General features: G+C 32.9%; 2 protein-coding genes, 1 long non-coding RNA gene and 5 pseudogenes across 8 annotated transcripts; 1 reads left to right on the forward strand and 7 right to left on the reverse strand.

Moving 5' to 3' along the window:
* Positions 1-8,350: 8,350 nt before the first annotated feature.
* On the reverse strand, positions 8,351-35,847 carry LOC131856466 (ATPase family AAA domain-containing protein At1g05910-like; annotated as a pseudogene).
* Positions 35,848-49,754: 13,907 nt separating this feature from the next.
* On the reverse strand, positions 49,755-51,037 carry LOC131856467 (ATPase family AAA domain-containing protein At1g05910-like; annotated as a pseudogene).
* A 4,868-nt stretch (positions 51,038-55,905) lies between these two features.
* Positions 55,906-64,811, reverse strand: LOC131059696 (uncharacterized). 5 transcript variants are annotated; one of them, XM_059209351.1, is made up of 3 exons: positions 62,858-63,860; positions 62,237-62,433; positions 55,906-56,146 (listed from the first exon to the last, which is right to left on the reverse strand). In XM_059209351.1, exons 1-3 carry the CDS (start codon positions 62,958-62,960, stop codon positions 56,123-56,125), a joined length of 324 nt encoding a protein of 107 aa, XP_059065334.1. In that variant the 5' UTR covers positions 62,961-63,860; the 3' UTR covers positions 55,906-56,122. The 5 variants fall into 5 exon arrangements, with proteins under 5 accessions (XP_059065334.1, XP_059065333.1, XP_059065332.1 ...); XM_059209352.1 differs by lacking the exon at positions 55,906-56,146 and adding an exon at positions 64,608-64,811 and having other exon boundaries at positions 61,971-62,433; positions 62,858-62,923; XM_059209350.1 differs by lacking the exon at positions 62,237-62,433 and having other exon boundaries at positions 62,858-63,887.
* Positions 57,767-61,499, forward strand: LOC131059666 (probable LRR receptor-like serine/threonine-protein kinase At1g63430). Of its 2 annotated transcripts, none has more exons than XM_057992686.2 (2): positions 57,767-59,155; positions 60,039-61,499. In XM_057992686.2, the coding sequence occupies exons 1-2, from the start codon at positions 58,868-58,870 to the stop codon at positions 60,123-60,125; spliced, it is 375 nt and encodes a 124-aa protein (XP_057848669.2). In that variant the 5' UTR covers positions 57,767-58,867; the 3' UTR covers positions 60,126-61,499. The 2 variants fall into 2 exon arrangements, with proteins under 2 accessions (XP_057848669.2, XP_057848670.2); XM_057992687.2 differs by having other exon boundaries at positions 59,651-61,497.
* On the reverse strand, positions 58,652-59,710 carry LOC131059667 (uncharacterized). The gene is made up of 2 exons (XR_009110215.2): positions 59,625-59,710; positions 58,652-59,414 (listed from the first exon to the last, which is right to left on the reverse strand). It is a non-coding gene; the product is annotated as an uncharacterized LOC131059667 (long non-coding RNA).
* Positions 64,812-97,825: 33,014 nt separating the features above from the next.
* Positions 97,826-102,063, reverse strand: LOC131856468 (ATPase family AAA domain-containing protein At1g05910-like; annotated as a pseudogene).
* Positions 102,064-108,239: 6,176 nt separating this feature from the next.
* Positions 108,240-110,969, reverse strand: LOC131856469 (ATPase family AAA domain-containing protein At1g05910-like; annotated as a pseudogene).
* Positions 110,970-111,081: 112 nt separating this feature from the next.
* Positions 111,082-127,960, reverse strand: LOC131856470 (ATPase family AAA domain-containing protein At1g05910-like; annotated as a pseudogene).
* Positions 127,961-144,179: the final 16,219 nt, after the last annotated feature.

Genomic DNA, 144,179 nt, shown 5'->3' on the forward strand with positions numbered 1-144,179 from the left:
TTTAATGTCCTCATTGTCTACCAACTTTCTAACTTCCTCCCAGATTCTCTCAATTCTTTCTTTGTATTCCTTCTGCCTCAACATGTTAAAGAAAAAGTTGGAGCCTTTATCTCCTTGCTCTAGCCAATTAATTCTAGCCCTTACTTTGATTCTTGAGATCTTTTTATGTTGCCTGCCTCTTAGCATGTCTCTAGTTTGGGACATGGAGTGAGATAGTTCCAAATTGGTAGGGTCAATTTGGTTATGAGCTTTCAAAACTAGAAGCTTATCCACTAGGTCTCTTTCTAGCTTCCTACCATCTTTAGCTTTCTTCTTTCCAACTATTTGCTGAAGGACCTTCTAGCTCTTAACATTCTTGTTCCATTTATCAATAGTAGAGTGGGTGCGGCATTCCCATTTGTTGGTTTTCCTAATCATGTAAATAGCACTCCTAACACCTTGATCTTCTAGAAGGTTGGTGTTGTGGATAAATTTCTCCTCCCTCTAAGGGTGAGGGACTGTATTAAAATTCAATGCAATCTATGCTAAAATCAGATGATGATCCGAGAGGGTAAAATGGGGATACTTTTGCTATGATTCCATCTTCCCTTTGCTTGAAAGAAAAAAGATCTTTATTAGCATAAAACCTATCCAACCTACAATAAATTAGTATCCTCCCTTGTTGGAAATTGCACCACACATACCATATTGACCCATAATAATTCTTCAATCCTTCAAGACAATCAAATACTCCAATTTTATCCTTCATCCTGGCCCAGTAAAGCTTCTCCCCACACATCCACTCTAGGTTTAGGCTTCCTAGTTTATTCTCTAGGTGCTCAATCATGTCAAAGTCACCCCAACAATCCAGGAAACATCTAGGAGGGTACACAACCATTTCCACAATTTCATTCTTTCTCTGTAATCATTGAAGGCATAAAGGGAACAAACACCAACCTTAATATGATGAAGATTAAGAATGGTCCACACCACCCTATTGCATTGGGAGTAACCACTATCTAAGATCTTATTACCCCATTTACCTTCAATCAAATTGACAACACCTCTTTTGCCTCTATCATGTTTGGTAGACAACTGGTTAGCATCTTTCTAGATGTATCTAAGATTCATCTCCAAGGTAAAGTTAGTGTCTTTTACCTCTTGAAGCAACATAATATCAATATTTTTATGTTGGTTTAGAAACCTCTTGACAACATACTTATCTGGGGATTCAAGTCTCTTAACGTTCTAAGAGATGCAGATCAATTTCATGGGAAACCTTAGGCAATGATGTCCTTAGCAGCTTTAAACCTATCAAAACATTTAGGAAGGTCCTTCTTATTATCTTTTTTCTTAGGTAGGGGGGACTGTTTTCCTTTAGGTCTTCCCCTCTTTAGTTTAACCTTAGTAAAAAGAACATTTCTGGCAGGTATGAAAATCTCATAATCTTCAGTTTTAGATTCCATAACTTGATCATGACCTAGGATTTGCTCCTCTTTAGTGACCAAATTTCTAGACGTAGACCTAGTTTCCAGGTTTGATTCTTTAGTGATATCATCATAGAGGGTCATTTTGTACTTGTCATATACGACGATGGCTAGGCCATGAGCCTCATTAGATACCATGTTTCTAATAAGTGGATCCACAATAATAATATCAAGGAAGGCATCATCATTGTCAAGTTTAGAGTTCTGGCTATGGTTGAATTTAGATGTCCTATCACAAAGTTGAGGGGAGAGAGTAGTCTAATTTGTTTAACAGCCACAGTCTATTTCTCTATAAAAAAACACAATCTTATATGAAAAATAAGTATAACTTTCCTTGATTTAATAAATCACAAAATATTTATTTATAATTTGATTACTTCTTCATTTCTACAATATTGTTAATGCTGCATTTATATAAAATTAGGAAACTAAGTTTTTAGTGACAAAGTAATCAATTTTACATGAATCAAAACACTCAAACACATCAGTTGCCCCAAGATAGTGAAAAAGATTTGACCAATAATATTTTTTAAATGAAAATAAATATTAAACTTTAAACTCTATAATACAAATCAAATACTAAATTAATTAAAACCTTACTACTATAACAAAATATGAAGTGCAACAAAAGTATGAAAAACATCACAACTATCCTCTCCCCTCTATCTCAAGATGACCAAACAATTATCAAATGGATTTGTATAATTTAATCTTTTCTAGGGCAATCTTTTCTTTCATATAATTGCATATTCCTATAATTAGCCGATAGGTTTTGTTTTAAGTGGACTTGCCTATCCACATCTGCCCACCAAACCTGTCTCACGCCTGAAAACAAGCTTAACCCATCGTTTCCGATCACCAGAAAAGTTGAGACTGCACGTCTTCGGCCGAAGTTTACCTGTCAGATTTTTTTAGCTGTTAGATAATATAGGATAGTAATTCAAACATGACGTCGGGGGTGTTTTCCGTTTCATCGCAGAATTTCACGAGTAATTTTTTTCCTTGCTATTTATGAGGTGTTCGTAGCGGCCTGAAAATTTATGATCTTTTCCGAAGTTTGAAAGTTTGAACAAAAGAAAAAGCCTTACCAAAAAAATTATAAATGCAGTTTGACATTTTTCTGTTTACCCATTCTCCAAATTCGTGCATATTGAGGCTAGGAATGGAAACTCTTTATTAATTATAATTAAATATAAGACTTAAATCTATGATAAAGGCAATGAGTGGTCGATGAAATGGTTTAGGAAGTTTCAAAGTAACATTCGAAGTGTAAAGAGATTTTAATTCATGATGAAAAGACATTTTGCATTCAATTATTATTTTATCAGTATTGATATATGTATATTTAGTATTGTAAAGAACATAAAAGTTTTAGAATCTATAATATTATTAGTCCCTGCCTTAACAGGGAACTAATGTTTTAGAATCTATAATATTATTAGTCCCTGCCTTAAGCAGGGAACTAATGTTTTCACCTCTAGCATTAATATGTTTTGGTAACTGTGCAAATTGAAAAATTTAATCTTATATCAAAGTTTTATTTTTGTTCTTATTAAACTATTTTAAAAATTATTAATTTTTTGATCAATCATTGACTGTTTCATTTTTTGCTGGGGTTTATTTATTTTATTTTTGAAAATATTTACTATTATTATTATACAAGGTATATTGCAACCTAGCTATCAAATTGAAATATTTAAATATTTGTTTACCCATTCAGATACATGACACACTAAGCTGACAGCTTAGGTGGCCGGGCCCACTTTATCTTAGGTTTCCATTCCTTGTGCTTTCAACGATTTCGTTTCTGTAAGATTTTTTTTCTCCGTTTTCATTTGCCGTTTGCCCCTCCTCTTCCCGTAGCACTTTGCTTCTTGATTCAAGAGTCCTTCTCTTATGCAAAGTGTCTATTAGGCTTGTTTTTTTAGTCCCACATTCAGTGCGGGTTCATAAGGAAATTAAATGTCCTACATATATACCTTGACCAATGAAATAATATAACACGGATATAAAGACTTCGGTGAGGAAAGTACATAACATTGAACACAGTTTCATGAAATTTTAAAAGAATAGTGTTGAAATAATATAAATTTTTTAATATCAATAATTAAAGATATTAATTTTTTTTTAATATTTATTTATTATTTTTTGGTTTTTATATATAATTATAATGTCTATTTTTTTTTATACATTAGTTATAACATGTCAATTTTGATTTATTGTTATTTTAAAATAGAGCATTTTTTAATGTAATTATTGTAAATTTTGACATATATATAAATATTAAAAATTTAAACATGAAATTCATAATTAAATGTTACTTCAAAAAATAGATGTTTATTATTTAGTATCTACATATAAGTTTAAAATATTTTGTCTTAGTAGCATTATATTGCATGGTGTACAATGTAAAATGATTCACAATTATAATCTAATGATTAATGTTTAATGATAGAGGCACATTCCATATTTATTTGGAATAAATATTAATATTCACTTTAAAAATGTAATGGTTCAATAAAGGAATCATCATTATTATTTAATAATTTAGTTTAATAGAATTTAAATTATAAACACCTAAGATAGGCATATCAATTTTCTCCATTTCCCCTAATCTCTCATTAAATTCCCTCCAATTTAATTTCCTATCCCATTAATTAAACAATATTTTATTATTTAATTACTATCCCTTCATCCATCATTTAATTAAATAATCTCTCATTATTTAATCAATATTCACTCCTCTACATTTATTAAATCTCATTTAATTAATATTTCATATCCTTCTCACCTAAATTAAATAAATGCCTCAATTTATTTAATTTGGGATTAAAATGCATATGAATATTAATTAATTAATTCATTTATTTAAATCGTTAGAACTCTCCCAAACATGTCAAGTGGCACCTTGAGAGGTTTCCACTCCCCTTGCCACTCCATGTCCCATTTCCTCCCTCATAATCTCCTACCCTCTAATTTGTCCAACCTCCTAATCTCGTGGATGCATGTCCATTTCCTCATCTCAAGGAATCAAATTCAATCTCAACCCTTGATTCCTCCATGTAGTCGATGTCATCCATTTTCAACTTCCTAATGGCCTTTATATCCTTCATGATATTCCTTGTGGAAATTTGAATACTTACAACCTTATCAGTCCGACAAATTTGTAGGCAGAGACTAATGTTTCCATCTCCCTCATTTATCCAAGTAAATTTGCTTGAAAAACTGTGTCATATTTTTATACTATAGTTTAGATTATAGTTCACATTATTTTATTTATTATTATGTTTTTCTTTCTCTTTGTACATTTTTTTGATTGGCTAGTGAACTGTTTCCTGGGCTTTTTATTTTTTTCCTTAAAATAAAAATAGATAGCCAATGAAATGTGAACAGAAAAAAATTTAGATAATTTTCTAATGTTTGATTAAGTTTGATTAAGTCACTCTAAGAGAAAAAATAATAGGGCCCACACAATTACATTATAAAATATAATATTTTAATCTTTAACCAAATATATCACCAAAAGGAAAGGCAAAGTGCTAATAAATATCTTCAAAAACCCTATGGAGAGGATTGAAGCTATTTTCTGAGCTCTTTTGGTTATATATATTTTTTAAATTATTATTGTTAACTATTATGTTTTAAAAAATTCCTAGAAAATATTAATTTAAAATTAATTTATAAAATAACATAATATGATATAAACATGTTACATTTAAAAAAAAAAAACTTCATATAATAATATTATATATTTAAATGTTATATATTTAATTTTTATATAAAATTATTATTCAATTATATTTGTTTATTTTTTAAATATATAACATAATTTATACTTATTATTATATCAAATATTTTATGATATTATATTAAATACCATTTCTTATATATTATCTCTCCTCCTTCTATCTCCTCTCATCTCTTTATCTCCCTCTCCTTCTCTCCTTTTCTCCATATCCCTTTCCTCCATCTCTGTCTTTATCTATACCCATTTTATCTTTATCTCCTTATCCCCCCTCTCTCTCTCACTCTTCTCCACTCTATCTCTCCCTCTCTCCCTATTATGAACAGAACATGAGCCTAAATATCTTCTCAATTCATAGGTTTTATTTCACTCCTAATTCGATCTTCGTAAGTGGATGTATAATTGATTTCAAGATATCATCTATTCACTAAGACCTTTGTTGCAGAAACAACATCACTTGTTAAATGGCCTAGCAATTGACCTTATTTAATACACAAGAGTATGCAACTAATAGACAAAAAAGTTCCCTAGTTGACCTTCCACACCTCTTTGGCATATCTATTGCACACAAGGAGCAATTGGTAGTTTAAGGCTAATGTTAGATTGCTCCATCAATTGTCTTCTTTCACTTTCACTACCGAAATATTGGTATTGTTTTCTTTCACTTTCACTACCGAAATATTGGTATGTTTGTTTCAACGTCAAAACAAAAATGGTGGCAAACAAAAAGACAGTTGTCCTAAAGTACTAATTTTAAAATATAATAATAATAAAAATAAATATGTGATGTATTAAAAATAATTTAATATTAATAAAAAAAATAATGTAAGATGGTATAATAATATTGCACTTTTAATTATTATAGTATTTTTTATTCTTATACTATCTTACATAATGTATTTTTGTTATTATTTTGAAATAATTTATAATTTTAATTTTAAAAAAAGGTAATATAATTCTACTTAATATTTTTTTAAGAAATGTTTTAATTTTAATTTTTGGGACAAAGAGGAAAGCCTAATATATATATTAAAATAAAAGATTATATGATAAAATGAAAACATATGCTAAAATTAAAAAATATTTTATTCATATATAAACAACCTCTTTATTTATTAAATATTTATCTTATTTCAAAACATTTGCTTAAGATTTTGTTAAGTAAATATTTTTTTTAAAGAAAATATAAATAATTTTTAAGTGAGTAAAATAACTATAAATAATAGTAATTTTTGAGTAAATAATGTAAATAAATTAAAAATATTTTATTCCTATATAAACAACCTCTTTATTTATTGAATATTGATCTTATTTCAATTTTGAATTTTTAAAATTATTTAAGACTTTTATTATAGATGTTTCATTTGCTAAAGATTTTGTTTAAGTAAATATGTTTTTAAAAGAAAATATAAATAATTTTAAAGTAAGTAAAATAACCATAAATAATAGTAATTTTTGAGTAAATAATGTAAATAAATTAAAAATAATTTTTAAAAATTGTAAAGTAAAAAAGTTAAATCAAAGTAGACTAGAATACATGGATAAATTTAATTTAAAAAACAAGGCAAGAGTGAAAAAAGCAAGACTACAATTTGGATTACATTTAGAATTAGAGTTATGATAAACTTTAGAGTTAGAGTTAGAATTAAGATTAGGGTTAGAATTAGCATTATAATTCAATTTAGGGTTAAAGCTTTAAATGGGTACAGTTAGAACTAGGGTTAGGATGAAGGTTATTTAGGGTTGAATTAGAGAAAAAAGAGAGTTGAAATCAATCAATGAGTTCTATTTATATTTTTAATAATCAATGTAGCAACTTATTTATCTAAGATTTTTTATCTATCTATATCTTACTATTGACTTAACCTTACACCCATTTTGATACAAGTGCTAGTTAATATTTCAATGTAACATACGAGAATCTCCATGTAGTAGATATGAAACTTAGAAAGTAGTTTCTTTGGAAGACGATCATAGCCGTCCCACTCAATTTAAAAAATAGTTATCAAATTTTCTCCAATCTATTCAACGAGACTAATTAAAACTTATGAATACGTATGGGGATGGAAGCTACCCCTCATCTTTTACTATTCCAAATATGAATGCATTGCCTTAGTTTAACATCAACAAGACTGAAAAAGAAATATTTTCGCAAAACAAAATTAAAGATGAATCAAGTCAATTCAAGTTCCCAAAATTAAAGATGAATCTAAAGAATTGAACTAATTATAAAATTGATAAACTGAATATATGACTGCAAAATAACCTTATACTAAACAAATCAATTGGAGAATAAAATCTAATTACCAGAATCAAAGCAAGTACCAACCACAGAAAAAGGAGGTGTGATTCGAGAGGTTTTCACAAACAAGCTAATCCTCTGGCAGGAAATTGCACATATATACACTGGCATTGGCTACCTTTCCAAACTAGAACAACAAAGCCAACAATTCCTCCACAAAAAAAAATGATTTCTGGAAGGGAGATAATATCAGATTTATGAACTAGAATGAGATCTTGAACAGTCTTTTGAAAGAACGGTCATTTTTCAAGCAGAGAAAAATGGATGCAGATATGTGTTGTGCTTCAAAAACACTGGCGAATCAAAAGGAAAAAAATATTGAGCTGAACCTTATGGACACGCTCTGAATCAAAACTTGGCTAGACAAGAGTAAGAACTTGCAGGAAAAAAGTAAGAAAATAAACGGAGAAGATAAAGAACATGATAATAAGGAATGATGCATGAAATCATGGAAAAACTCTACTGCCGAATTGTCTACTCAGATATTGTATCACAATATTTATGTAATATGAGCTGTGTATGAAATGAAAGTGCTACCGTGCCGGGAGCTTTTTCAACCTTTTTTTATAAAATTTAAAAATATCCAAGTAAATTTAATCTCATTTAGCAAAGATTTTCTCTTTCCACCAGAAATTTCATTAATCAAAAGTATTGCTGGCAGTAATTTTCAAAAATCTACAATCACACAGAGACTGTAAATTGAGTAGAAAAACAGAACCACCATAATCCTTTGAAAGCTTTTAAAAATAATTATAATACTGTGTTAATTGCAGCGGAAACAATCATAATTTTCGTTTGATAGCAAACAGCTCTAAGTATTAAATCACACTTTCTAGATTACCCCTTGATAACTTCAATCATGATAAAATCCTGTTCAGAGAAAATAAGAGAACGAGAATATGTACAGGAAACGGACATATCGGCTCCTCCAAAATAGTGGGAAAAAGTCTTATGGGGGATATTTATCAAATGGAAAAATATCTTGAGATTCTATTGTCAAAGTGCTGCTAAATCAAACGCTAAAATCGAATCGGAAAGAAAACGATTGAAGAGGTAACGATTACAAGATTGATAATGACCAAATGTAAGACGAAGATGATTTCGTCTCTCTTATCTGCCTTTTCTTTTACCACAATGCGAGTAAAACCTCTTGGAACACTTTCAGACGACCCAGATTTCGTTTCAATTGTCCTTGTCGTCTCAGCAGTAGCCTTTGTCAGAGGGTCCAGAGATATCGATTCTGCGACAACAAATGTAAAATAAATTTCTATACGAAAAATATTTGAGACGTTTATGATTGCTTTTCTTAATCACACATTTTCTAGTGTCTTAGCTTTGATGGAAATGCCTAGTGGTTGAAATTTTACTCTCTATATATCGAGAACATCCTAAATTGCAGCAATTTAAGTGAAGCATGAAAGAAAATGCAGGGAAAGAAAAGTAGAGCAATATTAAACATATGGAAGGCGGCACAACACAAAATTCTCCTGCGGCAGATGGCCTAAAATTGAAGATGTTTTATCCTTTTATAAATATTCTAATGAATCGTTGATTCTTAATACCCTAAACCAATATTTTCTACATGTGGGAATTCAATAAATTTAAATAGTTTAATAAATAGAGTTTATGCATATTGATCAGAAGAAAATTTGAAACAGTGGAAAATTTTTTTTTCATATTTTTTTAGTTTGTCTATACGTTAGTAATTGTCATTTTTTAAGGCCTTCAGGGCATGTTTTAGTCCTTGAAAGCGGCAAGCATGGCTATGCATGCTCTTTCAAAATCCCGTCTACAACTCTTGGAGACCTTTCCAACTAGTTAAACAACTAGTAATTTCAAGTCCCATGCAGAAAGTTATGCCTAGTTAAAGTTAGGACAAATTTTATATAGTTATTTGAAAAATTACATAGTTTTAGATTTTATTATGTAATAAACAAATGTGACCGTTGGACTTTGATTCTCAAGGGGTTTTTGTGACCCTTGGAATCTCATGAACTTCTATATGTTGAATTTTTGAATGAAATAGATTACTTTTTGGCTTGCTTCAAGTATATGCTTTCTGGTTCTTGGAAACAAAATATACAATACCGCAGGTTCTCACTCAGGTATTGTCATCCGAATCCATAATTTGGATCAATGGTATCAGAGCAAGTTTTCTCTTGTATGTCATATCACACGTGATCAACATATCAAAGATTGGGGTTGGAAACAAGGAATCCTTCAGACTACCTTCCTTTGAGACGCACACGATTGTAGATGGCTAAGTTGTAGACCAATGATGACATTAAAGCATTAGCTGTAGATGCACTAACAAAACAATGTGAAGAAATGATTGAGCAGTTCAAGCAAATGCTGGAAAGTCACGGGTCACAAGAAAACCCACCATTCACAGGGTATACACCCTTCAAGGTGCAAGTGAATTTCAATATACCCACATTTCAAGGAAAGATCGATGCAGATGCTTTTGATGATTGGGTTTCAAAACTGGAAAGATATTTCTCTGTCAATCAGTTTTCAGATGAAGAGAAGATAACTTTTGCTCTCCTCAAAGCTGAAAATCATCTAAAAGATTTGTGGGAAGCAAATTTAGCATCCAAGGCAGCAAAAAATGGCAACACTTTTATTTTTGATCAAAAACCCACATGGGGAGAATTCATGGAGCACATAAAGGAAGAATATTTTCCTATTGATACATATGAACATAAATATATGTAGTGACAATTGTTTCAACAGGAAAAGGACTAAATTGTTCAGGAATATACTAATATGTTTCATGCCTTAGCAGCAAAGCTTGGCATCAAAGATTGTGAGAAGCACGGAGTTTTAAAATATCAGAGTGGACTCCATAGGTACATACAAACTGAAACGGAATTCCTGAACATAGAGACTTTACCTAGTGCATATAAATTTGCTACCAAAATTGAGGAGAAATTCAAATAGAAAGGAAGGAGGGATAATTTCCCAAACAACAAACGGAAGGGTGAAGGTGGCAAAACTACATGGAAAAAAACCTCTAAGGACCCCTCTCCCAATTCACCAACAAAAAAGACATGGAGTATGAAGAAGACACAAGAAAACGGTATGTGGTGTGAGTTCCATAAGAGTCCCTCGCATAATACAAAAGATTGCAGAACCATAAAAAGCTTAATGATGGAGATGTGTGAAGACAAGGCATAATCTAAGGTAGAAGAAACTTGCACAGAAGGAAATCATGAATAGGTCATTGAGGCTGATCCATATGCCATGGTAGCTACTACAAGGATATTGCCCCAAGAGGATGAGGAAAGATTGTTCCATTCACAAATGTTGTTCAGAGGAAAAGCTCTGCACTTTATCACTGATAGCGGAAGTCAAAAGAACCTAATGTCAGCAGAGATTGTGAAGAGACTGAATCTGAAAACAACAACCTACCCACAACCCTATTCAATGGGATGGGTTAGTCAAGGAAGAGATATCCTGGTGCACCAACAATGTCGCCTTTCATACTCGATAAAGCCTTTCAAAGATGAGGTAATCTGTGATGTGGCTCCCTTAGATGTTTGTGATGTTTTGTTGGGACAACCGTATATGTACCAACGACATGATGTTTATGAATCCAAGCCTCGCAGCGCGACCATCAAATTAGGTGAACAGAAATACCGAATACGAGAGGTAAGCCTTGCATACACTACCTCTTTGATTAGTGCCAAATAATGTAAGAGGTTGGTTACCAAAATGGGAACATTCATTTTATTGATGATTCATTCTGAAGAAGAAATGAAATTATTTTATAATTCCCATGCCATCACAAACACCACAATAATGCAGAAAATATCAATAGATCAAATTTTGATGAAATATGAAAATTTTCTTAAGTTACCAACTAGGGTACCTACACATTGCCAAGTGAGACATACTATTGATTTGATACCAGGAATTCCATTACCTAATGAACCAGTCTACCGTAGGTTAGTATTAGAGAATAATGAGATTAAGAGGCAAATACAAGAATTGATTGAGAAGGGACATATTTGTCCAAGTGCATCACCCTGTGGCAACCCCATTGTTCTAGCAAAGAAACATGATGGAACCTGGAGACTTTGTATTGACTATAGGGCCTTGAATAAAATTTCAGTCAAAAATAGGTATCCACTTCCCCGGATAGATGACCTCTTGGACTAGCTTAGAGGAGCCCGATTCTTCACCAAAATTGATTTAAAATCAGAGTACCATCAAGTACCAATTGAATCAGCTGATGTATGGAAGACAACTTTGAAATCTAAAGAGGGATTGTTTGAATGGCTAGTGATGCCTTTCGGTCTAACAAATGCTCTAGTGACATTCATGATAATGATGAATGATATACTTAGGCCATTCAGTGATTCCTTCGTTGTGGTATACCTTGATGACTTACTCATCTTCAACAAAACTTGGGAGGAACATTTGCGACATGTGGAAAAAATTCTCTCAACCTTACAAGATCATGGGCTTTATGAAAACAAAGAAAAGTGCTCCTTTGGTATGCAGAGTATCAGATACTTAGGATATGTTATGGATAGTGAAGGTGTCCACGTTGATCCAGAGAAGATACAAGTGATTAAGGACTGACCATCTCCTAGAAATCTCACAGAGTTACGAAGTTTCCTTGGGTTGGCAATCTTTTATTGCAGATTTTTGTTGGGATTTTCTCATCTATCTTGGCCTCTAAATTAGTCATTGAGGGGGGGGACACAAGCAAAGTTTAATTGGACAAGTGCTCAACAAGAAGCATTCGAGGGGCTAAAACGAAGGTTATGTTCTGCACCAGTTTTATCTCTTCCTGACCTGCAACAGTCATTTGAAATACAAATAGATGCACCAGAATATGCTCTAGAGGCAATCCTCATGTAGCATGGTCATCTAGTTGAATATTACAGTCAAACTTTTTTTGATATAGTGTGTTGATATGCTACTTACAACACGGAACTATATGCTATTGTTCAAGCCTATAAGTAATGGAAATATTACATTTTGGGTAAGGAGGCTGTCATCCACATAGATAACAAACCCCTTCAATTTTTGCAAACACAAGGGAAGATGCAGAATGATCGACATCAACAATGGTCAACATATCTTCAATAATTTCACCTTAATATTCGACACAAGAAGGGAAGTACTAACAAAGTAGTGGACTGTTTGAGCAGTCCTCCAATTGCAACCATAAGTATGGTTTTGTACTCATGTGGTCATCAAACTGAAGCCTGGGATTTCTTGTATGGGAATGATGTTGAATTTTTAGATGTTTATAATCAATTAGCAAAGGAACGACAAGTGAATGAATTCTATTTGCAGGATGGAATGCTTTGTCACCCTAGCCAAATCCGTGTGCCCAATGCAGAATGCAAAAAGTTGATATGGGAAGCTCACTATAGTAAGGTTGTTGGTCACTTTGGTATAGGTAAGACATTTTTTTTTTTTTTAAACTATGCCTAGTAAAATTTTTAGCATGACCGGTGACGCTGGCATGACACGCCCTCTAGCTCCACGTGAACGCTTTTGAACTGGAGCTATGAAATAGTGAGGCCACAAACGGGGGACCTCATCCCCACACTTCACTTGTTCAAATTCCTGAGCACAACGACCTAGCGAAGGCACAAGGCCTTGTGAGCACAGTGGCCCAGCAGGGATTTGAACCTTGGTGGCCGCTTCACCAACAAAGTGTTTTAACCACAACACTACATGTTCGAAGACTTTTGTATAGGTAAGACTACTGCTATACTTCAGAAGTATTTCTATTTTCCAAAATTACGAAATGATGTTATTTCATATATTCAATCTTGTACCCCACATGTGCTATTACTAAGCCTGCCAATTGTAAACTTGGGTTGTATTCACCACTTCCTATTCCGGAAAAACCTTGGCACTCAGTTTCTATGGACTTTATGTCATTTCTTCCTACCACCAAAAGAGGCCAATGATTGTGTGTATGTTGTGGTAGATAGGTTCTTGAAAATGGCAGTAATAGTGGCATGTAAAAAATAATTTCTGTAGAGGACACTGCAAAGTTATTCTTTGAAAACATTTGGGTTCATTTTGGTCTGCCGAATACCATTATCTCGGATAGGGACAAAAAGTTTCTTAGTAAGTTCTGGTCTACACTATGGGAAAAGATGGACACAAAATTAACAAAGTCTACTGCTTTCCACCCTCAAATAGATGGCCAAACAGAGGTAGTGAATCAGATGACACACACGTCCTATGAATGTACCACTCAAAACATCTTCGCACATGGGATGAAAGTGTTCCATATGTTCAACATAGCTACAACAAGGAAATTCACAGTTCAACTAGCTACAACGCATTTGAGGTTTGTCTTGGTTATCAGCCACTTGCACCCATGGATGTTGCCATACCACTTATTCAACCTGATCTGGTTCAACGTGTTGGTAAGGAGGAAGATAAGGCAGGCTAGTTCATCGATAGAATTCATCATCTGTGACAACAAGTTCAAGAAATTTTGGAACACACCAATAAGAAGTATAAGGAGAGACATGATGAGTATCGTACTCCTCATAATTTTCAAGTCGGGGACAAGGTGTGGTTGCATATCCAGAAGGAATGATTGCAGGGTGCCAATAGGAAGCTTCGTCCTTTGCGTTATGGGTCATACACCATCATCGAGCAAGTTGGTGATAATGCTTTTGAGCTTAATTTACCTCCATTTTTGGGTCTTCATCCAGTCTTCAATGTGGAACTCTTGAAGCTATATTTTCCTCCACTATTAGATGTTGCAGATATGGCAGAAACAATCTCCACTACAAAATTGAATCCAAATGCAGCTACCCCATTCCAATGTGATCGGATTGTGGACACCATGGTGAAAATACTCAAACAACAACAGATTTACTTGTACAAAGTGGTTCGAGCAGGGCAGATTGCTCAACAAGGACAGTGGTTTACCAGAGAATAGCTTGAAGAACGTTTTCCTCATCTCATTCAAAGTGTTGGTGCAATGGGGCCCATTGCTTTCCAAGGGGGAAGTAATGTTTAGAAGAAAATCTGAAACGGTGGAAAAATATTTTTTCATATTTTTTTAGTTTGTCTATATGTTAGTAATTGCCATTTTTGAAGGCCTTCGGGGCATGTTTTAGCCCTTGAAAGCGGCAAGCATGGCTAGGCATGCTTTCTCAAAATCTTGTCTACAACTCTTGGAGACCTTTCCAACGAGTTAAACGACTCATAATTTTGAGTCTCGTGCAGAAAGTTATGCCTAGTTAAAGTTAGGACAAATTTTATATAGTTTTTTAAAAAATTACATAGTTTTTTTAATTTATTATGTAATAAACAAATGTGACTGTTGGACTTCGATTCTCAAGGGCTTTTTGTGACCCTTGGAATCTCATGAACTTCTATATATTGGATTTTCGAATGGAATAGATTAGTTCTTGTGTTGCTTCAATTCTATGCTTTTTGGTTCTTGTAAACAAAATTTACAATATCGCAGTTTCTCACTCAAGTATTGTCATCTAAATCCATAATTCGGATCACATATCCTTAAAAAATTTTAAAATAAAATTTAAAGGCCAAGTTATCACTATATTGGAAGAATCATATTTAAAAGTATTTAAAAAAAAATTATCAAATAAGAAAAATATTTGTAGAAATAAAACATCCAAAAGAAAATAGAGATTGAGTAAACAAACACACTATCAATGTGATATGACACATAAATCTATTTATATTATAGGGCACCAAAATAATCTTAAAATATGCATATAAAAATTTTAAAATTATAACTTCCTATATATCTATTCATTGTTGAAAAAGGTAAGGGAGTTTGGTTACATTCATTATGCTAATTATAATAAAGGAATTGAAATAAATAGTGTAATTTATGTATAATTATTATATAAATAAGATTGGATTTTAATTTCAAATGTTTATTTTATTTGTGTATGTATCAACAAATTTAGTTACATGAATAATTATATATTGCATCCATTTCTTTTATTTTAAATTTGTTTCTTTCATTAATTCATAACTAGTATATTTTTACACTAAGAGTTAGTACATTCCATGAATGTAACTTGATTTTGCATCCACAAATCTAAATTGATTTGATTTGTACATATTTGTATGAATCATATTTTATCCTCATTTACCCATTTGTTTATATTGTTATTGTTTGGTAGTCTCTAAAAATTTTTAGATTCAAAAGTGTAATTGGCCATATGATGTCCACCTCTAACTAGCCACTGAATGTCTACTTTAAAATATTAAAAAGGGACAAAAACAAATTCAATTTTTAACTCATTATATATAATTGAAAGTTATTACTTTCAAATTTACTCATAAGCAAGAATGCAGTAATGTAATGATTAGATATAAGAGTATAGCTTTAAAATACTCTTGAGTAAATCAATCCCTTTAAATGCTTTGCTTTTATTTGCTGATTTTTTATCAATCCCTTTAAATATTTTTGAAAGAAGAAATGATTGGTAACTCTTTGAAGAGTTTTAAAAATGAAAATTAAGAATTTGAATTACAAGATTAGATTAATTCATATAATCTAATTTATAAAATATTTCATCATATATACTTGAACAAAGAACATTATTATAAATAAAATTTAATCCATACTAAAAAATTGAAATAAATTTGAACTATAAATATATTTATACCAAAGAAATTAAACTAAAGACTCTATGAATATATTTACAACATATATTTATACCAAAAAAAAAAAATACAACATACAAATATTTGCGATTTTATATAAATATATGTTTTATTTAACTTCTGCTCTCCTCAAAGCTGAAAATCATGTGAAAGATTCGTGGGAAGCAAATTTAGCATCCAAGGCAACAGAAAATGGCAACACTTTTATTTTTGGTCAAAAACCCACATGGGGAGAATTCTTGGAGCACATAAAGGAAGAATATTTTCCTATTGATACATATGAACATAAATATATGTAGTGGCAATTGCTTTGACAGAAGAAGGACCAAACTGTTCAAGAATATACTAATATGTTTCATGCCTTAGCAGCAAAGCTTGGCATCAAAGATTGTGAGAAGCACTAAGTTTTGAAATATCAGAGTGGACTCCATAGGTACATCCAAACCGAAATGGAATTCTTGAATATAGAGACTTTACCTAGTGCGTATAAATTTGCTACCAAAATTGAGGAGAAATTCAAATAGAAAGGAAGGAGGGATAATTTCCCAAACAACAAATGGAAGGGTGAAGGTAACAAAACTACATGGAAAAAAACCTCTAAGGACCCCTCTCCCAATTCACCAACAAAAAAGACTATGAAGAAGACATAAGAAAACGGTATGTGGTGTGAGTTCCATAAGAGGCCCTCGCATAATACAAAAGATTGCAGAACCATAAAATGCTTAATGATGGAGATGCGTGAAGACAAGGCATAATCTAAGGTAGTAGAAACTTGCACAGAAGGAAATCATGAATAGGTCATTGAGGCTGATCCATATGCCACGGTAGCTACTACAAGGATATTGCCCCGGGAGGATGAGGAAAGATTGTTCCATTCACAAATGTGGTTCAGAGGAAAAGCTCTACACTTTATCGCTGATAGCGGAAGTCAAAAGAACCTAATATCAGTAGAGATTGTGAAGAGACTGAATCTGAAAACAACAACCCACCCGCAACCCTATTCAATGTGATGGGTTAGTCAAGGAAGAGATATCCTAGGGTGCACCAGCAATGTCGCCTTTCATACTCCATAAAGCCTTTCAAAGATGAGGTAATCTCTGATGTGGCTCCCTTAGATTTTTGTGATGTTCTGTTGGGACAACCATATATGTACCAGCAACATGATGTTTATGAATCTAAGCCTTGCAACGTGATCATCAAATTAGGTGAATAGAAATACCGAATACCAGAGGTAAGCCCTGCATATAGTACCTCTTTGATTAGTGCCAAACAATGTAAGAGGTTGGTTGCCAAAAGGGGAACATTCATTTTATTGATGATTCATTCTAAAGAAAAAATGAAATCAATTTATAATTCCCATGCCATCACAAACACCACAACAATGCAAAAAATATCAATAGATCAAATTTTGATGAAATATGAAAATTTGCTTAAGTTACCAAGTGGGGTACCTACACACTACCAAGTGAGACATACTATTTATTTGATACCAGGAACTCCATTACCTAATGAACTAGTCTACCGTAGGTCAATATTAGAGAATAATAAGATTAAGAGGCAAATTCAAGAATTGATTGAGAAGGGACATATTTGTCCAAGTGCATCACCATGTGATAGCCCCATTGTTCTAGCAAAGAAATAGGATGTAACCTAAAGACTTTGTATTGACTATAGGGCCTTGAATAAAATTTTAGTCAAAAATAGGTATCCACTTCCCCGGATAGATGACCTATTGGACTAGCTGAGAGGAGCCCGATTCTTCACCAAAATTGATTTAAATCAAGGTACCATCGAGTACCAATTGAATCAGCCGATGTGTGGAAGATAACTTTGAAATCTAAAGAGGGATTGTTTGAATGGCTAGTGACGCCTTTCAGTCTAACAAATGCTCCAACAACATTCATGAGAATGATGAATGATATACTTAGGCCATTTAGTGATTCCTTCGTGGTGGTATACCTCGATGACATACTCATCTTCAATAAAACTTGGGCGGAACATTTGCAACATGTGGAAAAAATTCTCTCAACCTTACAAGATCATGGGCTTTATGAAAACAAAGAAAAGTGCTCCTTTGGTATGCAGAGTATCAGATACTTAGGATATGTTATGGACAGTGAAGGTGTCCATGTTGATCTAGAGAAGATACAAGTGATTAAGGATTGGTCATCTCCTAGAAATCTCACAGAGCTACGAAGTTTCCTCGGGTTGGGAAACTTTTATTGGAGATTTGTGTTGGGATTTTCTCATCTGTCTTGGCCTCTAAATCAGTCATTGAGGGGGGGGACACAAGCAAATTTTAAATGGACAAGTGCTCAACAAGAAGCATTCGAGGGGCTAAAACGAAGGTTATGTTCTTCACCAATTTTATCTCTTCCTGACTTGCAACAGTCATTTGAAATACAAACAGATGCATTAGAATATGCTCTAGGGGTAGTCCTCAAACATCATGGTCATCCAGTTGCATATCACAGTCAAACTTTTTCTGATACAGTGTGTCGATATTCTACTTACAACAAGGAACTATATGCTATTGTTCAAGCCTGTAAGTAATGGAAATATTACATTTTGGGTAAGGAGACTGTCATCCACACAGATAACAAACCCCTTCAATTTTTGCAAACACAGGGGAAGTTGCAGAATGATTGACATCAACGATGGTCAGCATATCTTCAACACTTTCAACTCAATATTTGCCATAAGAAGGGAAGTACTAACAAAGTAGTGGACTGTTTGAGTAGTCCTCCAAGTGCAGCCATAAGTATGGTTTTGAACTCATGTGGTCATCAAACTGAAGCCTGGGCTTGCTTGTATGAGAACGATGTTGAATTTGTAGATATTTATAATCAGTTAGTGAAGGAACAACAAGTGAATGAATTCTATTTGTAGGATGGAATGCTTTGTCACCTTGGCCAAATTTGTGTGCCCAATGTAAAATGCAAAAAGTTGATATGGGAAGCTCACTATAGTAAGGTTGTTGGTCACTTTGGTATAGGTAAGACTACTACTATACTTTAGAAGTATTTCTATTTTCCAAAATTATGGAATGATGTTATTTCATATATTCAATCTTGTACCTCGCATGTGCTATTGCTAATCCTACCAATTGTAAACTTGGGTTGTACTCACCACTTCTTGTTCCTAAAAACCATTGGCACTCAGTTTCTAAGGACTTTATGTTGTGTCTTCCTACCACCAAAAGAGGCCAATGGTTGTGTGTATGTTGTGGTAGATAGGTTGTAAAAAATGACAGCAATAGTGGCTTGTAAAAAAACAATTTCTGTAGAGGACACTGCAAAGTTATTCTTTGAATACATTTGGGTTCATTTTGGTCTGCCGAATACCATTATCTTAGATAGGGACAACAGGGTTCTTAGTAAGTTCTAGTCTACACTATGGGACAAGATGGATACAAAATTAACAAAGTCTACTGCTTTCTACTCTCAAACAGATGGCCAAATAGAGTTAGTGAATCAGATGATCACGCACGTCCTACAAATGTACCACTCCAAACATCTCCGCACATGGGATGAAAGTCTTCCATATGTTCAACATAGCTGCAACAGGGAAATTCACAGTTCAACTAGCCACAACCCATTTGAGGTTTGTCTTTGTTATCAGCCACTTGCACCCATGGATGTTGCCGTATCACTTACTCAACCTGATCTGGTTCAATGTGTTGGTAAGGAGGAAGATAAGGCAAGCCAGTTCATCGATAGAATTCATCATCTACAACAACAAGTTCAAGAAATTTTGGAACACACCAATAAGAAGTATAAGGAGAGACATGATGAGCATCGTACTCCTCATAATTTTCAAGTTGGGGACAAGGTGTGGTTTCATATCTAGAAGGAACGATTGTAGGGTGCCAATAGGAAGCTTCGTCCTTTGCGTTATGGGCCATACACCATCATTGAGCAAGTTGGTGATAATGCTTTTGAGCTCAATTTACCTCCATTTCTGGGTCTTCATCCAGTCTTCAATATGGAACTCTTGAAGCCATATTTTCCTCCACTATTAGATGTTGCAGATGTGGTAGAAAAAATCTCCACTACAGAATTGAATCCAAATGCAGCTACCCCATTCCAATGCGATCAGATTGTGGACACCATGGTGAAAACACTCAAACAACAACATATTTACTTGTACAAAGCGGTACAAGCAGGGCAGATTGCTCAACAAGGAAAGTGGTTTACCAGAGAATAGCTTCAAGAACGTTTTCCTCATCTCATTCAAAGTGTTGATGCAATGGGGCCCATTACTTTCCAAGGAGGAAGTAATGATCACACGAAAATTTGAAACGATGGAAAAATATATTTTCATATTTTTTTAGTTTGTCTATACATTAGTAATTGTCATTTTTGAAGGCCTTTAGGGCATGTTTTAGCCCTTGAAAGTAGCAAGCATGGCTAGGCATGCTTTCTCAAAATCTCATCTACAACTCTTGGAGACCTTTCGAACGAGTTAAATGACTCATAATTTTGAGTCCCGTGCAGAAAGTTATGCCTAGTTAAAGTTAGGACAAATTTTATATAGTTTTTTAAAAAATTACATAGTTTTAGATTTTATTATGTAATAAACAAATGTGACTTATGGACTTCGATTCTCAAGGGGTTTTTGTGACCCTTGGAATCTCATGAACTTCTATATGTTGGATTTTCGAATGGAATAGATTAGTTTTTGTGTTGCTTCAATTCTATGCTTTCTGGTTCTTGTTAATATAATTTACAATACCATGGGTTCTCACTCAGGTATTGTCATCCAAATCCATAATTCAGATCTCATATCCTTTAAAAAATTTAAAATAAAATTTAAAGGCCAAATTATCACTATATTGGAAGTATCATATTTAAAAGTATTTAAAAAAAATTATTACATAAGAAGAATATTTGTAGAAATAAACCATACAAAAAAAATAGAGATTGAGTAAACAAACATACTATCAATGTGATACGACACATTAGAAATAAAATCTATTTATATTATAGGGCACCAAAATAATCTTAAAATTTGCATATAAAAATTTTAAAATTATAACTTCCTATATATCTATTCATTGTTGAAAAAGGTAAGGGAGTTTGGTTACATTCATTACGCTAATTATAATAAAGGAATTGAAATAAATAGTGTAATTTATGTATAATTATTATATAAATAAGATTGGATTTGAATTTTGAATATTTATTTTATTTGTGTATGTATCAACAAATTTAGTTACATGAATATTTATATATTGCATCCATTTATTTTATTTTAAATTTGGTTCTTTCATTAATTCATAACTGATATATTCTTACACTAAGAGTTAGTACATTCCATGAATGTAACTTGATTTTGCATCCACAAATCTAAATTGATTTGATTTGTACATATTTGTATGAATCATATTTTATCCTCATTTACCCATTTGTTTATATTATTATTGTTTGGTAGTCTCTAAAAAAAATTTAGATTCAAAAGTGTAATTGGCCATATGATGTCCACCTCTAACTAGCCACTGAATGTCTACTTTAAAATATTAAAAAGGGACAAAAACAAATTCAATTTTTAACTCATTATATATAATTGAGAGTTATTACTTTCAAATTTACTCATAAGCAAGAATGCAGTAACGCAATGATTAGATATAAGAGTATAGCTTTAAAATACTCTTGAGTAAATCAATCCCTTTAAATGCTTTGCTTTTATTTGCTGATTTTTTATCAATCCCTTTAAATATTTTTGAAAGAAGAAATGATTGCTAACTCTTTGAAGAGTTTTAAAAATGAAAATTAAGAATTTGAATTACAAGATTAGATTAAGTCATATAATCTAGTTTATAAATTAATTCATAATATATACTTCAACCAAGAACATTATTATAAATAAAATTTAGTCCATGCTAAAAAATTGAAATAAATTTTAACTATAAATATATTTATACCAAAGAAATTAAACTAAAGACTCTATGAATATATTTACAACATATATTTATACAAAAAAAAGAATTAAAAAAAATACAACATACAAATATTTGCGATTTTATATAAATATATGTTTTATTTAAAAATATTTATAGCATGTTAAAATTCCAATAGTCCAAAGGAAGAATGAAAGAAAATAAACTCCGTAAAAAAAAACAAGTTTATATTTTTCTCAAAAATCAAGTGCTCAAAGCTTGCAAAATATGATATGGAGAACATCAGATTGACTGTTTCCTATACGTTGGTAATAGCTATAAATGGTTAAAGTTTATACCATCTAGACTAATTAGTCCTTAATGACCCTTGTATTAGTTTCTGAGTTTGTTTTTGATTAACCTTTGTCTTCACCTTGACTATTTTTATTGTTTGTGTGGCATGATTGTGAATTTCTCATCTAGTTCTAATTTTCTTGCTTCACCCTCCTTTTTATAATTTATTTTAAAGAAAATTCTTTTAGTGTGTGCTAAATAATTAATTATTAACTTCTATTTTGTTCTTGTTAATCAAGTTTTTTTCATTATTGAAGATTTATTTTGTTAAGCAATAACATAAAGTAGTTTTAATTCTAATGTGGATGGAGTGAAAGTCTTTTGCCTAATACAACTTAGCTAAATCATAGTTTTTCTTCCTTCACACATTATAGAAAAAGTATTTAGAGACATTATTTATGGATAGAGTTGTATCATGTGGCTTAGCCATGAAAATGGCTATTTCATTTGGCCTAGTTTATTTTGCAAGGTTAGGTTTCTTATTAATATGTTCTTCAAAGATTTTTAACTCTTAACATTTTTAATATATTTGAAAAAAATTGTTGTTCATAAAAATAGAACTTAACATTCTTTTGAGATGAGAAGTCTTCAATTATATTTTAGTACTGTATCAAACTTATAAGTTATAGAAGATGATACAAGATTTTAAAATCATTTTGCAAAATATGAATTCTCGTATACCATGTAAAAACATAGCTTAAAAATAATCATGATTATTAGTTCCTGCAACTACATGATTATTAGTTCCTGCAACTACATGGAACTATAGGCCAGGCTACATTTTTAACTAGCAACTAACTAGTGATTAAATAATTTTATTTGAACCAATCAAAACATTTTATTATTTGTCATACAATAAATTTTAATGTTTTAACTTTATCTAAATGAACATTTTTTTATGCCCAATAAATAAAAATTCACTTTTCCTCCATTTTCATTAGTGATATTTGGAATATCAACATTTTGGAGAGGCATAATAAGACTATTTCTCATGATACATATACTACCCAATTTTTGGCAATGACAACTATTCCTATATTTAGGAGAATATCCAAGAAACATAAATAATTCAATTCAGTTTGAAATATTTTAAATTTTTGGTTTTAAATTTATAAACTATCAATGGCATACTCATATATATTGAATTTACTAAAGTATAATTTTTAAAAACTAAAACTTAAACCTAGAAAAATGATAGAACATAAATAATCAATAAAAAAATAATTTTTATCTTGAATAACCAAATTTAAATGAACTACATAAAAATTAATAAATAATTTTTTTTGGTTTTAATAAGTAAAATTAATTGACTAAAGTATGATTATTGAAATTGAATAATTAATCCTAAATAAAATAAAATATTAAAAATAATAATAATATTTTTTTCAATAATTAAATTTGAATTTATTTTAGATATTCAATAAAATTTAAATAATTATTATAATAAAAATATATAAATTATTAAAATCATAAAAAAAATTGATTTTCACCTCCACTTACTAAAAAATAAAAAATCTGTAATAATAATATAAATTTTTTTCAATAATTAAATTTAAATTTATTTTAATTATTAGTATTTACATTATTATAATAATAATAATTATAATTATAAATAAATAAACTACTAAAGTCATAAATAACAATTTAATTTCACTTCTACTACACTTACCTCTAATTATCTTTATTAATCTATGTTTTATATAATTTATCAATTTTAAATGTCCATTCAATTGTTTTGTGTTAAAAAAAAATTAATATAATATTCCTTAAGTAGTATTTTTCATTATTCAAAGCATTGATCATATCCAAATTATGAGTTATGGAAAGACTAGACGAAGAAAGGATACCTTTCCACCTCCTCCTAATACACCATTACCTTTAACAAGGGTAGAAACACTCTCTTTGAACTTCACTGAATTAGGGATAAAGAGTGAGGAATCAATAAGTGTTGTTTTCAACAATTTAGAACTATTCACAATAACCACTTCTAAATTAATGGCATGTCCATTTGAATTAATTGACTTAATGGCTAGATTACCATCCATTCAAATGCATAAATCAAACCTTATGTGCGAATTTGAAGTGAAAACACACCAACATGAGCCAATATTAAAAGAAAAGAAAAGAAAGGAAAGGAAAAGTAGATTACCTACATGGAGGAGGTTATACACCCTCCTCCACTGCCTACCATGGAAGAACCCTCCAATGGGATAAACCCTAGAAGTGAGCATCATTCTTGTCAAGCACAAAATCTGATCATTTTTATCTCTTGCATTTGTCATTGAGATCTCACTCTTTAAATAAAATAGCTCTCTAATAAAAAAAATTATATTAAAGTGTAGAGTAACATGGATGAACCCCAAAGCATGAAGATAGATAAAGTATTTTAAAAACTACCATTATACTATTTGGGACTATGTGTAGACAACCATTACCACACTTCATTCTAAACCCACCTAAAACTATAAAATAAAGAGCAACTAAAAACAACTTGCATTTCATTTTCTTGTTGGGTTCATTAACCCAATGATCATCATCTGTAGAATTTGGTTTCTTGCCTTCGTCTTGTTTCATCTTCAACTTGCAAGCCCCACATCTTTGAACTTTTGAAGAGAAAATAAACACAAACAGGTTCTCCCACACTCGAACCTCCTTGGTTCTTGCCACTCTATTAGCACCATCTCTCCCAAGAATGAGTGGCCAATAATCCATATTCACTAGATATAACATTATACCTTCCCCAAAAGGGCATCTAAAAACCTACCCTAGAAAAATTCTCCCCAGCAAAATCACCAAGCCACACAAGGAATGAGGAGGACCACATGCCTTGGCCACCCATTCAACCGCTGAATTTTTTCAAAAGAAGAGACGTCGAGCCACTAACTTTGACACAATGTCTATATTTGTTTTCTAATGGAACTCAAACACTAAGAATTCATGCCCCAAAAGTTGCTTGATTATGTCTAGAAACTCCTCCTCATCAAAGAGGAAAATTCCTCCTACGTGCTTATAAAAAATACCCCTTAAAAAAATAATTGTTGTTTGATGGAATGCAAGATGAAGTTGTCCTCCATTGCAAAATTCATGCCTAGAAACTGGTTCTTGCAACCAAACTTCCACACCAAACCATTGCTCCAAAAAATCAAGTGTAGCCTCATTAAAAATAATGAATATCAAAAATCAAAAAAATTTGATTTAAAAAATCATACCCTCCCATCTGCACAATGGAAAGTGTGCCACCCCTCAGCTATCCAATCAAAATTCACTTATCAAATAATCAAATAAGATGATGGCTCAAAATAAATGATCCAAGAGTAAGATTCGCTTAGAGAGGGAAAAAATAAAATTATTTAAACTATAATTCCCAAAGTGCAAGAGACGTCATAACTAAGTACTCACTCAAGTTGTCCGTACCGGATTGGCCCCTAAGTTTTCCCACCAATGAATCACTTGAGGGTTTGTAACTCACATCCTAAGTTGGACAGAGAGTTTGTGTCCCCATGGCCATCCCTTCAAATATGAGAAATTATGAAATCTTGAAAAGAAGTGAGTTTTGAGCATATAATACAAAAAAATTTGTTTATCTGCTAGCACTGAGATGATCCTCCATTAATTGCATCTGTGATTATCTTGGAATCCTCTTCCAAATATAATTTTACGATTTTGAGATTACATGCTAGATCAACCACCATCAATGCAACTATTAATTAGGCCCCATTATTCATGTTTCATAACCTTTGAGCTCCTTTTACAAGTGTCATTCCTACTTCATGCTTATAAATACATCTTGCTTCACATACTCCAAGGTTACACCACGAATCACCATCAAAGTTTATCTTTACCCATCCTTGCTGTAGCTTTTGCCAAACTAACACAAATTTATCCATATAGTAGGATTTACACTAGAAAGCCCATTAACAGACCTTTTAAAAATGACTTTACATTTAAAGTTAAAATTATTAGTTTCTATATATATATTCTTATATATACATTTATGTATCTATATGTGTATGTATAATTTTAAATAGATATTAAAAAATATTTATATAATAATTATATTTATTTGTTAATCTAGGTTAATTAAAAAAGTAAACACCACCCTAGTCTTGTTAACTATCTTCAACATACATAAATATTTTATGTGTTTAGAAATAATATTTGATTGATGTAGCAGGTTTTGTGGATGCTTGATAGTGGTGAGCATGTTTCAATCTCATATATCCCCACAATATAAATTAGCAATAGTAAAAAATGCTTTCTACTTTTCTCCAAGAAAAAGTTTTAGTCACTAGATAAACACAGAGCCCCCAAAAACTAAAAAGCTTATGATTCTGTGATAGATGATCAGAAAAGGAATTTATATGGATAATTTCAATAGCCTGAAACTGTGAGCTTGCACAAGTTTATTTGTCAAAGTTGAAATTTGCAAAACTTTTTTGTACATGGATTACTATATAATACATACTGAACACTGCCTTAAAACAAATATGAAAATTTAGATATTAATCAATTTTAAGAAATTTACAAGTTCTAAGAAATGTTTTAGATGTATAGAGAAATTAAGATGTTGTATTTAAATGAAATTAAGATGTTGTATTTAAATGAAATGTGGATGGAGTAAAATTCTTTTGCCTAATACAACTTAGCTAAATCATAGTTTTTCTTCCTTCACACATTATAGAAAAAGTATTTAGAGACATTATTATGGATAGAGTTGTATCATGTGGCTTAGTCATGAAAATGGCTATTTCATTTGGCCTAGTCTATTTTGCAAGGTTAGGTTTCTTATTAATATGTTCTTCAAAGATTTTTAACTCTTAACATTTTTAATATACTTGAGAAAAATTTTTGTTCATAAAAATAGAACTTAACCTTCTTTTGAGATGAGAAGTCTTCAATTATATTTTAGTACTGTATCAAACTTATAAGTTATAGAAGATGATACAAGATTTTAAAATCATTTTGCAAAATATGAATTCTCTTATACCATGTAAAAACATAGCTTAAAAATAATCATTAGTAGAGTGATCTTTTGATGGTGTGCCTCTACATGATTATTAGTTCCTGCAACTACATGGAACTATAGGCCAGGCTACATTTTTAACTAGCAACTAACTAGTGATTAAATAATTTTATTTAAACCAATCAAAACATTTTATTATTTGTCATACAATAAATTTTAATGTTTTAACTTTATCTAAATGAACATTTTTTATGCCCAATAAATAAAAATTCACTTTTCCTCCATTTTGATTAGTGATATTTGGAATATCAACATTTTGGAGAGGCATAATAAGACTATTTATCATGATACATATACTACCCAATTTTTGGCAATGACAACTATTCCTATATTTAGGAGAATATCCAAGAAACATAAATAATTCAATTCAGTTTGAAATATTTTAAATTTTTGGTTTTAAATTTATAAACTATCAATGGCATACTCATATATATTGAATTTACTAAAGTATAATTTTTAAAAACTAAACATTAAACCTAGAAAAATGAAAAAACATAAATAATCAATAAAAAAATTATTTTTATCTTAAATAACCAAATTTAAATGAACTACAAAAGAATTAATAAATAATTTCTTTTGGTTTTAATAAGTAAAATTAATTGATTAAAGTATGATTATTGAAATTGAATAATTAATCCTAAATAAAATAAAATATTAAAAATAATAATAATATTTTTTTCAATAATTAAATTTGAATTTATTTTAGCTATTCAATAAAATTTAAATAATTATTATAATAAAAATATATAAATTATTAAAATCATAAAAAAATTTGATTTTCACCTCCACTTACTAAAAAATAAAAAATCTGTAATAATAATATAAATTTTTTTCAATAATTAAATTTAAATTTATTTTAATTATTAGTATTTACATTATTATAATAATAATTATTATAATTATAAATAAATAAACTACTAAAATCATAAATAACAATTTACTTTCACTTCTACTACACTTACCTCTAATTATCTTTATTAATCTATGTTTCATATAATTTATCAATTGTAAATGTCCATTCAATTGTTTTGTGTTAAAAAAAAATTAATATAATATTCCTTAAGTAGTATTTTTCATTATTCAAAGCATTGATCATATACAAATTATGAGTTATGGAAAGACTAGATGAAGAAAGGATACCTTTCCACCTCCTCCTAATACACCATTACCTTTAACAAGGGTAGAAACACTCTCTTTGAACTTCACTGAATTAGGGATAAAGAGTGAGGAATCAATAAGTGTTGTTTTCAACAATTTAGAACTATTCACAATAACCACTTCTAAATTAATGGCATGTCCATTTGAATTAATTGATTTAATGGCTAGATTACCATCCATTCAGATGCATAAATCAAACCTTATGTAGGAATTGGAAGTGAAAACACACCAACATGAGCCGATATTAAAAGAAAAGAAAAGAAAGGAAAGGAAAAGTAGATTACCTACATGGAGGAGGTTATACACCCTCCTCCACTGCCTACCATGGAAGAACCCTCCAATGGGATAAACCCTAGAAGTGAGCATCATTCTTGTCAAGCACAAAATCTGATCATTTTTATCTCTTGCATTTGTCATTGAGATCTCACTCTTTCAATAAAATAGCTCTGTAATAAAAAAAATAATATTAAAGTCTAGAGTAACATGGATGAACCCCAAAGCATGAAGATAGATAAAGTATTTTAAAAACTACCATTATACAATTTGGGACTATGTGTAGACAACCATTACCACACTTCATTCTAAACCCACCTAAAACTATAAAATAAAGAGCAACTAAAAACAACTTGCATTTCATTTTCTTGTTGGGTTCATTAACCCAATGATCATCATCTGTAGAATTTGGTTTCTTGCCTTCGTCTTGTTTCATCTTCAACTTGCAAGCCCCACATCTTTGAACTTTTGAAGAGAAAATTAACACAAACAGGGTCTCCCACACTCCTCGAACCTCTTTGGTTCTTGCCACTCTATTAGCACCATCTCTCCCAAGAATGAGTGGCCAATAATCCATATTCACTAGATATAACATTATACCTTCCCCAAAAGGGCATCTCAAAACCTACCCTAGAAAAATTCTCCCTAGCAAAATCACCAAGCCACACAAGGAATGAGGAGGAACACATGCCTTGGCCACCCATTCAACTGCTGAATTTTTTCAAAAGAAGAGACGCCGAGCCACTAACTTTGACACAATGTCTATATTTGTTTTCTTATGGAACTCAAACACTAAGAATTCATGCCCCAAAAGTTGCTTGATTATGTCTAGAAACTCCTCCTCATCAAAGAGGAAAATTCCTCCTAGGTGCTTATAAAAAATACCCCTTAAAAAAATAATTGTTGTTTGATGGAATCCAAGATGAAGTTGTCCTCCATTGCAAAATTCATGCCTAGAAACTGGTTCTTGCAACCGAACTTCCACACCAAACCATTGCTCCAAAAAATCAAGTGTAGCTTCATTAGAAATAATGAATATCAAAAATCGAAATTCATACCCTCCCATCTGCACAATGGAAAGTGTGCCACCCCTCAGCTATCCAATCAAAATTCACTTATCAAATATTCAAATAAGATGGTGGCTCAAAATAAATGATGCAAGAGTAAGATTCGCTTAGAGAGGGAAAAAATAAAATTATTTAAACTATAATTCCCAAAGTGCAAGAGACATCATCACTAAGTACTCACTCAAGTTGTCCATACCAGATGGGCCCCTAAGTTTTCCCACCAATGAATCACTTGAGGGTCTGTAACTCACATCCTAAGTTGGATAGAGAGTTCGCGTCCCCATGGCCATCCCTTCAAATATCTGCTAGCACTGAGATGATCCTCCATAAATTGCATCTGTGATTATCTTGGAATCCCCTTCCAAATATAATTTTAGGATTTTGAGGTTACATGCTAGATCAACCACCATCAATGCAACTATTAATTAGGCCCCATTATTCATGTTTCATAACCTTTGAGCTCCTTTTACAAGTGTCATTCCTACTTCATGCTTATAAATACATCTTTCTTCACATACTCCAAGGTTACACCACGAATCACCATTGAAGTTTATCTTTACCCATCCTTCCTCTAGTTTTTGCCAAACTAACACAAATTTATCCATATAGTAGGATTTACACTAGAAAGCCCATTAACAGACCTTTTAAAAATGACTTTACATTTAAAGTTAAAATTATTAGTATTGATATATATTTTCTTATATATACATTTATGTATCTATATTGTATGTATTATTTTAAATAGATATTAAAAATTATTTATATAATAATTATTTTTATTTGTTAATCTAGGTTAATTAAAAAAGTAAACACCACCCTAGTCTTGATAACTATCTTCAACATACATAAATATTTTTATGTGTTTAGAAACAATATTTGATTGATGTAGTAGGTTTTGTGGATGCTTGACAGTGGTGAGCATGTTTCAATCTCATATATCCTTACAATATAAATTAGCAATAGTAAAAAATGCTTTCTACTTTTCTCCAAGAAAAAGTTTTAGTCACTAGATAAACACAGAGCCCCCCAAAACTAAAATGTTTATGATTCTGTGATAGATGATCAGAAAAGGAATTCATATGTATAATTTCAATAGCCTGAAACTGTGAGCTTGCACAAGTTTATCTGTCAAAGTTGAAATTTGCAAAACTTGTTTGTATGTATGGATTACTGTATAATACATACTGAACACTGCCTTAAAACAAATATGAAAATTCAGATATTAATCAATTTTAAGAAATTTACAAGTTCTAAGAAATGTTTTAGATGTATAGAGAAATTAAGATGTTGTATTTAAATGAAATCCATGATTTCCATTCTGAAAATTATTGGCTACCCAAAGAAAAACATATATATTTATATAAGAAAATGTACTCTATAGAAACATTTAATCTCTTTGATGTTGGTATGAAAAGAGAGGTAGCTATATAAGCAGATGATAATAATATATGTGCATAATCCACCATTAACCATTATAGAGTGCTTCAATTTAATTCTCTAAAATGTTACGTATGACACTTGAATACTAAGAATGGTTGATGATATAAGATGTTTTTGATAAGTTCCCTATGATTTTCCATTGATTGTGACATCATAGGACCAAATTCAAATGTTTTTGGTATTTTTCACAAAATTATGTTCTATTGATTCAATCTATTCTGCCAAGTGATTGCTTATTGGCATGTTGGAAGAGTATTGGTGTTCTGGTTGATTCATTATTTCTTCTTGATTATTTGACTCACATTGTTGCACACATTTAAATGATTCATTTGTCACACTACCATGAGGGCATTTTGTTTTCAGAGTATTCTTCCCAGGAGTATCAATCTCCATATGTTGTGATTTGTCCTCAGCAAATGGATCAGAGTTCCCAGCCACAACTTCGCCTATATAAAATAAAAATTTCTGAGAATTTCAATACAATTGTGCTTCTAATTCTAAATATCAAAAATAAAAAAGGATTACAAGTGGCATGGTGCAAAGCATAATTCCACCTTGATCAAGATGACTATTATGGTTTGAGCACTTCAAGACCTCTTAACTTTGAGATACATTAATATCACGTTGAACGTTGCATAAGCATTCACTTGCTCTTGTAATATGAACTGGTTGAGCAACATGATCTGAAGGCAAATTTGTAGTCGAATCCTCTGACAAACGAGTTGGCCCACCCTGACTAGAAATTTTATCACAAAAGGCAACTAGTGCAGGATCCATTTGAGAAAGCATGCCAAAAACCTGATTATGCGTAAGACAATGATTATCAAAGTGAACAATAAATGCTTACTACTTGACATAAAACATTTGAACTTCAATTACTGTATGTCTCTATTGGCACATTTAACCATACCGCATCCCTTAGTGCATATGCTCTACTGACAATTCAAGCTCCATTGTAATCATCACCATTATATGCCTTTTATGCAAAACTAATGATAGTTATTATTAGGAATGAACCGAAAATAATTTTTTGTTCAACCCCATAAAGCTGCTAGGATCATAGGCATGCCCATTCATGCTTAATTTTGCATTGGCTCGAATTAGTTCCACATCTTGCAGGAATGCTGAGCATGTCAACTAACGCCTATTATGACATGCTACAGTAAAATAGTGATATCCATTGGATTTTGAACTATTGAATAATAGTCAGGAGCATCTTCATCCATGAGAGGGTAATGGAAGACACTGAACCATTTTTTATATAGAAGTCTGCACATTAGATGTGGATACATATAAGCACTCAAAATTAATTTTCACTTGGTAAATATATCCTCAAAAAATGAATCAAATAATGATTGATGCATCACTACAAAATTTTCTGTAGACATCTCGAAGACATATTCAGAGTCATCGAATAACATGCTCCTCCGCTTCTGCCTTGGCACATAGCTTAGTTTCACTTGGTCCTCTTGCTTCTTTTGGTACCTTTGGAAGTTCAGGACTAGAAACATTCCTTTTAGGAGGAATTACCACTTGTTGATCGGGGATAGTAAGAACAACATCAACCAGTTGTGAGATGAATCTACACTTGCCATCGGAACCTGGTTTTTCTACTTGGTAACTGCACATAAAGCAAAAGAATGTAATCCTTTTAGGTCGGCTTTTATTAATCTCTGGTGCCCAAGTTTAATATTAAAGGAGTCTGTGACTTAATCTGCTAGAAAAAATGGGATCTATTGGGTTCATTTGTGGGGAAATGCCATTGGTGTCTCAGGATTTTACCTTTTATTATACTGAACCAAAATAAAGTTTGTAATGCATTCAAGGTGTACCAGATACCATCGAATTCATGTACACTAAATTCAATGATAAATTCAATCTATACAGAGTCGGAACGTAATGAGGTACCTAGTACACAATACTATACAAGATGGATTCACATGCCTAAGCATAATCTTGACCAAACTAAGGAGGAAAAATACAAAAACTAAAACAATGATGTCATTGATACATACATATAGTGACGACCAAACAAGGATGCAACTTCTCCATCCAATTTGTCAGAGGGCACAAAGGAGGTTGCAAGAAGTATAAAGGAAGGTCTGATGGGAATTCTTTCAGTATAGCTACTCGAACAACTCTTAGATGACCGTGGGCCTATGAAGGTCAGTGAAACAAACAAAATTAGATATATAGTGATTTTAGGAAGCTCTAGCAATAAAAACAAAATAATTTCAAATACATCACAGGAAATCCCAAAGGCATAAAACTTTAAAAGTATCAAGTGTACTAATGTAATGATATACATATTGTCTCCCACCAAAATTGAATTTTAGGTAGATACAAGATAGAAGGAGTAGTCATCCTTGCTTCTCTCACAATGTGTACTAGTGCTTCCTCAGGGGTCCGTGCACTTGGGTCAGACAAAAGTGATGGAAGTTCAAGACAATGCACAGGGAACCTCTCTAATTCGTGTAAAACTACAGGGCCAATGTGATCCTGACAAGAAAAGTAGAAATATAGCATCTTTCAGAAATTTAGCTAGATTACAAGCCAGCTAATTCAAAAGTTTTAAAAAATAGACTCATGTTATAGATGTGTAAACATCTATGAAAGAATTTTCTAACCATACCAAGCCAACACCCTCCTTCCCACAAAGCAGAAGTCTTGGTCTATAAACAAATGGAATGGAAGAACCATAGGGAAGTCCAAGTAACTTGGCAAGACTGTGAGAATTGACATTTAATGAATGTTTTTTATTGCCTTTGGCCACTACATAGAAGATCTCAGAAATATAATCACTGATTATTTTTTAGATGTCCTTGTAAGAATGGAGCTATTACTAGGGAAAATGGCCTTGGCTGTACTGTTGCACCTCTATGGGTAGTAGGAGTAATAGTATACATGGCTTCCACTAAATCATGATTCTCTACTTTCACAAAATCCAAATCTATGACAAACTTATCATCACTAGTGTATACTTGAGGATATTTCACATGGAAAGCATTAATTACAACTTTTATTTAGAAAGCTTTTAAATCAGCACGCCAATACCCCACACAAGTTGCTGCTAATTCCATTCTTAATTCCTCTGATAAAAGTTTCTATTTCCCACATGCATCCATGATGTTGAACCAATAGGACCTTGATCCATCTCATCCACAAGAAGAGAATCATTCGCATCATCAATTCTTTGTGCACGATGATGTTTTTTCACCCTTGAGACACCTTGTCGCATGCCACGTGCATTTTTTATTCTCATTCTATTATGCAGTACTTTATGTGGTGGAGACTGTAATTGTTTCTTTTCTTCTTTTTGAGGACAAAACCTCCCCGCCTCAGTGCAATTTAGGAGAGTATATCGTCTCCTTCATTCTTGTTCTTTACCTTCCTCACCCTTTTCCTCAACTTCATCTTCTTCATCTTCCTCTCCTCCATTCCTAGCCTCCCCTTCATTTCTATCATCTTCCTCCTTTGAGCATTCTTGGTCTTCAGAATCTTGAGAAGAATGTCGGATGGTTGACTTGCAAGGCGCAAGTCCTTATCGTCATGGCAAAGATACAGTATCTCTTGTCCTCCTCTCTTGCATTGGACTGGATTGCTCATCTTGACCTGGGTTATTCTCAACTTTAATAGTAGTTGGGCAATACATTTGTCTCTATAGCCATTGATACCCAAACTTATAATATTATGCAACAAAGTATTGGGTAAGAGAAGTTATATCTTCACAAAAAATAAAAACAATGGAGATTAGAGAAAATCCTACCATCGGATCTGCATCCTTCGTGTCTATGTTATCTATTTCATAATCCTCTAAATTGACAGAATTTGTCCTCTTTCTTGTAGAACGATGTGGAGTTGACATATGTGATTGCCAGTATAAGCAACTTAAGCATACAAATTTAAACATGAAAGATGCCTACATATTTGATAAGTGCAGCTGAAAACTCTATCAGTTACTTGCATGTTCATGTTCTCTATCTAATTCGAAGGACCAATAGTTTTATGCATTTGAGAAAAGAAATCAAAATAATATAGAGGCTTTTACAAGAAAAATGAGAAATCCAGAATTATCTACATAACAAAGCATAGAATGAGGGACGTATTGTAATAAACAAAAGTCTCAAGTGTCCATGACTCAAAAAGCACAAATCAATGAGAAGGGAAGAAATTTTTCAAAGTAAAAATGATTTATTATTTAAATCAACATACATATTCATCTCAACCAAGTAAAATGTTGAATAACACTAGCATACTCAAATTAAGAAGAAATTAGACTCAGTTTAAAACTTACATAAGAAAATTATAGAGCTTTAGTACTAAACATTTCTAAGCTGCTGAGCATAGAATCTAAGACTACTAACCAAAAATATAAAGCACTATCAGACAACTGTTGTAATTCATTAACTTCAATGGACTGCAACTTGTGGAGGGAACTGCTGAAAACAATCTTCACCTCTTGTGAACTCGAAAGGTTGATCGGCCTTCCCGTTTTGCAATCCATATCACTAAATTCCAAATATATTATTAACCAAATACATTATCATATATTATAAATAGAAACATGTATATAACTTTCAAAGATCATTAAGTGCTTCCAACATTACTGTAGCATATATATGCCTATAGTTCTATTATATTCATAGATTTATCTTTGATCTAAGTGTTGCTATAAAAAGATAATTTTATGTTCTTACTTGGCTCTAACCTTAATTATTTTTCTACATATCTTCTTGATCATTTGACCTCTAATCTATCCTACATTGTTGTTGAATGATCAAGTTTAGTCAAAACAAATTTAGAGATTTTGACCAATGAAATTATGATGTAGCATTTATGAGCAGAAGGTAAGCCATCAATGGGGAATTCGTTGTGTTCACATCATGTTCCTATGCTTAAGACTCTTGTGGACAATGATATTGTTCCTTGACATTAAGCTGCAACACTACCATCCAATGATATTGTTCCTTGACATTAAGCTGCAACACTGCCATCCATTTTGAGTACACCCACAAAGCTTTTCTTAAGCTTTAATCAAAATAAAGTTTATACATTCTAAATGTTGAAATTAAAATTTGTAATTTTTATTTATATTGAAACTTAAACTTGATATGCAATGAACTAGCTTTTTTATCCATGATGTGTAATGAACACCTTTTGAGCTCTACAATATTTTCCTTAAATTCAGTAGTATGCATAGTAGAATCCAGGATCTGCCTCCCAGGCACAAACCCATTTTGATGTTTAGAGATTAAAGAGGGGATGATAAGCTTAAGCTTGAGCAGAGAACCAGGAATGAAGTGTTCAGCTCCTTCAGGAGAGAGTGGGATCCAAAAAATTCTTGAGTAGCAGCGACCACATCAGAGCATATAATCTGCCAAAAATTTTGAACTAAAAAAAGAGGGAAGCAATTAGGTCTGGGGACCTTGTTACCTTCAAAAGAGAAAACAACATTGCGAACTTCTTCAGGGGATGGGATTCTGGTAAGATCCAAGTTCATGTCCCTAGAGATGAGGGAGGGAATTTCCTGCAAGATTTCAATCTGAGTTGAAGGATTCAGAGGATCATCCACATAAAGAAGATTGAGGAAGAAATTGATGGCTTCTTGACAAATCTCATCATTCTTAACAACCCATCTCTGCCCAATCTGAATTTTGTTTATTCTGTTGGTAGCCCTATGCTTAAGAGTTGTCATATGGAAGAACTTAGTGTTTTTATCACCGCTTTTGAGCCATAAGGCTCTAGATCTCTGCTTCCAAAATTTTTCTTCTTTGGAGATAACATCATGTAATTTGGTCAAAATATCAATTTCTTTATTCGAGACATCAATATCAAACCCATAAGCTTGGATATGCTCTTGAACCTTTGCAAGTTCCATTTTGAGCTTCTCTTTAGCTTTGAAGATGTTGCCAAAAGTGGATTTATTCTAGCATTGGATATTAGACTTAACATTGGAAATATTTTTGGCTATACGAAACATAGCCATTCCCTGGATATCAATATTCCACCACTCCAAAATTTTATCATGGATTTTCGGGGCCATGAGCCACATTTTCTAAGATCTGAAGGGGTACACCTTTCTGCCAGACAATGGAGAGACTGAGAGGTAGATGGTGAAGTGATATGATCCAACACGGGCTAAGGCATTGAGTTTGCAGGATGCCAGCTGGATCCAATCTGGAGAAATAAGACCCTTATCAAGATTGACCTAAATACGATCCTCCCCACTACGTCTATTAGACCAGGTGAATTTAGCCCCAATAAGATCAAAATCTCGGAAATAGTTTCCATATACAGTTCTAAAAAATGATATTATTTTGGGAGAAGAATGTTCAAACGTTGAATCGTGAGTGAAATAAGATAGATAAGATGAAGGCAGATGCGCGCGCGGAGATACGAGCATAATGGAAAATTTGGAATGATGAATAAGACGCAAACCATGACATTACTAGTAGGTGCATTGAATGATGCAACAAGCTAAAGTGCAGAATAATAAAATTTGTTTTAGTTGAACAATGAAAGGAGTAAGACAGTTAAGGACTCAAACAACAACATTGGGCACTTTGAATGAGGCAACTAAGAATTTCCCATCATACTCCTCGTACATGGAGTTTAAAAGAATAAATCTATTTTTACAGTTGGATTGGGTGGGGAGGGAGAAAGCAATTGGAATCGGGAGACCATCTTTATGGTAAGTTAAAAAGGGATAAAAAGTTAAAGATGGAAATTGGCTAGTAATCTTAATGTGGAAATTGGCAGGTAATCTTAATGTGGAAATCTTAGATGAGATCTCTAACATATGCATTTCAAAAGAATTTGTTTACTCTAAGGTCAGGAAATTATTCATAGATATATGGCCATCTAACAATTCCTAGACTCTAAGCTATTATTGCTAAATTCATAGGTACAGGGCTATCTATGGAAAGGATTAGGATATGGATAGAGTAAAAATGGAAGAGCCTTAATTTGGAGTTGATTTTTTTTGTGTTAGTTTTTTAATGGATAGTATTTAGTAGAATTTGAGAGAGATAATGTGTTTAAGAGTGGGTCTTGATTTAATAAAATTCAAATTTATATAATTTAGTTCAATTCTTAAGTTTGGACATTCATTATGAATTATGGAGATATGATTATTTGGAAATCTTCATATCAAATTAGAATGGTGATATCTTTAAAAAATCATATTTATTAATAAAGTTAAAATTTAAAAGATTTGAAGAGAATTCTAATAATACCACCAATTCCATAAATCATGCCAATTCAAGAACTAAACCAAACTCACATTCCTAGCATTAATAGGAATAAGAAACTAAATTTAATTATGATAAACCAGCTAAAGATCCTTATATCCTTATCTTTATTAAAAGGCAAAGACCGCAAAAATGATATGAATTCAAAATTACTTTTTGATCTTTATGAACTCAAGTAAGCAAATAAAAGATCATCCAATATAAATGAGACTATTGAGATAAATATAATTCACATACAAAATATATCATAACAATATAAAATGTGCTAATTCAGTGGAATTTACTTATATTCTAGCATCTAGTTAAAAATAAATTGTAAGATGTGAACATGAGAGTTAGATTCACACCAAAATGAATCCAACAAGAGAAGTCATCTACATCCTTTCTAATACAATTTATATTAAATTAAGTGACTTCTAAATATTTATTATTCAATATGAAAAAGGTATAACTATGCAAGCATATGACGATAAACACATTTTTTTAACTCATCAAAATCTCACAATTCTTTGACTTCCACATTTTGGCATGGCCTAAAATTGAAGATGTTTTATCCTTTTATAAATATTCTAATGAATCGTTGATTCTCAATACCCTAAACCAATATTTTCTACATGTAGGAATTTAATAAATTGAAGTTAAGAAATAGGGCTTATGCATATCCTTTAAAAAATTAAAAATAAAATTTAAAGGTCGAATTATCACTATATTGGAAGAGTCATATTTAAAAGTATTTAGAAAATTTCTATCACACATGAAAAATATTTGTAGAAATAAATCATGCAGAAAAAAATAGAGATTGAGCAAACAAACACACTTTCAATGTGATACCACACATTAAAAATAAAATCTATTTATAATATGGGGCACCAAAATAAACTTAAAATATGCATATAAACATTTTAAAATTATAACTTCCTATATCGATTCATTGTTGGACAAGGTAAGGGAGTTTGGTTTCATTCATTATGCTAATTATAATAAAAGAATTTTTTGGATTAGATATCATAAAGTCATTACATATCATCAGGAATGTCTGAGTTTAGCCACATCAAGGCACCGTAGGAGGGTGCATACACAAAAAATATACAGTTTGCCAAGCACCTCCACTTATGGGAAGATGATTACAATAATTACATCATAATTATAGGAGCAAAAAAGACCAAAATAGAAAGAGATTTCAGATTCTGGTGCAAAGTTGTCTCCCAATGGAGGGATCCAGGCCACCCAGCCGATGATTCCATCATGCCATACTTCCATGCGACCATCAAGTACGTCCTTCTTGTGGGGGTGTGAGGTGCGCTCATGAAACAAGTCAGCTTCCTCCTGAGAGATCTTGATGTGTAGGTGTCTATGGTCCATCTGTCTCATGAAGGCCATGAGTGCTTGCTCAAATGCGGCCTTTCCTAGTTCATCTCTCTTCTATGTGTTAATAAAAGATTTGAAATAAATAGTGTAATTTATGTATAATTATTATGTAAATAAGATTGGATTTGAATCTCTAACATTTATTTTATTTGTGTATGTATCAACAAATTTAGTTACATGAATAATTATATCCTTTAATTTTATGGACTCTATTTATGTAAAAGTAAAATATTTTAATTATTTTTAAATTAACCATGCCTAATATAAATACATGCATAATGAACCATAAATGTAAGCGGTAGTTCCAAAACATACTAATACAATTTGGAGAGAAGAATGTTCGAAAATGATTTACATATGTCATTAAAAATACTTTAAAAATTAGAGAGAGAAAATAACACAATATTTCATTATTAAGAAAAATTAAAATTGAATTAAATTCATCCAATCAAAAAAATAATACTAATAAGAAAGTTAATAAAGAGATTATTCACATTGTAACAAATAATCTGATTTATACAAAATAATAGGAATTTCATCTTTTAATTTATATAAATTTGAGTAATGATATTTATTATTATTGTAATTAATATATTATATTCATTTCTCTTATTTTAAATTTGTTTATTTCATCAATACGTAACAGATATATTTTTACACTAAGAGTTAGTACATTCCATGAATGTAACTTGATTTTGCATCCACAAATCTAAAATTGATTTGATTTCTACACATTTGTATGAATCATATTTTATCCTCATTTACCCATTTGTTTATATTGGTATGAATCATATATTGCATGTTGTCTGTGTCTCCCTTAGTGGAAAAGCTAAACTGCGTGCATTTTCACATACATTAAAAAAGTATATACAATTACCATAAAAATACGAGGACAAATATGGTGGCAAACCGGGTCAAACTAAAACATTGCACACAAGGAGTGAAACACCATCTCAAGGACAAAACCAATTATTTCTCTACACCTCACTTGTTGGATTTGTCGTCGGCGATAAAAACAGAGACACATTGTGGGAGATTGACTTACTTACACTTAAATAAGTTGTATTGCATAGATTAGGTGTGGGTTGCAGCATTTCGGCAAGACGGGACGCCGATACAACGCACCTTTTCTTGAGCTTGGGACTATTGTCATGTTTATGCTTGTCATGATACAAAGAATCTACAGAGAGCAACCTTTTTCCTAGTTTTTTTTGGTTCTTGTTAAGACATAACCTCTAACTCTCTATATTAGTCCACGAAAAAGGTGGGAAAGAAGTCAGTTTCTTACATTAATTACCGAATGCTTGCACATCCTCGTACTATTATTGAATTCAATTAATTAACACTATTAATCTAGTAATATTTATTTATTTATAAATCTACAAGAAGGTAGGTGCTTCTTCTTATTATTAATTTTAATATTAAGAGTATAAAAATGTTTAAAATATATATGATTAATATATATTTTAATTTTAAAATATTTTACTTTAAAATCTTAAGAATTATCGAATTTAGAAGATTATATATTTTTTATAATATTATTGTATATATTATATTAATTCTCCTCATAAAAACGATTGAAATGGGGAGGTCATCTTTATGGTAAGTTAAAGGGAATAAAAAGTTAATGTGGAAATCTTAGATGACATCACTAACATATGTATTTCATAAGAATTTGTTGACTCTAATCTAGGAAGAAAGCTATTATTGCTAAATTGTATGTATATGGTATCTATGGAATAGAATCTAGTACATGGATAGAGCAAAAATGGATGGGTGTGAATTTGGAGGTGATTTTCTTGGTATGAGGTTTTTATATATATTCTTTTAGTTGGAATTTGAGAAAGATAATGTATTTAAGGGAGGGCCTTGGTTTATGTAGAAGGTGAATCTACAAGTCATAGTATGGTCTTTAATCTTTGACTCACACAAGAAATTTGAAAGATGTGCTTATTTAGAAATTTTAACATCAAATTACAATGTTGAGATTTCCAAATGATCATATCTATTAATAAATTCAAAATTCCAAAGTTTGAGGACAATCCTCATAATACCAAAAATCAAATAAATCATGCCAACCCATTAACCAAACAAAATCACATTCCTAACATGAATTAGGAAGAAAAAATTAAAACCGATCATGATAAATCAACTACAAAATATTCTTCTATTTATTGAAAGGCAAAGACCCCAAAAATGATACAAATTCAAAATGACTTATTCATCATTATGAACTCAAGTAAGATAGCCCTCAAATACTAGATCATTAAATATAAAAGAGATTATTGAGATAAATATCATTCGCATAGAAAAGAAAATAATTCTACATACTTTCAAATAATAATTTCTATTAAATTAGGTGACTCCTAAATATTAATCCTTCAATGTAAATAATGCATAACTTTTCAAGCATACCAAAATAAACACATTTTGTGTGCTCATCAAAGTAGCACAATCCTTTGACTTCTACATCTCACATGTTTATTGTTCTACATTATTTCTAATGTCAATTTCTATTATATTGACTCCCAAATATTAATCTATCATTGTGGCAAATACATAAGTATACAAGCATATGGAGATAAACACATGTTGTGTGCTCATTAAAGTATCACAATCTTTTGACTTTCACATCTCACACAGATTCTAATGATTTTTTCATTCTCAATACCCTAAACCAATATTCTATATATGTAGAAAAAAATTAGAAAGAAAAAAAAAAAGATATTAAGGAAGGAAACACACTATTAATGTGATACCACGCCAATATATTACAATTAAAATCTATTTATATAAAGGTACACCAAAATAAGTTTAAAATATTCATATAAATAGTTTAATATTATAACTTCCTATATCTTTTCATTGTTGGACAAGGTAAGGGAGTTTGGTTTTATTCATTATGATAATTATAATATAGAAATCCAAATAAATAGTGTAATTTTTAGATAATTGTTATGTAAGTAAGATAGGATTTGAATCTACTACATTTGCTTTATTTTTTTATATACCAACAAATCTAGTTATAATTATACCATTTAATACTATGCATTATATTTACTTAAAAGTAAAATATTTTAATCCATTTTAAATTAACCATGCCTGATATAAATACATGAATGACCAACATAAATCTATATTTAATGATCATAAATGTAAGAGCTAGTCACCTCTTAAATATATTATACTAACAAAAAAGTGAAAAGAGATATTCCATATTGTAACAAATAATCCGATTTATACAAAATAATCAGAATTTCATATTTTAATTTATATATATGAATAATGACATCCTAAACAAGAAGTTGATTAGATATGTGAACCAATTTCATTGAAGAAAAACCACTTCAATTTAATTCAAGGCTAAAATTTCTAATCCCATAAAACAATAGTTATTGTGGTAAATTATGTGTATTGAATGGCCTAGAACAAAATGAGGAGGGAATGTAGATAAAAATTAACCTTGTTGTTGAAGAGCCAACATGTTACAACTTATTAGATAAAACATTATTAAATATGATAATAATTGAAAGGAGCTTGTAAATTATTATATTTGTTTTATTTTGATATTTATTGTTATTGTACAAAATCGTTTCTCATGAGCATTCCCATTCAATTCATGAAAAGAAATGTTGAAGTTCTCTTGTAGATGTATTTTTATTATAAATAGCTTTGCACAATCCTTCCAATTTAAGTTTATATCATCAAATTAACCTTCACCTTCACCTTTATTTTTGGTGTGGCCATGATATGCTAAGGTCATGTGTGTGACCTAGTCTTGTTAGCTATCTTCAACATACATAAAGATTTTTATGATTTTGTGATAGATGATCAGAAAAGGAATTCATGTGTATGATTTCAATATCCTGAAACTGTGAGCTTGCACATGTTTATCTGTCAAAGTCAAAATTTGCAAAACTTGTTTGTGCATGGATTACTATGTAATACATACTGAAGACTGCCTTAACACAGATATGAAAATTTAGATATTAATCAATTTTAAGAAATTTACAGGTTCTAAGAAATGTTTTAGATTTATAGAGAAATTAAGATGTTATGTTTAAATGAAATCCATGATTTCCATTCTAAAAATTATAGGCTACCCAAAGAAAAGAAAAAAAATTATATAAGAAAATGTACTCTATGGAAACATTTAATCTCTTTGATTTTGGTATAAAAAGAGAGATAGCTATATAAGTAGATGATAAAACTATATGTACATAATCCACCGTTAACCATTATGGAGTGCTTTCATTCAATTCTCTAAAATGTTATGTATGACACTTGAATGCTAAGAATGGGTGATACTATAAGATGTTTTTGATAAGTGCCCTAGGATTTGTCATTGATTGTGACATCATAAGACCAAATTCAAATATTTTCAGTACATTTCACAAAATTATGTTCTATTGATTCAATTTGTTCTGCCAAGTGATTGCTTTTTGGCACTTTGGAAGAGGATTTGCATTCTGGTTGATTCATTATTTCTTCTTGATTATTTTCCTCACATTGTTGCACACCTTTAAATGCCTCATTTGTCACACAACCATGATGACATTTTTTTTTTAGAGTATTCTGCCCATGAGTATCAATCTCCATGGGTTGTGATCTGTCCACAACAAATGGATCAAAGTTCCCAGCCACAACTTCACCTGTAGAAAATAAACATTTTTGAGAATTTCAATACAATTGTGCTTCTAATTCTAAATATAAAAAATAAAAGGATTAGAAGTGGCATGGTGCAAAGCTTAATTCCACCTTGATCGGGGTCATTATTCTTCTTTGAGTACTTCAAGACCTCGTAACTTTGAGATTCATTCATATCAAGTTGAATGTTGCGTAAGCATTCACTTGCTCTTGCAATATGAACTAGTTGAGCAACAAGATTTGAAGGAAAATTTATAGTCGAATCCTCTGACGAGCGAGTTGGCCCACCCTAAGCAGCAATTTTATCACAAAAGGCAACTAGTGTAGGATCCATTTGAGAAAGCATGCCAAGAACCTGATTATGCATAAGACAATGATTAGAAAGTGAACAATAAATGCTTACTACTTGACATAAAACATTTGAACTTAAATTACTATATGTCTCTATTAGCACATTTAACCATACCACATCCCTTAGTGCATATGCTCTATTGACAATTCAAGCTCCATTGTAATAATCACCATTATATGCCTGTTATGTAGAACTAATGATAGTTACTATTAGGAATGAACAGAAAACAAATTTGTGTTCAACCCCATAAAGCTGCTAGGATCATAGGCATGCCCATTCATGCTTACTTTTGCATTGGCTAGAATTAGTTCCACATCTTGCAGGAATGCCGAGCATGTGAAGTAACACCTGTTATCCACATGCTGCATTAAATTAGTGATATCCATTGAATTTTGAACTATTGAATAATTGTCAGGAGCGTCTTCATCCATGACAGGGTAATGGAAGATAGTGAACCATTTTTCATATAGAAGTCTGCACATTAGATTTGGATACATATAAGCACTCAAAATTAATTTTCACTTGGTAAATACATTCTCAACAAATGAATTAGATAATGATTGATGCATCACTACAAAACCTGTTGTAGACATCTCAAAGACACTTTCAGGGTCATTGAATAGCATGCTCCTCTGCTTCTACCTTGGCACGTAGCTCAGTTTCACTTGGTCCTCTTGCTGCTTTTGGTACCTTTGTAAGTTTAGGATTAGAAACATTCTTTTTAGGAGGAATTACCACTTGTTGATCAGGGATAGTAAGAACAACATCAACCAGTTGCGAGATGAATCTACACCTGTCATCGGAACCTGGTTTTTCTACATGGTTATTGCACATAATGCAAAAGAATGCAATCCAATTAGATCGGCTCTTATTAATCTCTGGTGCCTAGGTTTAATATTAAAGGATTCTATGAATTAATCTACTAGAAAAACTAGGATCTATTGGATTCATTTGTAGGGAAATGCCATTGGTGTCTCAGGATTTTACCTTCTACTATACTAAATCAAAATAAAATTTGTAATGCATTGAAGGTGTACCAGATACCATTGAATTCATGTACACTCAATTCAATGACAAATTCAATTTATAAAGAGTCAAAAGCTAATGAGGTACCTGGTACACAATACTTTATAGAATGGATTCACATGCATAAGCATAATCTTTAAAAAACTAAGCAGGAAAAATACAAAAAGTAAAACAATGATGTCCTTGATACATACATATAGCAACGACCAAACAAGGATGCAACTTCTCCATCCAATTCATCAGAGAGTATAGAGGAGGTTGCAAGAAGTAATAAAGGAAGGTATGAAGGCAATACTTCTAGTATAGCTAGTAGAACAACTCTTAGATGATCGTGGGCCTATGAAGCTTAGTGAAACTACCAAAATCAAATATGTAGACATTTTAGGAAGCTCTAGCAATAACAAAAATATGATTTCAAATATTGCATAGAACATTAAAAGTATCAAGTGTATTAATGTAATGATATACACAACATCTCCCACCAAAGTTGAAGTTGAGGCAGATACAAGATAGAAGGAGTAGTCATCCTTGCTTCTCCCACAATGTGTACTAATTCTTCCTCGGGGGTCCATGCACTTGGGTCAGACAAAAGTGATGGAAGTCCAAGACAATGCATAGTGAACCTCTCTAATTCATGTAAAACTGTAGGACCAATGTGATCTTGGCAAGAAAAGTACAAATATAGTATCCTTCAAAAATTTAGCTAGCTTACAAGCCAGCCAATTCAAAAGTTTTAAAAAATAGACTCATTTTATAAATGTGTAAACATCTATGAAAGCATTTTCTAACCGTACCCAACTAGCACCCTCCTTCCCACAAAGTAGAAGTCTTGGTCTGTAAACAAACGAAATGGAAGAACCATAGGGAAATCCAAGTAACTTGGCAAGATTGCAAGAACTGTCATTTAGCGAATTTTTTTAATCACCCTTGGCCACTACGTAGAAGATCTCGGAAATATAATCACTGATTATTTTTAAATGTCCTTGTAAGCATTGAGCTATTATTAGGGACAATGGCCTTGACTGTACTGTTGCACCTCTATTGCAACAGGACTAATAGTAGACATAGCTTCCAAGAAATTATACTTCTCTACCTTCACAGAATCCAAATCTATGACAAACTTATCATCACTACTGTATACTTGAGGATATTTCTCACGAAAAGCATTAATGACAGCTTCTATGCACAAACCTTTTAAATCAGCACCACAAGACCCCACACAAGTTGCTTCTACTTCCCAAATTAAATTCCTCTGATAAAGGATTTTTTTAATTTCTTCTATGGATCTTTAATATCTCAGCTCATGCTTTACAATCGGGTAAGGAAAATACAAATTCATTATCAAACCGACCAGGCCAGTGCAGAGCTCCATCAATAACATCAATCTTGTTTTTCACTCCAATAAGAACTACTTGACATATAGAGTTTAGACCATCCATTAGAGCAAGAAGCATAGACACAATAGAATTGTGAATTTGTTCATGTTTACTAGACCTCACTGGGGCAAGACCATCTATTTCATCAAAAAATATTATGGATGGTTAGTTCCTTTGCATTTCTCCAAAAAGTAATTTCAGTTGCCGCTCAACTTCCCCAATCCACTTGCTCAACACATCAGCTCCCTTTCGCATTTAAAAGTTTATTTTTTGTCCTACCTTTCAAGCTACACATGCTAAAGCCCTTGCAATCAACATTTTTCCAGTTCTTGGAGGACCACACAATAAGACTCCCCTTGGAGGAGAGATGTGATATTTTGCAAAGAAATCATGATAGAGATGAGGGAAAAATCCCATTTCTTTCAATGCATCAATATGGACAGATAGCCCTCCAATATCATCAAAACTCACTGTTTCATCACCCTACAAGGGTTGAATGCTATCTCCACCTTTTGAACTAGTCTCAGTAGGTTGTGCACCTACACCTCCATAACTAAACGTATCACCTTGCTGTCCCCATCCAAATGCTGCAACATTCAAAGCCCATGTAGCTGTGTTTCTCTTACTTGGTTTTGACCTTAATTCTTTTTCTACATATCTTCTTGATCATTTGATCTTTGATCTTTCCTACATTGTTGTTGAATGATCAAGTTTAGTCAAAACAAATTTATAGATTTTGAACATTGAAATTATGATGCAGCATTTATGAGCAGAAGGCAATCCATCAATGGGGCATTCATTGCATTCACATCATGATCCTACGCTTAAGACTCTTGTGGATAATGATATTGTTCCTTGACATTAAGTTGCAACACTACCATCCATTTTGAGTACACCCACAAAGCTTTTCTTAAGCTTTAATCAGAAAAAAGTGTATACATTCTAAACATTGAAATTATAATTTATAATTTTTATTTATATTAAAACTTAAACTTGATATCCAATGAACTGGCTTTTTTATCCATGATGTGTAATGAACACATTTTGAGCTCTACAATATTTTTCTTAAATTTAGTAGTATGCATGTTTTTCAAAATTATTTTTACAAATTTATTTATTATTTTTAAATAAATAAATTTATTATTCCCTATTCTTCTAAAGGTCTTCAATTAATTATTTCCTCTAAATTCTTATCTTCAGAAAATTTGGCGAGTTTTTGAAATTTGAACTTCTTTGGGTTTGCCAAGTCTTTGAATTTTTTTTGGGTTTGTCAAACTTTTTTCCAGTCCAAGTTTTTCAACTATGCTACTAAGTAAACCAACAACTTAGTGACATATAAGTAATAGGCCAAAATGCACTGTATTCTACCCAAACTAAAATCTACACCCAATTTAGAACAAATAGCCAAGATCTTTTTCTTCATTCTTCTTCATTATTCTAGAATTTGACCTTGGATGTTAAGGACCACATTTCCTTGATTCTATAATAATTGCCTCACCAATATCTTTCATCTAGAACAACCATCCCGGGACATTAGGGGCAAATTCACTTGTAGATATATAATCCAAGAACTTGTAATAATGTCCACCACTAACAAAGAATTTGGTTTACATTTATATGATTTCTTTCTTCATTTGGCTACAAACACTGAATTGGTAGCAACAATATTAACATGTCTTTACAATAAGTGTTCATTAACTATGATATCAACTGAAGTTGTTAACACTTAAGAATATAACAACGAATGCCCCTAGAGCAGGGGATTATTCTACCCTATGTAAAGCTGAAAAATGTTATATATCTTGCAAACTTCAAGTTCATGGACAATCAGATAACTTCATAGACATCTAAACAAAAAAAATAGGAGGACAACTCCTATACTAGATCACCACTAAACAAGATATCAGTTTTTTAAGGTCACCACCAAACAAGACACCATTTTGATGTATGAGAGTACACTAATGCAAGAAATCTACTACATGATTATTTTTTACATTTACCTTATGTTGCTTTGAACTATACAACCCTACCCCCTCCAAATTCAAAAATAAGACCTCAGTTATACTCCATAACAAAACCTAAGCCATTGCAAAAATTAAAACTAGCAATCACCAAAAGGCAAGTGTTTGCAAAATATGATATGGAGAAATAGAGCGGACGACATCATATTGACTGTTTCCTGTATAGTGGCAATGCAAGATCCGCCTGCCATGAATATTCCAATTCCTCTTATTTCATGAAAAGAAAAGCTCAAATTCCCTTGCAGATGCATTTTATTACAAATATCTCTCACAAATTTTGTCCAGTGATACATTCTTGCATTTTATTACAAATATCTCTCACAAATATCTTGAGATTTGATTGTCAAAGTGTTGCTAAATAAAATGCTAAGCTAATAGCGAAACACAATTGATGAGAGAACGATTAGAAAATGGAGAATGATCAAAAGTAAGACGAAGATGATTTCGTCCTTCTTATCTGCGTTTTCATATAACACCATGCGAGTCAAACCAATTGGAACCCTTTTAGACAAACCAGATTTCGTTTCAATTGTCCTTGCCATCCCAGCAGTAGCCTGTGTCAAAGGGTCCAGAGATATCGACATAGCTTCCAATAAACCATGCTTCTCTACTTTCATAGAATCCAAATCTACGACAAACTTATCGTCACTAGTGTATACTTGACGATATTTCTCCCGGAAAGCATTAATTGGAGCTTCTATGCACAAAGCTTTTAAATCAGCACCACAATACCCCACACAAGCTAATGCTAATTCTATTCTTAATTCCTCTGATAAAGGATTCTTTCACTTTCTTGTGTGGATCTTTAATATCTCGGCTCGTGGTTTATGATTGGGTAAGGAAAATATGAATTCATGATCAAACCGACCAGGCCGATGAAGAGCTCCATCAATAAAATCAATCTTGTTTGTTGCTCCAATAAGCACTACTTGACCTCTAGAGTTTAGACCATCCATTAGAGCAAGAAGCGTAGATACAATAGAATTGTGAATTTATTCTTGTTTACTAGACCTCATTGGGGCAAGACCATCTATTTTATCAAAAAATATTATAGATGGTTGGTTCCTTTGCGCTTCTTCAAAAAGTAATTTCAGCTACCACTCAGCTTCCCCAACCCACTTGCTGAGCACATCAGCTCCCTTTTGCATGTAAAATTTTACTTTTTGTCCTGCCTTGGAAGCTGCACATGCTAAAGACCTTGCAATCAATGTTTTTCTAGTTCTTGGAGGACCACACAATAAGACTTCCCTTGGAGGAGAGATGTAATAATTTACAAAGAAATTGAGATAGAGAAGAGGGAAAAAATCTATTTCTTTCAATGCACCAATGTGGTTAGAAATCCCTCCAATATCATTAAAACTCACTGTTTCATCAACCTGCAAGGGTTGAATGTCAGCTACACCTTTTGGACTAGGCTCAATAGGTTGTGCACCTACACCTCCATAACCAAAAGTATCATGTCAAGTCCACCACAAACCCATTGCTGACCAAAGTTTCTATTTCGCTTATGCATCCATGATAATGAACCAACAGGACCCTAATCCATTTTATCCACAAGAAGAGAATCATCTGAATCATCAATTCTTTGTGCACGACAATGTTTTTTCACCCTTGAGAAACCTCGTCTCACGTCCCATGCATTTTTTATTCCCATTCCTTTATGTAGTACTTTACATGGTGGAGACTGCACTCGTTGCTTTTCTTCTTTTTCAGGAGAAAACCTCCTCGCCTCAGTGCGATTTCAGAGAGCATACCATCTCCTTCCTTCTTGTTCTTTACCCTCCTCACCCTTTTCCTCAACTTCATCTTCTTCCCACAATCAGATCTGCATCCTCTGTGTCAATGCTATCTATTTCATAATCCTCTAAATTGACAGAATTTGTCCTCTTTCTTGTAGAACAATGTGGAGTAGATGTATGTGACTGCCAGTATAACCAACTTCAGCATACAAATTTAATCATGAAAGATGCCTACGCATTTGACAAGAGCAGCTGAGAACTCTACGAGTTACCTGCACGTTCATGTTCTCTGTCTGATTCAAAGGACCAATAATTTTATGCACCTGAGAAAAGAAATCAAAATAATATAGAGGTTTTTACAAGAAAAATGAGAAATCCACAATGATCTACATAACAAAGCATATAATGAAGGATGTATTGTAATAAACAAAAGTCTCAAGTATCCAAGACTCAAAAAGCACAGATCAATGACAAGGGAATAAATTTTTATAAGTAATAATGATTTATCATTTAAATCAGCATACATATTCATCTCTACCAAGTAAAATGTTGAAGAACACTAGCATACTAAAAACTAAGAAGAAATTAGACTCAATTTAAAACTTACATAAGAAAGTTATAGAGCTTTAGTACTAAACTTGACTAAGTTGTTAAGCATAGAATCTAAGTCTAGTAACAAAAAATATAAAGCACATATCAGGCAACTGATGTAATTCATTAACTTCAATGAACTGCAACTTGTGGAGGGAACTGTTCAAAACTAACAAGAAATTAGACTCAGTTTAAAACTTACATAAGCAAATAATAGAGCTTCAGTACTAAACTTGACTAAGTTGCTAGGCATAGAATCTAAGAGTGGTAACAGAATATATAAAGCACATATCAGACAACTATTGTAATTCATTAACTTCAATGAACTGCAACTTGTGGAGGGAACCACTGAAAACCATCTTCACCTCTCGTGAACTCGAAAGGCTGATTGGCCTTCCCGTTTTGCAATCCATATATCTACATTCCAAATAGATTAATAAACAAATACCTTATCATATATTATAAATGGAAACTTGTATATAACTTGCAAAGATCATTAAGTGTTGCCAACATTACTGTAGCATATACATGCCTATAATTCTATCATATTCATTCTTCTCTACTTTTACAGATTCCAAATCTATGACAAACTTATCATCACTAGTGTATACTTGAGGATATTTCTCATGGAAAGCATTAACTGCAGCTTATGTGCACAAAGCTTCTAAATCAGCATCACAATACCCCACACAACTTGCTGCTAATTCCATTCTCAATTCCACTAATAAAGGATTCTTTCACTTTCTTGTGTGGATCTTTAATATCTCAGCTCGTGGTTTATGATCGAGTAAGGAGAATATAAATTCAGTAATGAAGAAGAATGAAGATATTTTTCTTCAATCTTCTTCATTATTCCATAGTTTGACCTTGGATGTTAAGGAGCACATTCCCTTCATTATATAAGAATTGCCTCACCAATATCTTTCATCTGGAACCACTATCCAGGGACATTAGGGGCAAATTCACCTGTAGATATACAATCCAAGAAATTGTAATAATTTCCAGCACTAACAAAGAATTTAGTTTACATTTATAAGATTTATTTCTTCATTTGGCTACAAAACTACATTGGTGGCAACAATATTGACATGTCTTTACAATAAGTGTTCATTAACTATGATATCAACTAAAGTTGTTAAGACAAGAATATTCTACCCTATGTAAAGCTGAAAATATGCTATATATCTTGCAAACTTCAAGTTCATGGACAATCAGATAACTTCAGACATCTAAATAGAAAATTAGGAAGACAACTCCTATACTAGATCACCACCAAACAAGATATTAGTTTTTTAAGGTCACCACCAATCAAGACACCATTTTGATGTATGAGAGTACACTAATGAAAGAAATCCACTAAATGATTGTTTTTTCCATTTATCTTATGTTGCTTTGAACTATACAACCCTACCCCCTCCAAATTCATAAATAAGACCTCAGTTATATTCCATAACAAAACCTAAGCCATTGCAAAAATTAAAACCATCAAGTGACCTATAGAGTACAAGTTGGAGCAATCACCAGAAGGCAAGTGTTCAATTCTTGTGGGTTTAGGTCCTCAGTAATAAACCCAAGCAAATTGAAAATTGGATACAGGCAGAATTATACATCCTCTTGGTATTAAAAAAAAATAGAAGGGGTTTTCGCATACACTATAACAACATCTCAATCTGAGTTCCAAATACATAAGAGTGATAAATCATAAACCTATACAAATAGAAAAAAGCTTATGAAACAAGGAAACATCCTCTCGCAAAAGAGACTTTTTTCATTCTAAACCACGTGCATTTTCGCATACATTAAAAAATATATACAATTACCATAAAAATACGAGGAGAAATATGGTGGCAAACCGGGGCAGACTAAAACATTGCACACAAGGAGTGAAACACTATCTCAGGAACAAAACCAATTATTTCTTTGCACGTCACTTGTAAGAGATTGACGCATTGTAAGAGATTGACTTACTTACACTTCAATAAGCTGCATTGCTGCCACATTTTGGTGAAGTGGGATGTTGATACAAGGCACCTTTTCTTAAGCTTGAGATTTTGCCTCCAGCGCAGGACTCTCTTTTGCGAATTCTTCTTCTTCTTATGTTTTTATTTTCGTTACTCCCCATTGCATTTTGCAATCGAAGGGGAGGTTGATGCTTTTCAATCCATAGCTCATACAAAACAAACTAGCTGCAGATAGCGACCTTTTTTCCTATTTTTTCTTGTTTTTGTTAAGACATAACTTCTAACCCTCTATATTAGTTAACAAGATTGTGAGAACTATCATTCAATGAATCTTTTTTATCACCCTTGGCCACTTCGTAGAAGATATTAGACATATAATCACTGATTATTTTTAGATGTCCTTGTAAGCATGGAGCTATTACTAGGGGCAATAGCCTTGAGTGTACTATTGCACCTCTATGGGTAGCAAGAGTAATAGTAGATATAGCTTCCAAGAAATCATGCTTCTCTACTTTCATAGAATCAAAATCTATGACAAAGGTATCATCACTAGTGTATACTTGAGGATATTTCTCACGGAAAGCATTAATTGCAGCTTCTGTGCACAAAGCTTTTAAATTAGTACTACAATACCCCACATAAGATGCTTCTAATTCCATTCTTAATTGCTCTCATAAAGGAATCTTCCACTTTCTTGTGTGGATCTTTAATATCTCATCTTGTGCTTCACAATCAGGTAAGGAAAATACAAATTCATGATCAAACCGACCAAGTTGGCTAAGAGCTCCATCAATATCATCAATCCTATTTGTCACTGCAATAAGCACTACTTGACCTCTAGAGTCTACACCATCCATTAGAGAAAGAAGCATACATACAATAGAATTGTGAATTTGTTTTTGTTTACTAGACCTCACTAGGGCAAGACCATATATTTCATCAAATAATATTATGGATGGTTGGTTCCTTTGTGCTTCTTCAAAAAGTAATTTCAGCTACCGCTCAGCTTCCCCAACCCACTTGTTGAGCACATCATCTCCCTTTCGCATGTAAAAGTTTACTTTATGTCTTACCTTAGAAGTGGCACATGCTAAAGCCCTTGCAATGAATGTTTTTCCAGTTCCTGGAGGACCACATAGTAAGACTCCCCTTGGAGGAGATATGTGATAATTTCCAAAGAAATCGGGATAGAGAAGAGGGAGAAAAGTCATTTCCTTCAATTCATCAATGTTGTCAGAAAGCCCTCCAATATCATCAAAACTCACTGTTTCATCAACTTGCAAGGTTTGAATGTTAGCTGCATGTTTTGAACTAGGCCCAGTAGGTTGTGCATGTACACCTCCATAACCAAACGTATCACCTTGGTTTCCCATCCAGTTGCGTTATGCATGTCAATTCCCCCACAAACCCATTGCTGACCAAAGTTTTTATTTCCAACATGCATCCATGATAATGAACCAATAGGACCCTAATCCATCTCATCCACAAGAAGAGAATCATCTGTTTTCTTCTTTTTCAGGAGAAAACCTCCTTGCTCGGTGCCATTTTGGAGAGAATACCATCTACTTCCTTCTTGTTCTTTATAATATTATGCAACAAAGTATTGGGCAAAAGAAGTTTCATCAAAAAAGAGAATAACATTAAAGTAGTCGTCCAAAATCTAACGAATTGAACTAATTATAAAATTGACAAACTGAATATATGACTGTAAAGTAACCTTATACTAAAAAAACCCATTGGAGAATAAAATCTAATTACCAGAATCAAAGAAAGTACCAACCACAGAAAAAGGAGGTGTGATTCGAGAGGTTTTCACAAACAAGCTAATTCTCTGGCAGGAAATTGCACATATATACATTGGCATTGGCTACCTTTCCAGACTAAAACAACAAGGCCAACAATTTCTCTACAAAAAAAAATGATTTCTGGAAGGGAGATAATATCAGATTTATGAACTCGAATGAGATCTTGAACAGTCTTGTGAAAGAACGGTCATTTTTCAAGCAGAGAAAAATGGATGCAGATATATGTTGTGCTTCAAAAACACTGGCGAATCAAAAGGAAAGAAATCTTGAGCTGAACCTAATGGACACGCTCTGAATCAAAACTTGGCTAGACAAGAGTAAGAACTTGCAAGAAAAAAGTAAGAAAATAAACGGAGAAGATAAAGAACATGATAATAAGGAATGATGCATGAAATCATGAAATCATGGAAAAACTCTACTCAGATATTGTATCACAATATTTATGTATTATGAGCTGTGTATGAAATGAAAGTGCTACCGTGTACGATTACAAGATTGATAATGACCAAATGTAAGACGAAGATGATTTCGTCTCTCTTATCTGCCTTTTCTTTTACCACAATGCGAGTAGAACCTCTTGGAACACTTTCAGATGACCCAGATTTCGTTTCAATTGTCCTTGTCGTCTCAGCAGTAGCCTTTGTCAGAGGGTCCAGAGATATCGATCCTGCGACAACAAATGTAAAATAAATTTCTATACAAAAATTATTTGAGACGTTTATGATTGCATTTCTTAATCACACATTTTCTAGTCTCTTAGCTTTGATGGAAATGCCTAGTGGTTGAATTTTTACTCTCTATATATCGAGAACATCCTAAATTGCAGCAATTTAAGTGAAGTATGAAAGAAAATGCAGGGAAAGAAAAGTAGAGCAATATTAAACATATGGAAGGAACAACACAAAATTCTCCTGCGGCAGATGGATTAAGTTATCTTCTATTTAGCTAAGAGATGAGGTGTTCGATACATGCAAATTATAAAGTGAAGAAATAAAAAGATAGGGCGGCATACTGTCTTTGTCTCCCTCAGCGGCAATGCTAGTTCCAGCAGCCATGAGCATCGCCATTCCCATCATTACGACAAAGAAATAGGCATATTTTCTCTCTAATGCCATTTTCGTTAGGAAAAGCTCTGAAATGCTATCAACTTGTATAATGACAAATTCATACAGTTTTTTTGAGAGTTTAGTAGATTTCTCGTGAAGCTCTTACAGAGAATTTCTCCACGCCCCTTGCGATTAAACCCTAATGTGGATGGAGTGTGAAATAAAACAATTGCAGCTGCGCGCATGGAGATAAGCGAGGTAGTTGGGAGAAGAGTTAGAGCAGGACATTAATAGTGGGCGCATTGAACGATGCAACGAATTGAAGGCGAGAAGAACAAATACAGTTTTTGTTGAATTGGTTGAACAAAGAAGGGAGAAACAGTTGGAATGGATGTGAATGAAAAAGGACAGCTATAGGATGATTCCACAATAAAGTAGTGGAAAATCGACAATGCGGACCACAACGCTGATACTGGGCGATACTGGGCGCTTTGAACGAGGCAACTAACTTAAAGTTAGTATCTGTTGAATCAGTTGTAGAGGCTGTTGTTATGGTAAATTATGTGCATTAAGTAGCGATGAATCAAAGTTATAAAGATGAACAATTTAAGACAAGATCGTAAAACTAAAAGTTACAAGTCATTAGATAGATAGAACACTAGCCAACATTAGCAAACAAGATATAATTGTACGTGAAATATAATAATATTAATTTTATTTTTATTATTTTTTAATTTATCTTAAAGTAATAATAATAATAGCAATATAATTGGAGTGTTTCACTTATATGAATGTTTTTTCATGTTTCATTAAGGTTTGAATATCATGATGATGTTTAAAATTGGACCGCTTTGAATGAGGCAAGTAACTTTTTCTCATCATTTTTCAACTTTTAAGGAGCTAAAAGACTTATAGATAAGTTGGTATTTGTTGAGTCTAATGGGAAAGGCAACTCTCTCTACTATAAAAAATAAGAAGAACAATATTTATTATTTTTTATTATTTTATAAAGATTGTTTAATTGGTCTACCTAGATTTTAAATGAAATGAATTTGTATAAAGATTAAATTGCAATAGAAAATGGTAAGAATTTATTTTATTTTGAAATGAAAAAATTTACATTAATAAAATGTAACTACATCAAATTACAATATTGATATATTATAATAACTATATCTATTAATAAATTTAAAATAAAAATATTCAAAAAGATTCTTACAATACCATAACGCCATAAATAATATAAGAGAAAATACAAATAAGTATTTGACTATAGCTAAATATTAAAGAGAAGAGTAGGATTTAAGCACGAAAGACAACAAGGATGATTTCAGATGCACATGTGGAGATGAGCGAAGTAGTGGAAAATTGGGAATGAAGACTAAGACCCAGACCACGACAAGAACAATAATACTTGGAATGGAACGTGAGTACGAAGGCCATCGTTATGGTAAATTATGTGTATTGAACAACGTAGAACAAGTGAGTGGGTATTAAAGATAAAAATAAGTAAAGTAATTATTTTTATATTTAAGTTAAAGTGGGGTAGAATGTAATATTGAAAATTATATGTATTTATTTTGGATTGATTTTAATGTAACAATTATTTTTGCATCAAGAAATAGTACATTTCATAAATATAGCTTGATCATATTTCCATTTCTATCAAGACATACTAGCGTCTTTGGTTGTGGATTCCTCTATGTAGTTCTAATTCTCTTGCTTCATCCTTCTTATTTTTTAAAATTTTATTTTAATGTTTACTAAATAATAAATTATTAGCTCCTCCTTTGATCTAGTTAATCAAGAAAATTTCATTATTGAAAAATTAATTTGTTATGCAATAACTTGAGAAAGTTTTAATCCTAATGTGAATTGACTGAAAGTATTTTGACTAACACAACTTAACTATATTATAGTTTTTCTTCCTTCACACACTATAGCAAAATTATTTAGAGACATTATTATGGATAGAGTTACATCATGTAGATTAATCATGAAAATGGCTATTTGATTGGCCTAATCTATTTTGCATGGTTTGGTTTGTTATTAATATGATCTTCAAAGATTTGCAACTCTTAAAATACGGATGGGTATCCCAACATGGTTAAAGACGAATGCGAGTGGAGCGAAGTGGTGGGAGCATTCCTTGCATAGGAAATTTTAAACAAAAAATGGAAAGAGAGTTGCAAGGCTTCTTTAACAGATTGCTGATTTCTGACAGCTGTCACGGCGCCTCTCTTTCACTAGACAATTAGTCTAGTCAAGAGAGGCGGTGTTACACTGTCAAAACTAAGCTCTGTGGTAAGTCTAATTGTGTATGTTAAAATGCATTCATAAGAATGATGAGTCCCTGGGACACATCGGAGTCTCCATGTGCATGGTTTGGTGCGGGGAAGGAGAAAAAGGTAGTGAGTCTGGAATCGGATTCCAAACAGTTGAAAGGAAGCTTATCTCCTGCAATTGGAAGGCTTTCTGAGCTTAAAAAGCTTTCTTTTGCCAATAACTTGCTGGTTGGGAGGATCCCAAAAGAGTTTGCTTCTTGTCTGAAGTTGGAAGTTGTGGACCTGAGTGGAAACAAGCTTTCTGGACCAATTCGTTCTGAATTCGGCAATCTCAGGAGCCTCAAGGTATGGCATCTCTCTGATAACACTCTCTGGTGAGATTTCATTCCTTAGTTTCAGAACTAGAAGTAGTCCTGATGGCATATCAGAAAGTCCTTTTCGATGTCTTGAATATCTCAATTTGGTCAACAATCTTCTCACAGGTATGATTCCTTATCATATAGCCAGGATTTCGGCCTTAGAATCTATTTTTCTAAATGGCAATATGTTTGTAGGATCCATTCCTCAAAGTTTGGGTTCTTTATCATCTTTAGAAATCCTTAACCTGCACAACAATTTTCTCCATGTTAAGATCTCGCAAACGTTAGTCAACAATTCTAGCAAACTGCATTCCTTAGATGTGTCAGGAAATTTCCTAGTAGGAAGAATTTCTCCTTCCTTTGAAATACTACGAACTATGAGGTTTCTAAGTGTTGCTAACAACAATTTGGAAGGCCCTATTCCATGGGGACATTGGTTCAAGTATGGTGCTGACCCAAGTGCTTTCTCTGGTAATACCAGACTCTGTGGCCGGCCACTAAAAGCTTCTCCGAATAGTAAAACAGCAACCTCTGATTTGTCTTCTTCAGCGTCGTCATCATCTTCTTCTTCAAAGCTTTCGGCACATGATCAACTGGAGAAGCAACAATCACAAAGCCTTCTTTCAAGTGTTTTAAAGAGGTCAATTCCTGAATCTTCACTCTGAACTGCTGCAAAAACTTGGATTATGTTAGAAGGTTTTGGTAAGTTACCTCCATCTCTAGCACCAGCTCCAGCACCAAGTCATAATGAAAAAATGGTACACTAGCCCCAACACCAGCAAAGCATAAGAAGAAGAAGAAAAAGTTGTCAATTACAAAGTGGGTTTTGGGTGATTCATTGGGACTAATAACAGGAGCAATCTCTGCAGTTATGTGTTCATTTGTGTATAGAATGCTCTTGTGCTGTATCCGTGGAAGACCCAAGGATCAGGGTGCTAAGATTTACAGTTCCTTAATTAAAAAGGCTAAGGATTTAGCCTTCTTAAATACAGAGGATGGTTTCAGATCAGCAGAGCTCATAGGAAAATGGGGTTCTGGGGAAGTTTACAGGACACAGCCTCAATATGACACGGAAATTGCCATTAGGAAAATTGCTCAACCATCTCTCAATTCAACAGATATATCAGATGAAGACACTAAGCTTCTTCACAGAAGAAGGCGACAAATTCGTCCAGAATTGGATACTTCAGGCCATATAAGGCACACAAACCTTGTTACTCTTCTAGCCTATATTGGAAGGCCTGATTGCCATCCATTAATCTATGATTATATGAAAAATGGTAGTGACCATCGAGCCTTAGAAGAGGTTGGTGAAGGCACTCTATAATTAGCATGGCCTGTTCGTCATAAGATTGCCATGGGAATTGGTACAGGTCTACAGTATTTGCACTTCTACAGCACTCCAAAAATCATTCACCGTGATTTGAAACCTGGAAACATCCTCCTTGATGAGTACTTTGACGCCCATGTTGCAGATTTTGGCCTTGCAAAGGCCCTCCCTGAAACAGCCACACACGCTACTACCTCAAATGTAGCAGGAACAGTAGGGTACATTGCCCCTGAATATTACCAGACCTTAAAGTTTACAGACAAGTGTGATGTTCATAGTTTTTGGGTTGTTCTTGCTGTTTTGGTTATAGGTAAAATTCCATATGATGATTTGTTTCAAACAATCCCACAGGATAGTATTTAGAGATGGTTGAGAAATGTGATCAAAAACAGCATCTGGTGCCATACATCCACGATTCCACAGATTAGAGGACAGGGCTATGATGATGAAATCTTCCTTGTCATGAAGATTGCTTTCTTTTGCACTGATGATGACCCCAACAAGTGACCTAATACCAGAGACGTACTCACCATGCTTTCTTGTTTAGTATGACGAGGTCTATTAGTTAGACCACGTTCTAATTGTTGCATAGTAATTGTTGACTTAATGAATAGTGAAAAAATAATTGTTGTAGCTTTAAAGATGTCACTGTTCATCATGAGTATTCTTATGTGCATGTTCAAATGAATATCAAAAAAAAAAATAATAAAGAAAAATGAAAGTCCAAATCATTGCCATCTTCAACTAAATCATATTTTAAAGTGTTTTAAAAATAAAATTCTTATGAAAAAGATTTGGAAAAATAAATCATATAGAATAAAAGTGGAGATGAGGTAGACAAACACACTATTAATGTGACATCATGATAAATAAGAATTAAAATGTATTTATATTAGGGTAGACCAAAACAAGGTTAAGATTGTATATAAACATTTAAAATTATAACTCCCTATATCTATTTATTATTCATTGTTTCAAAAGGTAAGGGATTTTGGTTTCATTAATTATAATAATCATAATAAAAGAATTCAAATAAATAGTGTATGTTGTGGATAATTGTCGTGCTGACATTTCTAACAACAAACTCATTTACATAGATAATTATACCATTTAATACTATATGTTATATTTACTTAAAAGTAAAATGTTTTAACTTATTATAAGTCAATAATGCTTAATATAAAGACATGGATGATAGACATACATGCATATTTAATGATAATAAATGTAAGAGCTAGTCTTAAAACATACCAGTATAATTGATTATACTTAGAAAGAAGAATGATCAAATACCATTTACATATATCATTAAAAAATACTAAAAAAATTAAATCCAGAAAACAACACATTATTTTTATATAAATAAAAATTAAAATCAAATTCATCCCACTAAAATTTCCAACCCCACAAAACTCAGTCAATTTCCCTTTAAAAATTTAGATTTCCAAAGTATAAGAAAATGAAAGATAGCTTGAAGTAAAACTTATCAAGTTGAACCGTCTGGGATAAATTTAGCAAACATTGACTTCAAGTCAAAGCCGATTTCTGGCTTCCTTGCCTTAAATGCATTTCAAAATCAGGGAACAAGAATTTATAGCAGACCTTGGCATTTTGCATAAAATTGAAGAAATGGATTGTTTCAAAATAGCGAAAAAAAAAATGATGATATCCCAGAGTGCTTCTAAATCGAACGCCAAGTTACTATAACTTTGATGCAGAGAATAACCAGAGAATAACCAGAGAAGTGAGAAAGAGTAAAAAGAACAAGAAGAAGATCGCGTCTCTCAAAGCCGCCTGCTCAGTTATCGGCATCTCAGCTAATACAGTTTCAACACTATCCGACGGCCGTGATTTCCTTTCTGTTATTCTTGCCAAGTGGACATGAAATGGCGCCTGAGTAGTAGCTTGTGTCATAGAGAGCAGTGATTTCGATCCTGCGACCACACAAATTAAAATTTCCATATAAAAGAATATTTGAGGTCTATATTGAACAAATATTATTGGTGCATTTCCTTATCTTTCAGTTTCCATTCACTAGCTCTTATGATACCTGGTGGTTGCACTCTTGCAAAAGAATTTCAGAAAAAAGAAACAGATATTGACTAGGGTTAAATATTAAAGAAAAGAGCAGGCAAGACCTAAACCCCAAACACATTTTCTTGTGTTTTTTTCACATATATTGAGAGCATCCTAATTTTCAGCATTTTAAGGAAAGCACGAAAGAAACTACAGGGAAAGAAGAGTTGAACAACATAAAACTTGTGGTTGGTGCAACACAAAATTTTCCTTCGGCAAATACATTATGTGTTCGAAACTTGCAAAATATCAAGTGAAGAAATAAAAAATATTACGGCATACCTTCTGTGTCTTCTGCAGTAGCCATGCCAGTTCCAGCAAACATGATGATCGCCATTCCCATCATTACTGCAAAGAACCACTTATATTCTATCTTAAATGCCATTTTCGAAAGGAAAAGCTGTTAAATGCAGGCAACTTCTGACGAATGGATACAGTTTTCAGAGAGAATGTAGTAGATTTTACAGAAAGTCTTTTAAGGGAATTTCTGCCTGTCCCTTGCGATAAAACCCTAATATTTTATATCTTTTAGGATATTGCTGTCTTGCTTCGGATATAGTTTCCTTATACAGTTCTAAAAAATAATATTATTTTGGGAGAAGAATGTTGAAACGTTGAATCGTGAGTGAAATAAGGTAGATAAGATGAATGCAGATGCGAACGTAATGGAAAATTAGGAATGATGAATAAGACGCAGACCATGACATAGTATCAGGCGCATTGAACGATGCAACCAACTAAAGTGCAGAAGAATAAAATTTGTTTTAGTTGAACAATGAAAGGAGTAAGACAGTTAAGAACTCAAAGAACCACATTGGGCGCTCTGAACGAGGCAACCAAGAACTTCCCATCAATACTCCTCGTACATGGAGTTTAAAAGAACAAATCTAGTTTTACAGTTGAATTGGTTGGGGAGGGATAAAACAATTGGAATGGGGAGGCCATCTTTATGGTAAGTTAAAAAGGGATAAAAAGTTAAAACGTGGAAATCGGTTGGTAATTTTAATGTGGAAGTCTTAGATGAGATCGCTAACATATGCATTTCAGAAGAATTCCTGGACTCTAGCTATTATTGCTAAATTCATAGGTATATGGCTATCTATGGAAAGGATTAGGATATGGATAGAGTAAACATGGAAGAGCGTTAATTTGGAGTTAGATTTTTTTTTGGTGTTAGTTTTTTTATGGATAGTATTTTAGTTAGAATTTGAGAGATAATGTGTTTAAGGGTGGGTCTTGATTTATGAAAATTCAAATTTATATAATTTTTTTTAGTTCTTAAGTTTGGATTCTCATTAAGAATTGTGAAAATCTTTATATCAAATTAGAATGCTATTATCTTCAAATAATCATATTTATTAATAAAGTTAGAATTTGAAAGATTTAAAGAGAATTCTCATAATACCATCAATTCTAGAAATCATGCCAATTAAAGAACTAAACCAAACTCACATTCTTAGCATTAATAGGAATAAGAAATTTAATTTAATTTATGATAAACCAGCTATTGAAGATCCTTCTATTTATTGAAAGGCAAAGACCACAAAAATGATATGAATTCAAAATGACACATTGATCTTACAATCAAAGCCAGGTTTTTTTTGTTTCTTTGCCTTAAAATATTAGATTGTAAAATAGAGAGTATCAGAGTTTAAACACAAAATTTTAATGGAAGAGGGAAGGAATTTGATATTTACAAATGATAAAAATATAAAGATAATGATACAAATTTTAAAAATCAATTTACAAACTGTGAATTCTCTTATTTCAAATAAAAGCATAGCTTGAAAATAATCATTAGTAAAGTGATCTTTACATTTAAAAAAATAAAAATTAAAAAAAATTTAATTCTTTAAATGATACATGATATTTAATCAAAATTAAATTATACAATCTAATTCATAAATCAATTTAGATTATACAACTTAAATTGAAAAAAACATTACAAATAAAAATAAGATTTCAAATAAAATTTTATGAACTCGCTTTTAACTTCATAAACTACGAGAGGTGTTGGGAAACAGGTGGTTGCCTCTTCAAAACGCCCAATATTAACGTTGTGGCCGGCATTTTATTCATGGGCGCTGCTGCAGTCATCTTACACTTAAAATTGCAAACAAAATATTTGCAAATAGAATCGCAATGCTTCTTTGTGCCAGAATATATCCATATCGAATCGTAATGATGCTCGAATATTTCCAAATCAAATGGCAATGCTTCTTGTGCCACAATATTTCCAAATCAAATCGCAATGCTTCTGGTGCCTCAATATTTGCAAACCGATTTGCAATGAACAAAAGCAAATCACCCCTTTTGAGTTGGTCCAGTCAGCTCAACACGCACAATTTGTGTTTCATCCATGATCCGAATTGGCAAGAATTCAGAACCGTTTTTCATGATTTAGTGATGAATTTGCCCTATCAGGCATTACAAATGGTCCCAACATCTTCGCAGTGACAAAGGCGTTTTCTGATACATCATATTATAAGCCTCCTGCTGGGCACTGCATATCAATAACTTACAAACTACTTTGGTCTGTGCAGTAGAATTACAATGGAAAAATCGATTTCGCAGCATACAACATCGGCTTTCTCAATGGAGGAAGCGGTGAAGCAATGTGCGGTGATATATATGAAGATAAAAAGAGAATTTCATGAGGACTTTGTGGGATGGCCTTAGCTGGTCTCTACCCCATGAAATATTGAAGGAATCACCGAAGTGATCTTTCTTTAAACTATGATCCCTATTATGAATAAAATAGGTCATGATGTTTATAATATGTGTGCCAAACCAATAGCAGAAAATGGTTTTACTAAATGGATGTGATAACAGATTCAGCAATTTTTTAGTCTTAATCAACAGATCTCTAAAATGACTTTCATTATTTGTACCTCTTTAAATTAGAAAAATGGTCCGCCCGATTCACTCGTTATTATAGCTATAACATCAAAGCATTCTTTTAACCTAAGATAATTTTTTATTTTATTTTATTTTTATTTCTAACCCTCATTGACAAGCATTCTCTTCTGGTATTTTTATTTTGTTTCGATGTGAATGCAATCATCATTTTGACTTCTTATAATTGAATTTTAATGAGATGTTAGAATATCTATCAAATTTCATATGTAGTATGTTGGTTTAGTTAATGCGAAGAAACCTGCATGTTTTATATAATCTGTAAATGTTTTTTCTTTTTTTGGTCCTAATCATTAAATCTGCGAAAGTGAGTCGAAATATAGTTCTCCCTGCTATGATATCTGTGGTTTCTTTTCTGAATTATTTAAAAATAAAGTAGGAAGGAGCAATATAAGTAAAAGTGCCTCCTTGCATTATTTGCTCTGTTGAAAAGAAAGGATTAACCGCTAGTACATTTGTTGACTCTTTAGTTAGATACGATATACTGATGGGACACATTTTATCTCTCAGCTTAAAACAGTGGACAAATTGCGTATCTAGAGAGCATTCTCTGTTTATAAAAGAATATAGGGAAATAGTTTACAAGTCATTTCATAAAGAATTAATGTGTGTTACATCATTCTTGAATATGCATAAAGAATTAATGTGTGTTACATCATTCTTGAATATGCATGCAATGGTTTAGTAAGGTTCATCTAAAGGGATGCATTATGTTGTATGAACTTCTGTTTATATTTGCAAATTATGAGAAATTAAGCTATACTGTTTTGCAACCCTCAGGTTTTAGTTCCAACAAATTAAAATATTGATGGCAATAATAGAAATAAACAATGATTAAATATGAGTAAAATGTTGTGACAAAATTATCCCTAAGACTTTAATTTTTTCAGACCGAAATAGAATTGTATCAAACAATAAACATTTACTTTTAAGATAACAGTTGTATTCGGAGTGGAAAATGGAATTTTGTGTAGAGTACTCAAACAAAAGCGAAATTCAACAAATAAAGTTTGATACGAATTTTTAGACCCACCTTACTATGTCTTCTCATAGCCGTTGATTGGTTCGATTGGTTGGATAGAACTAGTACTGTTTATAGGCTTAAAGGTTCGTTGATTTTGCTTAAAATAAATGGCTCAGATCAGTTTAAGAGTATTTGAATTCCTTGTGATATGTGTTTGAAAATGAGAGAGTTCTTAGCGTAAGTGAAAAGAAAGTTACGGCATAATGTTGTTGCCATCACTAGCCATAGATCCGTCTTTAAAAGAACGGCTCAGATCTCATTCCACAAAAATTCAAAGTCAATTAGGGTAGTATCATTTTAGTTCTGGAAACATGGGTTAGAAGGGGTCAGTAATAATATTCAATGTGTGCAGTTGGTACGCTAATACTAAGTTCTGACAATTTAGCTTCAAGAGAATTAACGAGGTTTTGCAGATTTTTTTTTTCAGCCTCTACACGTTGTTTATGCACTCTTCTTTCCATCTTAATTTAATGCACTTACTACATTATTAGCATGTATCTTTGTATAGTGGTTGTCAAATAATCACTAGCATTTAATATAGTTATTAATATATACATTAACATTTATCTATAGATTTGTTCAATTTTGTATAATCTGTGTCTAATTATCACTGATTTTAAGCAAGAAAAGATATACTTTTTTAAAAAAATAATAAGAAATTTAATACTGCATAATCTAATATTATAAAACACACAACTTTTCTGTCATCTCACTATCAAACAAACAAAAAAAAATTCCCCATTTTCTTCAATGATGTTACTAAAGGTTTCTTCCTCTCACCACCTTCATATACCCTCACTCTTTTGTTTTTTTACATCTAGTAAATTCAACAATATCATCATATTTTTTTTGGATAAAGGGTATTAAGCCTGAATTATATATATAATTTTAATAATAAAATGTACATAAAGAAAGGAATTATGAATGCAAAACTTACAGAGCATTATGACACCATACAAAGCAAAAAAAAATTACAAAGAGCTTTTAAAATTTGGGAGAATCTTCTCCCCGTCCTTCATTATCCTTTCTTACCCCTACAATATCATTTCCTTTTGACTAAATATCTGCTACCACACCTTAGTTTTCTATAGACACAGCCTTCTTATCTGCTTTCACATATTGTATTGCAATTTTGAGTAATAAGCCATAATTTTGTAACACATGAAATCAAGTGGAGAGAAAGATAGAACCACCTGTGAAGGATAAATGTTGCGGGGTTCCAACGATAGTGATAATGGCCCTCTCAACTTTTGAACAGGCCCATTTAAAAGTTTGCTTGAGATGATCTGTTAGGATTTAGAAATGAATTAGAAGAGCAAAAACAGAACAATGAATTCACAGACAAAGACAAAATGAGATACAAAATATATCATGGTTTGGTAGATTGTCTACGTCCACACTTAAAGCAGGGGAATCAATGTATTAATAACCAATCTAGTTTGTACATACACAACTGCAAACAGCTTCAGAATACCTCTCACAAAGTGATATTCAAACAACTCTTAAAGAGCTTTACAAATAGAAGATGAAGAGCCAAGATTTTTGCGGCAAAATGGAAGGAGTCCATTGGACTTCACTTCCAACAATCTCCCACTTGAAGGCCAATGAACTGCTGCAACAAGTAGATTCCCCCACTCAGTCCTATATTGGAAAGGCCGAGAGAAGCTTGGAAGAATTCGAACTTCTCCCACTTAACAACTTTAGTGAGCACATCAGGTGGATTCTTTTCGGTGTGAATTTTATCTACATGAAACTTGCCTTCTTTGACCATGTGATGAACATAATGACTGCGAACATCAACATGTTTGGACCGAGGCTGAGATGTCTAATGCTTAGTCATAAAGATTGCACTGCTATTATCACAAAACAAAGAAAAATATTATTGCTTCAAACCCAACTCGTTAAACAAGAGTTGCAACCATACCATCTCCTTGGCTCCTTCAGAAAGAGCTATGTATTCAACCTCTAAAGTTGATTGCCAACTGTATACATTGTAATTTAGAAGCCCAACTAATCACTGCCCCAACAAATGTGAAAGCATAACCTAAAGTAGACTTCCTTTTTCTAAGTCTCTGGCAAAACTAGAAGTACCCTTGAGATACCGCAAAATATACTTGACCACCTCCCAATCTGATTTGCCCAGATTAGACATAAATCTTCTAACCACTCCCATAGCATGAGCAATATCTGGACGAGAAGACACTATAGTGTACATAAGACTTCCAACTGTAGATTTGTATGGAATTTTGTCCGTAAACTCCTTATCTTCTTGTGTTTGTGGACATAATTGAGAAGAGAACTGAAAATGAGAGGCTAAGGGGACGCATACAGACTTAGCATCCACCATACCAAATCTGTCTAATACTTTTTTAATGTAACCTTCTTGAGATAGTTTAAGTTCTTTCTTTTTCCTATCTCAAAAAATAATCATCCGAAGAATTTTCTTTGCTGCCCCTAAATCTTTCATGGAAAACTCGTTAGCTAAGTGAGTTTTAAGCTCACAAACAATCTTCATGCTTGTGTCGGCTACTAGTATATCATCCACATAAAGAATAAGTATGACAAATTCGCCATTGGGAAAATTTTCAAAATAGATACAAGGATCAGAATCACAACGAATAAACTTGTGATCAATCATAAACTTGTCAAATTTGAGATACCACTGTCGTGGGGCTTCCTTAAGCCCATACAAAATCCGTTTCAATCTGTAATAGTGATGTTCCTGACCCTTTTTAATAAATCCTTCAAGATGATGCATAAACAACTCCTCATTAAGGTCGCCATGGAGATATGTCATCTTCACATCTAGTTGTTCAAGCTCAAGATCCCAGGTTGCAACTAATCCCAATACTGCTCGGATGATAGTCATTTTGACTACTGGTGAGAAAATTTCTTTAAAATTGAGGTCTTACTGCTGAGTGTATCCCTTGACAACTAGTCTTGCTCAAAATATTTTCCGACCACCAGCTTCATCTTTCAATTTATACACCCACTTATTTCATAATGCCTTTCTTTGAGGCAGAAGTGGCACCAAATCTCATGTCTGATTTTGCAATAGTGCGTTCATTTCTTCACACATTGCAGCATACCAGTTATTATAATCTGCAATTTTACAAGCTTCTTTATATGTTGCAGGCTCTGTTTGATCATAGATTAACAAAGTAGGCTCAAATTCTTCACAAAATAATAAGTTAGAGTCAAAGAACTTTATAGGAGGTCACCTCTGTCTGGTAGATTTTTGCAATTGACTCTCTATTGGAGTAGTGGAATCATTCACTTCATTTGTGCTCTGTTTATGCAAATCAATGTTGCTTACATTTAATGTTTGATGCCCACGGTGGATTTTACTATCTACGGGGTGATCAAAGACGTGTGGATTCTTGTCCACATTGTGTGAAGGCGGGTCATAGGAGAAGCGAACCGTGGAAGCATCCTCCATGACCAATGTGTGTCATGGGTGCTGGGAGCAGAGACCACATGAATGGTCTTCCACGAGACCGCCACCGATGACAAGTAAGACTTGTAGTGGCAATTAACTCGTGGTCTGAGTTTGTGAACCCAGGAGGGAGTGAGGTGGTGAGCCCATGAGTGTGGAGTGGAGGCTTGTGTGGTGTGAGATGACAGTGCCATGAGATAATTTGTGGTACTATGTAGACCATGACACAACCATGTTGAAAACACCTTCTTCAATAGTCTTCTTGCAAGCCCATGTTGGCTGTGATATGTTATCCGATTCCCCTATTCCACGGTGTGCTATTTAAAATGGCAGTGAGCAGTCATGATAAATGCTTTCTTCTTCATCATTCTCAGTTTGAGAATTATATTCAACCATGGTAGATGACATAGGGGCTCTCACTGGATGAGAGATCTGAGGCAGAGTACTGGTAGATATAAAATAATTTTGAAATAGAGTTAGAGGAACATACTCTTTAACTGGCTTATTTGAACCTTGCAGCGCAGGGAAGGAAGTCTCATGAAAAATTACATCCCTGTTGCGAACAATTTTTCTATGAACCGGATCCACAACCTGAAACCAAATTGCTCTTCGCCATACCCAACGAAAATACACTTATGTGACTTGGGATCCAGTTTGGTTGATTTCTCCTTGGGTATATGCGAGAAGGATTCACATCCAAACACATGAAGATGCGAGTATGAAATCCTCTTCCCTTGCCATTCCTCTTCCGGAATACCAAAGTCTAATTTAGATGAGGGACTTCAGTTGATCAAATATACTGCTATGTTACAAGCCTTTGCCCAAAATTCCTTGCCTAGACCTGCATTTGATAACATACATCTTGCCTTTTCAAGAATTGTCCTATTCATCCTCTTGGTTGCAACGTTTTCTTGAGGAGTGAAAGGAACAACCTTAATTCTTCTAATCCCATTATTAGCACAAAAACCATCAAATTCATGTGAACAAAATTCTCCACCATTATCTGTTTGTAGACACTTACTCTTATTCCCAATCTGATTTTCAACTAAAGCCTTGAAAATTTTAAATTTTAAAAAAACTTCAGATTTCTTACAGAGCATATAAATCCATACTTTCCTTGTACAATCGTCAAGAAAGGTGACAAAATAGTTAACTCCTCCAATGGAGGTTACCTCGGTAGGCCCAATAACATCCGAGTATACAATCTCCAGTAGTGTTGTCTTTGTATCACACCCACCTTTCAAAAAACTAACTTGCTTTTATTTGCCATAAAGACAAGTTCACAAAAGGCCAAGTCGACAAGTTTGAGGCCAGGAAATTGATTTATTGTGTTCATAACATGGAGCCCTTTCTTGCTAATATGCCCAGGCCTTTTATGCCAATGATCTACTTTGTTGTCCTCAATCACCATTGCAATTCCCACTTCACCATTAGTCTTAAATATATATAGACTACCCAATTTATTGCCATTTGCAATCAGCATGGTACCATGAGTTACCTTCCAATTATCTCAAAGAAAATTTACATTAAGACCTTGATCAAAGAGTTGTCCAATGGATATCAAATTCTCCTTCAATTGTGGAACATGGCAAACATCTTTGAGCAGCCATGTTTTACCACCTTCTAATGGTAGAAACACATCACCCTTGCCTATAATTTCACAAGCTTTGTTCTCTCCTAAGAAAACATTTCCAAAGTGACCTTCTTTGTAGTTAATGAATGCTTCAAGACATGAGGTAGCATGATGGGAGGCACTAGAATCAAGTACCCATGAATCAAAGGAAGTGTTGGTTGTTGAAAGGATTAGTACACTATCATCTTTCTCATAGATTGTATTTTCTTCGCTGTCCTGCACCTTCTCTTGTGCCCTTTTGTAGTTTCTACAATCCTTCTTTACATGACTAGCTTTGCCACAAAACCAACAATCACCATTTCTGTTTCTAGACTTCGATCTCCTTGCTGATTTTGAACAGATATGATAATTATTTCTGCCTTTATTATGGCTCCTACCTCTATTTTTGGTGATTTCCACAATTAAGGCTTCACCGGATGAAGGTTCTTCATTCTTTCTTCTCAAATCCTCGCTGAGAAGAGTAGCTGCTACATCATTAAAAACTAACTTATTTTTACCGGATATTGATGTGCTAACTGCCGTTACAATGCTATCCCAGCTACTTAACAATGAGCATAATAAAAGAATAGCCTTGCTCTCATCATCTTGTGTCATCCCCAAAGAAGTTGCTTGACTAATCAATGTATTAAATTCATTGATGTGATTTGCAATAGCACAACCTTCCTTCATCTTAATCTTGTACAAGCACTACATGATAAACACTTTATTGGCAGCCCACGCCATTTCATACATGGCTGTGAGTTTATCCCATACATTTTTCATTGTTGCTTCACCCATGACATTGAAGAGGACATTGTTGGACAGGGAGAGAAATATTGTCGCTCTTTCCTTCTTATCTAATTTTTTCCATTCTTCATCAGCCATCGTAGTTGGCTTCTTTGCTTTCCCTTCAAGCGCAAGTGAAAGGTCTTTCTTTATCAGCAAGGACTCCATCTGCACCTTCCATAGCCCGAAGTTCTAACCAGAGAACTTCTCTATCTTCGCTTCTTCCATGATTCCTGAATTTTAACCATTGAAATCTTAACAATGATCTAACCTCGCTCTGATACCAATTGTTAGGATTTAGAAATGAATTAGAAGAGCAGAAGCAGAACAATGAATTCACAGACAAAGACAAATGAGACACATGATATATCGTGGTTCGGCAGATTACCTACGTCCACACTTAAAGCAGGGGAATCAATGTATTAATAACAAATCTAGTTTGTACATACATAGCTGCAAGCAGCTTCAGAATGCCTCTCACAAAATGATATTCAAACAACTCTTAAAGAGCTTTACAAACAGAAGATGAAGAGCCAAGAGTTTTGGCAGCAAAATGGAAGGAGTCTGTTGGACTTCACTTCCAACATGATCCCCAGTGAATGGACCAGACGTGGGGAATTCTCATTATTTGAACGGGATAAAAATTCTTCTGTTGAGTGACTTGTATTCCATGATGACCCCTTGAACTATAAATTCAGAATTAAATTAAAAATAAAAGTTGTTTGGTGAAGAAATAAACATGAGACCCTCCATTCTTATAGCCAAGCCAAAAACTTCAAACAAGCTTCAACAGGCAAAAACAAACCATATTAATTAACTTACACATGTCAAATAAAATTCAAAATATTTGAATATATTGGGAAATCCATCAAGGCTCCACCATATAAATTCATGATGATTCTAACTCATTGAAGGACACAACTTGAATAAATTACGAGCAGTTTGTGAAAACAAGCATACCTAGATGTTGATTTGACAATATTCCTTAGGGCCCAAAAAGAAGTGTTGCCAACAAAAAGAGAAATGAAACCATTCATTGCAACTGAGAAGGGTAGTTAATGATTTAACCAAACATGTTAGGAAATAAACACTTAGGCCGTATCATGTTGTATAATCACTACAAGATCTGTATTTGCTCTTGCATCTTCCTTAATATAATTTCTGCATTGTCTAATTGACATCCTTTATTCGCCAACCCATCCGCGAACTTTTTGGCTTCCATGAAACAATGATTAATTTGATATTGGTCAAGATAATGGAGGAAACTCCAAGCCTCCTACAATATGTATTTGGTTTTCTAGTTCAGAGCTTGGAACTTCTTGAATGCAGATATAATGTTCATGGAGTCTCCTTCTAGGATTAGGTTTCTGATATTAAGCTTACTTTCCATTCTAAGATCAAACACGTGTTCTCTAGATTCTACCATATTATTAGTTCAATCTAGATTTCTTGTTTACCATGCTTTCAAAATGACACCCTTATGATCTCTCAAAACATATCCAACTCTCAAAATCCCGAGATTCCCTTTTGTTGGTCAATGAAAATTTAATTTGTAGTGTCTAATATTTGAGGTTTTTCATTGAATTTATTTTCTATTAACTTTCATCCTTACATTATTAATTAGGCTTCCCTTGAATGGTAGCTTTACACATTTCCATTCCTTAAGAACATTATCCCTTCAAGATGTGAAACAAGAGTCCAACCTTTTAATTCACATGAATCAGACATTTTGTGTTTAATTGTATAAGCTTTTACCACTTCTAAAATTTAATTCTCAATCTTATAAGGAACAACCTCAACCTTATTCCTTTCATTTTTGAAAATTTTCTCATTCCTTTTCCACCAAATATTCTAGATCAAAATAGTATGAGCAACCTCCCAAAGGACTACAAAAAATGATTCTTTGTACAATTTGGATCGAGATTCAAAGAACATTAAAATATTGGAGTGAAGGGGGTAGACCAACTCAATTTATTGAGTAGCCACAACCAACATTCATATGTAAAAGCATGATTGAGAAGAAGATGATCCTTTGTTTCTTCATCCTTGTCACACAAAACACAATTGAACACTAGAGTAATATAATGCCATCATATTGTATTTTGAAAAGGTGTGGTTAAATAATATATGGTTAGTTTTTCCATTACTAAAGAAATTATTTGGATAAATGATGCTAAAAATATAAAATGAGCATACAAAACATGTGTAGAAAAATCTTATCATTTCAAACATGCACTTCACATTGTTCAAGGAGGGGATTTTTAAACAATTGTGAAAAACCCTTTGAAAATAAAAAATGCCATTCTACAATAGCTTATAAGCATACAAAATGGTACTTTTACATAATTCAAAAAAACCATTTGAAAATAATAATTAAAAAACTCTTTTTTATAGCCCCTCTATTTCTCAAACTACTTACCCTCTCCATACTTCCTAGCTACAACAACAAGCTAGAAAATATACTTAGGTAGATATATATACCTATCTTTTGTAGAGTTGGTGAAATGCCCACAAAATAGATCAAATATGCACCTCAAAAATGAAAATGTGAGTTTGGGCACCCATAAATTGAACCAAATTATGCCTCTATAATGCTAAAAATAAACCATCAGGTCCTCTAAAATAGGAATTTAAAAATATTTCAAAACTATTACTAAAAATAATATTGCTAGGTCCTCTAAGATTTTGCATCTTTTTCATATCTCTCCATAAAATTGGACAGAAATAGTAAAGGGCTATAATAAAATCCCATTTAAAGAGCATGTAGGGAGGTATCATGGCTACTCTTTATCTCATGCATATGTCTACAACATGGTATGAGTCGCCCCTTTGGTGGGAAAATGAAACTATTGTCAAACACAAAATATATAAAATGCAAATGACAAAATGACAAATTGGGTCCACTTTTTGTATGTTTTATGTTTTTTTATAAAAAAACTAGCATATGAACTCATGAGTTGTGATGTTATAATGGAAAGAGGAGACATTCATCTCTTTAGTTGGCTATATAATCTATCATCATTATGTCACTGTATATGGTATGAGATCTTGTATATGACATGATGTTTTATGATGCATCAACATGCCATTTTATTGGGAGAATTATCCTACATAGGATTTTTCCATTTGGTAAATATCATCCATAATAATCTAGTTATTTCTTTCTATAAATTTTGGTTCCCTATTTTTATTTGGACAAAAGTTTAACATGATTGAATTTGTCTAGTTTCTAATCTCTTGTTAAAAAAATTCATATGGTTTTGTTATTCCTTTAAAAATGATAGTTATCATTTAGAACAATTTACTATTGACTAAAAATTATAATTGTTTCATTTTTAATTAGTATAAAACTAGAACTACTTTGGAAGACTTTTAAATGATTATGTGTTTTTTATTTTTGAAGAAAATTTTATTTTATAAAAAGCATTTTGGTAATAGAACTTACTGAAAAGATTAAAATGAGTGGAGAAAACAAAAACAAAAATAGAATAAAGAAATAACAAGAGACAACACATGATTTATAGTGGTTTGGACATTTGCCTACATCCACTCTCAAGCAGGGAATTATCATATATTAACCATATCCAATTACATATAGTACATAGATTACACACATATTTATACATTCATACAAAGGTATAAATTGAAGAGTTGAGGGAGCCAAGGGTCATGTGAACATTGGGCTTCACATCCCAACAATCTGCCCTGTGAAGACCAACTGGCACAACCTTGCACTATGACATCCCTGCTTTCATTTCAAAACTCAAATTACAACTAGCCCACAAGACTTTAACTTTGCGAACTCTTATTTGCATACACTATGGATACACCTTCTCCAAATCAAATTAGACTCCTCAAAATCTAACAGCTGAACATCTTATCTTACAACTTTCTCATACACAAATGCACCCATATATTCATAATCGAAAACACCACTATCTATAGATGCAAAATACCCTCCATCAATGTCTCCTTCTCTCGTGCTCCCCCATAAAGGATCACCATTACCAGAGTCTAATACCCAAACATAAGACTCAGACCCATTTAAGAATGAAATGATGACATGATTTCCATCAATTAACCCCTCACTAGATGACACTACCATAGGTGGCACACAAATTCCTGCCACATTCACAGGATTCAAAGCTACGGTGGCCACAAATCTAGTGTCAAGAGCTGTCATCACATGAGGACCGAGTTTGTCTGCCATTAAATGATGCGAAATAATTCCCTCCTTGAACTACTCACACAACACCAACTGCAAGGGTGTTACAATCATATCTTTATGCACCATCACAACCAAACCAATCCAAGTCAAAATGACACCCTCCCACCTAACCTTTGTGCCACTACATCCACAATGCTTTTGTAATTCCACCTCAGCATTCTCACCACCATCACACACATAGGGTGTTCCAAAGGGTTCGATGCTCCATGTAGCCCCGAAGGATGTACGAAGTGACCTAGAATACCACCAAGATTGGCATGCATTGCAAGGCCAGACAGAGTCCAGGCACCCAGCCCATGATGCCTAGATAAACCTATAGAGGGTGTTATCCTCTATCCTTCCACATTCCTAGCCAATGTAGACTTCTCGCCTTCTTGTTGGTAAAAAAAATGTAAAAATACTTGCAGGACAATTGTAAGCAACTTGAGTAATAACCTCTTCTTCCAAACTTATTTCTCCCCTTTGAAATTCCTCTTCCCAATTTCGCAAGCCTAAGGCACCACAGTTCCTCCAACCAAGAGAAATCATCATTCATTCGAACCTCATTGGACATCTCCTCGCACTTCATCTTAACATGCTTGTGGTTACCGAGATTCTTCTTGGCCACCTTGAGAGCCCTCTTGTCCTTCCCCATCTTCAGAAACTCTATTATTCTCTTCTCGTATGGGGTGAAACCTGCTACTTCCTGGATTGATTTTCTCACAAAATATGTCCTCTTGGTTCACTTCCCTTTGTTGGCGGAGGGTTGGGGTGCGAACTCCTGCCTGGTTACAACATGTCCTCTATTTGTTCCCATGAACAAGCCACTCTTTTCCTGCAGAGGCACCATTACTACTCTGCAAACACTACAACCAATAGTGACATTTGAAAAGGATTGACTCTTGATCTCTCTCGACTCTTTGATGGGAATTAAAATATCCACAATCTCTACCATGTTTAAGATATTCAAGGGGGTATCGATTTATGTTCATATCCTCTTATGGGCTTGTTCATCAATGCCCATGGCTTGATTTCCCCTTAGCAGGCTCTGCAACCTCTTCAATTGCCATGACTGTTTGTCTCCATAAAGGGTCTCACAAATCATTTCCTGACCAACATAGTGGCCATCCAACTTCGTTGTTTTGATCACTTTGCGTTTATTCAACCGTGGTGATTCATTACACAACCATCCTTTGGACACCTCACCGAGCTCTAGCACCATTCTCATTGCCAAAACATTTCTCACACTTGTGGTATGGAATGGCCTCTCCAGAGAAACTTGACACAACACCATGCCATCTACAAAGCCCTTTGAAGCCTCAATTACTTCTGAGCTCCGTTGCTCTACTCCCTCACTCCAATCTACATCCTCCATCTCACCTCAAGAGGCAAAATCAATAGCAGATTTAGTTTGGGTCTCCGATGACATACACTCCTCTTCTTCAGCCGAATTTTTCTCATTTTTCCAGCCATCCCACCAATGTACGTGATGTATTTTTTTAAACTTTTGCTTGCACAATCTTACCCTCCACCAAGTCTAAATTTCCAAGAAATTATTTGATGATTGAATCAGTGTCTTCATCTTTTGGTTGCCTTTCAGCCCTCTTGAAAGACCAATAATTTCTTTTGACATGCCCTCGCTTGCCACAATACCAACAACTAGTTTTTCTAACTTCAAACTTCTGCATCTTATCAAGAATTTTCAATCATCTATCTATCTACCTTTCCATCTCTTCTTAATCGCTCACCAAGCTCTGATGCCAATTGAATCGATTAAAATGAGTAGAGAAAATGAAAACAAAAATAGAATAAATAAATAACAAGAGACAACACATGATTTATAGTGGTTCGACAATTTTCCTACGTCCATTCTCAAGAAGGGAATTTTCATATATTAACCATATTCGATTACATACAATACATAGACTACACACATATTTATACATTCATACAAAGGCATAAATCGAAGAGTTGAGGGAGCCAAAAGGTCATGTGACCATTGGGCTTCACATTCCAACACTTACAAGTGCTAAGAATTTTGGCTAGTAGCAAAATAAAGAATAATCTTTTAAAATGATATTAATTTTACTTCATAAGTATTGTTCTTTCTATTAGCTATCAATTTTTCATTTTTTATGAAAGCATCTACATAATAACATGTCTTTAGTCTATACACATATCATATTACACAAATAATTAGAAAACCTCATTTCACAATGTCCATTTTGTTGTTAAGCTCTATTCTTTAATATAATTCATCTCATTTATCTATTTTATGAGCTCAAAATAATTTTCTTATATGTTTTTATCATTTGTGGATGTTAAATTCCTTCTTTCTTCTATTAAAATGTTTAGTCAAAACTCTAATGTTCTCTCCTTAACAATTTAATGCATTAAGGAAAGGAAGCTATTAAAAGTAGCTTTGACTGTAATTTGATGTTGGCGAAATTTATCTAAGGCATATCATCTCAACATAATAAGTTCACTTAGAAAAAAACATCATTTTAATGTAGTAGAAAATTTAAATTTTTGAATGAAAACTGATTGAGTTTTATGGGGTTATAAGTTTTGGCCTTTAATTAAATTGTAGTTTCTACTCTATGAAGATAGACAAGTTTTCATTTGGATATCAATACTTAGCTTTAATAAAGGTGTGTGTATAATTTTGTATCAATAATAATAATTTATTACAAAGATGAATAATATTCTTAAATTTAATTATTAATATTATATTTCTAATTGAATGAATTTGGTTTCAATTTTATTTACAAAAAATCAATCTAACAATCTTTTATTGAATATTTTAATGATATTTGAGCATTCTTAGTATGTTTTAGTATTATTTATTTCTCTTATAATGTATTTATATTAAATATACTTATATGTTCATTACACATATCTTTATTTTAGACATGATTGATTTTAAAAAAAATATTAAACTATCAATTATTATTAAATAATTATATTATATTCATATTAATGTAAGATATATTATTAATAAAACAACCTTACAATTCAAATATTACTTTATTAGCATTAAATATTTAAAAATTGAAAAATATGATAAAAACAAAATAATTATGATAATAAGTGGAACCAAAATCCCTTACCTTTTCCAACAATGAATAGGCCACAGAGTTCATAATGCATTTTAAGCTATAATTCTTTAAATGGTTAGGTGTAGCTTCTAAGCTTATTTTGGCCCACCAGAATATAAGTATATTAAAATTGTGATGCATGAGATGATTTCATAGTGATAGTGCTTTTGGTGCTTTTGTGGCTTAATGTTTCCTCTTATAGCTTATTTTTAGTCCTGTTATATTGTTTTGTTTTGAATATTTTTTCTTGTTCTTTCTTTATTAGCATTTTGAGTTTGTAATAATGGTTTTAATAATAAGAAGAAGAATAAAAATTTCAAACTATTATGTCTATTTATGTCCCTGTCCTGTTATTTATTCTTTTTTAATGTTTATTTGGTAGTGTATATCTTATTTGTCATTTTGGGCCATGTGTAACCTCTCCTTCTTCTCTTCTTTTCCTTCATCTTTTTATTGGGTCTGCAACAGTCTATCATTCTATCATTCTAATCTTTGAGCTCTCTGTCATTCTGTTGATGGTTTACAGATTGTGATCCGAAACATCTATGCAAAAATTACAAACACAATCGAATTCAGAAAGAAAAACAAGAAACTACTAATGCTTTTAACTACGTAAACTTTAAGGAATGATGACAAATGACTGGTTCAAAACGCCCAATATTAACATTGTGATCTCCATTTTATTCATGGTCATCTCCATTTTATTCATGGGCACTGCTGCACTCATCTTAGACTAATTGTAAACCGTATATTTGCAAATCGAAGCGTAATGCTTTTTTGTGCCCGAATATTTCCAAAGCGAATCGCAATGCTTGTGGTGCCTGAATAATTGCAAACGGAATCGCAGTGAATAAAAGACTTTTGAGTTGGTCTACTGGTCCAGTCAGCTCAACACGCATAATTTTTAATTATATTTCATTTTAATGTAGTAGAAAATCTTATTTTTGAATGAAAATTGATTGAGTTTTATGGGGCCTTCAGTTAAATTGTGGTTTCTGCACTACGAGAATAGGCAAAAAAAAATTTATCGTCTCAATATAATATTTGGGATATCAATATCTAGTTTTAATAAAATATGTGTATAATTTGATATAATTTATAATAATTTATTATAATGTGAATAATATTTTTTAATTTTAATATTAATATTATATTTCTAATTGAATGAATTCTGTTTCAATATTTATTTACAAAGAATCAATCTAACAATCTTTTATTCACTATTTTAATGATATTGTGAATGATATTTGAACATTTCTCACTCTAAATATTATGAATTGTATGAGTATGTTTTGGTATTAGTTATTCCTCTTATAGTGTATTTATATTAAATACACTTATATGTTCATTACACACATTTATTTTAGACATGATTGAATTACAAAAAGAATCAACATATCATTTCATATTAAATAATTGTATAATAATTATATCAATATAAGATATTTTATTAATAAAATAAGAGTTACATATTCAAATATAATTCTATTTGTGTATTTTTTTTTTAAAGTGAAAAATAAAATAACAATACAAGATAGTCTAAATTTTTTTGATTAAAGAATTAAAATAATATTTATATAGAACATTATATATTTACTTAAAATACTTTGAAAATAAAACTACACCTTAAATTGTTTATTTATTTGAAAACCAAACTCTCTTACCTTCTGCAACAATGAAAGAGCCATAGAGTTCATAATGCATTATAAGCTATAATTCTTTAAATGTTTATTTATAGATTCTATGCTTATTTTGGTCCACCATAATATAAATATACTATAATGGTGATGTATGAGGTGATTTCACACTGAGTGTGATTTTACCTCCTTAAACTTTAAGAAGTGATGGGAAATAGCTGGTTGCCATTTCAAAACTCCCAATATTAAAGTTGTGGTCTGCATTTTATTCATGGGCACTGCTGCAGTCATCTTACACTTATAATTGGAAACCGAATATTTGCAAATTGAATCGCAATGCTTCTGGTGCCTCAATATTCCCAATCAAATCACAATGCTTCTAGTGCCAGAATATTTTCAAATCAAATCGCAATGCTTCTGGCGCCTCCATATTCTCAAATCGAATAAGAGCAATGAATAAGAGCAAATCACCCCTTTTGAGCTGGTTCACCAGTCCAGTCAGCTCAACACACACAATTTGTGCTTCATCCATGATCCCAATTGACCAGCATTCAGAACCGCAGGAGGCTTTACAAATGGTCCCACCATCTTCGCAGCTTCTTCATACATGACAAAGGTGTGGCGTGCTCTGAGGATGTCTCTTGTACGTATCTTCTACGTATACGTAAACAACCCCATTATATTATAAGCCTCTTGCTAGTCACTCCATATCACTAACTTACAAGATACTCTGGATTGTGGAATAGAATTGCAATAGAGGAATCGATTTTTCACAGTAGTTTTGCTTTATTTTGCAATATCGGCTTTCTTAATAGAGGAAGCGGTTGACCTAGGGTACAGCCCCGCAGATTTCTGCTCTAAAGAAACGATGATCCACAAATTTGAGGAGTGGGCGGGTGTGCATATATGAAGATGAAAAGAGAAAAATCATCAGAACTTTGTGGGATTGCCTTAGTTGCTAGCCACCCCACAAAGCATTGATTCCATGAACTTTCTTCAAACTATGATCTCCATTATAAATAAAATGGGTCATGAGATAACCACGATGTGATAATAGATTTATTTTAGCCTTAATCAATAATAAACCCAATCCAAATTTTTTTTAAATGACTTTCATTATTTGTTCCTCTCTAAATTAGAAACATGGCAGATTAATTGTTATAACATCAAAACATTCTTACCCTAAGATAATTTATATCTTATTTTATTTCTAACTCTCATTGGGAAGCATTCTCTTGTGGTGTTTTATTTTGATGCCAATGTCATCATCATCTTGACCTCTTTCAATTGAGTTTAAATGAGACATAAGAACATCTATAAAGTTCACATGATTATCAAATTTTATATTGGTATGACTTTTTCTTTTTGTGAATGATATTTATCTTGAATATGGATGAATGTAAAATCTTGTTATTAGAGTCTTTTGTAGTATGTTGGTTTAGTTAATGTGAATAATTCTGCTTGTGTAGTTCTCCCTGTTATTATATCTTCAATTTCTTTTCTACATTATTTAACAAGAAAATAGAAAGAAGAAATGTAACTAAAAGTGCCTTGCATTATTTCTCTCTTGAAAAGAAAGGATTAACCATTATTACATTTGCTGACTGTTTAGTTAAACAGTCAGATACAATATATTGACGGGATACATTTCATCTCACAGTTTAAAACAATGGATAAATTGGCTATCTTTAGATAATTCTCTTTTTATAAAAGAATATAGGGAAATAGTTTACAAGTTATCTCATAAAGAGTTAATGTGTGTTGCATCATTCTGGAATGCATGCAATGATTTGCTAGGTTCATCCAATGGAATGTATTATGTTGTATGAACTCCCATTTATATCGGTAAAGTATGAGAAATTGAGCTACATTATTTTGCAACCCTCAAGTTCTACTTCTAAACAAATGAAGATAATTTTAAAATATTGATGATAATAACATAAATAAACAATGATTAAATAAGAGTAAAAAATTAGTGACAAAATTATCCCTAAGAATTTAATATTCTCAAACCGAAATAGAATTTCTTCAAATAATAAACATTTACTTTCAAGATTGCAGTTGTATTCGGAGTGGAAAATGGACTTTTGTATCAAAGTACTCAAATAAATAAATTTTGATACGAAATTTTAGAGGTAACATTCTATGCCTTCTCATAGCCGTCGATTCACTCGATTGGGTATATAGACTAGTAATGTGAATAGGCTTAAAGGTTCACCTCTCATCTTTCCTAGCCGTTGATTTTGTTTAGAACAAATAGCTCAGATCAGTTTAAGAGTATTTGAAATCTTTGTGTTATGTGTTTGAAAATGAGAGAGTTCTTAGCATAGGAGAAAAGAAACTTAGGGCATAATGTCGTTGTCACCACTAGCCATAGATCCGTCTTTAAAAGAACGACTCAGATCTCATTCCACAAGAATTCAAAGTCAATTAGGGTAATATAATTTTAGTGTTGGAAACATGGGTTAAAATTGTGCAGTTGCTACGCTAATACTAAGTTCTCATGTTTTAGCTTGAAGAGAATTCACGAGGTTTTGCACTCAATCGATTCTATATTACGGCCAACACTTTAATGTGAAGCATCGATAATGATGTACATGGTCGCATGAATGACAAATTAGCATCATGCGAAGTTGTGCAATGGTAAGATTATTAATGTAATGATGTGGAGTTTAATTTTAGAGCATAGACGTTGTGTGTTTTTATAATTTTAAACTGTTGACGAGGTTTGTGTCTATGTGTGCGTGTGCCTGTGCCTGTGCCTGTGTCTGTGCGTGTGTGTGTGCCTGTGCGTGTGCATGTGCATATGCTTGTGTGTGTGCGTGTGTGTGCATACGTGTTGAGGGCACAACCCGAGAAATAGAAAAACACAACAAATTGCAATAAAACATATAAGATTATGTTAAATATATTATGTGAAATCAAACTATCTGCAATACATGCAATTACAATCTAGAATAAATCCTCACAGGTTGCAACACTTTATAACTTATAGAGTTTTCTGAAAACCCTTACAAAATAATTTCCAACCTAGAAACTAACTCCCAAAAACTCAACTCCAAAAACTCACATCCCAAAAATAGATTCACAGGTTTCCTCAATGAGCCTTAAATAGCCTTTTCCAACTTGGAGCCAAAATTACAGTTTAGAGAGCCCTAAATAGCCTTTTCCAACTTGGAGCCAAAATTATAGTTTAGAAATTACCAATTGGCAGACAAATGCCAAAACATGAAAATATAGCCAGATTCAAAAATTGAAACTTTCTGAAAAATTGTCCATCTTCTGGTAGCCATAACTTTTGATTCGGGAATCAGATTGATGAACCATTTGAAGCATCATAAATCTCTCTGAGCAAAGGATATGGGAAGAATACAATTTTTTAATTGTAGTCATTTTCAGGCCCATTTGAAACCGTTTAACGCCTCAAATCTGACTCTGAAGATTTTATTTTTAAATTAAAACCATTAATGCTTTTGACCTAATTCTTTTGTCAATGTGCTTATTTTTCTTTCCTTAATCTTCTTGCAAATTTTGGGCTCCATCCACCTTCAAATAAAAACCAGCTTGTCAATTATGAAAGTTGGAATCACTTATTCATTAAAATAAAACTAAACAAAAATAAATGTTTTTGGGTGATGTAGGAATGCCCTTACACCACCAGATACTCCTGCATCAGTGCATGCATGTGCACGCATGTGTGTGCGTGTGCATGTACATGTGTGTGTGTGTGTGTGTGCATGTGTGTGTGTGAGCACATGCACACATTTGCATGGATTAATATGCTTGTTTGTGTGTGTGAGCATAGTGTGCATGTGCGCACGTGCGTAGGTGTGCGTGCATTTACCTATGCATATCAGTGTGTGTGTGTGTCCTATCATAAATACTAAAATTACTTATATTAATCTAATTAGTTTAGAAGGTAACATCAATTCTTTTGATTAAGGGAAAATCAGGGTTTGAGGGGACCTTAACCCTGAACAATAGGTTTTAAAGAGACCCGAAACCCCCTAGATGAACTAGCATCCAAAACCCAGCAAGAAACAGTTGATCAATAGATATACAAAGATTCCATACATCCAACCTCTTGTGAAACATTAGCCAAAGGACAACAAGAGAAATTACATGTTAGGCTAGACCTAAGCAAAGAGAATAGACTTTGAGGGTTTTGACTGGCTCCTGCAGCCACAGAAGAGGGTTTTAAACAAGCTCCCACAACCTAAAAGATATTGAGGGTTTTGACAAGCACCCACAACCATACAAGAGGGTTTTAACCAAGCTCCCACAACCTGATATTAGGCTACCAAACCCAACACACCTTAACCAAAACTAAGAACCAGAAGAAACCAAGGTGTACCCCTTAAAACTGACAGCAAACACCCGATTAGTCAAAAAATTAACTAACGAAGGAGGGTTTTTACTGGCTTCCTCACCTAGGAGGAATAAGAACATGGCTGAAAACTGAAAGCTCTCTACAATCACCACCTCAATAGGGATCAGAGGAGAAAGAACAATACATAACACATACTCAGCCATCAAAATCTCAAGGTCCTTAAAAATGGGTTTTGATAGGCTCCCATGACCTAAAAACCCCGGAAGCACATCCCATCTCTCTACCTCTATAGGAGAAAAGGGCCAAGAGAATAGTAGCATGGAGAGAGCTTCAAACAACCAACCAAATCCTAGCGAGTATCTAACAACAACTAGCCATCAACTCTTCCCCTCTATAGAATAACGACCCTCCTCAATAAGGTAGACTAAAAGGAACTAAGAGATGTAACTCAGAAAGAAATTGATCCTCTTGAGAAGAATAAGAACAAAAAGGCAATCCACCCTTCAAGAGGACCACCAACATATCTTGAAACCACTAACAAGAAAACTCCCTTAATAGAGAGTCTCCCCTAAAACAGAATTACCAGCTTGAATTGAAGATAGACAAATAAGGCATAGCCGACTAGAAAATACCCTCCACCACAGATCCAAGGAGCAAGGGGAAGGAAAGGGGTTAAACAGAAGATCCCAAAAAAGAACGAGTAGAGCACACAATCCGAGCAAAAATATCTTCTAAAACCAAATAACCCCAAGCCCATAAGAACCCACCAGGTCTTTGGAAGAAGAGAGAAAAACCTTCTATCATAGATATCACCCAAATCCCAAATCCTCCTCCAACTCCAAGCGAAACCCCTTGCACCAACAAAGAGAGAGAATAGAGAGGATCTCTCCTCTCATACATCTCTCATAGCAAACCCCAAGTCACATGCAAAATATCTCCAGGCCGAAACTGTAGGGAGCTCCAACCATGACACCAAATGTTCCAGGGAAGAATAGTAGATATGAGACAGATCCAGAGCCCACAAGGGTTGGGCAAGGAAAATAGGTGTGGAGGGTAGAGCCACTTCCAATAATGGGTCTGGATGTCGAAGATAATGATCTGCATGCAAAAAAGACTAGGGACAACCAAGAGCATAGCCATCCCAGTAGATCCTAAATCCCATAAAAGTTGTGTGTGCCTCCACACTTCCACCAAACAAACAGGGCCACCCCCACAACAAACACCCATCCACAATGAAATGCAACAAACACCAAGTAGAGAAAGACCCAAAAGAAAGGGTGTCGAAAGTAGGCCAAAATGGGATTCAAATCCCCTCCATCCACCTTACTGTCATCTTCTTCCTCATTTGCATCCCTCGACCCCAAAACCCTAGCACTCACACCAAATATCCCACCCACATATGTAAACTTTCTTTTAGCTCATCAATTCGTAACATCAATGTTAATATTATTGACGATGATGTAATATTAACAATGTTATTAATATTTGTAGACACCTAAAATTGTCTTGTCTAATTAAATAGATATTTTTATTTATTTAATTATTTTATCCTTAGTCTTCTATTCATTAAATAAATTCTTATTTATTTAATTAATTCATTAATCTTCTTCTAAGCCCGTCCTCATTTAAATAAATACTTTTATTTATTTAAATTGTCCTTTTCCTAAATTAAATAAATATTTTATTTATTTAATTGATCCCACTTCTTCTATTAATTAAATAAATATTTATTTATTTAATTAATTCATTAGCCTTTTCTACCCATGACACATGTCACTCATCTCTTAATTCTTCTCCTACCTACCCCTTTATCATTTAATTATTTCCTCTACCTACCCTTTAATCTTAGCTGACCATTTATCTTTACACCTCGTAATCTTATCCCTCCATTTCTTATAGTGACTTTTATATAAGAGGATACTCTCCTTCATTATTAATCATATTAATCTAATCATCTAATTATCTAATCAAGGTGTCTAATCAATCTTATGCAATCAAGCTTTCTATCAACCACATTTTCGTTCTTTGTTGAGGTCTTGTGCACACATAAAATTTGAGAGAATGCATATCAAACAAGATCAATGGAGATAGGAAGACAATGGAGATTGAAACCCTATTTGACATGTGAATAGTAATATTGCTTTATTTTGCTGATTTGCATGATCTTAGGTACCTCTATTGGTATTGGTGAATTTTTCATTGTAGGACTTAGGTTGTTTGTGGTTGAATCTTTATGGTTTTACAATAGTTTATCATCACTTCTCACCATATACATTTTTGCACATTTGATGGGACATGGATTTTTGTTAGATCTATGTTTTTTATGCAGGTTTTTCTAAGCCTATGTTGCTGTTTTGTAAAATAATTTGGAGAATAACCTTTTCTAGCTAGGTTCTAGACACAAATTTAAGCTTTTGGAGAGATTTGATTAGATCTCACAAACAACTTGAAATTTTTGAATCAACTTTTGTTTAAAGGTTGGGGACACTATCATGGGTGCTCAATCCATTTTTTATTTTGGAGCATATTTGAATTTCATATTAATTGTTTATGATTTTTCATCAAAAATTAATATTGGGAGCAAATTAGCGAATTTTCTTGATTTTCTTACATTTCTAGAAATTTATCAAAATTCTATAGGTGTTCTATTTTTTGTGATTGTAATTTGGGTGCAAAATATTTCATGAAAAATTAGAACTTTAAAAATTAGGGTTTTGCAATGTTTTGATAAGCTATCACAAACGACTTGGAATTTTTCACATCAAAGTGTTTTTGTAAGTTGAGAATAGTATCTAGAGTGCTCAGTCATAAATTTAGAGTTTTTGGAGCATATTTGAATTTTCTATGAATTTGTTATGATGTTTCATTAAAAAATTATTTTGGCAACAAATTAGCAATTTTTTTTGCATATTCTTAGATTTCTCGAAACTTATCATAATTCTATAAGGGGTCTGGTTTTTGTAATTTTAATTTGGGTGATAAATATTTCATGAAAAATTTGATCTTTAAAAATTAGGGTTTTGCAATGTTTTGATGATATCTCACACACTGCTTGGAATTTTTTCAAGAATGTGTTTGTGCAAGTTGGGAATGGTATCAAGAGTTTCTAGTAAAAAAATTCATATTTTTTGGATCAATTTTGATTTTTTAACGATTTTTCATAAAAAATTAATTGTGAGAGAAAATTAGCAATTTTTTTTATTTTTATAACAATTTTGGAAGTGTCTTGAATTTATACAGGCGATCTGTTCTTTATGAATTTAATTTTGATGCAAAATAACTCATGGAAAATTAGATCTTTGGATTTGTCAAAAAACGTATTGTAGAAGATCCCTATTTCACAAAGTCTTTTGGACCTAAAATTTGCCTAACTTGTGTGATTGCAGGAGGGGTATTATTTCAAAACTACTAACACATTTGGTACATAACCTTTGACAAATATTTGATTTTAAAATTTCTTACTTTGTCTTCTTTAGTTAAGCAAAACATTTCAATTGGTGCTCTAAAATAAAGGGTCTTCTATGTCTTGAGAAATGCAAGCCCTTTTTTTTTACCTTTAGAGGGCTTTCTTCCCGAGTAGCCCATAAGGCCAAGTAAAAGGGAGCAACCCAAGTGGTAACAAGCTAAAGAAAATCTTTTCCAAACCACTATAAATAAATGTGTTTGTGACGAAAGTTGCAAGCAAAGAGTGTTGATTATTTCATACGGATGATATGTCTCCCCATAAAACCTATAGAGCGCAACCTCTATAGGCTAGGAGCCTTCCTTAATGGAGTGTATGCCACCACATGTATGGCCACTCAAACAGATTCCCTTAATAGACACCTTTTGTGTTAGAAGCCAAAAACCTTCTAGTTGTTGATGTAGGAGGTCAGAGCTATGAAGTGGCTCACATTCTTATGGTTCTTAGTAGGGATACAAAGTTTGCCATGGGGAGTTTTTGTGGGGACTGGTGCTTAGCTGCCTCAGAGAAGTGAGTGTCAGGGGTGGATTCAGTGCAGTCAAGCATCTAAGTATTCACTCTAAATTGTATAGCTTGGGGTAACCCCCCAGGTGAGATTTAACAACTATTATCCCGACCAACCCTAGGATTTGCACCTGCATGATCAAAACACTCAAATATTTTCAAACAAAACAAATAAACATTATGTCTGTCATGTTTTCAAGTCTATGTAAAACCATTTCACATCACACTTCACATATGGGAACATTTTTGGATTCCTTGGACAAGAAACCTTCAAACATTGAGTCTTCACTATTATTGTGTCCTCTTGCCACAAAGAGAGTCAAAACATTGAGGTTTGGTCACATTCAACAACTTCATAGTTGGACAAAATTACAAAAAAATTTCAAAATCACGTCTAGGTTTGTTAAAACCGTGTTTGCATTCACAGTTGAAAGATTACAAGAAAAATCTTGAGAATAATAAGGACTTAAGTTTTCAGATCTAAAGAGATTCTAAGGCTGCTTCCTATAGGGCTTCACTCTTTAGTCAACCTATCTTGGTAACACATAGTCAATCATTTTCCTTCACTTGCATTTCCCTCATGCATATCTTCTAAATTTGAGTCAAAAGGTTACTTTGCATGTCCTCATCAAACTTTACAAACCTACTATAACACAACACTAGGTGAATCCTGCATCAAGATCCATCATCTTAGGGTCTCATTTGGTCTTCTTGAGTCAAGGTCAACTTACCTCATTAAGAGATCCATCATCTCTTTGGAAGCCACACCTTACTCTAAAAACCTACACACTTTGGTATTACACTCTTGGACATTGCAAGTTTATCCTAGATTCATCTACACTTCATACACATCTTGGTCTTCCATAGTATTTGCATTTTCATAATACCTTTCATTTTGGTCAAGACTTTAGTCCATGGCTGAAACCCATTCACAAAGGTCTAGAAGGGAAGTCAAAGAAGCTTTAAGGTCTTTAAACATGAGTACTTATGAGTTTGATGGAGATAAATTCTACAATCCATTTGAAAACTGCATTAATATACTAGACAATGATAACAATGAGAACAACAATGGAAATGATAATGACAATGACAATGCATCTGTGGATTTTGCAGAAGTTGAGAAAACTATCATGGATCCCCATTTTAATAGATTGGTTCAAGAAATCATCAAAAGGGATAGACAATATTTCCTACAAGTCATGGCACAAAGTGGGACAAGACTACCTCATGATTTTGATATGTCACAAATTTTGGAGGATGATACAAACCAAATAAATCAAGTTAACGCAAGACAAAGGACGTCCATTCATGGTGCTAAGAAAGAGTGTCTCGTGCTTGATTCACCTTCATCCCTATTTCAAAAACCTGAGATGTCAGACACATACACTCATTCTCATGCCAGTTATGATAGAATCTCTCATGAACAACCCCACAGTCATCCTTTCCCATGGAGAAGAACTACCACCACGCATGACCATGATGATACCCAAGATAATACCAATGTATACAATTACACTCAATCGAACATTAAGACCATTTTGATTATAATTGGAGAGCTTCACTTCCATGAATACTTTTTCATATCTGAGTAGGGCTTGAATGCCATGATGATGTCTTTGAAGGTGTGAGGTAAAAATGAAGATTCAGACTTCAACATTAATAGTGGGCATACTGAGTGATACAACGAATTGAAGACTAGAAGAATAAGTTTAGTTTTGGTTGAACAAAGAAGGCATTAATAGTGGGCGCATGGATCTGACTGAAATAAGAGAGCTAAAATGATTGTGCCTACAATCATGATATCAAGTTTGCAATGCAGACCACACTTCTAATATTAGGCACTTTGAACGAGGTAACTAACCTTTTCTCATCACTTCTCAACTTTCAAGGAGTCAAAAGACGTTAAGGATAAAGTTAGTAATTGTTGAATTAGTTACAGAGTATTCTGTTATGGTAGCATTAAAATTTTATATCCTAGGATTTAAATAAAAGAATAAACATTGATTCATTCATTTTACATTTTCTTATTTAAGGATTCATTATCACATGAATATCTTTGTAAGTAATGAAAAGTAGACTTATTACATCATTTATTATTTTTTATTATTTGATAAAGATTATTAAATTAGCCTATTTAGATTTTGAATGAAGCAAACTTGATCTTCGTTTAAAAAGCTCTCAAAATTGTTTACTAAATATTTTCATCACATTATGTTTATTTATATATTAAAAAAATAAAAAATAAAAACATCTCCAAAAACAATAATTTATTATATTCACATAAATATATTGCTTCCTACATAATGGGCTTAGAGTAGCTCATCACTATTATTTGACTTTATATCAATGTAAAATAGTTAAAATTTTATCTATTATTGCACAGCATGACTAGATGTGATACCAAATATTTAATTTAAGTCATTTAATGTAGATCTATCAATAGACATTGACTAGAAAGTCATATGTTTTTCCATTCTTGATTGCTTCCAAAAGGAAATCTTCAATAAAAAACATGTTTCATTTACACACAATCAAAATATTTGATGTATTGAACACTTTTGTATAAAAATTAAACCAAAATAAAAAATGATAAAGATTCATTTTATTTTAAGATGAAAAAAACTACATTAATGAAATGTAAGTACATCAAATTATAATATTGAAATATCTAAATAACCCTATCTATTAATAAATTTAAAATAAAAATAATTTTACAATACCACCAACCCCATAAATCATACCTACCGAAGAACCTAATAGACTACGATGGAGTGACCATAAAAGTTCAAATAAATTTTAATTTCTATGCACAGGAGTGTTGTAGGTCTATATGAAATAATAATTACTTTCTATTCTTCTTAGAAATTAAGTGTTCAAAATTAATAAAATACAAGTGAAAAACAAAAAATCTCGAGCAATTCCAACGCTAGTTCTAGCTGCAATGAGCATCGCCATACCAATCATTACGACCAAGGAAAATTCTCTCAAATGCCATTTTTGTTTAGAAAAGCTCTGAAATGCTTTCATATTTGTTTGGAAAATTCTCTCAAATGCTTTCATATTATGATGAATAGATTCAATTTTAGAGAGAATCAGCTCACCCCCTTGCGATAAAACGCTAACATTTTAGATTTTTCTTTTAATGTCTATTAAATAATAAATTATTAGCTCCTCTTTTGTTGTCATTAATTAAAATTCTTTCATGATTCGAAATTTATTTGGAATCCCAATGTGAATGCAGTGAAAGTCTTTCGGTTAATTAATCTTAGTTAAATCATAGTTTTTCTTCCTTCATATATTATAACAAAATTATTTAGAGTTATTTAGAGACATTATTATGGAAGTAATCATGAAAATGGTCATTTCATTTGGCTTAGTCTATTTTGCATGGTTTGTTTTTTTATTAATATGATCTTCAAAGATTTGTCATTCTTATGTTTTTTTAAATATTTGAGGAAAAAATTTGTTCATAAAAAAAATTTTAGGGTTCTTTTGAGATGAGAATAGAAGTGTTTAGTTTTGTTTTAGTGTTGTATAAAACTTTGGGAATATGATGCAAAATTTTAAAATAATTTTGGAAATAAATTTTCTTATGCCTTGTAACATAGCTTTAAAATAATAGTGAGTAAAATGATCTTTTGATGTTGTGCCTATACACTAAAAATATTTATATACACATAACCTTAATCATTCAACTTAAAAAATAAAGTAAGAAATATTTTTTAGATTTTTGAAAGATTATCTCATAATTGAATAATATAAACTAAATTAAATATTCAATTTAGTTCATAAATTGATTTATATTATACAATTTATTGAACATGTTGAATCATAGAGGATGAGATACTTGTGATGAGGACATCATAGAGAATGAGATACTTGTGATGAGGACATCATCAACATATAGCACAAGAATCATGATCTCACCCTCAAGATGTTGAATGAAAATTGTGTGATCAGAATGATAACATGTGAAACCAGTGGAGAGCAAGAAAGAGTCCATCTTCTCATACCACGGCCGAGGGGCATGTTTGAGACCATAAAATGAATGCCGAACTCTGCAAACTAAAGAACTATCCTATACAAATCTCTGAGGCTGCTCCATATAGATTTTCTCTTGTAGGTCTCCATGCAAGAAATCACTCTTCACATCCATTTGAAAAAGGGGCCATCCTCTATAAGTTGCAAGGGATAGTACAAAATGAATAGAGTTCATCTTGGCGACAGGGGCAAATGTCTCAGAGTAATCAATACCCTCAACTTGCAAGAAACCCTTTGCAACAAGACGTTCTTTGTACTTATCAATCGAACCATCAACAACATACTTGGTGTGATACAACCATCGGCATCGAACCATCTTTCTGCCCTTAGGAAGAGGACAAAGATCCCAAGTATTATTCCTCATCAAAGAAGAATACTCCTCCATAGCACAATCCCACTCAGGGTGTCCTGTTGCCTCTGAAAACTTTTGAGGATCATTTGAAATGGCATGACTCAAAAGACTAGAACCCATAGTATGAGAATAGGTGCGACGAGTATCTGAAGGATCACCGACCATAGATCCTGCCACCTCAACAGTAAAGCGAGCCCACTTGGGCATCTTAGGTGGAGCAGGTGGAGGTGGAGATGGTGGATCATCAACAACATCATCAAAATCATCCTCAAAATGATCCTGAAGAGATGTAGTGGGAGGAGTAGGAAGAGGAATAGACACTGGGGACAGGGTATCCACTGTGGGAAGGCGCTCATCAAACTGAACATCCCATCAAAAGAGGACATCTTAGGAATCATGATCAAACAATTTGTACACATTAACATCCTCACAGCAGCCAACAAAAATGAGGGGTCAGCTCTTCCACTCTATTGCTCTCCCCTGAGCATAAGGAATAAATGCCCATGCCTCACTGCCAAATACTCGGAAAAAAGAAACATCAAGCTTGTCATGAGACCAAACCTCCTTAGGAGTCATATGTCGAATCGCCTTGTGAGGAATCCAATTCTGAATGTAGTTGGCACAATTGACTGCCTCAACCCAAAAAGATGAATTCATGGACTTGGACTAAATCATACAATTCACCATCTCTCGTAAAGTCATGTTCTTTTTCTCAGCGACACTATTTTGTTGAGGGGTGTAGGGAACAGTAAACTGATGCTTTAAACCATGCTCAGTTCAAAATTATCTGAAACCCTGATTCACATACTCCCCCCCATTATCTGTATGTATTCATTGAATAGAACAACCAGACTGCTTATCTACAAATGTCTTGAATATTCAAAATTAATCAAAGACATCAAACTTGTACTTAAGAAAGTACACCCATGTGAATCTGGAGAATTCATCAATAAATGTGAGTACATACTTGGCCCTAGAAAAAGGAGGAGTAGGGAATGACATGAGGTCACTGTGAATCAATTCCAAAGGTTCCACGAGGGGCTCTTCCCTTCGAAAAGGGATCCTTGTGATGCTTGCCAACCACACAACCATGACAAACACCATCAGTGCAGGAAATTTGTGGGAGACCAGGAATAAGTGCTTGTGTACTCATCTGCTGAAGATATATGTAGTTGACATGGTCCAAACGCTCATGCCAAAGCTTACTCACTGAATCTCCATGTGTTGTAAGAGATGAACCTGTACCTACAGAGGGCTCAAATCCATCAAATCTATAAAGATGAGATGCAGTATCAATACTCCCAGTAGCCATAACCAAATCAGAGTCATGGAGGTCCCAAATAACCACATCATGTGGTGAGAACTCAATTGTCTTACTAGAAATAGAATGGAAAATCTGATAAATGGATAGGAGTTTCATCAAGATGTCAGGTACAACTAAAACATCCTATAGAGTACCCCCATCCAAAGAGATAGAACCTAAACCCAAGACTGAAAGTTGAACAGATTGCAGTGGGTGGCTCTCATACCATGTGAGACTTGAGAAATATAACACCATAGGAGCCCAAATGATCTCTACAAGCCGAATAAACCTATTACAAGGAGAAGCAAAGAAGCAACAGAGAAAATCATAAACACAAGAAAATGCTCAAGAATATGAGAGATCTGTATTCACAAAAAAATGTAATAGAATAATAATACAAAAGAAAATAATTCAACCTCTAATAGGTCAAAAAAACCTAAAAGGGAAAACCCTAGGCTTGCACATAATAATTAATAAAATAATTAATTATTATGAACCGAATGTTAGCTTAAGTGTAAAAGAGATAAAGGGGAACTTAATTAATTAAACAAATATCATTTAATTAATCAAGTAAAGACCTGATTACTCTAAGAAAGAGTGTAATTTTTTGATAATTGTTATGTAAGTAAGATAGGAATTGAATCTATTACATTTGTTTTATTTCTATATATACCAATAAATCTAGTTATAATTATACCATTTAATACTATGGATTATATTTACTTAAAAGTAAAATATTTTAATCCATTTTAAATTAACTATGCCTAATATAAATACATGAATGACCAACATAAATGCATATTTAATGATCATAAATGTAAGAGCTAGTCACCTCTTAAATATATTATACTAATAAGAATGTGAAAAGAGATATTCCATATTGTAACAAATAATTTGATTTATACAAAATAATCAGAATTTCATATTTTAATTTATATATTTGAATAATGACATCCTAAACAATAAGTTGATCAGATATGTGAAGCAATTTCATAGAAGAAAAACCACTTCAATTTAATTCAAGGCTAAAATTTCTAATCCCACAAAACAATAGTTATTATGGTAAATTATGTGTATTGAATGGCCTAGAACAAAATGAGGAAGGAATGTAGATAAAAATGAACCTTCTTGTTGAAGAGCCAACATGTTACAACTTATTGGATAGAACATTATTAAATATGAGAATAATTGAAAGGAGCTTGTAAATTATTTTATCTGTTTTATTTTGATATTTATTGTTATTATACAAAATCCGTTTGCCATGAGCATTCCCATTCAATTCACGAAAAATGTTGAAGTTCTCTTGCAGATGATTTTTTATTATAAATAGCTTTGCACATTCCTTTTAGTTTAAGTTTATATCATCAGATTAACCTTCACCTTCATGTTTATTTTTGTGTGGCCATGACATGCTAAGGTCATGCGTGTGACCTACTCATGTTAGCTATCTTTATTATACATAAATATTTTTATGTGTTTAGAAACAATATCTGATTGCGGTAGCAGGTTCTGTGGATGCTTCACATTGGTGAGCATGTTTCAATCTCATATCCTTAAAATATAAATTAGCAATAGTTAAAAATGCTTTCTACTTTTCTGTAAGAAAAATTTTTAGTCACTAGATAAACATAGAGCCTCCAAAACTAAAAAGCTTATGATTTTGTGACATATGATCAGAAACAGAATTCATATGTATAATTTCAATAGCCTGAAACTGTGAGATTGCACATGTTTATTTCTCAAAGTTGAAATTTGCAAAACTTGTTTGTACATGGATTACTCTGTAATACATAATGAAGACTGCCTTACAACAAATATGAAAATTTAGATATTAATCAATTTTAAGAAATTTACAAGTTCTAAGAAATGTTTCAGATGTATACAAAAATTAAGATGTTGTGTTTAAATGAAATCCATGATTTCCATTCTGAAAATTATAAGCTACCCATAGAAAAAAAAAATTATATAAGAAAATGTACCATATGAAAACATTTAATCTCTTTGATGTTGGTATGAAATGACAGATATCTATATAAGTAGATGATAAAACTATATGTACATAATCCACCATTAACCATTATAGAGTGCTTTAATTTAATTCTCTAAAATGTTACGTATGACACTTGACTGCTAAGAATGGGTGATACTATAAGATGTTTATGATAAGTGCCCTTGGATTTGTCACTGATTGTGACATCATAGAACCAAATTTAAATTTTTTTATTACATTTCACAAAATTATGTTCTATTGATTCAATTTGTTCTACCAAGTGATTGCTTATTGGCACTTTGGAAGAGGTTTTGCATTCCGGTTGATTCATTATTTCTTCTTGATTATTTTCCTCACATTGTTGCACACTAACAGGAGGGCATTAAGTTTTTAGAGTATTGTGCCCAAGATTATAAAAATATCTGAGAATTTCAATACAATTGTGCTTCTAATTCTAAATATCAAAAATAAAAAAGGATTACAAGTGGCATGGTGCAAGGCATAATTCCACCTTGATTAGGATCACTATTACGCTTTGAGCACTTCAAGACCTAGTAACTCTGATATACATTCGTATCAGGCTAGACGTTGTGTAAGAATTCAGTTGTTCTTGTAATATGAGTTGGTTGAGTAACAGGATTCAAAGGAAAATTTGTAGTCGAATTCTCTGACAAACAAGCTGGCTCACCTTGAGAAGCAATTTTATAACAAAAGGCAACTAGTGCAGGATCCATTTGAGAAAGCGTGAAGGACTTGATTATGCATAAGACAAGGATTAGCAAAGTGAACAATAAATGATTACTACTTGACATAAAACATTTGAACTTAGATTACTGTATATATCTATTAGCACATTTAACCATACCGCATCCCTTAGTGCATATGCTCTGCTGTAAATTCGAGCTCCATTATAATCATCACCATTATATGCATGTTATGAAAAACTAATGATACTTATTATTAGGAATGAACGGTAAACAAATTTTTGTTCAACCTCATAAAGCTACTAGGATCATAAGCATGCCCATTCATGCTTACTTTTGCATTGGATTGAATTAGTTCCACATCGTGTAAGAATTCTGAGCATGTCAAGTAACACCTATTATCTACACGCTGCAGTAAAGTAGTGATATCCATTGGATTTTGAACTAATGAATAATAGTTAGGAGCGCCTTCATCCATGATAGGGTAATGGAAGACACTGAACCATTTTTCATATAGAAGTTTGAACATTAGATGTGGATACATATAAGCACTCAAAATTAATTTTCACTTGGTAAATACATCCTCAACAAATGAATCAAATAATGATTGATGCATCACTATAAAACCTACTGCAAACATCCCCAAGACATATTCAGAGTCGTCGAATAGCATGCTCCTCTACTTCTGCCTTTGCACGTAGCTCAGTTTCACTTGGTCCTATTGCTGCTTTTGGTGCCTTTTGAAGTTGAGGATTAGAAACATTATTTTTAGGAGGAATTATCACTTTTTGATCAGGGATAGTAAGAACAACTTCAACCAGTTGCGAGATGAATCTACACCTGTCATCAGAACCTATGTTTTCTACTTGGTAACTACACATAAAGCAAAAGAATGTAATCCATTTAGGTTAGCTCTTATTAATCTTTGGTTCCCTGGTTTAATATTAAAGGAGTCTATGACTTAATCTTCTAGAAAAACTAGGATCTATTGGATAAATTTGTGGGGAAATTCCATTGGTGTCTCAGGATTTTACCTTCTATTATACCTAACCAAAATAAAATTTGTAATGCATTCAAGGTGTACCAGATACCGTCAAATTCATGTAAACTCAATTCAATGAAAAATTCAATTTATACAGAGGCAGAAGCTAACAAGGTACTTGGTACACAATACTATACACAATGGATTTACATGCCTAAGCATAGTATGAAGTGAAAAATGCACGATGAGTTACAAGATTCAAAGTGCGATGATCCAGGAGTGGTTGTAGATGCCTAGAAGAATGTAAATCCAATTTCATGTAATGTAATGGTCAAGATTGAACCAATGTGTTTGTAATATCTATGAGATTTGTAGGGTTTGTGTTGTGTTACGGACCTAATGTATTTTCTTATAAGGTCAATGATTTGATTCAATGATGTTTTGGAAAACTTGATTAAGTGTGAGAGAAATTATTACTGAACTAGGAGGTGTATCTGCAGAATGATGTTGTCATTGATACATACATATAGCGATGACCAAAAATGGATGTAGCTTCTCCATCCAATTCATCAGAGGGCACAAAGGAGGTTCCAAGAAGTAATAAAGGAATGTTTGATGGCAATTATTCGAGTATAGCTAGTGGAACAACTCTTAGATGATCGCGGGCCTATGAAGCTCATTGAATCAAACAAAATCAGATATGTAGCTATTTTAGGATGCTCTAGCAATAAAAAAAAATGATTTCAAATATATCACAGGAAATACCAAAGGCATAGAACTTTAAAAGTATCTAGTGTATTAATGTAATGATATACACACCGTGCACTTGGGTCAGACAAAAGTGATGGAAGTCGAAGACAATGCAGAGGGAAACTCTCTAATTTGTGTAGAACTATAGGGCCAATGTGATCCTAGCAAGAAAATTATAAATATAGCATCCTTCAGAAATTTAGTTAGCTTACAAGCCAGCCAATTCAAAAGTTTGAAAAAACAGACTCATGTTATAGATGTGTAAACATATATGAAAGCATTTTCTACCATTCCAAGACAACACCCTCCTTCCCACAAACTAGAAGTCTTAGTCTGTAAACAAATGAAATGGAAGAACCATAGGGAAATCCAAGTAACTTGGCATGATTGCGAGAACTGTCATTCAACGAATTTTTTTTATCACCCTTGGACACTACCTAGAAGATCTCAGAAATATAATCACTGATTATTTTTAGATTTCCTTGTAAGCATGGAGCTATTAATAGGGACAATGGCCTTGATTGTACTATTGCATCTCTATGGGCAACAGGAGTAATAGTAGACATAACTTCCAAGAAATCATGCTTCTCTACTTTCACAAAATCAAAATCTATGACAAAGTTATCACCACTAGTGTATACTTGAGGATATTTCTCATGGAAAGCATTAATTGAAGCTTCTATGTAGAAAGATTTTAACTCAGTACCACAATATCCCACAAAAGTTGCTGCTAATTCTATTCTTAATTCCTCTGATAAATAATTCTTTCACTTTCTTGTTTGGATCTTTAAAATATTAGCTCGTGCTTTACAATCAGGTAAGGAAAATACTTGGCCGACGAAGAGATCCATCAATAGCATCAATGCTGTTTGTCGCTCCAATAAGCACTACTTGACCTCTAGAGTCTAGACCATCCATTAGAGAAAGAAGTGTAGATACAATAGAATTGTGAATTTGTTCTTGTTTACTAGACCTCACTGGGGAAAGACCATCTATTTCATCAAAAAATATTATGGCTGGTTGGTTCCTTTGCACTTCATAAAAAACTAATTTCAGTTGCTGCTCAACTTCCCCAATCCACTTAATAGGCACATCAACTCCCTTTCGCATGTAAAAGTTTACTTTCTGTCCTACTTTGGCAGCTGCACATGCTAAAGCCCTTGCAATCAACATTTTTCCAATTCCTGGAGGACCACACAATAAGACTCCCCTTGGAGGAGAGATGTGATAATTTCCAAAGAAATCAGGATAGAGAAGAGAGAAAAAATTTATTTCTTTCAATGCATCAATATCATCAGAAAGCCCTCCAATATCATCAAAACTCATTGTTTCATCAACCCGCAAGGTTTGAATTTCAGCTCCACCTTTTGAACTAGGCTCAGTAGGTTGTGCACCTACACCTCCATAACCAAATGTATCACCTTGGTGTCACCATCTAGATTCTGCAACTTTCAAACCCCAAGCAGTTGCGTTATGCATGTCAATTCGGCCACAAACCCATTGTTGACCAAAGTTTCTATTTCCCACATGCATCCATGATAATGAACCAACATCCATCTCATCCACAAGAAGAGAATCATCTGAATCATCAATTCTTTGTGCATGATGATGTTTTTCCACCCTTGAGACACCTCGTCTCGCAGCACATGCATTTTTAATTCCCATTCCTTTATGTAGTACTTTACGTGGTGGAGACTGGAGTCGTCGTGTTTCTTCTTTTTCAAGAGAAAACCTCCTTGCCATAGTACGATTTCAAAGAGAATACCGTCTCCTTCCTTCTTGTTCTTTACCCTCCTCATCCTTTTTCGTAACATCATCTTCTTCATCTTCCTGTCCTCCATCCCCAATCTCCTGTTCAGTTTTATCATCTCCTGGTCTTCAAAATCTTGAGAAGAATGTCAGATGGTTGACTTTCGAGGCCAAAGTCCTTTTCGCCATGGCAAAGATACAATATCTCTTGTCCTCTTCTCTTGCATTGGACTGGACTGCTCATCCTAACTAGGGTTATTGTCAACTATAATAGTAGTTGGGCAATATGTTTATCTCTATAGCCATTGATACCCAAACTTATAATATTATACAACAAAGTAATGGGCAAGAGAAGTTATATCTTCACAAAAAACAAAAACAATGGAGATTGCAGAAAGTCCTACCATCATATCAACATCCTTTGTGTCTGTGTTATCTATTTCATAATCCTCTAAATTGACATAATTTGTCCTCTTTCTTATAGAATGATGTGGAGTGGATGTATGTGATTGCCAATATAAGCAACTTCAGCATACAAATTTAATCATGAAATATGCCTACATATTTGACAAGAGAAGTTGAGAACTCAATCAGTTACCTGCATGTTCATGTTATGTGTTTGATTTGAAGGACCAACAGTTTTATGCACCTAAGAAAAGAAATCAAAATAATATAGAGGCTTTTACAAGAAAAATGATAAATCCACAATGATCTACATAACAAAACATAGAGTGATGGACGTATTGTAATAAACAAAATTCTCAAGTATCCATGACTCACAAAGAATAGATCAATGAGAAGGGAAGAAATTTTTGAAAGAAAAAATGATTTATTTTTTAACTCAGCACACATTTCATCTCTGCCAAGTATAATGCAGAAGAACACTAGCATGTTGAAGCTAAGAATAAATTAGAGTTAGTTGAAAACTTACATAAGCAAATGATAAAGCTTTAGTACTAAACTTTTCTAAGCTGTTGAGCATATAATCTAAGACTGGTAACAAAAAATATAAAGCACATATCAGACAACTATTGTAATTCATTAACTTCAATGGACTGCAACTTGTGGAGGGAACTGCTGAAAATAGTCTTCACCTCTCGTGAACTCGAAAGGCTGATCGGCCTTCCCATTTTGCAATCCATATCACTAAATTCCAAATAGATTATTAAACAAATACCTTATCATATATTATAAATGAAAACATGTATATAACTTGCAAAGATCATTAAGTGCTGCCGACATTACTATAGCATTTATATGCCTATAATCCTATCATATTCATAGATATATCTTTGATCTAAATGCTTCTATAACAAGATAATTTAATGCTCTTACTTGGTTCTTACCTTAATTCTTTTTCTAAATATCTTCTTGATCACTTGACCTTTGATCTTTTCTACATTATTGTTGAATGATCAAGTTTTGTCAAAAGAAATTTATAGATTTTGACCAATGAAATTATGATGTAGCGTTTACGAGAAGAAGGCAAGCCATCAATGGGACATTCTTTGCATTCATATCATGATCCTATGCTTAAGACTCTTGTGGACAATGATATTGTTCCTTGACATTAAGCTGCAACACTACCATCCATTTTGAGTACACCCAAAAAGCTTTTCTTAAGCTTTAATCAAAATAAAGTTTATACATTTTAAACGTTGAAATTATAATTTGTAATTTTTATTTATATTGAAACTTAAACTTGATATGCAATGAATTAGCTTTTTTATCCATGATGTGTAATGAACACCTTTTGAGCTCTAAAATATTTTCCTTAAATTCAGTAGTATGCATGTTTTTCAATAATATTTTTACAAATTTATTTATTCTTTTTAAATAAATAAATTGATTATTCCTTATTCTTCTAAAGGTCTTCAATTAATTAATTCCTGTAAACTCTTCTCTTTAGAAAATTTGGCGATTTTTTGAAGTTTGAACTTCTTTCAGTCTGCTAAGTCTTTGAAGTTTTTTTGGGATTGTCAAACTTTTTTCCAGTCCAAGTTTTTCAACTCTTCCACTAAGTAAACTAGTAGCTTAGTGACATATAAGTAATAGGTCAGAATGCACTAGATTTTAGCCAAACTAAAATCTACACCCAATTTAGAACAAATAGACAAGATCTTTTTGTTCATTCTTCTTCATTATTCCAAACTTTGACCTTCGATGTTAACAAGCACATTCCCTTTATTCTATAAAAATTGCCTCACCAATATCTTTCATCTGGAACCACCATCCCGGGACATTAAGGGCAAATTCACCTGTAGATATGTAATCCAATAAATTTTAATAATGTCCACCACTAACAAAGAATTTTCTTTACATTTATATGATTTTTTCTTCATTTTGATTTAAACACTGCATTGGTAGCAACAATATTGACATGTCTTTAAAATAAGTGTTCATTAACTATGATATCAACTGAAGTTGTTAAGACTTAAGAATATAACAATGAATGCCCTTGGAGAAGGGGATTATTCTACCCTATTTAAAGCTGAAAAAATGTTATATATCTTGCAAACTTTAAGTTCATTGACAATCAAATAACTTCATAAACATCTAAACAAAAAATTAGGAGGACAACTTCTATACTAGCTCACCACCAAACAAGATATCAGTTTTTTAAGGTCACCACCAAAGAAGACACCTTTTTGATGTATGAGAGTACACTAATGCAATAAATTCACTAGATGATTGTTTTTTTCCATTTACCTTATTTTTCTTTGAACTATACAACCCTAGCCCCTCCAAATTCATAAATAAGACCTCAGTTATATTCCATAAGAAAACCTAAGGCATTGCAAAATTTAAAACCATCAACAAAATTGTAGAGTACAAGTGGGAACAATCACCAGAAGATAAGTGTTCAATTATTGTGGGTTTAGGTCCCCGGTGATAAACCCAAGTGAATTGAAAATTGGATATAGCCAGAATTATACATCCTCTTGGTATTATAAAAAAAAAATAGAAGGGGTTTTTGCATACACAATAAAAATGTCTAAATATGAGTTCCAAATACATAAGAGTGATAAATCATAAACCCATACAAATACTAAAAAGCTTATGACACAAGGAAACATTCTCTGGCAAAAGAGACCTTTTTTAATTCTAAACCGCGTGCATTTTTGTATACATTAAAAAAATATATACAATTACCATAAAAATACAAGGAGATATATGGTGGCAAACTGGGGCAAACTAAAACATTGCACACAAGGAGTGAAACACCATCTCAAGAACAAAACCAATTATTTCTTTGCACGTCACTTGTTAGATTTCCCAGCCATGATAAAAACAGAGATGCATTGTAAGAGATTGACCTACTTACACTTAAATAATATGCACTGCGTAGATTGGTGTGGATTGCTACATTTCGATGAGGCAAGACATCGATTCTAGGTACCTTTTCTTGAGCTTAGGATTATGGTCATGCATATGCTTGTCATGATCCATCTACAGGCTATGTTTGAGATTATTTTATTTACTTGAGAATTATCGCATTTATAAGATTATATTTATTTTATAATATTATTGTATATATTATATTAATTCTCTTCGTACATGGAGAAAAAAAGAATAAAACTAGTTTTACAGTTGAATGGGTTGGAGAGGGAGGAAACAATTCAAATGGGGAGGCCATCTTAAATAACATATGTATTTCATAAGAATTCATTGAGTCTAATCTAGGAAGAAAGATATTATTGCTAAATTGTATGTATACGGTATCTATGGAATAGAATCTAGTACATGGATAGAGCAAAAAAGGATTGGTGTGAACTTGGAGGTGATTTTCTTGGTATAAGGTTTTTATATATAGTCTTTTAGTTGGAATTTGAGAAAGATAATGTGTTTAAGGGAGGGTCTTCGTTTATGTAGAAGGTGAATCTATAAGTCATAGTATGGTCTTTATTCTTTGACTCACACAAGAAATTGAAGAGATTTGCTTATTTAGAAACCTTAACATCAAATTACAATGTTGTGATTTCCTAATGATCATATCTATTAATAATTACAAAATTGTAAAGTTTAAGGACAATCCTCATAATACCAGAAAACAAATATGTCATGCCAACCCACGAACCAAACAAAATCACATTCCTAACATGAATTAGGAAGAAAAAATTAAATCTGATTAGGATAAATCAACTACAAAATATCATTTTATTTATTGAAAGGCAAAGACCCCCAAGATGATACAAATTCAATATGACTTATTGATCATTATGAACTCAAGTAAGATAACCCTCAAATAATAGATCATTAACTATAAATGAGATTATTGAGATAAATATCAGAAGATAAGTCATAACAATATAAAATGAGATAATCACACGAAATCTACATATATTCTAGCATCTCATTAAAACTCAACCCTAAGAGGTGAAGATGTGGGTGAGTCACACCAAAATGAATCCAACAAAAAAATAATTCTACATACTTTCAAAAAACAATTTCTATTAAATTAGGTGACTCCTAAATATTAATCCTTTAATGTAAATAATGCATTACTTTGCAAGGATACCAAGATAAACACATTTTGTGTGCTCATCAAAGTATCACAATCCTTTGAATTCTACATCTCGCATGGTTAGTGTTCTACATTGTTTCTAATGGTAATTTCTGTTATATTAACTCTCAAATATTAATCTTTCATTGTGAGAAATACATAATTATACAAGCATATGGAGATAAACACATTTTGTGTTCTCATTAAATTATCACAATATTTTGACTTCCACATCTAACACGGTCTGCAACTAAAGATTCTAATGAATTTTTCATTCTCAATACCCTAAACCAATATTATGTACATGTAGAAAAAATCATAAAGAAAAAAAATAGATATTAAGTAAGGAAACACACTATTAATGTGATACCACCCCAATACATTACAATTAAAATCTATTTATATTAAGGTGCACCAAAATAAGTTTAAAATATTCATATAAACATCTTAATATTATAGCTTCCTATATATTTTCATTGTTGGACAAGGAAAGGGAGTTTGGTTTTATTCATTATGATGATTTTAATATAGAAATCCAAATAAAAAGTGTAATTTTTAGATAATTATTATGTAAGTAAGATAGGATTTGAATCTATTACATTTGTTTTATTTGTGTATATACCACTAAATCTAGTTATAATTATACCATTTAATACTATGGATTATATTTACATAAAAGTAAAATATTTTAATCCTTTTTAAATTAACTATGCCTAATATAAATACATGAATAACCAACATAAATGTAAGAGATAGTCACGTCTTAAATATATTATACTAATAAGAAAGTGAAAATAGAAATTCCATACTGTAAGAAATAATATGATTTATACAAAATAATCAGAATTTCATATTTTGATTTATATATTTGAATAATGACATCATAAACAATAAGTTGATTAGATATGTGAACCAATTTCATAAAATAAAAACCACTTGAATTTAATTCAAGGCTAAAATTTCTAATCCCACAAAACAATAATTATTATGGTAAATTGTGTGTATTGAATGGCCTAGAACAAAATGAGGATGGAATATAAATAAAAATGAACCTTCTTGTTGAATAGCCAACATGTTACAACTTATTAGATAGAACATTATTAAATATGATAATAATTGAAAGGAGCTTGTAAATTTTATTATTTTTTTTATTTTGATATTTATTTTTATTGTACAAAATCCATTTGCCATGAGCATTCCCTTTCAATTCATGAAAAGAAATGCTGAAGTTCTCTTGCAGATGAATTTTTATTATAAATAGCTTTGCACATTCCTTCTGGTTTAAGTTTATATAATCAGATTAACCTTCATCTTTACCTTTATTTTTGTGTGGCCATGACATGCTAAGGTCATGCGTGTGACCTAGTCGTTTTAGCTATCTTCAACATATATAAAGTTTTTTCTGTGTTTAGAAACAATATCTTATTGTTGTAGTAGGGTCTTTAGATGCTTGACATTGGTGAGCATGTTTCAATCTCATATCCTTACAATATAAATTAGCAATAGTTAAAAATGTTTTCTACTTTTCTGCAGGAAAAATTTGTAGTCACTAGATAAACACAAAGCCTCCAAAAAATATGATTCTGTGACAGATGATGAGAAATGGAATTCATATGTATAATTTCAATAGCTTGAAACTGTGAAATTTGCAAAATGTGTTTGTACATGGATTACTCTGTAATACATACTGAAGACTGCCTTACAACAAATAGGAAAATTTAGATATTAATCAATTTTAATAAATTTACAAGTTCTAGGAAATGTTTCAGATGTATAGAGAAATTAAGATGTTGTGTTTAAATGAAATCCATGATTTCCATTCTGAAAATTATAGGCTACCTAAAGAAAAATATATATATTTATATAAGAAATTGTACTCTATGGAAACATTTAATCTCTTTGATGTTGGTATGAAAAGAGAGATAGCTATATTAGTAGACGATAAAACTATATGTACATAATCCACCATTAAACATTATAGAGTGCTTTAATTTAATTCTAAAAACTGTTATGTATGACACTTAAATGCTAAGAATGGGTGATACTTTAAGATATTTTTGATAAGTGCCCTAAAATTTTGCTTTGATTGTGACATCATAGGACCAAATTCAAATGTTCTGAATATATCTTACAAAATTATATTATATTGATTCAATATGTTCTACCAAGTGATTGCTTATTGTCACTTTGGAAGAGGATTTGCATTCTGGTTGATTCATTATTTCTTTCTTGATTATTTGCCCCACATTGTTGCACACCTTTAAATACATAATTTGTTACACTAACATGAGAGTATTTTTTTTTAGAGTATTATGCCCAGGAGTATCAATCTCCATGGGTTGTGATCTCTCCTCAGCAAATGGATCAGAGTTCCTAGCCACAACTTCACCTATAGAAAATAAAAAGTTCTGAAAATTTCAATACAATTGTGCTTCTAATTATAAAAATAAAAACTAAAAAAGGATTACAAGTGGCATGGTGCAAAGCACAACTCCACCTTGAACACTATCACTATTCTACTTTGAGCTCTTCAAGACCTTGTAACTTTGAGATACATTTATATGAGGCTGAATGTTGCATAAGAATTCAGTTGCTCTTGTAATATGAAGTGGTTGAGAAACAGTATCTAAAGGAAAATTTGTAGTTGAATCCTCTGACAAACAAGTTGGCCCACCCTGACCAACAATTTTATCACAAAGGGCAACTAGTGCATGATCCATTTGAGAAAGCATGCCAAGAACCTGATTATACGTAAGACAAGGATTAGCAAAGTAAAAAATAAATTCTTACTACTCGACATAAAACATTTGAACTTTAATTATTGTATGTCTCTATTAGCACATTTAACCATACCGCATCCCTTAGTGCCTATGCTCTGCTGACAATTCGAGCTCGATTGTAATCATCACCATTATATGTTTGTTATGCAAAACTAATGATAGTTATTATTAGGAATGAATGGAAAATAATTTTTTGGTCAACCCCATAAAGTTGCTAGGATTATCGGCATGCCCATTCATGCTTACTTTTGCATTGGCCCGAATTAGTTCCACATCTTGAAGGAATGCTAAGCATGTCAAGTAAAACCTATTATCCACACATTGTAGTAAAGTAGTGTTATCCATTGGATTTTGAACTATTGAATAATAGTCAGTAGCAGCTTCATCCATGAGAGGGTAATGGAAGACACTAAACCATTTTTCATATAGAAGTCAACACATTAGATGTGGATACATGTAAGCACTCAAAATTAATTTTTACTTGGTAAATACATCCTCAAGAAATGAACCAAATAATGATTGATGCATCACTACAAAACTTATTGCAGAGATTCTGAGAACATATTTTGAGTTGTTGAATAGCATTTTCCTCTTCTTTTGCCTTGACACGTAGCTTAGTTTCAGTTGGTCCTCTTTCTGCTTTTGGTACCTTTGGAAGTTTAGGATTAGAAACATTCATTTTAGGAGGAATTACCACTTGTTGATAAGGGATAGTAAGAACAACGTCAAACCGTTGCGAGATTAATCTACACCTGTCATCAGAACTTGGTTTTTCTACTTGGTAACTACACCTAAAGAAAAAGAATGTAATCCATTTAGGTCAGCTCTTATTAATCTCTAGCTCCCAGGTTTAATATTAAAGGAGTATGTCCCTTAATCTGCTAGAAAAATAGAGATCTATTGGATTCATTTGCAGAGAAATGCCATTGGTGTCTCATGATTTTACCTTCTATTATACTAAACCAAAATAAAATTTGTAATGCATTCAAGGTGTACCAAATACCATTGAATTCATGTACACTCAAATCAATGAAAACTTCAATTTATACAGAGTCAGAACCTAACGATGTATTTGGTACACAATACTATACAGATTGGATTCACATGCCTAAGCATAATCTTGAACAAACTAAGTAGGAAAAATACAAAAACTAAAACAATGATATCATTGATACATATATATAGTGACGACCAAACAAGAATGGAGCTTCTCCATTCAATTCGTCAGAGGGCAAAGAGGAGGTTGCAAGAAGTAATAAAGGAAGGTCTGATGGTAATTCTTTCAGTATAGCTAGTAGAACAACTCTTGGATAATCGTGGGCCGATGAAGTTCTGTGAAACAAACAAAATCAGATATGTTGTCATTTTAGGAATGTCTAGCAATAAAAACAAAATGATTTCAAATATATCACAAGAAATCCCAAAGGCATAGAACTTCAAAAGTATCAAGTGTGCTAATGTAATTATATACACACCGTCTCCCACCAAATTTCAAGTTGAGCCAGATACAAGATAGAAGGAGAAGTCATCCTTGCTTCTCCCACATTGTGTATTAGTGCTTCCTCAAGGGTTCATGCACTTGTGTCACACAAAGGTGATGGAAGTCCAAGACAATGCACATGGAACCTCTATAATTCATGTAATACTCTAGGGCTAATGTTATCCTAGCAAGAAAAGTACAAATATAGCATCCTTTAGAAATTTAGCTAGCTTACAAGCCATGCAATTCAAAACTTTTAAAAAAAAGACTCATGTTATAGACTTGTAAACATCTATGTAAGCATTTTCTAACCGTACCAAGCCAGTACCCTCTTTCCCACAAAGTAGAAGTTTTGATTTGTCAACAAATGGAATGGAAGAACCATAGGGACATCCAAGTAACTTAGCAAGATTGCGAGAACTATAATTCAGGGAATCCTTTTTATCACCCTTGGCCACTACGTAGAAGATCTTAGAAATATAATCACTGATTATTTTTAGATGTCCTTGTAAGCATGGAGCTATTACTAGAAACATTGGCTCTGATTGTATTGTTGCACCTCTATGGGCAATAGGAGTAATAGTAGACATAGCTTCCAAGAAATCATGCTTCTCTACTTTCATAGAATCCAAATCTATGACAAACTTATCATCACTAGTGTATACTTGAGGATATTTCTTACAAAAAGAATTAATAGCACCTTCTATGCACAAAGCTTTTAAATCAGCACCACAATACCCCAATATCAACAAAATTCATTGTTTCATCAACCTGCAAGGGTTGAATGTTAGCTCCACCTTTTGAACTAGGCTCAGCAGGTTGTGCACCTACACCTCCATAACCAAACATAGCACCTTACTATCCCCATCCAGATGCTACAACTTTCAAACCCCATGTAGTTGTGTTATGCATGTCAAGTCCGTCATAAACCCATTGCTGACCAAAGTTTCTATTTACAACATGCATCCATGATGATGAAGCAACAGGACCCTGATCCATCTCATCCACACGAAGAGAATCATATAAATCATCACTTCTTTCTGCACAATGATTTTTTTCTTCCCTTGAGACACCTCATCTCGCGTCACGTGCATTTTTTATTCCCATTCCTTTATGCATTAATTTAAGTGGTGGAGACTGCAGTCGTTGCTTTTCTTATTTTTCAGAAGGAAACCTACTTGCCTCAGTGCAATTTCAGAGAGAATATCATCTGCTTCCTTCTTGTTCTTTACCCTTCTCACCCTTATGCTTAACTTCTTCTTCTTCATCTTCCTATACTCCATCCCCAACCTCATCTTTATTTCTATCATCTTCCTCCTCTAAGCAAACCTGGTCTTCAGAATCTTGAGAAGAATGTCAAATGGTTGAATTTCAAGGCCCAAGTCCTTATTACCGTGGAAAAGATACAATATCTCTTATCCTCTTCTCTTGCATTGGACTAGACTACTCATCTTGACTAGGTTTATTCTTGTTAGGTCTCGGAGAAAACTGAGAGGGGGAAGGGGGTGAAGTAGTTGTCAAATAAATTCAAAACAAAACAACTTAACCAACTTACTGCTTAATACCGGTGGATAGTTTTATCAAATAATTGTAATACCGGTAAAGATTAATGCATGAAATAAAAAGACAAAGTCATCCACAACACATAACACCAATATTTGTACATGGAAACCCTGTAAGGGGAAAAACCACGGTGGGAAACCTTACCCACAATCAGATGATACTACTATAGATAATAAGTGTATACAAATGAGGTCTGTACATGCAGAAATGCCAAGCACCTAGAGCTCACTGCTCAATCACAAAATAGGAGTCACACTGACAAAAATTGGATGGTTAAATCCAATAAGGATGTACTGCTCAAAATAGCATCTTCATGTGCTGGATTCAGTACCGGTGTAGTTCTGATATGCTTTCACAAAAACCTTGCTTCACCTTCAAAAGATGTTTGCATGTATAGCTCTACTCAATCTCACATATACCTTCACACAATTCCTTTTCACGCTTCCTTACGGATCTTACAAATAAGATCTCATACTTATATCATAACCTAAGCCCAATTTTAGTACGTCGGCTCTACAAGATATTATAATAAAATCATTTTACAAATAAATTAATGCCCAATGCAATAACCGATTCAACATGTCGGCTTAATGCATTTACAACAATAATAAGTCATCTCCATAGCATGCCATGCTAATCTGAAAAAGATAAACCTGCTGGTGTATAACCTGCACCTATTTGCCGGTAACAACAAATATGCAAATATGAATTTACCAATAAATAAATCTCCAAGACAAGGTGTCCACATGATGTCTTCGATATAACCAAGTGTTTTCCATGCCCTTCCAAGTGTCGGTGATCATTATATCCTACTGGTGTACCAGATACCAGTGACTGTGCATAAGTCATTTGCTAGCCGATGGATATTGTTGATTCTCCAAAGTGCTAGAGTTGATAAAGTTTAGTATGTGTTGACATCAATGACAAAACCATACCAAAATAAAAACAATTCTCAACTTTATTAGTAGATGGGCGATATGTTTATCTCTACAACCATTGATACCCAAAGTTATAATATTATACAACAAAGTATTGAGGAACAGAAGTTATATCTTCACAAAAAACAAAAAACAATGGAGATTGGAGAAAATCCTACCATCAGATCTGTGTCTATGAACTATCTATTTCATAATCCTCTAAATTGATAGAATTTGTCCTCTTTCTTGTAGACCATGGAGTGGATGTATGTGACTGTCAGTATAAGCAACTTCAACATTGAAATTTAGTCATGAAACATGCCTACATATTTGACAAGAGCAGCTGAGAACTCTATTAGTTACCTTAACATTCAAGTTCTCTGTTCGATTCGAAGGACTAGTAGTTTTATCCTCCTGAGAAAAGAAATCAAAATAATATAGAGTATGTTACAAGAAAAATGAGAAATCCAGAATAATCTACATAACAAAGTATAGAATGATGGATGTATTGTAATAAACAAAAGTCTCAAGTATCCATGACTCAAAAATCATAGATCAAAAAGAAGGGAAGACATTTTTCAAAGTAAAAATAATTTATTATTTAAATCAGCATACATATTCATCTCTACCAAGTAAAATGTTGAAGAACACTAGCATAATGAAACTAACAAGAAATTAGACTCAGTTTTAAACTTATATAACCAAATTAAAGAGCTTTAGTACTAAAATTGACCAAGTTGCTAGGCATAGAATCTAAGAGTGGTAACAGAATATATAACGCACATATCAGACAACTATTGTAATTCATTAACTTCAATGAACTCCAGCTTGTGGAGGGAACAACTGAAAACCATCTACACCTCTCGTGAACTCGAAAGGTTCATTGGCCTTCCCATTTTGCAATCCATATCTCTAAATTCTAAATAGATTATTAAAAAAATACCTTATCATATATTATAAATGGAAACATGTATATAACTTGCAAAGATCATTAAGTGTTGCCAACATTACTATAGCATATATATGCCTATGACTCTATCATATTGATATATTATCTTTGATCTAAATGCTGCTATAACAAAACAATTTTATGCTCTTACTTGGTGTTGACCTGAATTCTTTTTCTGCATATCTTCTTGATCATTTGATCTTTGATCTTTCCTATATTGTTGTTGAATGATAAGGTTTAGTCAAAACAAATTTACATATTTTGAACATTGAAATCATGATGCAACATTTACCAGTAGAAGGTAAGCCATCAATGGGGCATTTGTTGCATTCACATCATGATCCTACACTTAAGGCTCCTGTGGACAATGGTATTGTTCCTTGACATTAAGCTGCAACACTACTATCCATTTTGAGTACACGTACACAACTTTTCTTAAGTGTTAATCAAAATAAAGTTTATACAGTCTTAATGTTGAAATTATAATTTATAATTTATATTTATATTGAAACTTACACTTGATATGCAATGAACTAGCTTTTTTATCCATGATATGTAATAAACACCTTTTGAGCTCTAAAATATTTTCCTTGAATTCAGTAGTATGTATGTTTTTCAATAATATTTTTTATAAATTTATTTATTCTTCTTAAATAAATAAATTGATTATTCCCTATTCTTCTGAAGGTCTTCAATTAATTAATTCCTCTAAATTCTTATCTTCAAAAAATTTGCCGAGTTTTTGAAATTTGAACTTCTTTGGGTCTACTAAGTGTTTGAAGTTTTTTTGGGTTTGTCAAACTTTTTTCCAATTATATATCTTGCAAAATTCAAGTCCATGGACAACCAAATAACTTCATAGACATCTAAATAGAAAATTAGGAGGACAACTCCTATACTAGATCATCACCAAACAAGATATCAGTTTTTTAAGGTCAACACCAAACAAGACACCATTTTGATGTATGAGAGTACACTAATGCAAGAAATCCACTAGATGATTGTTTTTTCCATTTACGTTATGTTGCTTTGAATTATAAAACCCTCCCCCCTCCCAATTCATAAATAATACCTTAGTTATATTCCATAACAAAATCTAAGCCATTGAAAAAATTAAAACCATCAATGGACCTATAGAGTACAAGTTGGAGCAACCACCAGAGGGCAAGTGTTCAATTCTTGTGGGTTTAGGTCCCCAGTGATAAACCCAAGCAAATTGAAAATTGGATATAGCCAAAATTATACATCCTCTTGGTATTAAAAAAATAAAACAGAAGGGGTTTTCCCATACACTATAACAACATCTAAATATTTGTTCCAAATACATAAGAGTGATAAATCATAAACCCATGCAAATAGAAAAACCCTTATGATGCAAGGAAACATCCTTTGGCAAAAGAGACTTTTTTCATTGTACAACGTGTGCATTTTTGCATACATAAAAAATATATATTCAATTACCTTAAAAATATGAGGAGAAATATGGTGACAGATTGGGGCAAACTAAAAAATTGCACACAACAAGTGAAAGACCATCTCAGGAACAAAACCAATAATTTCTCTACATGTCACTTGTTGGATTTGCTAGCTACAATAAAAACAGAGATGTATTGTAACAGATTGACTTACTTACACTTAATAAGTTACATTGTGTAGATTAGGTTTGGGCTACGGCATTTCAGCGAGGCAGGAAGCCGATACAAGGCACCTTTTCTTGAGCTTGGGACTATGGCCATGCTTATGATTGTCAAGATACATCTATAGGTTGTGTTTGAGATTTTGCCTCCTGTGTAGGGCTCTCTTTTGTGAATTCTTCTTCTTCTTCTATTTCTGTTTCTGTCACTCCCCAGTCCCCACTGCATTTTGTGGTTGAAGGGGAGGTTGACTGTTTTCCATCCATAGCTCATACAAAACAAAGCAAAACAAAGCAACTACAGACAACGACCTTTTTTCCTTTTTTTCTCTTTGTTCTTGTTAAGACATAACATCTAACCCTTTATATTATTCCATGAAAAAGGCAGGAAAGAAGCCAGTTTCTTACATTAATTACCGAATACCTGGACAACCTCGTACTATTATTGAATTCATTTAATTTTCATTGTTAATCTAATAATATTTATTTCTTTATAAATCTACAGGAAGGTAGGTGCTTCTTATTATTATTAATTTTAATATTAAGAGTATAAAAATGTTTAAAATATATATGATTAATATATAATTTTATATATTTTAATTTCCAAATATTTTACTTTAAAATCTTAAGAATTATCATTTTTTATTATATATATATAAGTTTAGACTATTTTATTTACTTGAGAATCATCACATTTAGAAGGTTATATAATTTTTTCTAATATTATTGTATATATTATATTAATTCTCTTCGTACATGGAGAAAAATGAATAAAACTAGTTTCACAGTTGAATGGGTTAGAGAGGGAGAAAATAATTTAAATGGGGAGGCCATCTTTATGGTAAGTTAAAGGGGATAAAAAGTTAATGTGGAAATCTTAGATGAGATTACTAACATATGTATTTCATAAGAATTCGTTGACTCTAATCTAGGAAGAAAGCTATTATTGCTAAATTGTATGTATATGGTATCTATGGAATATAATCTAGTACATGGATAGAGCAAAAATGGATGGGTCTAAATTTGGAGGTGATTTGATTGGTATGAGTTTTTTATATATAGTCTTTTAGTTGGAATTTGAGAAAGATAATGTGTTTAAGGGAGGGCCTTGGTTTATGTAGAAGGTGAATCTATAAGTCATAGTATGGTTTTTAATCTTTGACTCACAAAACAAATTGAAGAGATGTGCTTATTTAAAAATCTTAACATCAAATTACAATGTTGAGATCTCTAAATGATTAGAGTTCCTAGCCACAACTTCACCTATAGAAAATAAAAAGTTATGAGAATTTCAATACAATTGTGCTTCTAATTCTAAATATATAAAATAAAAAAGGATTACAAGTGGCATGGTCCAAAGCACAACTCCACCTTGATTAGGATCACTATTATGCTTTGAGCTCTTCAAGACCTTGTAAATTTTAGATACATTTATATCAGGTTGAATGTTGTGTAAGAATTCAGTTGCTCTTGTAATATGAAGTGGTTGAGCAATAGGATCTGAAGGAAAATTTGTAGTTGAATCCTCTGACAAACAAGTTGGCCCACCCTGACCAGCAATTTTATAACAAAAGGCAACTAGTGCATGATCCATTTGAGAAAGAATGCCAAGAACCTGATTATACGTAAGACAAGGATTAGGAAAGTGAAAAATAAATGCTTACTACTTGACATAAAACATTTGAACTTCAATTACTGTATGTTTCTATTAGCACATTTAACCATGCCGCATCCCTTAGTGCCTATGCTCTGCAGACAATTCGAGCTTGATTGTAATCATCACCATTATATATTTGTGATGCAAAACTAATGATAGTTATTATTAGGAATGAATGGAAAATAATTTTTTGGTCAACCCCATAAAGTTGCTAGAATTATAGGCATGTCCATTCATGCTTGCTTTTGCATTGGCTCGAATTAGTTCCACATCTTGAAGGAATGCTAAGCATGTCAAGTAAAACCTATTATCCACACATTGTAGTAAAGTAGTGTTATCCATTGGATTTTGAACTATTGAATAATAGTTAGTAGTGGCTTCATCCATGAGAGGGTAATGGAAGACACTGAACCATTTTTTATATAGAAGTCAACACATTAGATGTGGATACATGTAAGCACTCAAAATTAATTTTTACTTGGTAAATACATCCTCAAGAAATGAACCATATAATGATTGATGCATCACTACAAAACTTATTGCAAACATTCCGAGAACATATTCTGAGTTGTTGAATAGCATTTTCCTCTTCTTTTGCCTTGACACGTAGCTCAATTTCAGTTGGTCCTCTTGCTGCTTTTGGTACCTTTGGAAGTTTAGGATTAGAAACATTCTTTTTAGGAGGAATTACCACTTGTTGATAAGGGATAGTAAGAACAACGTCAAACCATTGCGAAAAAGAATGTAATCCATTTAGGTCATCTGTTATTAATCTCTGGCTCCCAGGTTTAATATTAAAGGAGTCTGTGACTTAATCTGATAGAAAAACCAGGATCTATTGGATTCATTTGCGGAGAAATGCCATTTGTGTCCCATGATTTTACCTTCTATTATACTGAACCAAAATAAAATTTGTAATCCATTCAAGGTGTACCAGATACCACTGAATTCACGTACACTCAATTCAATGAAAAATTCAATTTATACAGAGTCGGAACCTAACGATGTATCTGGTACACAATACTATACAAATTGGATTCACATGCCTAAGCAGGAAAAATACAAAAACTAAAACAATGATATCATTGATACATATATAGTGATGACCAAATAAGAATGGAGCTTCTCCATTCAATTCATCAGAGGGCAAAGAGGAGGTTGCAAAAAGTAATAAAGGAAGGTCTATTGGTAATTCTTCCAGTATAGCTAGTAGAACAACTCTTAGATAATCGTGGGCCTATCAAGCTCCGTGAAACAAACAAAATCAGATATGTTGTCATTTTAGGAATCTCTAGCAATAAAAACAAAATGATTTCAAATATATCACAGGAAATCCCAAAGGCATAGAACTTTAAAAGTATCAATTGTGCTAATGTAATTATATACACACCATCTCCCACCAAATTTCAAGTTGAGCCAGATATAAGATAGAAGGAGTAGTCATCCTTGCTTCTCCCACAATGTGTATTAGTGCTTCCTCAAGGGTTTGTGCACTTGTGTCACACAAAGGTGATGGAAGTCCAAGACAATGCACATGGAATCTCTCTAATTCATGTAATACTCTAGGGCTAATATTATCCTAGCAAGAAAAGTATAAATATAGCATCGTTTAGAAATTTAGCTAGCTTACAAGCCATGCAATTCAAAACTTTTTAAAAAAAGAATCATGTTATAGACGTGTAAACATGTATGTAAGCATTTTCTAACTGTACCAAGCCAGTACCCTCCTTCCCACAAAGTAGAAGTTTTGGTTTGTAAACAAACGGAATGGAAGAACCATAGGGACATCCAAGTAACTTGGCGAGATTACGAGAACTGTAATTTAGCGAATCTTTTTTATCACCCTTGGCGACTACATAGAAGATCTCAGAAATATAATCACTGATTATTTTTAGATGTCCTTGTAAGCATGGAGCTATTACTAGGGACACTGGCCTTGACTGTATTTTTGCACCTCTATGGGCAGCAGGAGTAATTTTAGACATAGCTTCCAAGAAATCATGCTTCTCTACTTTCATAGAATCCAAATCTATGACAAACTTATCATCACTAGTGTATACTTGAGGATATTTCTTACAAAAAGAATTAATAGCACCTTCTGTGCACAAAACTTTTAAATCAGCACCACAATACCCCAATATCAACAAAATTCATTATTTCATCAACCCAGAAAGGGTTGAATGTCAGCTCCACCTTTTGAACTAGGCTCAGTAGGTTGTGCACCTACACCTCCATAACCAAACATAGCACCTTACTGTCCCCATCTAGATGCTACAACTTTCAAACCCCATGTAGTTGTGTTATGCATGTCAAGTCCATTATAAACCGATTGCTGACCAAAGTTTCTATTTACAACATGCATCCATGATGATGAACCAACAGGACCCTGATCCATCTCATCCACAAGAAGAAAAACATCTGAATCATCAATTCTTTCTGCACGACGATTTTTTTCTTCCCTTGAGACACCTCATCTCGCATCATGTGCTTTTTTTATTCCCATTCCTTTATGCAGTAATTTAAGTGGTGGAGACTGCAGTCATTGCTTTTCTTCTTTTTCAGAAGGAAACCTACTCGCCTCAGTGCGATTTCAGAGAGAATATCGTCTGCTTCCTTCTTGTTCTTTACCCTTCTCACCCTTATGCTCAACTTCTTCTTCTTCTTCATCTTACTCTCCTCCATCCCCAACCTCATCTTTATTTCTATCATCTTCCTCCTCTAAGAAAACCTGGTCTTCAAAATCTTGAGAAGAATGTCAGATGGTTGAATTTCGAGGCCCAAGTCCTTCTAATCGTGGAAAAGATATAATATCTCTTATCCTCTTCTCTTGCATTGGACTAGACTGCTCATCCTGACTAGGGTTATTCTTGTTAGGTCTCGAAGACAACTGAGAGGGAGGGGGGGTGAATCATTTGTCAAATAAATTCAAAACAAAATAACTTAACTAACTTACTGCTTAATACTGGTGAACCAATCTTTTATACTGGTGGACAGTTTTATCAAATAATTATAATACCGGTAAAGATTAATGCATAAAATAAAAAGACAAAGTCATCCACAACACATAACACCAATATTTGTACATGGAAACCCTGTAAGGGGAAAAACCATGGTGGGAAACCTTACCCATAATTAGATGATACTACTGCAGATAGTAAGTGTATACAAATGGGGTCTACACATGGAGAAAGGCCAAGGGCCTAGAGCTCACTACTCAATCACAAAATAGGAGTCGCATTGACTACAATTGGATGGTTAAATCCAATAAGGATGTATTGCTCAAAATAGCATCTTCATATGTTGGATTCAGTACCGGTGTAGTTCTGATATGCTTTCACAAAAACCTTGCTTCACCTTTAAAAGATGTTTGCATGTATAGCTCTGCTCAATCTCACATATACCTTCACACAATTCCTTTTCACGCTTCCTTACCAATCTTACAAATAAGATCTTATATTGATATCATAACCTAAGACCAATTTTAGTAGGTCGGCTCTACAAGATATTACAATAAAATCATTTTACAAATAAATTAATGCTCGATGCAATAACCGATTCAACATGTCACCTTAATGCATTTACAACAATAATAAGTCATCTCCATAGCATGCCATGTTGATCTGGAAAAGATAAACTTGCTGGTGTATAACCTGGACCAATTTGCCGGTAACAATAAATATGCAAATACAATTATACCAATAAACAAATCTCCAAGACAAGGTGTCCACACAATGTCTTTAACATAACCAAGTGTTTTCCATTACCTTCCAAGTGCCAGTGATCATTATATCCTATCGGTGTACCAGATACCGGTGACTGTGCATAAGTCATTTGCTAGCCGGTGAATATTGTTGATTCTCCAAAGTGCTAGAGTTGATAAAGTTTAGTAGGTGTTGACATCAATAACAAAACCATACCAAAATACCAACAATTCTCAAGTTTATTAGTAGATGGGTGATATGTTTGTTTCTACAACCATTGATACCCAAACTTATAATATTATACAACAAAGTATTGAGCAACAGAAGTTATATCTTCACAAAAACAAAAAGCAATGGAGATTGGAGAAAATCCTACCATCAGATCTGCATCCTCTGTGTCTGTGAACTATCTATTTCATAATCCTCTAAATTGACAGAATTTGTCCTCTTTCTTGTAGAACAACATGGAGTGGATGTATCTGACTGTCAGTCTAAGAAAATTCAACATACAAATTTAGTCATGAAAGATGCCTACATATTTGACAAGAGCAGCTAAGAACTCTATTGGTTACCTACACGTTCAAGTTCTTTGTTCGATTCAAAGGACCAGTTGTTTTATGCACCTAAGAAAAGAAATCAAAATAATATAGAGTATTTTACAAGAAAAATGAGAAATCGAGAATGATCTACATAACAAAGTATAGAATGATGGATGTATTGTAATAAACAAAAGTCTCAAGTATCCATGACTCAAAAAGCACATATCACTGAGAAGGGAAGACATTTTTCAAAGTTAAAATAATTTATTATTTAAATACGCATACATATTCATCTCTACAAAGTAAAATGTTGAAGAACACTAGCATACTGAAACTAACAAGAAATTAGACTCAGTTTTAAATTTATATAAGCAAATTATAGAGCTTTAGTGCTAAACTTGACTAAGTTGCTAGGCATAGAATCTAAGAGTGGTAACAGAATATATAAAGCACATACCAGACAACTGTTGTAATTCATTAACTTCAATGAACTCCAACTTGTGGAGGAACTGCTGAAAACCATCTTCACCTCTCGTGAACTTGAAAGGTTGATTGGCCTTCCCATTTTGCAATCCATATCTCTAAATTCCAAATAGATTATTAAAAAAATACCTTATCATATATTATAAATAGAAACATGTATATAACTTGCAAAGATCATTAAGTGTTGCCAACATTACTGTAGCATATATATGCCTATGATTCTATCATATTGATATATTTATCTTTGATCTAAATGCTGCTATAACAAAATAATTTTATGCTCTTACTTGGTGCTGACCTTAGTTCTTTTTCTGCATATATTCTTGATCATTTGATCTTTGATCTTTCCTATATTGTTGTTGAATGATAAGGTTTAGTCAAAACAAATTTATATATTTTAAAAATTGAAATCATGATGCAGCATTTACGAGCAGAAGTCAAGCCATCAATGGGGCATTCATTGCATTCACATCATGATCCTATGCTTAAGACTCCTATGGACAATGTTATTGTTCCTTGACATTAAACTGCAACACTACTATCCATTTTGAGTACACCCACACAACTTTTCTTAAGCGTTAATCAAAATAAAGTTTATACAATCTTAGTGTTGAAATTATAATTTGTAATTTATATTTATATTGAAACTTAAACTTGATATGCAATGAACTACCTTTTCTATCCATGATATGTAATGAACACCTTTTGAGCTCTACAATATTTTCCTTGAATTTAGTAGCATGTATGTTTTTCAATAATATTTTTTATAAATTTATTTATTCTTCTTAAATAAATAAATTGATTATTCCCTATTCTTCTAAAGGTCTTCAATTAATTAATTCCTCTAAATTCTTATCTTCAGAAAATTTGCTGAGTTTTTGAAATTTGAACTTCTTTGGGTCTGCTAAGTCTTTGAAGTTTTTTTGGGTTTGTCAAACTTTTTTCCAGTTATATATCTTGCAAAATTCAAGTTCATGGACAATCAAATAACTTCATAGACATCTAAATAGAAAATTAGGAGGACAACTCCTATACTAGATCAGCACCAAACAAGATATCAGTTTTTTAAGGTCAACACCAAACAAGACACCATTTTGATGTATGAGAGTACACTAATGCAAGAGATCCACTAGATGATTGTTTTTTCCATTTACGTTATGTTTCTTTGAACTATATAACCCTTCCCCCTTCAAATTCATAAATAAGACCTCAGTTGTATTCCATAACAAAATCTAAGCCATTGAAAAAATTAAAACCATCAACGGACCTATAAAGTACAAGTTGGAGCAATCACTAGAAGGCAAGTATTCAATTCTTTTGGGTTTAGGTCCTTGGTGATAAACCCAAGAAAATTGAAAATTGGATATAGCCAAAATTATATATGCTCTTGTTATTAAAAAAATAAAACAGAAGGGGCTTTCGCATACACTATAACAACATCTAAATATTTGTTCCAAATACATAAGAGTGATAAATCATAAACCCATACAAATAGAAAAAAGCTTATGATACAAGGAAACATCCTTTGGCAAAAGAGACTTTTTTCATTCTAAAATGCGTGCATTTTCGCATACATAAAAAAAAATACAATTACCATAAAAATATGAGGAGAAATATGGTGACAGATCGGGGCAACCTAAAACATTACACACAAGGAGTGAAAGTCCATCTCAAGAACAAAACCAACTATTTCTCTACACATCACTTGTTGGATTTTCCAGCCGCAAAAAAAACAGAGACGCATTGTAACAGATTGACTTACTTACACTTAATAAGTTGCATTGTGTAGATTAGGTTTGGGTTGTGGCATTTCAGTGATGCAAGAAGCCGATACAAGGCACCTTTTCTTGAGCTTGGGACTATGGTCATGCTTATGATTGTCATGATACATCTACAGGTTGTGGTTGAGATTTTGTCTCCTACGTAGGGCTCTCTTTTGTGAATTCTTCTTCTTCTACTATTTCTATTTCTGTCACTCCATAGTCCCCATTGCATTTTGCAGTCGAAGGGGAGGTTGGTGCTTTTCCATCCATAGCTCATACAAAACAAAGCAAAATAAAGCAACTACAGACAACGAGCTTTTTTCCTTTTTTTTTTCTTTATTCTTGTTAAGACATAACCTCTAACCCTTTATATTATTCCACGAAAAAGGCAGGAAAGAAGCCAGTTTCTTACATTAATTACCGAATACCTGGACAACCTCATACTATTATTGAATTCAATTAATTTTCTTTGTTAATCTAATAATATTTATCTCATTATAAATCTATAGGAAGGTGGGTGCTTCTTATTATTATTAATTTTAATATTAAGATTATAAAAATGTTTAAAATATATATGATTAATATATAATTTTATATATTTTAATTTTCAAATATTTTACTTTAAAATCTTAAGAATTATCATTTTTTATTATATATATATAAGTTTAGATTATTTTATTTACTTCAGAATCATTGCATTTAGAATTTTATATAATTTTTTATAATATTATTGTATATATTATATTAATTCTCTTCATACATGGAGAAAAATGAATAAAACTAGTTTTACAGTTGAATGGGTTAGAGAGGGAGAAAATAATTTAAATGGGGAGGCCACCTTTATGGTAAGTTAAAGGGGATAAAAAGTTAATGTGGAAAACGGTTGGTAATGTTAATGTGGAAATCTTAGATGAGATCACTAACATATGTATTTCATAAGAATTCATTGACTCTAATCTAGGAAGAAAGCTATTATTGCTAAATTGTATGTATATGGTATCTATGGAATATAATCTAGTACATGGATAGAGTAAAAATGGATGGGTCTAAATTTGGAGGTGATTTTCTTGGTATGAGTTTTTTATATATAGTCTTTTAGTTGGAATTTAAGAAAGATAATGTGTTTAAGGGAGGGCCTTGGTTTATGTAGAAGGTGAATCTATAAGTCATAGTATGGTTTTTAATCTTTGACTCACACAACAAATTGAAGAGATGTGCTTATTTAAAAATCTTAACATCAAATTACAATGTTGAGATTTCTAAATTATCAGATATATTAATAACTTCAAAACTACAAATTTGAGAACAATCCTCATAATAGCAAAAAATAGATAAATCATGCCAACCCATGAACCAAACAAAATCACATTCGTAACATGAATTAGGAAGAAAAAATTAAAATTGATCACGATAAATCAACTACAAAATATCCTTCTATTTATTGAAAGGCAAAGAGCCCAAAAATGATACACATTCAAAATGACTTATTGATCATTATGAACTCAAGTAAGATAACCCTGAAATAATATATCATTAAATATAAGTGAGATTATTGAGATAAATATGATTCACATAGAAAATAAGTCATAAAAATATAAATTTACATAATCACATGAAATCTACATATATTCTAGCATCTCATTAAAACTCTACATTACAATTAAAATCTATTTATATTAAGGTGCACCAAAATAAGTTTAAAATATTCATTAATGTGATACATGTGTCATCAGAACCTGATTTTTCTACTTGGTAACTACACATAAAGAAAAAGAATGTAATCCATTTAGGTCAGCTCTTATTAACCTCTAGTGCATAGGTTTAATATAAAAGGAGTCTGTGACTTAATCTGCTAGAAAAACTTGAACCTATTGGATTCATTTGCGGGGAAATGCCATTGGTGTCTCAGGATTTTACCTTCTATTATACTGAACCAAAATAATTTTTTTAATGAATTCAAGGTGTACCAAATACCATCGAATTCATGTACACTCAATTCAATGAAAAATTCAATTTACACAGAGTTAGCAGCTAACGAGGTACCTGGTAGACAATACTATACAGAATGGATTCACATGCCTAAGCATAATCTTGAACAAACTAAGGAGGAAAATACAAAAACTTAAATAATGATGTCATTGATACATAGATATAGCAATGAACAAACAAGGATGTAGCTTCTCCATCCAATTATTCAAAGGGCAGAGAGGAGGTTTCAAGAAGTAATAAAGGAAGGTCTGATGGCAATTCTTCCAGTATAGCTAGTAGAACAACTCTTAGATGATCGTAGGCCTATGAAGCTTAGTGAAACAAACAAAATCAGATATGTAGTCATTTTAGGAAGCTCTAGCAATAAAAACAAAATGATTTTAAATACATCACAGGAAATCCCAAAGGCATAGAACTTTAAAAGTATCAATTGTACTAGTGTAATGATATACACATCGTCTCCCACTAAAGTTGAAGTTGACGCAGATACAAGATAGAAGGAGTAGTGATCCTTGCTTCTCCCACAATGTGTACTAGTTCTTCCTCAGGGGTCCATGCACTTGGGTCAGACAAAAGTGATTGAAGTCCAAGACAATGCATAGGGAACATCTCTAATTCATGTAAAACTACAGGGCCAATGTGATCCTTGCAAGAAAAGTACAAATATAGCATCCTTTAGAAATTTAGCTAGCTTCCAAGCCAGCAAATTCAAAAGTTAAAAAGACAGACTCATTTTATAGATGTGTAAACATCTATGAAAGAATTTTCTAACCGTACCAAGCCAACACCCTACTTCCCACAAAGTAGAACTCTTGGTCTATAAACAAATGGAATGGAAGAACCATAGGGAAATCCAAGTAACTTGGCAAGATTGCGAGAACTATCATTCAGTGAATCTTTTTTTATCACCCTTGGCCACTACGTAGAAGATCTTAGAAATATAATCACTGATTATTGTTAGATGTCCTTGTAAGCATGGAGACTAGGGACAATGGCCTTAATTATACTATTGCACCTCTATGGGCAGCAGGAGTAATAGTAGAAATAGCTTCCAAGAAATCATGCTTCTCTACTTTCACAGAATCCAAATCTATGACAAACTTATCATCACTAGTGTATACTTGAGGATATTTCTCACGGAAAGCATTAATTGTAGCTTCTGTGCACAAAGCTTTTAAATCAGCACCACAATACCCCACAAAAGTTGCTAATAATTCCATTCTTAATTCCTCTTATAAAGGATTCTTCCACCTTCTTGTGTGGATCTTTAATATCTCAGCTCGTGGTTTATGATCGAGTAAGGAAAATATAAATTCACGTTCAAACTGACCAGGCCAGTGAAGAGCTTCATCAATAGCATCACTCCTATTTGTCGCTCCAATAAGCACTACTTGACCTCTAGAGTCTACACCATCCATTAGAGAAAGAAGTGTAGATACAATAGAATTGTGAATTTTTTCTTGTTTACTAGACCTCACTGGGGCAAGACCATCTATTTCATCAAAACATATTATGGATGGTTGGTTCCTTTGCACTTCTTCAAAAAGTAATTTTAGCTGCCACTCAGCTTCCCCAACCCACTTGTTGAGCACAACAACTCCCTTTTGCATGTAAAAGTTTACTTTTTGTCCCACCTTGGAAGTTGCACATGCTAAACCCCTTGCAATCAATGTTTTTCTAGTTCTTGGAGAACCACACAATAAGACTCCCATTGGAGGAGAGATGTGATAATTTGCAAAGAAATCGGGATAGAGAAGAGGGAAAAAAAACATTTCTTTCAATGCATCAATGTGGTCAGAAAGCCCTCCAATATCATCAAAACTCACTATTTCATCAACCTACAAGGGTTGAATGCCAGCTCCCCCTTTTGAACTAGGCTCAACAGGTTGTGAACCTACACCTCCATAACCAAATGTATCACCTTGGTGTCCCCATATAGATGGTGCAACTTTCAAACCCCATGCAGTTGCGTTATGCATGTCAAGTCCACCACAAACCCATTGCTAACCAAAGTTTCTATTTCCCACATGCATCCATGATAATGAACCAGCAAGACACTAATCCATCTTATCCACAAGAAGAGAATCATATGAATCATCACTTCATTGTGCATGATGATGTTTTTTCACCCTTGAGACACCTCGTCTCGTGTCCCATGCATTTTTTATTTCCATTCCTTTATGAAGTACTTTACATGGTGGAGACTATAGTTGTTGCTTTTCTTCTTTTTCAGGAGAAAACCTCCTCACCTCAGTGTGATTTTAGAGAGCATACCGTCTCCTTCCTTCTTGTTCTTTACCCTCCTCACCCTTTTCGTCTACTTCGTCTTCCTTCTATAATCAAATCTGCATCCTCTGTGTCTGTATTATCTGTTTCATAATCCTCTAAATTGACAGAATTTATCCTCTTTCTTGTAGAATGACGTGGAGTGGACGTATGTGACTGCCAGTATAAACAACTTCATCATACAAATTTAATCATGAAAGATGCCTACATATTTGAAAAGAATAACTGAGAACTCTATGAGTTACCTGCACGTTCATGTTCTCTATCTGATTCGAAGGACCAACAGTTTTATGAACATGAGAAAAGAAATCAAAATAATATAGAGGTTTTTACAAGAAAAATGAGAAGTCCATAATGATCTACATAATAAAGAATAGAATGATGGATGTATTGTAATAAACAAAAGTCTCAAGTATCCAAGACTCAAAAAGCACAGATCACTGAGAAGGGAAGAAAATTTTCAAAGTAAAAATGATTTATTATTTAAATCAGTATGCATATTCATCTCTGCCAAGTAAAATGTTGAAGAACACTAGCATATTGAAGCTAAGAAGAAATTAGACTCGATTTAAAACTTACATAAGAAAATTATAGAGCTTTAGTACTAAACTTGACTAAGTTGCTAAGCATAGAATCTAAGACTAGTAATAGAAAATATAAATCGCATATCAGACAACTGTTGTAATTCATTAACTTCAATGAACTGCAACTTGCAGAGGGAACCATTGAAAACCATCTTCACCTCTCGTGAAATTGAAAGGTTGATCGGCCTTCCTATTTTGCAATCCATATCTCTAAATTCCAAATAGATTATTAAACAAATACCTTATCATATATTATAAATGGAAATATGTATATAACCTGCAAACATCATTAAGTGTTGCCAACATTACTATAGCATATATATGCTTATAATTCTACCATATTCATAGATTTATCTTTGATCTAAATGTTGCTATAACAAAATATGTGTATGCTCTTACCTAGTTCTAACCTTTATTCTTTTTCTACATATCTTCTTGATCATTTGATCTTTGATCTTTCCTACATTGTTGTTGAATGATCAAGTTTAGTCAAAACAAATTTATAGATTTTAAACATTGAAATTATGATCCAGCATTTATGAGAAGGAGGCAAGCAATCAATGGGGCATTCATTGCATTCACATCATGATCCTATGCTTAAGACTCTTGTGCACAATGATATTGTTCCTTGTAATCAAGCTGCAACACTACCATCCATTTTGAGTACACCCACAAAGCTTTTCTTAAGCTTTAATCAGAATAAACTTTATACATTATAAACGTTGAAATTATAATTTGTAATTTTTATTTATATTGAAACTTAAACTTGATATGCAATGAACTAGCTTTTTTATCCATGATGTGTAATGAACACCTTTTGAGCTTTACAATATTTTCCTTGAATTCAATACTATGCATGTTTTTCAATAATATTTTTATAAATTTATTTATTCTTCTTAAATAAATAAATTGATTATTCCCTATTCTTCTAAAGGTCTTCAATTAATTAATTCCAATAAATTATTATCTTCATAAAATTTGGTGAGTTTTTGAAATTTGAACTTCTTTGGGTCTGCTACTAAGCAAACCAGCAGCTTAGTGACATATAAGTAATAGGGCAAAATGCACTGGATTCTACCCAAACTAAAATCTGCACCCAATTCAAAACAAATAGCCAAGATCATTTTCTTCATTCTTATTCATTATTCCAGACTTTGACCTTGGATGTTAAGGAGGACATTCCCTTGATTCTATAAGAATTTCCTCACCAATATCTTTCATTTGGAACCACTATCTAGGGACATTAGGGGCAAATTCACAAGTAGATATATAATCCAAGAAATTATAATAATTTCCAGCACTAATAAAGAATTTGGTTTACATTTATATGATTTCTTTCTTCATTTGGCTACAAAAACTGCATTGGTGGCAATAGTATTGACATGTCTTTACAATAAGTGTTCATTAACTATGATATCAACTGAAGAATTAAGAATATTCTACCCTATCTAAGGCTGAAAATATGTTATATATCTTGCAAACTTAAATTTCATGGACAATCAGATAACTTCAGAGACATCTAAACAAAAAATTAGGAAGACAACTCCTATACTATATCACCACCAAACAAGATATCAGTTTTTTAAGGTCACCACCAAACAAGACACCATTTTGATGTATGAGAGTACACTAATGCAAGAAATCCACTAGATGATTGTTTTTTCCATTTATCTTATGCTGCTTTGAACTATACAACCCTACCCCTCCAAATTCATAAATAAGACCTTAGTAATATTCCATAACAAAACCTAAGCCATTGCAAAAATTAAAACCCTCAACTGAATTGTAGAGTACAAGTTCGACCAATCACGAAAAGGCAAGTGTTCAATTCTTGTGGGTTTAGGTCCTCGATGATAAACCCAAGCGAATTGAAAATTGGATACAGCTAGAATTATACATCCTCTTGGTATTAAAAAAAAAAATAGAAGGGGTTTTTGCATACACTATAACAACATCTAAATCTGAGTTCCAAATACATAAGATTGATAAATCATAAACCTATACAAATAGAAAAAAGCTTGTGAAATAAGGAAACATCCTTTGGCAAAAGAGACTTTTTTCATTCTAAACCACGTGCATTTTTGCATACATTAAAATAATATATACAATTACCATAAAAATACGAGGAGAAATATGGCACGGCGAACCGGGGCAGACTAAAACATTGCACACAAGGATTGAACCACCATATCAGGAACAAAACCAATTATTTCTCTACGCGTCACTTGTTGGATTTGCTAGCCACGATAAAAACAGAGACGCATTGTAAGAGATCGACTTACTTACACTTCAATAAGTTGCATTGCGTAGATTAGGTGTGGGCTGCAACATTTTGGTGAAGCGGCACGCTGACACAAGGCACCTTTTCTTGAGCTTGAGATTTTGCCTCCTGCACAGGGCTCTCTTTTGCCAATTCTTCTTCTTCTTATGTTTCTGTTTTCATGACTCCCCAAAGTGTTTTGCGGTTGAAGGGGAGAGGTTGACGCTTTTCCATTCATAGCTCATACAAAACAAAGCAGCTACAGACAACGACCTTTTTTCTTGTTTTTTTTTGGTTCTTGTTAAGACATAATTTCTAACCTTCTATATTAGTTCACGAAAAAGGCGGGATAGAAGCTAGTTTCTTACATTAATTACTGAATACCTGCACCACCTCTACTATTATTGAATTCAATTAATTTTCATTAATCTAATAATATTTATTTCGTATAAATCTACAGGAAGGTAGGTGCATCTTATTATTATTAATTTTAATATTAAGTGTATAAAAATGTTTAAAATATATATGATTAATATATAATTTTATATATTTTAATTTAAAACTATTTTACTTTAAAATCTTAAGAATTTTCATTTTTTTATTAAAGATTATATATATAAGTTTAGATTATTTTATTTACTTGAGAATTGTCGCATTTAGAAGATTATATATTTTTTATAATATTATTGTATATATTGTATTAATTCTCCTCGTACATGGAAAAAATAAAATAAAACTAGTTTTACACTTGAATGGGTTGGAGAGGTAGAAAACAATTGAAATGGGGAGGCCATCCTTATGGTACATTAAAGGGGATAAAAAGTTAATGTGAAAAACGCTAGGGAATGTTAATGTGGAAATCTTAGATGAGATCACTAACATATGTATTTCACAAGAATTCGTTGACTCTAATCTAGGAAGAAAGCTATTATTGCTAAATTGTATGTATATGGTATCTATGGAATAGAATCTAGTACATGGATAGAGCCAAAATGAATGGGTTTGAATTTGGAGATGATTTTCTTGGTATGAGGTTTTTATATTTACTCTTTTAGTTAGAATTTGAGAAAGATAATGTGTTTAATGGAGGGCCTTGGTTTATATATAAGGTGAATCTATAAGTCATAGTATGGTCTTTAATCTTTGACTCACACAAGAAATTGAAGAGATGTACTTATGAACAAATATTAACATCAAATTAAAATGTTGAGATTTCCAAATGATCATATCTATTAATAACTTCAAAATTGCAAAGTTTGAGGACAATCCTCATTATACCACAAAACAAATAAATCATGCCAACCCATGAACCAAACAAAATCACATTCCTAACATGAATTAGGAAGAAAAAATTAAAATTGATCATGATAAATCAACTACAAAATATCCTTTTATTTATTGAAAGGCAAAGACCCCAAAAATGATACAAATTCAAATGACTTATTGATCACTATGAACTCAAGTAAGATAACCCTGAAATAATAGATCATTAAATATAAATGAGATTATTGAGATAAATGTCATTCACATAGAAATTAAGTCATAACAATATAAAATGAGATAATCGCATGAAATCTACATATATTCTACCATCTCATTAAAACTCAACTCTAAGAGGTGAAGATATTAAGTAAGGAAACACACTATTAATGTGATACCACCCCAATACATTACAATTAAAATATATTTATATTAAGATGAACCAAAATAAGTTTAAAATATTCATATAAACATTTTAATATTATAACTTCTTATATTATTTCATTGTTGGACAAGGTAAGGGAGTTTGGTTTTATTCATTATGATAATTATAATATAGAAATCCAAATAAATAATGTAATTTTTAGATAATTGCTATGTAAGTAAGATAGGATTTGAATCTATTACATTTGTTTTATTTGTGTATATACCAACAAATCTAGTTATAATTATACCATGGATTATATTTACTTAAAAGTAAAATATTTTAATCCATTTTAAATTAACCATGCCTGATATAAATGCATGATCTACCAACATAAATGTATATTTAATGATCATAAATGTAAGAGCTAGTCACCCCTTAAATATATTATACTAATAAGAAAGTGAAAAGAGATATTCCATATTGTAACAAATAATCTGATTTATACAAAATAATCAAAATTTCATATTTTAATTTATATATATGAATAATGACATCCTAAACAATAAGCTGATTAGATATGCGAACCAATTTCATAGAAGAAAAACCACTTCAATTTAATTCAAGGCTAAATTTTATAATCCCACAAAAGAATAGTTATTATGGTAAATTATGTGTATTGAATGGCCTAGAACAAAATGAGGAGGGAATGTAGATAAAAAAGAACCTTCTTGTTGAAGAGCCAACATGTTACAACTTATTAGATATAACATTATTAAATATGATAATAATTGAAAGGAGCTTGTAAATTATTTGATTTGTTTTATTTTGATATTTATTGTTATTGTACAAAATCAGTTGGCCATGACCATTCCCATTCAATTCATGAAAAGAAATGTTGAAGTTCTCTAAGTCCATTATTATAAATAAAAATTAACACATCCTAAAAAATCTCAAATATAATTTGGTTAATAAATTTTAATTGTAATTTTTTAACACAAAATAAATTAAATTAAAGATTTTAAAAATATATTTATAACATATATTTACTCAAAATAATTTAAAATAAAGTATTAAAATATTTGTGATTTCATGGAAAATACTTAGAGCATGCTAAAACTCCAATAGACTAAGGGGAAGAAAGAAAGAAAATACAAGCCATCCAAAAAAAAAAAATATAAGTTCATATTTTCCTCAGAAATCAAGTGTTTGCAAAATATGATATGGAGAAATAGAGCGGACGGCATCATATTAACTGTTTCCTGTACAGTGGCAATGCAAGATCCGTCCACCATGAATATTCCAATTCCTCTTATTTCATGAAAAGAAAAGCTCAAATTCCCTTGCAGATGCATTTTATTACAAATATCTCTCACAAATTTTGTCCAGTGATACATTCTTGCAATTTTAGTTCATGACTTGTCTTTCCGATTAACTTTCATCTTCACCTCGACTAGTTTTATTTTTGTGTGACCATGACATGCTAAGGCAATGTACATGACTTAGTCTTTTCAGCTAGCTTAAACACACTTAAAGATTTTTTATGTGGTTAAAAACAATATCTGATTGTCATAGCAATTTGTGTGTATTGTTTTTGTCTCAGAATCTACAAAATCAATCTCATTTAACAGAGTTATTCTCTTTCTAGTAGAATTTTTAAATATTGTTCTTTTGAAACAACAATGATTTTTTAAGGAGAGGAAAATGGATGCAGACATATGTTCTGCTTCAAAACAGTGGCGAATCAAAATGAATGAAATCTTAAGTTGAACGCTAAACCTTCCAGACATGCTCTGAATCAAAACTTGGCTAGACAAGAGTCTGGCATTTGCAAGAAAAAGCTAAGAAAACAAATGGAGAAAATAAAGAACATAAAAATTGGGAACAACAGACAAAATCCATGAAAATCTCCACTGCAGAGGTGTCTCCTCTGAATCACAATATTTGTGTAATATGAGCTGTGTATCGACTAAAAGTGGTACACTATTTATAAATATGCAAGTAAAATTAATCTCGTTTAACAAAGATTTTCTCTTTCCAGCAGAATTTTCAAGAATCAAAACTACTCCTGACAGTCTTTTTCAAAAATCAACAATCACAGAGAATAACTGTCGAGTAGAAAAGCAAAACCACCATAATCCTTTGGAAGCTTTTAAAAATAGTTAGAATACTGTGTTAATTGCAGTGGAAACAATTATAATTGTCCTTTGATAGAAAACTGTTGGTGTAAATAAATATTCATTATGGATATTATTACACTTACTTAAGTTAACTTACGATAATGCATCTCTTCGTAGTTTGGATTTGAGACACTTAGGGAAGTGTGCACTTAGGGATAGAGCTTGTAGGAGAAATTCCACCTTTTGTGGTCTTATTTTGCTGTTACACTCCACATTCGGTGGGTCATCCACCTCTTGTGGAATATTATATTATTTCTCCTACCTACCCTTAGTATTTTTTACCTACCCTTGTTTCTCATTGAGCCACATGTCATATTTGTGTGCTCATACATCCATATGGCCCTGCCTATATAAGCAGGCCTCTATTCATTGTATTGGTTAATCCAATTGATTATTTTGCATATTGATGAGAATACGGTTTGTTCTTATCATTCTATTGTCTCTTTTATGCTTTTCATTGTGCCCTTGATCTTGGCAAAATCTTACATGGTATCAGAGCTATTGGGGCTTCATTGATCGGATTTTGGAGACATCGCGGAAGGCTTCTATTGTCGGATTTGGGGATCTTCATTTTTTGGGGGCATCATACAGCGATTTCGACATCACCGTTGAATTCGGGAGGCCGTTTCCATAAATTTCGACTATAAAGTCGACCTATTTTGGTGAGAAATTTTTTTTCCCCATTATGGCTATTATCGTACGGATTTCGAAATTTTTTTTTTAAAAAGAAAAATTTAGTTTTCAAAAAAGATTTCGAAAAACTGAAAAATTTCAAAAAAAATCAAAAAAAAAAAAAAAAAGAAAAGTTTTTTTGTTTGGGGGTCCACAGACCCCCCCGTACACTGTACTTGTGTGTCGCGCAGGTGGTGCAGGCGCTGCCCATACCCTTTCTACAGGTCCCGCCGCCGCCGCCGTGCTCCCTCCTGTTGGCTGCTCTGAACGCCGCACCGCCACCGTAGAACGCCCCAGCCCACTGTGCCCGTCTACCCAGCGCCGCCACCGGCCAGAGACCTCCGGCAACCGCCCAGACACCTCCGACCGCCGACGACACCAAACCAGCCACCGCCTTTGGCGACTGCCATGCTGAAACCCAGTCAGCATACCGACCCCGCCACATGGCTCTCAAACAGCACTCCGTACACCACGTCATCATGCCATGTCGACCGTACGGCAGCACAGCCAACACGCCACGCAGTCTGTCTGTACAGTGCCACCTCATCATCAGTACTGCACAGTCATCTGCACAGTCAGCAAATAGGCGAAGTTTTTGCGATGGTCATACGACCGTCAAATTTAACACAGTGACTTGTTGATGTCAGCGCCACATCAGCATTTTTTGAAATTTTTTTGACTCCTCTTCATTGGGCTTTTCAGTTTTGCAGTCCAACTTTGAAAGGCCATATCTTGATCTTTTTTGCTCCTTTTTTGGTGCAATTTTTTTTGAAATGGGCTAAAATTTCATGATCTTTGTAGTGTGTAGTTATTTTCTGATTCTGGTGCACATGTTTTTTGGAATTTTCAGATTCTCTCAGCTGTACCTGTCCAATCCTCAATTTTGCAACTTCAAAGGCCTCGTTTGAGCTCATATGACCTCCTTTTCAGGTGCCTTTTATTTTAAGTGCTTATTTTTTTGTCTACTTTCAGAATCTATGATCAAATTTCAGAGATTTTGAGTGAAAATTGTACTTTCAGATATTGGTCTTATTTGGCCTATTAGGTACTTGTAAATTGCTTGGATCTTAGTTAGATCTCTTGCATTATCAGTTTGAGACTCTTTTGGCCTTATTGAGGTAGTTGTAAAATTGTAAATCAGAAGTCCACTTTGCCATTTTTTGCAAGTGGCCCATTGTATACGCACTACTTATAAAGTGCCAAAATCATCACATTTGGGAGGGTTCTTTGATTGAGTGAATTTGGGGGGGTGTCTTGTGTGATTGTGCCTCTCTTTGTGCTCTTTCCATTCTTGTTGCAATGAGTCCTAACAAATTTCCACCTTTAACTCCACATAATTATGCATGATGGAAAATTAAAGTATGGAGTAAATTAATGGAAAAGGGTCTCACACACTACATAGATGGAACAATAACAGCACCACCTGATCCTAAGGCTGATCCAAATGCTCAATTAGAATGGCTCACAAAGAATTGCATGGCTCTTGGAACCTTACGCAAGTATGTATCAGATGACCTCATTTTTCATATTGAGAAGCGTAAAACAATCAAGGAGGCTTGGGACATGTTTCAGAAATTGTATGGACAAGTTGATGAAATCAGAGGCTATCAGATTGATAATGAGCTCACCAACTTAGATCCCAAGAGTTTTGATACAATCCAAGATTATGTCACCAAAGCAAATGAGCTAAGAGCAAAGCTTAAGGATTGTGGAATTGACAAAAAGGATGCTCAATTGATATTCAACTTGTTGAATAAGCTTGCACCAGAATATGCAGCATTTGTGTCTAGCTTCCAAACTCATCATTTGATAGTGGGGAGTTCTTATGTTATGCCTTCATTTGATGCTTTCACAGAAATGTTGATATTGGAACAAACTAAGTTGTTGAACATGGGGTTTCTCAAGTCTTCAAAGTCCAAGGCTTTGGTAGCAAATCAAGGAAATCAAGGAAGTCAAGGCAAAGATTCCAACAAGAAGAAGAAGCAATCCAAGTCTAAGCCACACCAGGAAAAAGGAAAATCATCCTCTCTATCACAAGGCGATTTTACATCCTCTTCCAAGAAGGGGACTCCACCTAAGAAGGATAAACCAACTTGTGCATATTGCAAAAAGTATGGTCATGATGAGCATCGATGCCACACAAAACAAGTTGATGAGTTAACCAATCTTCTCAAGAAAAACAACATCAACTTGCCATCCACCTACACAAAGAAGGATTCATCTTCTTCCTCTTCCTCACAGTCTAAGGGAAAAGGGCAAGCATTTGTGGCTAAAACAGGTTCTTCACAGCAATGGATACTTGACTCGGGTGCCTCATATCACATGGGTTCTACAAAGGAGCAGTTTTCTTCATTGGAACCATCTAAGATACCTCACATTTACATAGGTGATGAAACACAAGTAGAGGTTGAAGGGAAAGGTTCAGTTGACATGGATGATGGAACATTTGAGAATGTTCTCTATGTTCCTAACTTGTCTACCAACCTTCTCTCCATCTACCAAATCACTCACTATGGGAATGGGAAAAAGGTTGAGTTTACACCAGATTCAATTGTGGTAAAGGAACTTGATGATGATGCCTTGGTAGCAGTGGGACAAGTCAATGACAACTCAAGGCTTTATTCATTTTCCCACTTTGTGCCAAGTTCACCTTCTAGGGCCTTGCTTACTCATTCAAATTCAGAAAGTAAGCTATGGCATGAGCAGTTTGGTCACCTCAACTACCGCTATCTTCAACAGCTAAGCACTAAAGACATGGTCATAGGTCTACCTCAAATTAGTTTTTCAGAGGGTGTATGTTCAGGTTGTTCCATGGGCATGCATCCCAACGAGAAGTTTGATAAAGGGAAAACTTGGAGAGCTTTGGAAGTTCTTCAACTTGTTCACAGTGATGTAGCAGGTCCATTTCCAGCACCTTCATTTAGTAAGGCCCGCTATGTTCTTACCTTCATTGATGACTACTCCTGCTTCACTTGGGTCTACTTTCTTATTCATAAGAGTGAAGTATTTGACAGATTTCAGGACTTCAAGACTCATGTTGAGAAGCAATCAGGGAAAGTGGTCAAGATTCTTCGCACAGATAATGGCAGGGAATATGTGAACAAGAGACTTGAGGATTTTTGTACATTTGAGGGGATTGATCTTCAGTATTCTGTCTCATACACTCCACAGCAGAACGGGGTTACAGAATGCAAGAATAGAACTCTTAAAGAAACGGCTAGCTGTATGATACATGCACATTCTCTTGATCCCGCCTTTTGGGTAGAGGCTATTAGTTGTGCCACACACATCCAGAATCGGGTTCCTCACAAAGCTTTGCAAGGTATTACTTCTTTTGAAGCTTGGGCTGGTAAGAAACCGATTGTGAGACATTTCAGAGTCCTTGGGTGTCCAGCATGGGCTCGCATACCTCCGTAGAAATGCAAGGCATTCAAACCACAGAGTCATCCTTGCATATTTGTTGGATATCCTGAGGGTGTTAAGGCATACAGATTGATGGATCCAGAGACACATGAGGTATTCATTGAGAGGAGTGTTCACTTTGAGGAAAGCTCTCCTAGCTTAGCCTCTCTACCTCCTCCACCTTCCTCCATTGTGGATAGTGATGTTAGTGATTCAGATGATGAGACTCCCTCAACTCCGACTCGCAGGGTTACACCTCTACAGGGTCCACTTGCAGTTGAGGAGCCTTGTTCTCTACCTCCACCTAGACCTTGTTGGGCTCGATAGAAACTTGAGTCCGCGGGTTCTCTTGTTGGGGATCCTTCGGATACACGGAGAACTCGATCACAACATCAAGATCTTCCACATGCATTCATTGCTACCACTTCCGATCCACAGACATTTAAGGAAGCATCAGGGGTTCCTGAGTGGGACCAAGCTATGGAGGAAGAGTATAGTTCCTTGATGAGGAACAACACATGGGATCTAATCCATCTCCCTAAGGGGAGAAAGATGGTTCAATGTAAGTGGATCTATCGAACCAAGTTTGCAATGGATGGTAGTGTGGATAAGTATAAGGCTCGGCTTGTTGCAAAAGGTTTCTCGCAGGTTGCAGGTGTTGACTATACTGAGACCTTTGCACCCATACCCAAGATGAACTCCATTCGTTTGACACTTGCTATTGCTGCAGCTCATGGTTGGGCTATACATCAAATGGATGTGAAGAGTGTTTTTCTTCATGGTAATCTTGATGAGGAGATTTATATGGAGCAGCCACAGGGTTTCATCTAGGACACTTCCTTGGTTTGCAGACTAAGGAAATCTCTGTATGGCCTTAAGCAGGCCCCTAGGGCTTGGTACGCCAAGATGGATTCCTTTCTTCTCTCCGCAGGGTTCACCAGATGCCATTCCGATCTGAATGTCTACATTTTGCAACATGATGACTCTCACTTGATACTTGTGCTCTATGTTGATGACTTGATCATTATAGGGAGTACTTCATCCATCATTAGCAAGGTCAAATCTACTTTGCATGACAAATTTTCTATGACTGACTTGGGTCTTTTGCACTACTTTCTCGGGATAGAGATTTCACAGTCACCTTCCGGGATTACACTATCACAGCCCAAGTATGCTCTTGGTCTACTTGCATGCTTTCATATGGCTGATTGTAAGCTTGCTCCGACTCCCTTTCTTTCAGGAGTCAAGCTTGAGGCTCATTGTTCTTCTCCACCAGTTGATGCCACTTTGTATCGTCAGCTTATGCGTAGTCTCATCTACTTGACTCATACAGGCCCTGATATTTCATTTGCAGTTGGCATGGTTTCACGCTTCATGCAGGATCCACATGAGCTTCATTGGAAAGCCACCAAACACATCCTTCATTACATCCAGGGTACACATCACTATGGGATTCACTATGCAGCAGACACGGGACTTCGCTTGGTTGGTTACATAGGCTCCGATTGGGCTGGCGATCTAGTTGATCGTAAGGGTACTTCTAGTTACAGTTTTCACCTTGGTTCGGGCCACATTTGTTGGCAGAGCAAGAAGCAACATGCTATTGCTCTCTCTTTGACTAAGGCTGAGTATTGAGGCGCTGTTAACGCAGCGACTGAGACCATTTGGCTCCAGCAGATCCTCACAGAGTTTGGATTCACCACTCCACGGCCGACAGTTCTATATTGCGGTAATCAAAGTGCTATTGCCATCTCGAAGAACCCGGTCCAGCACCAGTGGACCAAACACATTGAGATTCATATGCACTATATCCAAGAGCTCATCCAGGAGCAAGTCATTGATTTGCAGTATTGTCCTACAGTAGAACAGGTTGCTGACATATTCACCAAATCTTTCACCGAGAGTAAGTTCCAGTAGTTGCGAGCTCTCTTGGAGGTGCAGGATGTGTCATTAGGGGGGGTCAGCTGACTTCTCCTTCCTCTCTTATGGGGGGGACTTTTTCCTCTTTAAGGTTTTGTCCTTCTTCTTTGAGAGTCTTTTGTACATTCATCTCTCTTTTAGGGGGGAGTTTTTTTCCCACTGGGTTTTCTCCCTTTCTCCGTTTGTGAGAGATTGCATTGCATAGTTTTGCTTGCATTTGCATATTGTACATGGGTACCTATCATGGCCTACTAGCCGGGACCCATCTTGCATTGTTGACTTGAGTCTTCATTCCCCTAAGTTGCACTTAAGGGGGGGTGTTGGTGTAAATAAATATTCATTATGGATATTATTACACTTACTTAAGTTAACTTAGGATAATGCATCTCTTCGTAGTTTGGATTTGAGACACTTAGGGAAGTGTGCACTTAGGGATAGAGCTTGTAGGAGAAATTCCACCTTTTGTGGTCTTATTTTGCTGTTACACTCTACATTCGGTGGGTCATCCACCTCTTGTGGAATATTATATTATTTCTCCTACCTACCCTTAGTATTTTTTACCTACCCTTGTTTCTCATTGAGCCACATGTCATATTTGTGTGCTCATACATCCATATGGCCTTGCCTATATAAGCAGGCCTCTATTCATTGTATTGGTTAATCCAGTTGATTATTTTTTATATTGATGAGAATACAGTTTGTTCTTATCATTCTATTGTCTCTTTTATGCTTTTCATTGTGCCCTTGATTTTGGCAAAATCCTACAAAAACGGCTCTAAATATTAAATCGCATTTTTTAGATTACCCCTTGATAACTTCAATCATGATAAAATTTTGTTCAGAGAAAATAAGAAAACCAGAATCTGTAGCAAACTTAGCTATTCTGCAGAAAGTTGTGAAGGAAATGGATTGTTGCAAAATGTACAGGAGTCAGACATACCGGCTGCTCCAAAATAGAGGGAAAAGTCTTATCCAGGATATTTTATCAAATAGAAAAATATCTTGAGATTTGATTGTCAAAGTGCTGGTAAATAGAACACTAAGCTAATAGCGAAACACGATTGATAAGAGAACGATTAGAAAATGGAGAATGATCAAAAGTAAGACGAAGATGATTTCGTCCTTCTTATCTGCCTTTTCATATACCGCCATGCGAGTAGAACCTACTGGAACACTTTCAGACGACCCAGATTTCGTTTCAATTGTCCTTGCCGTCTCACCAGTAGCCTGTGTCAAAGGGTCCAGAGATATCGACCTTGCGACAACAAAAGTAAAATAAATTTCTATACAAATGGAATTGAGACGTTTATTATTGCATTTCTTAATTGCACATTTTTTAGTCACTTATCTTTGATGGAAATGCGTAGTGATGGAACTTTTACTCTCTACATATTGAGAAAGTCCTAAATTGTAGCAATATAGGTGAAGTATGAAAGAAAATGCAGGGAAAGAAAAATTGAGCAATATAAAAGATATGGAAAGCACAACACAAAATTCTCCTGCGGCAAATGGATTAGGTTATCTTCTATTTAGCTCAGAGATGAGGTTTTCGAGACTTGCAAAACATAAAGTGAAGAAATAAAAATTAGTGCGGCATACTGTCTGTGTCTCCCTCAGCGGCAACGCTAGTTCCAGCAGCCACGAGCATGGCCATTCCCACCATCACGGCAAAGAAATGCTCATATTTTCTTTCTAATGACATTTTCGTTAGGAAAAGCTCCGAAATGCTGTGAACTTGTATAATACCCAATTCATACAGTTTTTTTGGGAGTTTCTCTGGAAGCCTCTTATAGAGAATTTCTCCACACCCCTTGCGATAAAACCCTAATTTGGATTGAGTGAGAAATAAGACGATTGCAGCTATGTGCATGGAGATAAGCGAAGTGCTTCGAAATTGGGAGATGATCAGAACACAACATTAATAGTGGGCGCATTGAACGATGCAACAAATTGAAGACAAGAAGAACAAATTCAGTTTTTGTTGAACAAAAACGGAAGAAGACAGTTGGATGGATCTGACAGAAATAAGACAGCTAAGATGATTGCGCCTGCGATCTTGATATGGGGGTCCACAATGAATGAAGTGGTGGAAAATCCACAATGCACCACTGGGGGCTTGAACGAGGCAACTAAACTTTTTCTATTACTTCTCAACTTTTGAGGATAAAGTTGGTATTTGTAGAATTCGTTGTAGGGGCTATAGTTCTGGTAAATTATGTGCATTGAACACCGTGGAACAAAATAGTGGGGAATAAAGATAAAAATTGCATTAGAGTTACAACGAGCTATATATAACATTAGCAAAATCTTTCTTTGTATTTTGTATGACATTTTATTTATTTTTATCTTAAAGATTTATATTAATTTATATGAAAGTTATAATAAGGTAAAATGTAAGAGTAAAAATTATATGTATTCATTTATTTTTTCGTTAGGAAATTGTCTGTTTCATAAATCTAACTTATCCTACTTCCACCAAGACATACTAGCATGCTTGGTTGTGGATTCCTCCATCTAGTTCTAATTCTCTTTCTTCACCCTCATTTTAATAATTTACTTAAAAAAAATTCTTTTTGTGTTTACTAAATAATAAATTATTCTCCTACTTTGTCCCAATTAATTAAAATTCTTTCATCATTGGAGATTTATATTGTTAAGCAATAACTTAAAGTAGTTATAATCCTAATGTAGATGGAGTGAAAGTCTTTTGGTAATACAACTTAGCTAAATCATAGTTTTTCTTCCTTCACACATTATAGAAAAAATATTTAGAGACATTATTATGAATAGAGTTGAATCATGAAAATGGCTATTTCATTTGGCCTAGTCTATTTTGCATGGTTATGTTTGTTATTAATATCATTTTTCAAAGATTTTTAACTTTTTTAATACACTTGAGAAAAAAAATTGTTCATAAAAATAGATTTTAGCATTCTTTTGAGATGAGAAGAGAAGTCTCCAGTTTTATTTTAGTGGTGTATTAAACTTATAGAAGATGATACAAAATTTTACATTCATTTTACAAAATCTGAAATGTTTTATACCATGTAAAAATATAGCTTAAAAAATTAGCACGAGATATAAATGTGTATTAAATTACATGGAACATTCCTTGGCTAGGTTTCCTTTTTGGGATTGGGGAAGGTAGTTGTGGTAATGAGTTTAGTGTTTCAATATATTATATTTTGTTAATAATAATTTTCTTTATAAGTAAACAAATTGAATTTCTTTTAGATGTAAAAGTAGTGTATATTATAGTGGATAATTTTGGATTTGTTTTTTATTTTTGTATTTTGGTCTTTAGTCTTTTATGAATTATAAAGATGTGATTTATAGTTACCCATCATTTTTATGTATATGTATAATAATATTTTATAAATGAAAATATTAAAAATTATTTATCAAAAAATATTATGTAGATGAATTCAAAATTTATTTATTTTATATTAATTGAAGGATCTTCTCTAACTCACTTATCATGATTTAACTTAATTTATTCATAATTCATATAAAGAATGTGATTAGTATAATTTATGTGATTAATTTGCAATTATAATCTTCTTTGGAATGAGATCTTTACATTTGTCCCTAGCAGAGAGGCTAGAAAGGAAGTTACCTTTAGAGGTGAATAACTTCTAGTAGCATTATTGGAAAGCATTTTTAATGTCCTCATTGTCTACCAACTTTATAACCTCCTCCCAGATTCTCTCAATTCTTTATTTGTATTCCTTCTGCCTCAACATATTAAAGAAAAACTTGGAGCCTTTATCTCCTTGCTCTAGCCAATTAATTCTAGCACTTACTTTGATTCTCGAGATCTTTTTATGTTGCCTG

This window comes from Cryptomeria japonica, chromosome 7 (assembly GCF_030272615.1).
Source record: "Cryptomeria japonica chromosome 7, Sugi_1.0, whole genome shotgun sequence".
Lineage (NCBI taxonomy): Eukaryota > Viridiplantae > Streptophyta > Pinopsida > Cupressales > Cupressaceae > Cryptomeria > Cryptomeria japonica.

Excerpts from the sequence above, each read along its gene's own strand:
- LOC131059666 (XM_057992686.2), top strand. The coding sequence starts at position 58,868 with ATGATGAGTCCCTGGGACACATCGGAGTCTCCATGTGCATGGTTTGGT. Across the intron at positions 59,156-60,038 it reads GCAATCTCAGGAGCCTCAAG|TTATGTGTTCATTTGTGTAT; the intron begins GTATGGCATCTC and ends CAATCTCTGCAG.
- LOC131059696 (XM_057992714.2), bottom strand. The coding sequence starts at position 62,960 with ATGGCATTTAAGATAGAATATAAGTGGTTCTTTGCAGTAATGATGGGA. Across the intron at positions 62,434-62,857 it reads TACTGCAGAAGACACAGAAG|GATCGAAATCACTGCTCTCT; the intron begins GTATGCCGTAAT and ends GTGTGGTCGCAG.